This window comes from Idiotropiscis lumnitzeri, chromosome 16, assembly GCF_059441095.1.
Source record: "Idiotropiscis lumnitzeri isolate Australia: NSW breed Sydney's pygmy pipehorse chromosome 16, RoL_Ilum_1.0, whole genome shotgun sequence".
NCBI lineage: Eukaryota > Metazoa > Chordata > Actinopteri > Syngnathiformes > Syngnathidae > Idiotropiscis > Idiotropiscis lumnitzeri.
Genome location: NC_142406.1, coordinates 6314506 through 6458684, shown reverse-complemented (window position 1 = coordinate 6458684; position 144179 = coordinate 6314506). Strand labels below are relative to the sequence as shown.

General features: G+C 43.4%; 1 protein-coding gene and 2 long non-coding RNA genes across 3 annotated transcripts; 1 reads left to right on the top strand and 2 right to left on the bottom strand.

Moving 5' to 3' along the window:
• Positions 1 to 6106: 6106 nt before the first annotated feature.
• LOC148321084 (uncharacterized) lies at positions 6107 to 8768 on the bottom strand. Its single transcript, XR_015846793.1, has 4 exons — positions 7752 to 8768; positions 7409 to 7666; positions 7272 to 7324; positions 6107 to 6901 (listed from the first exon to the last, which is right to left on the bottom strand). It is a non-coding gene; the product is annotated as an uncharacterized LOC148321084 (long non-coding RNA).
• Positions 8769 to 10777: 2009 nt separating this feature from the next.
• LOC148321083 (uncharacterized) lies at positions 10778 to 13170 on the bottom strand. Its single transcript, XR_015846797.1, has 2 exons — positions 13037 to 13170; positions 10778 to 12941 (listed from the first exon to the last, which is right to left on the bottom strand). It is a non-coding gene; the product is annotated as an uncharacterized LOC148321083 (long non-coding RNA).
• Positions 13171 to 77689: 64519 nt separating this feature from the next.
• LOC148321082 (uncharacterized) lies at positions 77690 to 102095 on the top strand. The gene is made up of 5 exons (XM_088319500.1): positions 77690 to 77788; positions 77872 to 78018; positions 78292 to 78449; positions 101705 to 101838; positions 102034 to 102095. The coding sequence occupies exons 1-5, from the start codon at positions 77735 to 77737 to the stop codon at positions 102093 to 102095; spliced, it is 555 nt and encodes a 184-aa protein (XP_088175626.1). The 5' UTR covers positions 77690 to 77734.
• Positions 102096 to 144179: the final 42084 nt, after the last annotated feature.

The following is a 144179-nucleotide window of genomic DNA, read 5'->3' as shown; positions in this document are numbered from 1 at the left end:
CTTCCTCAAGCCATCTGCCTGTCTGGCCAAGCCCCGTATCCCCACCTCCTGCCCTTGAAGACCGGACCGCGTCGACCACTCCACCGCCTGGCCCTGCTGAACTCCGGATCCACTGCCTTCACTTGCTTCCCCCAAAACAAACCCCTTCTCATATTCCGATTGCTCTTGGGTCCTTTTCGCACCATTACAGTTCCACCCAACCGTTACACCAAGTTTAGTAAACTTCAGCACTCATCTGCAGTCTGAAAGCAGTATTAGTGCTGTACATTGATTGTGTAAGGACTTGTTAAATAATACTTTGTCAAAATATGACTAGGGACATTATTTTTAAGAGGCTGACAATATGTTATTTGGTACCAAGAACATTTCATCTGCAGCAACAATTCACAAAATCACAAAAGTATGAAATAGGACTTCATCGCATGTCTTATCTTGAGAAAATACTGCAATGTCAGGGAATGGAGTGTAACAAATGTTTTATTTATTTTTTTCTTTTCTTATCTTGAATTTATCTTTTTAAACATTATGCACTGTCGGAGCAACTTACACTCTTTTTTTGTCGCTATGTGAGCAGGGCATGAAAATCCTGACTGGTGCCTTTCTTTGACGAGTCTTTCATTCCAGCAATGACAACACCAAAAAAACGACGCCGTTGGAGTTGAACAAAAAAAGGCTTCGCTTTAATTCCAGTTAAAAACAAATGATGTCAAAACAAGGTCGATCGCAGAAAAGTCGTTGCTCCATGCCCAACGTGTCTTCCTCATCAACACCAATGTATATGAAAAATCAGCCATGCACATTTCTTCAAAGTCTTAGTTATTTGTTTTAAATTGTATTTGTCAGGCAAGACAGAAGTCCACACTTCAACAGATTCCTGTGTTTTGCCCTCGAGGTGTGAGAGAGGAAAACTTAGGGTTAGGTTTACCCGAACCCAAAGAAAAACATTGGTTCCATTTCAGGCCATCACAATATGACTTGTAGAACATTTTACAAATGTTTCAATATTGCAAAAACAGCCAAACGCAGTACACAAAGTTACCAGAAATATCTGAACAAGAAGTTCTTACTGCTTTCAGACTGCTTAAGTTTTCTAAACTTGGTGAGTAATTGTTGATCTTTTGCTTTTTTTAAGTGACAAAATTAAAATGAAAAACTTCTTCTCACTGTTGTCTGCAAAATGACCAGAACTACCCAACATGAAGCAATTACTGCTTTCAGAACAGGAGAAAGTGGTTAGGTTTGATTACATTTGGAGACAAACTGGCATATTGTGCTATGTTGAAGTCAAGAAATCGCGTTGAAAAAGTTTGACTTAGTGTGGTCCAGAAGTACCCCAATTCAGAGGACTTATGGCTTTCTGAGCACAAGTGAGTGCTTAGATTATAAAGGATTGGAATATGTCGTGGTAGCAGAATGCCAATTAATTACAGGTTCATATGTCATGGTGTATGTATGTTGTTTTTGGTTTAGTATTTAGTTTAATATTTTTCCTTGTGTTTGGTGTGTGTCTCTTGTTAAACCTGATTGTGTCCAGCTGTGCTTGGAGCCCCATTCCCTTGTGTGAAGCAATCAGCTCCCTCCAACCCTTTGTGTCTTGTCCAGGTGTTCCTTGTTGTCTCGTTACTTTGTTTGTATATAGTTCCTTGTTTGCTTTCAGTTCTCTTTGGTTCAGTGTCCCAGTTAGCTGTCCTGCCTGTCGCGCCTTGTCAAAATAAGACGAGTCCTAGTCCTTGTGTTTGATATTTTAGTTTTTTCCCTATGCCTTGTGCTTTGTTTTCTTTCCCTTTAATTTCCATGAAGTTACTCCTGCCTCACTTCACTGTATCTGGGTCCTCCTCTCACTCAACCTCCATACCAAAACCCTGACATTATGTTTGTCACTGCATTTATTAAACAAAATACATTTACCAAATGAAACTAGTAGTAGTTTGCACAGTGAAGACATGTGATTGTGTTTACTATTCTCATATGCTAGATTTATGACTTATTTAAATGTGTTGAACTTGTGTAGGTCATGAAAATTCGACATTCCCACTTGCAACACACATTAAACTAGAGAATGCAATTTCTGGAGAAATCGCGTGTGAAGGCTCCGGAGTTGAAGCCATCTGGGTGGAAGCATGTGGAATGAAATTGAATGATTTTTTAATCATAGAGAATGAAATTGAATGAGTTTGAATTGTAGCAAATAGAATTGAATGAGAATGTGGATTGATAGTGAATGATGGAAGGTGGAAGTATGTTGAATGATGTTGAATAACACTAAATGGAAAAGAAGCCCGCATGGCGTTCTTTTTTGGAAGCGATTGGAGAAGTTGGAACGGTGAGAATCCGAAGAAAAATGTGGAAGGACTAGCATGCGGGATAAAAGGAAATGGTGTGCAAGTGGTTACCGTGCGTGTGCGTTGCGTGGGACCGCCCCCACGCGCGTGTATCCGTGGAAGGAGTGAGTTTGAACGGGGTGATGAGTATGCGTGTGCATGCTGAATCTTGTTAAACCAGATTAAATAAAGAAATCAAGTTAAGACACAATATGGAAATAAAAAGTTCTATTTTTTTAAGCATTAAATAAATACAGTGGAACCTCGGTTCTCGAACGACTCTGAGGTCGAACAAATCGGAGTTCAAACAAAAAAAAAAGAGAAATTCTTGCTTCGCAGTTCGAACAAACCTGGGAGTTCGAACGCCGGTATGACGCGTGAGTGCGCACGCGAGGGTGGGGGCTGAGCGGCGTACGGGTGTAGATCGCTCTCTTTATGACCAACTGTTGTCGCGTGCGGACGTGCTGCGTTTTGCTCTCGCGTTTTATATCGGTGTACGAAGTGTTTTAGCCCCTAATCATGCCTCCAAAGAAAGTCAGTGCAAGCAGCAAAGGAGTGGTTTCGGTGTTCGAACAATTCGCTTTTGGAACAGGGTTCAGGAACGGATTATGGTCGAGAACCGAGGTTCCACTGTAATTACAAAAAAAATCCCTCTTGGGGGACGAGGGGGTCCTCGGGGAATCGCTCCCTCCAGGTGGCGAGAGGGAGTGATTTTGTATTGTCGTCCCTGTCTATGACTTCCACCAGGTCCCCCCGAAGTCTGTAGCCCACCACCAGGAAGGGGGTATCTTCCAATTCCTGTGTAAAAGAACACTTTATGAACAGACGTAGGATGAACAGTTTTATTTTCATGACTTCTACTATCACACCCGAGAGCAACACAAACGTGCCCGTTTGACACTCGCTGTCGACTGAAAATAACAGGTGTTCAGGTAATCACGGTTCACCTTTCCAACGTAAAATTACGAAATTCAGAAAACGGGTGGTGAATAGATATTAAAGTCTGTCAATGGAAATATTTCAATCTAGTTGATTTTTTTCTACACATTTTGTATTAGCCGGCCTACTTACGTTGATCTCGGTGGAGTTGGTCGTTTGGAGGGAGAAGCCATAGGGTGAAGGCTTGCCCACAAGGTGGGTCACCTTCACCTTTTGGCCCACGTAAACGACAAAGAGATTCGCCTCCCTCCAACGCACCACCTTTGCCGACGCCCCGTCCTGTAATACAAAACGTACAATGAGAATTGCCCGCTGCAGCATATTTAGATTACAATAGTTGAGGTAAAACGCAAAATATTCACTTTTTGGAGGAGGATGACGCCCATGGGCACGAGCTGGCCTCGCACCCTCACCATCCTGATGGCTCGGATCTAAGGGAGAAACAAAAGGATTAAACAATTTTATCACGCACACACTGAGACGGTGCGAGTGTGATACATTACTTCAGTGATGACGCCTTCGATGTTGACCAGGACCCCGTTCCTGGGGAACGTCCCGGATGTGGACTGTCCTGGCAATGGGAAGGATGAGCCGGGCGGCCTCCTCCCCCAATTACCCAGACACTGTTACGTCCGCACAACGAAATAATTCAGTGTCTGGGCGGGAGAGGTGGACCCGCTCATCCCTCCCAACATTATATTTTTTTAATAAGAAGCTCTGGCCCTCGGAAACCTCCGAGGCCAGAGCTTCAAAAAGCACCATGCGGCAGTGCGTTTTTCCATCACTGATGGCTACGTTCACGTTTTTGAAAGTGGACCCAGCCGCCATCGTCCCGTCCTCTTAAAGAGTCCAATTTCGGTATGCCGTGGTGGCGCTCATGGCCACCACCTTCGCCCTCAGCGGCGCAGCAATCTTCGTGGTGAAGATTTGTTCCATGCTGGAGAAACGGGGGGGAAAATTAAGGGAAAAATTTAGACCTACACCACAATATCAGTTAGATAAAAAATATGGCAACATGGATAAAAAGTAAAAAGGTTGCTAACCAAACATTTTCGGGTCAAGTGGATAACGAAACAAAAATGTTTAGTAAAATAAACTTAAACTGGTTGTCTTGTGGGTTATTCGTTTGAGTCAACATGTTAGGTTAAATGAATAACCCATTTTCATTTTTGAAGTGATGAAATTTATTTATTTTGTTACATTAAAAACATTTAAGTTAAAAATAAAATAAAAGCAGACGTGCAATATACCCTAGGGTACGTCTAAACTAATTAACCATCCAACCTTGTCATCAGAATGAAAAACGCCAGCACCTACCGACGGCTGTCGGCAATTAACAATTTTTTTGTGGCATAAAGAAAAACGTCGAATTTAAAATTAATTAAATCACAGCGAAAATACCTTTGAGCAAGGTAGATGTGAAAATATTCTAGGGAGAAAAATACAGGTGTCTAAGCCAATCAATCATCCTACCTTGTAGTCAGTCAAGTTTAAAAGACCAACGGCAAGTTTCTCACGTTTATATAGCCCTTGACGCATACCCACGGCTGACGGCAATTACGCATACCCACGGCTGACGGCAATTAACAATTAATGGAAACACGTTTTTATGTTTTAAAGACACTTAAATGTGTGGTATTTTTTTTGACAATTCATTTTTTGATACTAATTATTTTCTTTACAGTTTGCTGATAAACTCAACATACTAGTTGCAGTTGCGCCCCCGAGTACAATAAAAGACAGCGCTACTTTATTCATATAGCATATTTTACAAGGAGTTATGTACTGTTGCTCCAAAAAAAAACCATCAGATTAAGGTATAACTCACAATACAAAATATCTGTTGCAACTTCAATCATACATTTACAAATGAAAAACAATAATACAAACAAGAGGGAAAAATATACACACAAAAAAATAAATAAAAGAAATGTCATTACCCACAAAAATACAGTATTTCAACAAAAGGTAGAATCAAAGTCAATGGGGTCAAAATAGTTTGGATTCCTTTCTTTCCGCATCTTGGGACCGGCTGTTGCATGGCAGTGGTTTCTTGAGGATTATTAGCAAATGTTGACACTCATACTTTGTCATACATATGGGACAGTATGTTCAAAAAGTGAGACATTATTATTAACACATTTTGACAGCTGAATTTTACATAAATAAAAAAAAATACAATAAAAATTGTTTAAGCTAAATGGAAAAAGCATTCATACATAAGATGAAAAAAAAAAATCAAAAATGAAGACAGTTACCACCATCAGTGCAAATATTGAATACTTGTGTAATCGGTTCAAAACTCAGTAGGAATTTTGATCAATAATTATTTGCTTTTTTTGCTATAAAAACCAATGAACATTTTTTGGCTGGCAGTTGTTAGGTCGAAATGGCAGCATAAGGTTTCACGTTTCAAATGTGAGGAGGAGCGGTGAGGAAAAATGTGCATGCACACGCCATTAAAATCATTATTTTGAGCAATCGTACAGTGGAGAGACAGCATTTCATCAAACTAAGTTCCCTCAACTTCCGAAATGATGAAAAACGTGAATTAATAAACAAACAGATGTATCAAAGCAAGTGGAAAAAAATTTAAATGAAAAAGAATCTTTCAGGTCAAACAGTTTCGCCGCTCACTTGGACAAAATTTTAATGTTCAAACCACTACCCAGGGAGAGAACACAAACCTCTGCGATAGGATCCACAGCTTTATGACGTCATCAACCAGAGTGGGCAATTCTATCTCAAAAAGAATGTGAAGTTAACATCATTGCACCTAAATGACAGGAAGGAATGTAAATGTTACCTTGCCTGTCGCACTGACAATGGTTTGATCCTGGAGCAGATCATTTTTATTGCCATTTATTATGGAAAATGTTTGCATAATCACCAACAAATGGAGGTTGATCACACTCCAACAAGACTGTCGACCGCACAAATTAGATGTAAAATAAATAAATAAATAAATGGCTGTTGCATCCACTAAAGTCTTCAAAAATCGTTCACACTGCAACCTTTCTAAGAATCATCATCACTAATAATGGCATTAATTTAGACAATCTAGCTGTACAGAGAACCGTACGGGGATTGTTTTAGAAGACTTGACTTTTCAAAAAATAGAAAATGGTCTGAAGAGAACAGAAAACAGACTATTTGATCCTTGGGAGAACATGTCACGAGCCTTCTAAGCAGGTCAGCAAGTCCTTCCGTCGTCGGGCAAGCAAAGCAGGTTTCATTGCGCTTTCTCACGAGGGCGACTGAGCTTCCGACTGTTCTTTGTCTCGACGAACAGAGCGTGATGAGCCAACAGGGGCGGTGGACAACGCACTAACGGAAATAAATAAGTGGTGAGGCGCATATTCTACGAGTCTTTTTGGAGAGAAAAGGAAATTACAGGATGACCAACTTCCCTTTTCCTTTCAATCAATAGATAGAGTCTGAAGAGAACAGAGAACAGGCTTAACTTGACTCTTAGGAGAACATTAGTGCCATGGACCTTCCAAACGCGTCTGCAAGGCCTTTCTTCGTCAGCAAGCACAGCCACGTCTCATGGAGAGCTCATACCAGGGTGACCGAGCTTTCATCTCTTCCACGTCCAGACGAACGGAGGATGCGGAGCCGCGGGCCACGTGAAGAATGTTCTAACAAAAAAATAAAGTTGGTGGTGAGGACAAAAGCTGACAAAGTGTTAAATTACGGACGTTTCCTGCCAAAGTTCAATTCTGCGAGAAGGGAAAGAAGTACCGCACGGTTGCCACCCTGGTTTCGGATTCAGTGTTCCCTGACAAGTGTTTTGGCGCCTGTCCTCCAAATCTTTTGGTAGAGAGGAGCGCATAATACAGGATCAGCGAGTCAAAATTTAGGCGGTTCTGAGACAGGTTTGGCTGTGACTCACAATATATTAAAATAATCGTGATCATTTTTTTTTTCTTAAAACGCTTCACAATTAATGAATATGTCACACTCATACAATAGAAAATGGATCAATGAGGGACACAAACTCAAACTCACATTGTCGTTACCTCCGTTCTGGCTCGAAACACTCTTTCTCCAGAATGAAGGACCTGTTAAAAGTTTAGGACAGTAAAATTATAACATTTACTGGCTTTACAAAAAAGAAAGGAGCCGTTTAATGATGAGCTACTTACCTTTTCCCTTCAATAAATAGAAATGGTCTCAAGAGAAGAGAGAACAGACTTGACTTGAGCCTAGGAGAACATTAGTGCCGCGGACCTCGGAAACTCAGGAGCAAGTCCTTCCTTCCTCAGGCGAAAGCGGCCACATCTCATTGAGAGCTCGTAGCAGGGTGACCGAGCTTCCATCTCTTCTTTGTCTGCACGGTTGCCACCCTGGTTTTCGGGGTCAGTGTTCCACGTTGTACTCTTTTGTGCGCCCGTTTGCCGAATCTGTTGGCGGAGAAAAGGCAGACACGGGACCGGTGAGTCAAAATCCTCCCAAGGATCTAGGTACAATAGTTAGGTACACACATACCCGTGACCTTCATTGCGGTGTGAGCAGCTAAGGTGTATTTTTTTTGCTTGTTTTTTCCCCTCGTCCTCCCAGGGGTTAGAAACAGGGGATGTTAATATTTGTCAATGAAGCCCGATGCCAATGATGCCCTTTGAGACGTTGCTGTGATTTTATTTTCTCCAGAACAAAGACCTCTTAAAAGCAGAAGAGAGTAAAATGACATTTACTGTCATTACAAAAAAAGATCTGTTTAACAATGGCTCACTTACCTTGTCAGTTTTCTGTTCTCATCCCATGCCAACGATCGGTACGTTTAAAATGTTAAAAAAAAGTTACAAATCTAACCACTCTCTCTTCCCTCGACGTCACTTTCGCCGACCCCTCCACTTGCCTTCCTGCGACCCTCCACCGACCGACTGTTGGACCTCCTTAATTCCCTCTCTCTCACTCCTCCCAATGCTCTTCTGCCACTCACCTTCTAGTTCACACGCTAAACCAGGGGTCCTCAATCCTGTTCCTCGAGGGCCGGTGTCCTGCAGGTTTTCCATCTCTCCCTGCTGCAACACAGCTGATTCAAATGATCAGATAATCAGCAAGGTCTGCAGAAGGTAGATAACGATCGCTCAGGTGTGTTCCACCAGGGAGAGGTGGAAAACGGGCAGGACACCGGCCCTCGAGGAACAGGATTGAAGACCCCTGCGCTAAACCATCTTCACTCCAAATCTCATCTCAAAATCTCAAACCAACTGGAACCCATGACAACTTTTAATCATTTAAATCTCACTCTGTATTGCTTTACTTACTGCCATATTTCATTCTTTGGATATCATGTATCTGAGATTTACAAGCACTATATCACAATAAAAATGAAAAAATCCACCACCGTCTCTGCCCTTCATTCACTCTGTCGATGAGTCCGCAGTCCACCGCTCCCTCTCGCCGTTGTTTACTCTCACACATCCTTCTCAAGTCAACCGAACTTCTCACACTGATTTTTGGGCTTTTCTGTTTCAGTCTTACTTGTCTCAGTAAGATATTTGAAATTTTCATTTGCAGCATTGATCGGCTCGCACCCAACTTTTCGCGGGCGTCGGACCGAAACCTCCGCCTTCACACAACAAGAAAATGCGATTCCCGAAGAAATTGCGTGTGAAGGCAGAAAAGCTGGATTTTTTGGGGGGGAATTATTTTGAATGAGACCGAATGACGTTGAATTATTTTGAATGACAATGAATGTTTTTGAAATTTTGAATGGGGTTGAATGAATTTGAATCATAGTGAATGAAATTGAATGATTTTGAATCATCCATCCATTATCCGCCGCTTATCCGGGGTCGCGGAGGCAGCAGCTTCAGCAGGGAAGCCCAGACTTCCCGCTCCCCAGCCACATCTTCCAGCTCTGCCGGAGGGATGCAGAGGCGTTCCCAGGCCAGCTGGGAGACGTAGTCTCTCCAGCGTGTCCTGGGTCGTCCTCTGGGCCTCCTGCCGGTGGGACATGCCCGGGAGGCATCCTAAACAGATGCCCGAGCCACCTCATCTGGCTCCTCTCTACGTGGAGGAACAGCGGCTCGACACTGAGTCCCTCCCGGATGGCCGAGCTTCTCACCCCTATTTTGAATCATTTTGAGTAAAATTGAATGATATTAAATAGAATAAAATTGAACGATATAAAATCAAAGTGGATGATATGAATACTGAATGACATTAAATAATTTTACATGGAAGTGAATAACATTGAATGATACTGAATTACAATGAATGATTGTGAATTACATTAAATAATTTTGAATGAAAGTGAATAATCTTGATTGATTTTGAATCATATTGAAAGGAATTGAATTAGATTTTATTATATTGAATGATATGAAACCATATTGAATCATAGTGAATATAATTGAATGATATTGAATTATATTGCATGAAATAGAATGATTGTGAATAATATTGAATCACAGTGAACAAAATTGAATGATTTTGAATTATAGTGAATATTAAATAAAGGAATATAAGAGTTTGAGCTTAACATAGTTCATTAGATGTTGCTGCATCCTGTGTATGAAAGTGTGAGACTATAAAGTGCTGAGCGTGTGGAGCGGAACAGAGTAGGGGGTGCAGGAATGGAATGTTTTAGGACAGACGGTGCTGGCAGCAAGGAGGGGGCGGAGACGAGATGACTCAAGCACAACCAGGAGGAGCCACCACGTGATTCTTCAGGGGAAGAAAGACCAATAAGCTAAAGTTAACTGCAGGATACACATAGCCAATAGAATCATGCCAGGATGCCTTTGTCTTTGTATAATTTACATATTGTATAGTATGAATCACTGCTGTGCAACTCGGAAAAAGTGCTGTTCGGTTGGTGGCAAGAGAGGTGTAGAGTTGTATTGAGAGGGATCCGAGACCCAGGCGCATATGTAGTAAATCTGTGTATTGGGAATAAATCCACTCGTGCGTGCAAATGCCGGCTTCCGGATACCTTTCTATTGCAGAACGAGCGCGCATATTGTTGGATGAGTGAGAGTTGGGTAAAGTCACAAATTGGAGTCAGATTGCTAATTTGAGTTTACATTGATTTAAAATTAAATTCTAACATTGATTTAAAACTAGATTCCAACATAAATTATATTGAATCGTAGTGAATGAAATTGAGTGATTTTAAATCAAAGTGAATGAAATTGAGTGATTTTAAATTAAAGTGAACAATATTGAATGATATTGAATGATTCTGAATTAAAGTGAATGAAATTGAATGATTTCGAATCAAAGTGAAAAAAACTGAATGATATTGAATCATAGTGAATGAAATTGGATGGTTTTGAATCGTAGTGCATGATATTGAATGATTTTGAATGAATGTGAATTAAATTGAATGATTAAGAATGATAGTGAATATTATTGAAAGATTTTGAATCAAAGTGAATAAAATTGAATGATATTAAATAAAAGTGAATAATGTGAATGATTTTGAATCATAGTGAATAAAATTGAATACTGAATGACATTTAATAATTTTTAAATGGAAGTGAATAACACTGAACAACTTTGAATGATATTGAATGACATTAAATAATTTTGAACAAAACTGAATAACAATGAACAACTTTGAATGATCCCGAATTACAAGCAATGATTGTGAATGAAAATGAATGATGCTGAAAGACATAAATGTATTTTATACGGATCTGAATAACATTGAACAACTTTGAATGAAACCGAATGACAACTAAAGATTGTGAATGATAATGAATGACATTGAATGATTTTGAATTATGCTTAATGAAAATGAAAGACGTTGAATGATACTGAATAACATTAAATAATTTTAAATTGAACTGAATAACATTGAACAACTTTGAATGATACTGTATTACAATGAATAATTGTGAATAACAAGCAATGTGTGATGAGTGCCTTACGGCAAGGAGGAGGTGGACCCAAAAGGCGAGGAGGCAGGAGGTGGATAGGGTTAAGGGAATTTATTGACAGGGTCACACAAGGACAAACACGTGGCAGGGTGCCAAAATAACAAAAGGGCAAACAAAACGAGACTAAACTGGAACGAGGACAAGGAACAAACACGAGACGGGAACGAACAAGGCGGACAGGGAACGATGACAAGAGCATTAACGGGAACAGGGCGTGGTCGTGACAGTCCAAGGTAGCGAGACACACGGGAAATGCGGCAAGGAGGAACAATGACCCGACACTGCGTTGTCGGTCTGGAAGGTTTAAATAGTCCGGGTACTTAGGGGAGCAGATGGGAAGCAGGTGCGTGATGATGAACTGGGAACAGGTGCGTGGCTGGTGATGACGAGTGCTGAGGGGAAACGCTAACACAGCTGACCAAACAATAACAGAAGCACATGGCAGGAAGGAGGGAAGAAAACAATAACAAACCGCATGCACACGTAAACACTGACAAAAACTCCTGTCATGCCCGACGCGGATCATGACACAATGATTGTGAATGAAAATGAATGATGTTGAATGACAATTTATACTAAATACATCTGAATAACATTGAACAACTTTGAATGATACTGAATGACAAAGAATGATTGTGAATGAGACTGAATGACATTAAATAATTTCGCATGATACTGAATAACATTGAACAACTTTGAGCTCTCTCTCTCTCTCTCTCTGTGGTGTCAGAAAAACACGTTATGTGATTAATCCAACCCCCTTTTAATGCCGTCAATCTTATAAAGGAGCGATTAAGACTCATCTGGGCCTAATAAACAATGTAGTCCTATGATGTAGCGCTGACGCTTGAGAGCCCGGAAAAAAACCTCAAGGACCTGAAATTTAGGGCACGCCTGAACCCTATGGTGAAAATATTTTTGAGATGAATATTTAATATGCGTTTGACATTGAACCTCTTCGTCACGATAGCATCAGCTGTTTGTGTGTTCCGGTCTGAGAGTGTCTGCTAAATGGCTGACGTAGTCAACATCTTATATTATGTCTAGAGACGTATTGATTGAAATACAACATTTCTGTTCATACCTGTTGGCTCTCCACCAGGGATGTAAAGAGTCATCGAAACTCAATTTAACATCGATATAAACTGCTCAAAATATGTATCGATGTGAAGAATCGATTGGCAAAACCATGTTAACCAAAGCCATTCTCTCACTACTGCAATGCCATGCACGAGATGACTCGGCGATGCATATGATTGTACTCGATCATAATGGTATTGGCGATAGTGGTAGGTGCGTGTTGTGTTAAACCGTTCCTGCTTGCCGCCTAACCATGGTCGGGAAACGCTCCTCTTACAGAGCACAGAGAGACAGGGATCGCATTGCAGTTTAGGGCTGAACAATTGATCATTTTAGGAATGAAATCGAAAATGTCCAAGTCACACTTTTTACGAGAGGAGTTGTTTTTTTTTTTGTCAACTAAAGTTGACTTATATTTTACAATGTAGTACTACCACTATACAAAGTACCAGGTTTTTATCATTTTTGAGGGTGACTCACAAAAAAAAACTACAAAAATTAAATACTGTAAATTAAATTTGACAACACGCCATATAAACATACCATAGTGTTTTTCCATTGTAGCAAAATTCAAACATGAAAACCTTCAGGGCATCATGGTAGAGTCTCAGTCTGTTTTCACGTTCCTGTTTGCTTATAACTTCACCTCGATATTCAATAAGAAAGTCTCCCTTCTGAAAGCGGCAGCAACTGAACACTCCTCGACCTTACAAGGGAAAGAATTAGGATGAATTAGAATCATTAAATTAAAACAATGGTGAAAACAAGGCTCAAACTAAAGAAGTGATTGCCAATCCTCACCTTAAAATGAATTTATATATTTTATGAGGAACCTATCCTTGTCCTTGCCCAAGGATGAAAAATATGCTACCGCTTCTTTGGGTTTAACCTTAGTTCCTTGTGGCCTCATTGCTGACATATCTTGCTGAAGATGAAGACCTAAAGAAAGCAATAAGGCGGGAATTACAAGTTAAACTATCCGGTGTATAATTACTTGGTGCAGATCTGTTTAGCAGTTAAATTTCAGTCTTTCAGTGTACCATGAGAGCATATGTAGTAAATACAATACAAAACTAAATAAAATATATTGCATGTGTCACAGCACAGCTCTACTAAACGCCGGTTGAAATGAGGTGTAAATATACACTGATAGACTCCAATGTTTTCATTAAAAGAGTTCAGATTTAAGTAAAAACAAATGCAGCATTTTACCAAATCATGAGTGCAGAAGTCCTCGAATTTTGTCCATATTGATTACACCTAGTCATTATTTAGAACATTTCAATTATTATTATTTAAAACAGCAAAGGCAATTGAACTTTAAATGAATAGACAAAATTACAGCTCAGCTTGGAAATTGCAGTGCGATGTTGTTTTCGGTTAGATTTGTTTACCTGACATGTTTCGGCGAGTCTTTCGCCTTCTTCAGAGTGTCGCATGATGGTGTCTTGTTACTCATCTTTATTAGCTGATGTTCCATGAGGGCGTGACTTACCTGTCAAAAAAAATGTCAAGTCACGCCCCCCGGGGAGCCTTCATCCTGTCAACCACCTGGAGCAGCATCTTGGAGGAGTGAACGGACAGCATTATGACCATCGGCCAATCAAAAGCTGTGAAATATAGACTGTGTGAATTATTAAGTAGGGGGTGCAATACAAGGTCCTGCCTACAGGGGCGTTTTCTCACACAATAATACACAACATTCATGTTATTGTGGTTTAAAGGGACATTGGCTAAAATTTGGAATTTGAGCATTCTACACCCTTAGAAACATGATAGTGTAACCAAGTTAAAAACACTCAAATATTTTTGACTAAATGTTATTCAGTTGTTTGTTGTATTATAATATTTTTGGGGAATGTGCTTGTTATAATAGCCCATGAAACAAATTAGGTACACAGTTTGTGTTGTAATTTTGTGTATTTAGTTTTGTTATTAAAATGAGTGGATCACATCCGGAGGAGGAGCGAGTGAGCGAGAGAGTGAGCGAGGAGTGAGCGAGCGAGCGAGAGAGGGACGACGGCGATTGCGGCGGCGATAGGAGAACGAAGGCAGACGAGTGTACAAAAAGTAGACTGTTAGAGTTGGTTAACGAAAGTGTTCAAACCAGACTCTTTTAGAAACCATTAACAGTGATAGAGTTGGTCAGTTTGAGTGGACTACTTGACTTAAGACCTATGTGTTTGGAATTAGCCGTTAGCCCTGCGGCTAATGAGTGGCATGGACTTAGCTCTGCAGTTGGCAACAAGCTAACGCATTATCTAAGGCCTGCGTGGCTGAAGACGTGGACGACGCCGATCGGGACGCCGGGCGGTCAACAGTGTGTTGTGGACTGAGAGGACCGGGCCAACATCGCATCGTGGATGTGGAATATAATTTTTGTCTTTCCCTTTTTCTTGCCGGTGGGACCATAGGAGTGAACCTGCTTCATTGGGAGGTATCATTGTTTATTTTCTGCCTTTGGGTGAAGGAGCCATTTTGTTTTAGGCTACTACGCACACAAGCATCGATCTGGCCAGCAACGTTACTTAACATTGGGGTACGTGACTTTGGTGACTGCCTGCTGCGAGGTAAAGTGACTGGGCCCTTAGATTAATGTTGTGTAGGTGGACCTTTTTTTGTTTAACCTTGTACTGTTTACTAGGCATTCATTTGTGTCACACACCAACTTGAGAGAACATTTTTTTCCCTGCCTTATTTAATTTCTATCAGTAAATGTTTTTGTTTTCTATATAAGCAAGTGTGTTTATTGCCTACTTGAAAGATTGGGTTATAAATTTGAGTGCTTTTTGAAGTCCAATAATTTTGTACGGTTATTGTCCTCTTAAGAGAGATTAGAAGCGGGGCAACGATTATCAGCCATTTAAGAAAGCAAATTGCCAGATACTACTTTGCAACGATTCAGTAAATAGATGTACATACCATAAACTGTTGAGGGATAGTTATAAAACAAAAGAACCTAGGTTAGCCACCTCTCAATATAGTCACCCCGGCTAGAGAGGCGCTACAATAGCATTGTCCGAATTACGAGGACATGGGTTGCGTCCTCGTAATTCAAATTGTCCTTGCAGTGTTGCGTGTATTCAGGTCAAATGTCCCTGCAATGCATGAAAACAAACATACACACATACACACACACACACGCATCTGTTTTATGGATTCAATTAGTTTGGAGGATTACAACTCCCAGACGATTGCCCGACATCTTCTTCCGGCTCAGAGTAAAGGAGTGGAAGAGTTGAAACCTGGCTAGTTTTATTCGATGTCCTGCATCTTGTGTCACTGTTATTCTGTGGAATGCTGTGTGGGTGGCTGGTGAAGTTGGAAAAAGAAAGTGAAAGAATGTGAGGTTTGGGAGGTTTTAGGTCGGCGCCTGGCGCAGACAGATACCTCGAGGGGGAAGGGATGCACAAGAAACTGGACCCTTCAGCCACAAGCAGGAGGGGCCACCACTTGAAGAAAGACCAAGAGAAGCAAGCTAAAGTTAACTGCAGCATACACATAGCCAATAGAATCATGCCAGGATGCCTTTGTCTCTGTGTCATTTGCATATTGTGTCTATAAATTAATGCTGAACAGCGAAGACAAAGAGAGCTGTATTGAGAGGGACCCAAACTCAAGTTGTAGATTTGTGTATTAGGAATAAATCCACTCGTGTGTGAAAATGCCGGCTTCCTGATACCTTTCTATTGCAGAACGAGCGCGCATATTGTTGGATGAGTGAGAGTTGGGTAAAGTCACAAATTGGAGTCAGATTATTAATTTGAGTTTACATTGGTTTAAAATTAAATTCTAACATTGATTTAAAGATAAATTCCAACAAGAGCCATGCTGTGACGGTTCGGGTCGGGGAGGAGGGCGTGGCAGTTCTGATTGTTTACAGGCTCGCGATCCACCCAGCCAGGCCCTCCTCCGGAGAAAGTGGGCGTCGGCTCCGGCGCACCTGCAGCTCGTTGCCGGCAATCAGCGCCCTGCATAAAGACCAGCCGCGCCAGGAGTCCGACGCCGGATTATCTCGTCACCTCACGTGGTACTGGCTCATGTCTCATCCTGCTTCCCGATCGCCTGACTCTTCGTGCTCTCGTGCCTGCTTGACCCATGCTCTTCCTGTTTCCCCGTCTAGCCGACCTGAACCCGTCTGGTCCCGCTCAGCCCGCCAGCGCCTCCGAGATCCTGCCCGGCACGCATCCCGCCAGCGCTCTCCGCTCCGCCGTGCCTCCCGCTACCTCGCCAGCCCGACTTCGCCTCCCAGCGCGCCCCGCTCTGCCGCACTCTCGTCCGTGCCACCCGGCGCCCTCCGCTCCGACGCACGACCATCTGCCGTTCCCGGTGGCTGCCACTCCGACACCTGCACGTCGGCGTCACTCGACGCTGTCCACGCCGACGCTCGCCTGGTGGTGGATTCTCCCCAGCTCGCTCCCCAACTCCCTTCCGCAATAAACCCTGTTTCCCCCTCACCTGTCGCCTTTGGGTCCTCCTTCCTCCCCACACGGTTCAGGGAACCGCGACAGAATAATCCGGCCAAGTTAATGGACCCCGCGACCTCGGACCCCCTGGGAGAAGCGCTTGCCCACCAGGGCAGCGTGCTCGAGCGACACGATCGGATGCTGCAGGAATTTCCGGGCTCCCTCCAGGCCATCCATCGCCAGCTTTCGCACCTCTCCAACCAGGTGGGTTCACTCGTTCCCCCCCCCAACCTTCTCGGGGACACGACCCCGGCTCCTCCGGCCGCCGCGTTGCCTTACGCGAGCGGTCGAGAGCCCCACGTTCCCACTCCCGAACCCTACTCCGGGGATTTGGGCTCGTGCAGCCAGTTCATGCTCAGCACCTCCCTGGTCTTCGACCTTCAGCCCCACAGTTACTCGACCGAGCGCGCTAAGATCGCTTACACCATCAACTTGCTTCGCGGCCGCGCCGCCAAGTGGGCAACCGCTCTGTGGGAGGCGGCGTCGCCGGTGATGACCACGTACGCGGAGTTCAGCCAGGAGTTACGCCGTGTTTTCGACCACCCGGTGCAGGGGCGCAAGGCGTCTCGCCGACTCCTCTCCCTCCGACAAGGCACCCGCTCCGCGGCCGACTTCTCTGTTGATTTCCGCATCCTGGCCCACGAGAGCCGTTGGAACGAGCCGGCTCTCCGCGAGGTTTTCCTGAACGGACTGACAGACGCCCTTAAGGACGAGCTGGCGGTCCGCGACGAGACAGAAACACTCGAGGAATTAATCGCCCTGGCAATCAAGGTGGTCCACCGCTTGCGGGACCGGCAGGTCGATCGGTCCCGACGCCCCTCCAGAGTTGCCGTCCGGGCAGCGATCCCCCGACCCGAGGTTCGCTCGCCATCGCCCGCTCCGCCGCCCACCAGCGCGGAGGAACCTATGCAGGTGGGGAGGACTACTCTGGACCCTGAGGAACGCCAGCGCCGCCAGACCCACCAGCTCTGCCTGTACTGCGGCCTTCCCGGCCACTTCTTGGTCCAATGCCCCCACAAAACAAAAGAGAAGGCTCGTCGTTGAAGGAGAGCCCAACGCCGAGCCTGCTGGTTTCCGCTTCTGGCTCTTCTTCCCGCATGTCGATCTCCGCCCGGCTGTTAGGTCAACACCCCCCCATCTCGGTCACTGCGCTGATCGACTCGGGGGCAGACGGCAGCTTCCTGGACCTGACCCTAGCCCGCCAGCTCGGTGTCACCATGGAGCCTATTCCTTCCCCCCGACGAGTGGTCGCGCTGGACGGGCATCTCATCGCCGAGGTCTCCCAGCAGACCGCTCCCCTGACCCTCATCGTCTCGGGTAACCACCGGGAGTCCATCAGGTTGTTCCTCATCCATTCTCCCCAGGTTCCTCTGGTCTTAGGTTTCCCCTGGCTCCAGCTCCACAACCCCGCCATCGATTGGAGGAGGTGTGTACTGACCGGATGGAGTGAGTTTTGCCACTCCCACTGCCTGCGCTCAGCGGATCCGGCTCCCTCCTCTACCCCGCCTCCTCCCCATCCGCCTGACGTCTCCTCCGTTCCTCCGTAATACCACGACTTGGCGCAAGTCTTCAGTAAGGACCTTGCCCGTACCCTCCCTCCCCATCGTCCTTACGACTGCGCCATCGATCTCCTCCCGGGGGCCCCCCTGCCCAACACCCGCCTCTACAACATCTCCAGACCTGAGAAGGAATCCATGGAGACTTATATCCGCGAGTCGCTCGCGGCCGGTCTCATTCGCCCCTCGTCTTCTCCCCTGGGCGCGGGCTTCTTTTTTGTTAAGAAGAAGGACGCCTCGCTCCGCCCCTGCATCGATTTCAAGCCCTTGAACCAAATAACGGTAAAAAACAAGTCTTCACTTCCACTCATCGACCCGTCCTTCGAACCTCTGTGTGAGGCCCAGATCTTCTCCAAACTGGACTTACGTAATGCGTACCACTTGGTCCGCATCAGGGAGGGGGACGAGTGGAAGACGGCATTCAACACACCTTTGGGACACTTCGAGTACCTGGTCATGCCATTTGGACTTACCAACGCTCCCGCCGTCTTCCAGGCTCTCATGACAGACATCTTCCGGGACATGCTCAACCGGTTCGCATTTATATATCTCGACGACATCCTCATCTTCTCCCGCTCTCTCGCAGATCACCGCCGGCATGTCCGACTGGTCCTCCAGCGCCTTCTGGAAAACCGCCTCTATGTCAAGCCAGAGAAGTGCGAGTTCCACGTCCCTTCGGTTCCCTTCCTGGGCTATATCATCGCCCGGGGGCAACTTCGTCCCGACCCGGCCAAGATCCAGGCCGTGGCGGAGTGGCCCCAGCCCACCACCCGGAAGGAGCTCCAACGCTTTCTCGGTTTTGCCAACTTCTACCGCTGTTTTATCCGGAATTACAGTAAGGTCGCCAGTCCACTCACTGCGCTTACGTCCACAGTCACCACCTTCCAGTGGACCCAGGCGGCCGCCCAGGCCTTCACCCACCTTAAAAAGGCCTTCACCAGCGCCCCAGTACTTCGGCACCCGGACCCTTCTCTCCAGTTCATCGTGGAGGTGGACGCCTCCGACACCGGGGCGGGGGCCGTCCTCTCCCAGCGGGATCCCGGTAACCAGGTAGTCCATCCATGCGCATTTTTTTCCAGACGTCTGTCTCCCGCAGAACGGAATTACGACGTGGGCAACCGGGAACTTCTCGCGGTGGTATGGGCTCTCCAGGAGTGGCGGCACTGGCTCGAGGGCACCTCGACTCCCTTCCTGGTCTGGACTGACCACAAGAACCTGGCATACCTGCAGTCCGCGAAAAGACTCAACCCCCGTCAGGCACGCTGGAATCTGTTCTTGAGTCGATTCAACTTTACCCTCTCCTTCCGCCCGGGCTCCAACAATGGTAAGGCGGACGCCCTCTCACGTCAGTTCTCGCCCCCTGCCAGCCCTGACGCTCCGGAGCCCATTCTTCCCTCGGCCTGCCTGCTGGGAGCGGCGACCTGGGACATCGAGCAGGTCGTCCGCGACGCCCAAGCGCATCAACCGGACCCACGACCAGTCCCGTCCGACCGCCTGTTCGTTCCCGACACCGCGCGGTCACAGGTACTGCAATGGGGGCACTCTTCCACACTCACCTGCCACCCGGGTGTGGCACGCACTCTCCGCTTCCTCCAGCAGCGCTTTTGGTGGCCCCGGATGGCGAAGGATACCCGGGAGTTTGTGCAAGCCTGCTCCGTCTGCGCCCGCGGGAAGGCCTCCCATGCGGTCCCGGCCGGCCTCCTCCGACCCCTGCCTATCCCGAGCCGTCCCTGGTCGCACGTCGCCCTAGACTTCGTCACCGGCCTCCCTCCGTCCAATGGGCACACAGTCATCCTCACCTTGGTAGACCGGTTCTCGAAGTGCGTTCATTACGTCCCCCTGCCCAAGCTTCCCACCGCGCTTGAGACAGCCAGACTCATCACTCAACACGTGTTCCGACTCCACGGCATCCCTGAGGACATCGTGTCTGACCGGGGCCCCCAGTTCGCGTCTCAGGTGTGGCAGGAATTCTGCAAGGCAGTCGGGGCCACCGCCAGTCTATCGTCGGGCTACCACCCCCAATCCAACGGCCAGACAGAACGGGCCAACCAGGACCTGGAAGCCGCCCTCCGTTGCGTGGTGGCCCGAAACCCGGACTCCTGGAGCGACGCGCTCCCCTGGGTCGAGTACGCCCACAACTCCCTCTCCACCTCGGCCACAGGTATGTCTCCCTTCATGGTGTGTTTCGGTTACCAACCACCCCTCTTCAAAGACCAGGAGCATACCGTGGCCATCCCATCCGTGGAGGAGCACCTCCGCCGGATCCGGGGGGTGTGGGTCGAGGCGAGGGCCGCTCTCACCCGAACAGCCCAGAGGACCAAGCGACTGGCCGATCGCCACCGGTCCCCAGCCCCGGACTACGTGCCTGGCCAGATGGTGTGGCTCTCCTCACGCGACCTTCCCCTCCAAGTCGAGTCTCGTAAGCTGGCCCCTCGCTTTATCGGTCCTTTTCCCGTCGAAAAAGTTATTAACCCGTGCTCTGTTCGACTCAAGCTTCCCGACTCCCTGAAAATTCACCCTACGTTCCATGTCTCCCTCCTCAAACCGCTATCCTCCAGCCCTCTGAGCCCTCCGGCTTTATCCCCCCCACCCCCCCTGATAATAGACGACCACCCGGCTTACACGGTGGCGAAGGTCCTGGACGTGCGGCGCCGGGGCCGGGGCTACCAGTACCTGGTGGACTGGGAGGGCTACGGTCCGGAGGAGCGCTCCTGGATCTCGCGTAAACTCTTCTTGACCGACGCCCCCATCAGGGAGTTCTACGCACTCCAGGCGTCCGTTAGGGGGGGGGTACTGTGACGGTTCGGGTCGGGGAGGAGGGCGTGGCAGTTCTGATTGTTTACAGGCTCGCGATCCACCCAGCCAGGCCCTCCTCCGGAGAAAGTGGGCGTCGGCTCCGGCGCACCTGCAGCTCGTTGCCGGCAATCAGCGCCCTGCATAAAGACCAGCCGCGCCAGGAGTCCGACGCCGGATTATCTCGTCACCTCACGTGGTACTGGCTCATGTCTCGTCCTGCTTCCCGATCGCCTGACTCTTCGTGCTCTCGTGCCTGCTTGACCCATGCTCTTCCTGTTTCCCCGTCTAGCCGACCTGAACCCGTCTGGTCCCGCTCAGCCCGCCAGCGCCTCCGAGATCCTGCCCGGCACGCATCCCGCCAGCGCTCTCCGCTCCGCCGTGCCTCCCGCTACCTCGCCAGCCCGACTTCGCCTCCCAGCGCGCCCCGCTCTGCCGCACTCTCGTCCGTGCCACCCGGCGCCCTCCGCTCCGACGCACGACCATCTGCCGTTCCCGGTGGCTGCCACTCCGACACCTGCACGTCGGCGTCACTCGACGCTGTCCACGCCGACGCTCGCCTGGTGGTGGATTCTCCCCAGCTCGCTCCCCAACTCCCTTCCGCAATAAACCCTGTTTCCCCCTCACCTGTCGCCTTTGGGTCCTCCTTCCTCCCCACACGGTTCAGGGAACCGCGACACATGCAGTCATATCGAAATTAATACTTTTGAAATTAATCCCAAATGCTGGTATATTCAATTAATAGCCCATGGCAAAAACGGAGGACATATTCCCGAAAATTATAGGTGGTTTTAGTTTTGTAAACATAAAAAGTAGTTTCAGATACAGTGACGGGCCATGCATTTCACACGCAGGCCTTCAGTGAAGTCCTACTTAGTCTGACTTGAATAAACACCCCTCAGAACACCATAATTTCACCATAATCACAACGGCTGGAGATATAATATACAGAAACACACTTACACACTACTGAGTGAGTGTTGGACGACCTAGCTTCTCTTGAAAGGTCCGCCTTGAAAATGGCCTCGCAAGTGTATCTGAAATTAAATTCCCTACATTGTCACTTTCGGCGCGACAGGACGTCACTTTCGGCGCGACATCTTTTCCTCCGCTTTTATCCACCGGGCGAGTAAACGCAACTATGGTTTCGTGCACCACCACATGCAACACTTGCACCATTCTCATGGAAAGACTCTCCCTGCTAGAGGGACGTGTACGCCAGCTAGAGCAGAGTAATGTGGTAAGCGTAAACGTGGCGGACACGACTGTTAGCACGGGTTGTAGCCAACTTGCTAGTCTGGTTAGCATTGGCCGTAAACTGCTTGCTAATCGCGGTGAGCCTGTTCAGACACATAGCAGTTCCATTCCACCTCGGTCTCATGGCTCCCGCACCTTAGTGATAGGTGACTCCATTACCCGCAACATTAAGCTTGAAAATCCAGCCACAGTAATGTGTATTCCTGGGGCCACAGCACCCGACATAGAAGCTAATCTTATGGAGCTAGCGCGCAAGACACCTATACACCAGCGCAGTGCAAACAACGCTAGCTATTCAGATATAGTGATACACGTTGGCTCCAATGACACTAGGATGAAGCAATCAGAGATCACAAAGAAAAACATAGCAAGGACTTGTGATCTCGCCAGAAAGATGAGTCGGCATCGAGTAATTGTCTCTGGCCCCTTGCCTGCGAGAGGCAATGATGAGAGGTTTAGTAGATTATTCTCGCTAAATAAGTGGCTGGCTAGTTTTTGTAGTGAGCAGGGACTGCAGTTTATAGATAACTGGCCTTCTTTCTGGGGCCGACCCGACCTGCTGAGGATGGACGGCCTTCACCCTAACTGGGAAGGCGCCATCACTCTTTCTAGAAACATAGATTATTGTTTGAGCCTTCCATGACTATTCATATTAGAGCAGGTCGGGCTGCAGGCGAATAGTGAGCCTGTAAGGAAGGGTATGGAGTCTGTAAGGCTAGAGCTAACTAGCGCTATGCTAGACTTAGACAACACACATAGCTTTTCTTCTAGATTTGAGCGCTACACACCATACGCTGTTACATCTCATACTGATATAATTTCTACTGAGGTGGCAATACATGATGGGTTTAAGCATTCCTCCTCGGTCGGTTTTATTGACGACGAGCCGTTCTCTCAAAATAATAGCACTCGAAAGCTGGTAAATAACTCTCGGATTCCGACCGTCAGAATTTCTCGCCGCGTTTATAGTCGCTCGAGGTACAATCCGGGACCTAGGCAAGGCAATCTCCTTAATATTATGACCAGGAGTCCTGTTGCGCGGAATAACTTAGATAGACCTATTTTACTGAAACTCGGTTTTTTAAATATTAGATCGCTTTCATCGAAAGCCTTGTTAGTTAATGACCTTATTAGAGACCATAATCTTAACATGATTGGTCTTTGCGAGACCTGGTTAAAACCGAATCAGTTTTTACCGCTAAATGAGGCTTCGCCTCCAAACTTCGTGAGCTCGCATGTTGCGCGCCCTCAAAAGAAAGGCGGGGGTGTAGCCCTCATTTCCGAATCTAACCTAAAACTTAGTCCTCGTTTTAGCAATTCCTTTAAAACATTTAAAGTTCTCATTATGCGATCCTCAGCCGAGCTGCCGTTTTATCTTGCCGTTCTTTATCGTCCACCTGGCTCTTACTCCGGCTTTTTAGATTAATTTTCTGAATTCGTAGCTGATTTAGTAACTCATGCGGATAATATACTTATCATGGGCGACTTCAACATTCATATGAATCTCCCGTCGGAACCACTTACCGTGGCGTTTCGGACAATCATTGATATGTTTGGTTTCACGCAAATAATAAATGAAGCAACGCATATAAATGGCAATACGCTAGATTTGGTATTAACCCGAGGCTTAGCATCTTCAAAAATAATTGTATTACCATATACCAGTGCTATATCTGACCATTACTTTATCAAATTTGAAGTCTTGGCTCACTGTCATCGTTCTGACCATAATCAAAATTATAGCAGCCGTAACATTAGCTCCTCAACCATCGTTGCGTTCTCTGAGCTACTCCCTTTAGCAACTGCTTCGTTTCCTAATTATATTGGTACGATTGATGATCTCACAAACAACTTTAATGTCGCTTTGTTAAATGCGCTTGACTCCGTCGCGCCTTTAAAAACTAAAACTCGTCCAAAGAGGCTTACTCTGTGGTTTACAGAGGAAACGCACGTACTGAAACGATCTTGTAGGAAGCTTGAGCGCAAATGGCGTGCGACCAAACTTGAGGTCTTCCGTCAGGCATGGTGTGATAGTTTACTAATATACAAAGAAGCGCTTAATTTAGCCAAAACTAATTATTATTCTAGATTAATTGTCTTACATAAAAACAACCCTAAATATTTATTTGATACCGTAGCAATGCTAACGCAACAGCGACCAACCTCGGATAGCTCTTCCTATTCAGCTCACGATTTTATGCAATTTTTTACTCAGAAGATAGAATGTATTCGTGATGAGATTAAAGACACTGTTCTTAAAATACCGTCGAATTCCGCGATAAATGGTGTTAACATTAGGGCTGATAACTGTCCGATAACCTTATGTCAATTTAAAAAAATATCTCTTGAGAGCCTAACAAAATTGGTTAGTGCAGCAAAACCGACAACTTGTGTGCTCGATCCGCTTCCTGGTAAACTAATTAAAGAACTGTTTACGACCCTAGGACCGTCTGTTTTAAATATAATTAATCTATCACTTACCACGGGTGTAGTACCAGCAGCTTTTAGGACCGCCGTTATCCGACCGTTACTTAAGCAACCAAACCTTGACCCAGAGAGTCTCATCAACTATAGGCCGGTTTCAAATCTTCCGTTTATTGCAAAAATTCTTGAAAAAGTCGTAGCGCAACAACTTAATGAATATATGACTGCTAATAATCAATTTGAACCTTTCCAATCGGGTTTTAGAGCCGACCACTCTACTGAGACGGCCCTTGCTAAAGTTACTAATGATCTTCTCATAGCTATGGACGCCGACACCTCATCAATATTACTCTTACTCGATCTTAGTGCCGCTTTTGATACCGTTGATCATAACATATTATTAAAACGCCTTGAAACGTGTGTTGGCATTTCAGGTTCAGCGCTTTCTTGGTTTTATTCGTATCTGTCGGAGAGGACGCACCGTGTAATTCATGGCAATACGACTTCGGATCTTTGTAAGATCACATGTGGAGTTCCGCAGGGATCGGTACTTGGACCTATATTGTTTAGCATCTATATGCTACCGCTTGGTGATATTATACGGAAATATAACATTAGTTTTCACTGTTATGCTGATGATACGCAATTATACATGCCGTTGGATATAACGAATCCGCGCGACTGCTATAAATTAGAGGCGTGCCTTGCCGAAATTAAACAATGGATGTCTTTCAATTTTTTGCGTCTTAACTCAGATAAAACCGAGATGCTCATCATTGGACCAGCGCGTCATCGGTACCTTTTCAAAGACACCACTCTGAATATCGATAAATGTAATATTATCCAAAAGGATTCAACAAAAAATCTCGGTGTTATATTTGACGCAACTATGTCTTTTCAAATGCACATTAAAAATATTACTCGAACTGCGTTTTTCATCTGCGTAACATTGCTAAAATTCGCCCAATTCTATCAACGTGTGACGCGGAAATCTTAATCCATGCGTTTGTTACGTCTCGCCTCGACTATTGTAACGCTTTGCTCTCGGGTCTCCCCATGTCGAGTATTAAAAGTCTGCAGTTAGTTCAAAATGCAGCAGCTAGACTCTTAACTAAGACGAGAAAGTTTGATCATATTACCCCGATATTAGCCAATTTGCATTGGCTTCCGGTCCACTTGAGATGTGATTTTAAAGTTCTGCTAGTTACTTTTAAAATATTGCACGGCTTAGCACCTTCTTATCTCGTTGACCTCGTGGTACCATATGTTCCGTCCCGAAACCTTCGCTCACAAAATGCTGGTCTTTTAGTGATCCCGCGAGCCAAAAAGAAGTCCGCAGGTTCTAGAGCGTTCTCTATTCGGGCACCAATGCTTTGGAATGCACTTCCCTCAGATATTAGAGGCGCCACCTCAGTAGAAATGTTCAAAACACTATTAAAGACGCATTTATACTCTTGTGCATTTAGCTGAAATATTTGTTGGCCTGTTTACTGCCGCTTTTTTTTCTTTTCTGCCCCCTTTTCCCCCGGCTGGGGGATTAGGTGACGGTGACCCACTAGGAAGTTTAAGGCATTGACCAACTGGGCATGCACCTGTTCCAGTGATGTTGTCTTCCTGCAGCGCGACATTTGATCAATTTATTTATATACTTTAGCATCTAATTTAATTATTTGTTGGCCTGTTTACTGCCGCTTCTTCTCTTTTCTGCCCCCTCCTTCCCCTGCTTGGGAATTAGGTGATGGGGACATGCTTTGAAGATTACGGCACTGACGAACCGGGAAGGGACCTGCTCTGCCGAAGTCGTCTTCATGCAGCGCCTTTTCTGATTTCCTTATATTTCAGCACTTCATTGAACTACTTGTTGGCCTGTTTGCTATTTCTGTTCTTTCTTTTCTGTTCCCAATTCCCCGAATTAGGTGATGGCGATTCACTTGGAACTGGCTAACTGAATTTACACCAACTGACCGGTACAAGATCGAAGGCTCATCTTCGGATATGCTGCCATGGATATTACGGCCCTGGATGAGGACCCACTCCACTGAAGTCATCTTCCTGCAGCACTTCATTCAATTGACTCTTATATTATCTCATCTATTATTGCATAGCATCATTGTATGTGCCAAATGTTGCCCAGTTGGCATCCATTGCAGCCTGGTCATCCTGGAAGGGGGATTTCCCCATCTGTGGTCCCTTCTCAAGGTTTCTCACTTTTCCCCTAATGAGGTTTTGTGAGTTTTTCCTTGCCCTCCTGGGGGTTAAGATCGGGGATGTCGATTGTGGCTATGTAAAGCCCTTTGAGACTGTCTGTGATTAAGGGCTATACAAATAAAATTGACTTGACTTGACATTGGTTTTAATTTTTTAAAGAGCGTTTTTGTTTTATATTTTCATTTTCAAAAATGTGCTTTCTATTCTAGTTATTTAGTTTGTTTTCGTTTACTAAAATAACCTTGTGCTGCACCTGCTATCGCAGCAACTGCTCACCATATTTTGGCCACGGAATATGCCAATTGGTCAGAGAGAAGACCGCGACAAAGAATGGCCCAATCGAAATAAACACTCGACATCATATGTACCTTGTTGAAGTGTACACGTGGTGTCAGATAGCACAGGTTACAAGCGTACCAATATTGCAAAATTGGGACTATGCGTGTGACGTAATCGACTTCCGTCTCTGATGTCATCGAGAATGGCGGCACGTTTTTGTTTTTTAAATAACAATTCTTCAGTTTAAAGTGACATTCAAATTTAAGTAATGAAGAAGTCAAGTAAAAACTCAGGGACGGCCTTCCCACTGATAGGAGCTATGGCTCCATTTGAACCATTTGCGGCGCCTAATCGATCTGCAGCATATGCAAAAGGTCGCCAAGTACGGTAGCTGCACTTGGACAAAACAAGTGGGTGACTTTAAACATTAATCGAAATTACACACATACAACTGATAAATTATGTAAATTCCACCGAACATCGCCAGTTTCATGGTAGGTTGGTCAAATCCTAAAAGAATTGTCGGCAATATGCTTTGGCTGTGCTCTCAAACACTTGTACGCCGTACATACGTCATGAGAGTGTAGTGTGGGTATCGGGTGTCATTATCCGTCTCTGTCTCGCCACGTGTTTTTCGGTCTCTGTTTTTGTTTTCTCAGCTGACCCGTGGGCGTGTCTCCCGGCATTTTCATCATGCCATGTTTTCACGGCCGGAGAGGCACGCCCACCGGTCACTCAGCTGTAACCTGTCATGTCTTGATTGCCGCCCTGTATTTAAGCCTCACGCCACGTACCACGCCTTGTATTGATTTCTCGAACCTCTTGTTATGACCCTCGTTACGCCCATTGACTACGCATCGCGCCCTGCTCTCGTCGGATCCCTTCGCTCGTTTCTGATTGACTCCCCTTGCCCTTTTGCGGCAAGCGATTTCCATTCTCGTTCTCCTTTCTTGCGTTGCAAGCTCTTTTTGTTGTCGATATCGTTTCCCCCCTGGAGTGGATTTGCCCTCCAGCGCTTTATGTTGTCCTTCGTCGGCTCCACGCCAATTTGCATTGTAAGTACCTGTGTTCTAATAAACATCCTGTTAAACGCTGCATCTCCTGTGTCCGCGGTTAAAGGGTTCCATCTACACTGCTTTCTCGGCCGCGGCTGGGGAAGCAGCTCCTTACAGAATAATCCGACCACCATGGACCCTGCGGACGCAGCGAGAGTGTATAGAGCCTTGGCCAGTCAAGGAGAGATGGTGGGGCAGCAGTCGGCGGAACTCGCGGAGCTCCGCAGCGTCGTCGGCCAGCTGTCCCACCGCCTCGAGATTCTCGACACCCACCTTGGCAGCCTCCTGCCGCGGACCGGCGAAACCCCTGATCCGACGGTTCTCGCGGCCGGAGCCTCCCCAACCGCCTTTTTCGGACGGGAGCCAAATTTACCACACCCCCCTCGCTACGGAGGGGAGCCCGGCACTTGCGCGCAATTTATTCACCAGTGCCGTCTGATCTTCGATCAGCAACCAATCACCTATGCTCTCGACAGCGCCAAGGTGGCATTCATGATGAGCCTGTTGACCGGCCAAGCCAGCGCCTGGGCCGTGGCCGTGAGCAATGCCCGGTCCGATCTTCGTTCCTCCTTTCCCGCTTTCCTGGAGGAATTCGAGCGGGTTTTCCACCACCCAGTTCAGGGGAGGGCGGCGGGGGGGGAAACTCCTCGACTGCACCCAGGGCAGCCGATCCGTTGCTGACTACTCGATCGCCTTCCGCATTTGCGCGGCGGAGAGCAGATTTAATGACGTTGCCTTAAGGACTTTGTTCCGCCGCGGACTCAATACGGCCCTGAAGGACGAGCTCGCCGTTCGCGAGGACTCCTCCTCCCTGGAGGAGCTCATCTCCTTGGCAATCCGCTTGGACAATTGCCTGCGAGAGAGACGCCAGGAGAGGGGAGCTGAGCAGCCGCGCACCGAGGCGGCGCGTCACCCGGTCGCCGCCTTTTGCCCCGCCGACGAGCCGATGCAGCTGGGAGGGGGCCGGCTGGATTCGACGGAGCGCCAAAGACGTCTGCGTTCCGGATCGTGTTTCTACTGCGGCACGTCTGGTCACCGCGTGTCCTCCTGCCCGGCACGCCCCCAACGCGGCTCTCCGCCGGCAACCCCCAAGGAACTCTGTAAGTCGTCCGCCGTGCCACCCGATCCTCCCTCCCCTCAGGGGGAGGTCGCCGACGATCTCCCTACCGATCGGGGGGATACGGAGCCCGAAGCACCTAAGAGAATTGAGTTGAGTGGAGAGGTAATCGCTCCGGGCGCCCGGTATAGCGTCCAGTCGTTAGTGGACTCCGGCGCCGACGACTGCTTTATTGACCCCGGGTTGGTCGCCAAGTTAGGTTGCACGGTAGAAACTCTCGCAAAGCCCAAGAGGGTCTGTGACCTCGACGGGCAGCTCCTGGCGGAGATCAGGCAGGTAACCCCCCCACTTACGTTAAGAGTCCTAGGCAACCACGTAGAGAGGCGGGCGGTTTTTGTTATGCCGTCCAGAGCGGCCCCCATCGTTCTCTGTCTACCCTGGTTACGTCGCCACCGACCCGTCATCGATTGGGACCGGTTGTCTATCGACAACTGGAGCCCCCATTGTCACGCAAATTGCTTACGCGTGGCGGAGGAGGGGCCGAGCCCCCGGTCCTCAACCCCCAAGGTGATCTGTCTCGATAACGTGCCCCGAGTCTACCACGACCTCCGGGGGTTTTTTAGTAAAGATAGGGCCCAGTCCCTGCCTCCCCACCGCCCGTACGACTGCGCCATAGATTTGGTGCCCGGCGCGCCCCTCCCATCGGCGCGCCTATATAAGCTCTCTCAGCCGGAGCAAGCGGCGATGAAGGCGTATATTTCCGAGTCCCTTGCGGCAGGGCTGATTAGGCCGTCGAAGTCCCCGGTAGACAACGCACGCACATAGTATTTTCATGACCAACACTCACATTTACAGCGCACACTTACTCATAGACAGAACAAATATAATAAAGCACATTTGGCACATGGGCTTGAGAGCTGCAGACACTACGAATTGGCCACTGGAGGGCTCACTTGGACGTCATTGCAAAAAGACACGATAATTTGGGATCAGATCGGAGATGTTTTAATAATAATAATAATAATAATATTCCCTTTATTAGTCCCACAATGGGGAAATTCAAGATTCGAACCCAGGCCTCCTGGGGAGACTGGGTCCTGAACGCGACGCCTTAGACCACTCGGTTTTTGTGCAAATCTAAACAACTGCTTCTGGTTTTATAACAGGTTTTTGATCAATGGAGTTTTATATCGCAGTCAAAACTATGACAGACTGAAGAAGAGGTACAATAGTGCTATATGCTTGAAAGATGGCACATTTTGTTTCATCAAAGATCTGGTTGTTTTCAAACAAGCATGTTCACATCCGTTTTCTGCATTTTGTTCATGTGCCAAACTATGTTGCGTTTTAGTTGAGGCTCTTACTAAATCAGTTAACCCAGTATGTACAAACTCGCAGATCAATGTGAAAAGTACATTCATATATGGTGTAAAGGACTATGGGCCTATTAGCGAATTTGTTTTGCAATACAGTGAACCCTCGGTTATCGCGGTTAATGGGGACCGAGACCACCCGCGAAAACTGAAAATCCGCGAAGTAGCGGCGCACCTTCAAAAATGTTTAAAAAAAAAAAAAGTGCGAAGTAGCGGCGCACCTTCAAAAATGCTTAAAAAGAAAATAATATATATATATATATATATATATATATATATATATACAGGTAGAGAGAGAGAGAGAGTGAAATTCATGTTATAACAAAAAAACTAAACAAATTATTATTAAAACTTGTTTTTTTATTCCCCAACCATTATTTTTGTATTTATTCAATTACTTCTTTTTGTATTTATTTAATTACTTCGACTTTTACCTGCTGGTACGCCGTCCGGTGTGCCCTGTGAAATGAAAGGTGGCATTCTTCATTTATTTATTTATTCATTCATAACTGACAGTCTCGCGCTCCGCTCATGCCCGGGCGGAAGTTGTTCCTCTTCGGCTTAACTGCCACGCACGCCGGCCGGTCTCCTCCGGAGCTCTCGCACGGCCCCGAGCGAAGCGAAATGTCGCCGCGCTCGTGCCCGGGCGGAAGGTGCTCCTATTCGGCTTAACTGTGACACACGCCCGCCCTCCTCCTCCGGAGCTTCCATTCGGTTAAACTTAGGGGCCGCTTGGCACCGCCCGTGCCCGGGGAAGGTGCTCCTCTACGGCTTAACTGCCACGCACGCCGGCCGGAGCTCTGGTACAGTCCGAACCGCGCGAAACGTCGCCCCAAATCGTGCCCGGGGGAACGTGCTCTTCTTCGTCCACTCTCTTCTTCGTCCACTCTCCTCTTCGGCGCACGCCGGCCGTCTAACCGCTCCAGCGCCCCCTTGTGCCGCTCGGCGAAACTACAATGCCACCGAATATTTTTTAGACCCGCGAAGCACTGAAGCGAAAGGTGAAGCGCGAAGTAGCGAGGGTTCACTGTACCAGACTTTTTTTTTTTACTTCCTGTTGGGCGGAAGTTTTACTTTGAAGGAACACGGAAGTGGATAACTACTGAATGGATGCTGTTTGACAGTCCGTATCAGGACGATTCGGAAGAAAGAAAAAAAGAATTCTCCGACGACAAGATTGATAATTTAAAGATACTTAGCCCGGTTGAAAGTGTCAATAAGGTGAATATTTGTGTTTATCGGTCTACAGATTTATGTTTCTGATTTGAATATGCGTTTAATTAAGTGCACTTTGCATGTATAGAGAGAATTGAAACTCGTGGCGTCATGTTTGTTTATTTTTTAGCGCCAGGTGTAAGAGGTTTTGTGTGTACGAGACAAAAGGAATAAAAGGAGAAACTTCGGACCACCAGTAAAGCTTCATTATTTCAACCGACGCTACATATGATGTTAAAAGAATGGAAATAATTTCAGCTGTCTGGCCTGAAATGTCTTGTTGAAACACATGATGCTGTGTATATGACGCCACTGCCAAATCCTTATGAAAGGGACTAAAACCTGGATTAATCAAGTCAAGTCAAATGTTTCTGAATCTTTTTGTGTGTTTTTAATGTATATAAAGAATGCAGTTGAGCACATTTACGGCGCAATGTAAACCTGAAAACTACAGCACTATAATGTTCAACATGTACAACTTAAAGCCAACTGCTTTTCAGTATAGTGAAAAACATGTTTGTTCTTCTAACGTTAATGCAAACATGAATCGGAAACGACCAATATGGACAGGGCTAAGTATTCCCACTTTGTGGTAGAGTACAATATATGCTTTCATATAGATGTAAGTCGCAGTATTAATGTCCTTATAACCTTGTATTTTTCCTGTGTACTTTACAGAAGGAACGAGTATACTTTAAGATTCCATGTAAGTAAAATTTTATCTTGGACTTTTCTGTATACTTTTCAGTACAAGCCAAGTATTTTTAAGCATACTTCTGTGAAGTTTATAAAACCTAGTATTTCTAAGTACACTTAAAGTATACTGCCTATGTTTTCATATAAAACGAGTATACTTGCAGTATACTTAGATAAACTTCTTTTTCGTAAGGGTTGATAAGGCTATTTTATGGATGGCCGAGTGGTCTAAGGCGCCGCGTTCAGGACCCAGTCTCCCCAGGAGGCCTGGGTTCGAATCTCGAATTTCCCCATTGTGGGACTAATAAAGGGCAAATTAATTAATTAAAACTAGACCGCTCACCAGGGACAGATGGCTTAGCTGGCAACTTTTACAGACACTTCTGGAAATCACATAGGAACATACTTTTTCAAGTTTTTAATAATAATAATAATGCCTTTATTAGTCCCACAATGGGGAAATTCGAGATTCGAACCCAGGCCTCCTGGGGAGACTGGGTCCTGAACGCGGCGCCTGAGACCACTCGGCCATCCTGGCAGCCACGAGATTCGAACCCAGGCCTCCTGGGGAGACTGGGTCCGGAACGCGGCGCCTTAGACCACTCGGCCATCCTGGCAGCCAAATTCGAGATTCGAACCCAGGCCTCCTGGGGAGACTGGGTCCTGAACGCGGCGCCTTAGACCACTCGGCCATCCTGTTTTAAGGAAACAATCAATAATCTAATCCTATTAACGAGAACGAAACAAGGTATGATCACTCTAATCCCGAAACTGGACAAAAATCCAAAGCTATGAAAGCATTGTACTTCTAAATCATAACTACAAGCGACAAACATACACATATAATGACAGACTTTAAGAAATTAAATACTAATTATCTGTGAAACACAATCGGGCTTTGTAAACAAAAGATCAATTCATAGTGACGTCAAATTCGTTAAAGACCTCTTCGATTATTATGATGAGATAGAAGACCAGGGTGGCACGGTGGCCGACTGGTTAGCACGATGGCCTCACAGTGAGAGACAGCATCGGTCGTGGGTTCAATCCCGGCTCCGGCCATCCTGTGTGGAGTTTGCATGCTCTTCCCGTGCCTGCGTTGGTTTCCTCCAGGTACTCCGGTTTCCTCCCACATTCCAAATACATGCATGGCAGGCTGATTGATTATGAATGTGAGCGTGAATGGTTGTTTGTTTCTGTGTGCCCTGCAATTGGCTGGCAACCAGTTCAGGGTGTTCCCCGCCTACTGCCCGATGATAGCTGGGATAGACTCCAGCAGCCCCGCGACCCTTGTGAGGACAAGCGGTACAGATAATGGATGATGGATGGATAGAAGACCAAGGATTCATCCTATTCATTGACTTTCAAAAGGCTTTTGATAAATTGGAAAATCAGTTACTTTTTGAATTGTTGCCTGCACATGGCTTTGAACCTTGATTCTGGGAGAACATTGAAACTTTTTATACTGAGCCTATAAGTACAGTCATACTCCCAACCGGCACTGTGTGATACCCACTGTGTGTGATCACAGTGGTGTATGTTTTTTTTTTTTTTTTTTTGTCAAGACATCTGAGACTGATTTTTATTTCCCCTCTGATATTCTGGCGTGTCAGACAATCATTCAACTTGGTCAGGAGATGGCAGTGTGAGCCAAGTGGTAAGCCTGCGACACCTGCGATGGTCGTCAATCGCGCATGCGCGCAGCCATTTCCTCATTGCCGATGAGAATTGGCGAACAACCGACTGCAGTGTCGCTGGCTCTACACCACCTCACACTTTAACCTGTTTTTCAGGTGGGTAAAGGTTTACAAATTAAGATTATAATGTGATTATATAGACGTTTACTTTATATTTCATTGTTGCATCATAGCTCTTCATAAAATGAGTATATAACCGTTTTGTATCGTCGTCTTGTGTTGCCGGTGTAGGTACTAGATGTGGACGGGTCGATAGAAGTGGACGGGATCCTTCGGAGGCTGCGCGCTTGCTAATGACGCCACACGTTAACACGTATTTTCAAATATATTTCTTTGCCCAGTGGTTCACTCAGGCTACAAGATTGTAGGAATAGAATGTCTGTATATAGTGTAAAACATTTCTTAATAAAACATTCCCAAATTTTTCCTCCGACCCTTAACCGGTCTGATTCCCAAAGCAACGTAGCATTAACGTGACGTTTTCTACAGGCACGCAGAGGACACCAAACGAAAAAAAAAAAAAAAGGATGATCCTCGCAAAATTAGCAGTAAATGTTCTACTTTATTATTATTGTTTTAATTGTGATTATTTCGTAACTCAGAACATACAAATGTAACAAACAGGGGTGACAAAAATGGAGTCAAAGGTCATCAGCAGACGCGAAGGCTACCGAAGGACCCCTCCACATCTAGCAAACCCAATTTTCTCTTTATTATTTTTAGTTATTTTTTTAATGGCTTTATTTAACATTTGCACAACTTACAAAAATAGCATTTTTATAATCAAATGAAACAGACCAATGTATGAACGAAATGCACATTAACAAAAACAACAAAAATAGGAAAAAATAAATAATACAATACAACCAACCTAATACAATAATTACGCTGTAATTTGACATTTTATCTGAAAAAACAAAGGACTCAACACTTTAACACATTCCCAATTTGGTCAGGGGTGACAGAAAACGTCTCAGCTAAGTGTGACAACGTGTGCAGACTTCTTATTTTTCACGAGGGACAGTACATGTACATATGAATGCAGCTCAAACAAAAACACACAAAGAAGAGGAGAAGAATGAAAGAAATTTGCCTTATGAATGTGGAATTTCCCCAAAAGTAAATTAGTAACATTCATCACATAACGGAGTGATACATCTTCAGAGTCAAAACAGTTATGCTATCTTTAGACTCAATCGTTATACATTTGCCGGTGTTCGTCAAAATAAAGTCCCTTACATCACTCCAAAACTTAGATGTAACTGAGCAGCGACAAAATAAGTGAATGGTGGTTTCCGGATCAATTTGGCAAAAGGAACAAGTTGCACTAATATTAACAAAATTGGAAATAATTACCTTACTTGGATAGATATTGTGTAAGATTTTGAAATGAATTTCTTTGCACTTATTTGAGATACAGAATTTAAAGGGGTATAACCAAGCTCTGTTCCAATTGATATCATCAAGAACTGTCTCCAATGTCCAAATTCATTATGGTCCTTTATTCCTAACAATATTTTCAAGAAAGTAGGAGGTTTGAAATTTTGGCTTGGATGTAACTAGTCAGTAACAAAATTGCCAATCAAACTCTCCGAATTCTGTGAGCGTAAAAGTCTCTATAATGGGCATAACTTTAATTGCAGATCTTTTTGATCATAATGGCAATCTCTATAATTCTGAAGACTTTATGAAAACAAAAATCTTTCCAATCCCACATAAAGAATTTTCTTCTGTTACAAAAGGATTGCCCACAAGCATAATTGTGTGAATGAAATCCTGCGTGGTTGCCATTTCTTTTCGATTTAAGCAATCCTTGTACATAAGAAATAAAACATCCTTAATTATATCACATCCAGGTGACTTCATTCGTTTCATCGAATGAACAGCATCAGTAATTTCTTCACAAGAAAGCTCATTATCGCAATTTTCTTGAAATTGGGCCGATATTTTTGGAATAAACTGGCCAATTTTCTCCATAATTGTGTCACATTTTGCTTGGTCAAACACTGAGTTGTATATTTGCCATAAGATGAAGTAACACATTTTGAAATCTCAGCAGGGTCTGTACTGATTGTGTCATTAATATTGAGAGAGACAATGTTATTGCGTCGCCTATTTCTTTTTTCGAGACCAAAAAAGTAACTTGAATTCCTTTCGCCTTCTTCTAACCACTTAGTTCTGGACCTGATAAAAGCACCTTTGGCCAAATTAATATACATATGATCTAAGCCGTCACTGAGATTTTGAAACTCTCTTTTCTCGTCTTCAGATAATATTTGTTTAGAATTCAACTGTCGCAGTTGGGTCAACAAACGATCATCTTTACTCGTATTTGGCTTCTTGTTTTCCTTAGGCCTTTTCATCGCAGAATCTCTCACTTTAAATGTAAAGAATTCCCATTTCTGGATTGGGTACTTTTCTTTCGCATTAAAGATATCCTCAGCAAGTAATTCTACACTTTCTTTAAATTGTTTGTCTTTCAAAATATTATTATTTAACTTCCAATACCCTCTAATATTTGTCTTTTCTTTCGAACCCTTCAATCTTAAATGTATGACTTTGTGGTCAGACAGCGGAGCATGGGCATGAGATACGTCAGATATATACTGTTACCCTTTTGTGGATAACAACCAAAGATCAATCCTTGACTAAACGGATCTACTCATGTTGGTCCATGTGTAGTCTCTGGCATAAGGGTTCATGAATCTCCAAGCATCCGAAAGCATATTTGTCACATAAAAATAAAGTGGGTTGAAATCCAGAGTTTGAAAGAGTTTTTGGAGGCCACCGATCCATTTCTTCATCTGGAGCGTCATTTTAGTCTCCACCAATGACAAAAATAGATTCCTTGTATTTTTCCTTTAGATTATCCAATTTAAGAGAAAGTTTAGAAATAGCTCTTTTGCTTGTCCAGATCTATTGGGTCCATAAACATTGCAAATAATAAACGTCATATTGTCCACTTTCACAACCAAAATGATCCATCTCCCCTCCACATCGAGCCAATGTTCCAAAACGTCCCCATTAACTTGTTCAATAAAACCGCAACTCCAGCAGAGTGATTTGAGTCGTGCGAAAAAAATAATTGGTCCCCCCCCGTTGTGATTTCCAGAACTTTTCATCATCGCTGCATGAGTGTGTTTCTTGTCAAAAAATTAAGTTTACATTATAGCGTCTACAAAAAAGGAATACAGCTTTTCGCTTTGTTTTATCGCGCAACCCCCTGACATTTGTTGAACATAAGCTTAAGGCACTAAACTCAAATTTTGTCATAAATCAGCGTTGAATAATGTCAACAACAACAAATAAATATAGATAGAGATAAAAATAGAAAAAAAATAAAATGCGCTAACCAACAGTAGCTCGAGCTTCAACTACGAGTACCTTGTAAAAAAAAAAAAATTGTATTGTAAACCAGGATCTGTTAAACATCATCACCAGTGTAACTTGTTAACGAGAGAACCTTTGATAAGAAACCAGTTGGGTACACATCTTCATCAGTCGGTCGTCGTCACCTTCTTCCCCTCGATGTACGCGTCGGGACCACAAAAGCCAGCCCGCTTCCCCTGTCTCCTAGCAGCCTCCTCCAGTGGTCAAAGCTTGTTTCGTTGCAACTTGTGACTGAGCGTCAGATCCTCCTTGACAATAAGTTTCTTCTCTTTCAAGATCTTGTGATCTCGTGATGTTCTCCACAGTTTGTCTTTGAAAGATCTCATAGTAAATTGAATGACGACGGGCCGAGTTTCATCCTCGCGCCTGACTCCAACTCTGTGAACTATGTCAACAAGAAAGCCCAGTTTCTCCTTATCTTCTGGTGCAAGTGTTGCAAGGAGCCGGCATACTTCTTTTCGAATATTCTCTGTGACCGTCTCCTTCATCCCATACAGGCGTAGATTCCATCTCCGGCTGTAGCGCTCCGCATCCTCACTCTGTCTCCGCAGCCCCTGAGACTTGTTCTCCAGCGGTGTCCAACTTTATTTTGTTGCTCCTTATGTCTTCTTCATTCTTCTCTACCCTTATCTCGAATCCATTCATGTGCTCCCATATCTCATTGATGACTTTTGTATTTTGAGACAAATTCAGCTCAAGAGCAGTGAAACGCGCCGTCAGTTCAACAACAGCTTTCAGAATGTCAGCATTTGAGAGGTTCACGGGCTCAGAGTCCATTTTATTCGCACTGCAGACCTCTTCGTGCTCCTTTGCTTTCGTACATTGTTTTTTCCCAGATGGACTGCTGAGTGGTGACTCGGAGAGCGGTGCGCACAAGCCATCAAATGTTTCAATTTCCTGGCTCAACAGAGACATATTCTTGTCGATACGTTTACTATCTCTTTTTCCTGACATCACTGCCACAATCTATTGGTGGATATCAAGGCCCGAAAGTTGCTATTTAGCAGTCAGTCAATTAGCAACTTTTTCTCCTTGACGAATTCACACTAACAACCACGTTAGCTGCTATTTTTTTGGTTCACATAGCAATATAACATATCTCGAGTCTGGTTTATCCGCCTTTTTTTAACGTGATACAGAATAGTTTCGGAGCTCGCTACGCATCCACCGCCCAGGACGCCATCTTGACCGCCTCTCCCATCTAGCAATCCGTCCCTATCTAGTACCTACACCGGGCGTCGAGCAGTGGAATAGCGTCTACTTGGTGAAGTGAGCCGTGACATGGCGGTGTTATAGCTTTCCCATCCAAATAGGATGTTAATATTAAACTACTACGTGGTTCAAACTTTGTAAAAAATATTTAACTGACTAAAAAGCATTTCAATTGTTATATATTGTACTGTATACTAGTGCTGTCAAGCGATTAAAATATTTAATTATAATGCATCGCATTTTTCATAATTAACTCGTAGTTAATCGCACATTTTATTCATTGTAAAAAAAAATCCCTATATTCGTTGTAAAAAAAAATCCCTCCCATTTTTTTGTACATTATGTATATAATTCAATATTTTATTGAATTGCAATACCTTTAAATTGATTTTTTTGTTTTTATGCAAATACTTAATTTTTTTAATTGAAAAAACAAATCATAGTATTTGACTCAAAACAGCATCTCAACAGCCTTTCTAAGGGATCAAATTGGAGTCATATAAGAAATATAAAATGCCAACAAAGTGCAAATGAAATGGGTCAAAATAATGGGCTGTCATACCGAGGGTACCGAGTGCGACTGCTTCCGCCTTCTCCGCTTCCTGCAAGTCTTGAATGCGGGTTGCAATGGTGTATCTCGAGGACAATTTGTAAGTGCAGTCGTTGGATGCAATGCGAAGTATTTCAGCCAGACCTTCGTCCTCCACGATCCGAACAGGCAGTGGCCACCCACTTAACGATGGCTTCGGTGAGTCTCTTTTAAATTGACCCATCCATCGGTTTCTGTCGCAAATTATCCATGGATGCCTGGGTTTGACAAGGGGCTGGAGAATTGGCATCAGGGGTGTGCTTGGCCATCAAATGGTATTTTAAACTGGATGTGCTGTGATGGGAGTTCAGTTCACGATGGCAATACACACAAATGACTTTGCTCTTATCAACGACACCATTGAGGTAACTTTTTTTTAAATAAAACTTGCCATTCAGAATTTAATTTGCGTCATTTTTACCACTCACCATGATGCTTTTAGTTCTATAAACTGGCAAAAACTCCACACAGGAAGCCCATGCAGGTGTGTCCTAAATTTCGCGTGCTTGATGTTTTTTTCCGGTCTCATAAGCGTCAGCGCTACGTCATAGGACTACATTTTTTATTAGAACAAGATGTTAAAAAAATTGACAGCGTTAAAAGTGGGTTGGATTAATCCCATTAATAACACGTTTTTCTGACACCTCTACTATATACGTATTGTTGGAGTTGAGTCACAGAGGAAAATAAAAAGTAGTTGGTAAATGAACCTTAAAAGCCAAACTTACTCCAATGCTTGTTCGTTTTTTTGTACTCAAGAAGAAGACCCAACAACTGATTAAAGCTCCGATATTTAGTTTCTTCGATTTCTGGAGTTCAGGAAATAGTACAAAGACAGATATCTGGGCAGCTTTTTCTTAATCTCACGAGAAACTGTACTCGGGCGAGCACAGTCGAAAAATGGCGCGCATCTTTCAGCCCAGTTTCAGATTTTATTGGAGTTTTTTTATGTCAAGGATAACGTAGGTCGAATCGGTCGTCTTCGCTCCCTCCCACGGCACGGGTCCACGTCCAAGGGAAGATCCTCTCCAGCTTAGTTATCGTCTGGAAGGTTGATTCACGTCTGCTCCCCAAGACTGGCCCGCCAAGGCTGGAATTCTCCGGCGGGCAGTCTCTTTGTCTCTCGTGCTGGCATTTCCCTGTAATCTTGTCGGTGTGCATGTGTGCGTTTGTGTGTGCTCCAATCTCAAATTGTTATGTCTTTCGGAATGCCTTTTTACGATAGCGTCCCTGTGACACCTCCAGTACCAAATTCGGTATGTTTGCATCTCTACAGCCAATGTGGAGAATGTGCTTTGTCGTATTTGTCCATGAATTGCTGTGAATGTGAGTGCAGGTTATGGAAATGCGATATGTGCAAGTTTGTCTCACGACTGAAAATTTCAACAAAGTTCACACATTAAAACTAAGTAGAATAAATTTAGCATATGCGAATAATATAATAAATCAGTAAACATCAGGACTACAATCCCAGTCATTCTTGTGACCTGTGCTTCTAGTTTCTATTTATAAATGCTTCTTGTTTAATCAATGTTTAACATATTCAGCAAATATGAACCTGCTAAATTAAATAATCGACGTTCTGTCCCGTAAGTGTTTAAATTAATGCCAGTAATCGGAATACAATCCTTCAGTGAGGTGCACTCTATAGGGGCAGAAGGAAATGTCATCATTGATTCACGTAACCTGAGATCTTCTCATATACGCTCCATGTTTTAAACTTTGATCATATAAAAGTGCAATTTTCAGCAATTAGTGTCACATTGGAGCTTTTAATCAAATCGTAACAGAAAAAGCAGGTTGACTAAAAAGGCCCAAGTAAAAGTGTGAGCTGCGCTTTGAAAATTAATAGATTTGTGTTCCAGTCGCACGTTTTACCTGGTCAGTCAGGTATGTGGTCATCAATGCGCTGCCACTGGACACAGCACGTGCAAGGTTACTGAAAAGCTTTGGGAGATGAAAGTTGCAATTCACATGTTGAAAAGTTATCGAACCTTGTTCAGGTAATGCTGAATCTGAATCTCTACCATGAAACATGAACCTTACTCCCTAAGAGCATTGCTAAAAAAAATTGCTTAACTTACCTGTGAACACTTACCTTAGCTAAAAAGTGTCAAGGAGTAACAGGAATTTCTAGTAGCGACTTACTGTATGTAAGGAACATATGAACATGAACAACGCAAGCAGAAAAAAGAAAAACAAAAAACATAAACGAACAGTCCAAACATAACTGCCGAGCTTCCCCACCAAAAAACAAGACATGCAAGCAAGCATCTACGGTCTTTGGTTCTCATAGCAGGATTACATGGTCAAATATTTTTTTATTAAACAAACATGCAAGGGATAAAGAGTCAAATTTGAAAGCACACTACTTTAAACGTAAACATGGAAACTGGTTTAAATCCAGTAGTAGACCTTTACGGCTCTTAGACCCAGACTTAGATATCAACAAAAGGAACCAGTAATCATCTTTCTGTTAAAAACCTGAAGACTTCAAGGTAGCGGCCATCTCCAAAGCCACTAGGGTGGATTGAATCAAAATACTGCATAATCGTCAGTCTTAGGAGTTTTATTAATTGGAGTTGCAAAAAGTTTGGTTCAAGACCCAAATCAATTTGAAAAAAAAAATCATACGAATTACAGTGATAGTAATTTGCATATTTATAAATAGAGAGAAGCATGAATATTTGTTTCAAAAGTAGTTTTCAACTGATTGCCCTCATTCACCCACCATTGACCCTTTGCATGTTATTTCACAGCCTGCGTAGGAACTCCCTCTGGCTTGCAACCAGTTCAGAATGCGCCCCGCCTACTGCTCAAAGACAGCTGGGAAAGGCTCCAGCACACCTGCGACCCTCGTGAGGAGAAGCGGATTGGAAAACGGATGGATGTACATTTCAGATCCGGAAATTATGTCAAAACAGATTTACTCACACAGTGCCCAGGGAGCAAAGCAGGGAGAAGCGCCACATCTTTGGATGCAAAGTCACACTGAAGAAAACATAAACTAAAGACTTCAGAGAGGAACTTAATTGATTGTGAGTAATAATCTGACATAATTTATACCTCAGCTTTTAAGTTGTGGGAGAGGGCTCATATGGAGGAACCCAGGTTACCACCACATCGCCATCCACAGGCACGGTTGCAATGCCCTATATTCGAAAGCAGATGCTTAACACACTCTGTCTAGGCAGCATAACTGTGCCGCGACACACCAGTGTGGACATGGTGTGGCCAGTTAGCGTGCATGTGTGTGGAGTTCCCAAATGGTGTCGCTTAAAAACAAATGCTGCTCACTTGCTGGTGTGTTTTGGTTCGTGTTTTTTTTGTGTTTTTTTTTGCACTGGTGATGATGGACAGTCCAATTCGGCAGGTGAGTTGTTACGCACTCCTTGGCGCGTTCCGACTTCCATGGCCACCGTCCTGCTGTCTATATCGACCAACACCTTTTCTGGGGTCTGATGAGCGTCAGCATCGGGCGCGCTAACCCGGCGTTCAGTTCATCCCCCAGCGCCAGTTCTGCTTACCAAAAGTGGCCCACTGGGCGGCTCGCATTCCACGCCCGGCTCCACGCCAGCGAGCCGGGCCTCTTACCCATTTAAAGTTTGAGGAAAAATAAAATAAAATTTATGAGGCACATAATGATACGGTGCAGTGACTGGATGGTTTCTTATCACAAAAGGGAGCACAGAGATACTGGCCGTGTCCAAATTAACAGGCTGCAACCTCCGAAGGCCAGTTCGCAGGCTGGGTCCTCGAAGCCTAAGAAGGCTCCTCCTAATGTAGCCTTATATGGACCGCATAACCCGTGGTGAATTTGGACAGGCTCGATAGCTACGTACAAATAATTAGGCTGCGTCCTTCGATGTCCAATATGGCGGACAGAAGACGTCACTTCCGGTGCGACAAGAACGCTTACGCCGGTGTCCAAATTCACGCGGCCTCCGAGTACTAGCCTTATAATCTGTCCTTGTTTCCATGGAGTTTCCATGGAAACGGGCCCTGAGTGAAGGCTACGAGCATGCAACCTTCGCAGCCTTAAAAGCCTCGCTCTTCTTCTACGCCGTTCTACACTCGCAAGATGCAAACTACCGAAGCCACGTGTTCCGCCTCATCGGAGTACACTTTCAGATGTAAGTATAAGTTATTTATATGCAATATTAAAACATCACTCATGAGAAATATTGGGCAGCAATGTTTGGATATTTAGCTCCAGATTAAGATAATGTTATTAGTTGCGATATCGGCCAAATATAACTAAGGTAGCTCTAAGAACTATTGCATAGGAGGTACGGCTGAAACATTTGAATTGTCTTATTTCTGCATGTTAGCATTATTTTATTTAATCTTTCCCTTATGTTTTAGGGAGCAAGGAGATGACCGCGCGGCTGATCAAGCTGCGCGGGGAGTACGACAGCCTCTTTACTGGGGCCAAGTTCTCCGCAGCCACAGCATGGAGGTAAAAATACAATTACTATCGGGAAAAATATTTGACGGGTTATTGTCTTATTTCCATCCATTTAAACTCAAAATATCAAAAGGAAAACGCATAAGAATGGCGAGACCCACTATAGCAATTTTAGTTTCCATTCATCAGCCATTTGTGTTTGAATTAGATTTGCGCTAACACGCAGCTGTTTATCCTAGCACAGAATGTGCCCTGTATAAATTCCATGTACCCCCTGCAATGTGCTCCCCAATTACTGATATTAATGAATAATATACGAATCACCCAACACATTAACATGATAAAACGCACTGAAACGGTCATGAACTAATGTACTGAAGTACATAAATCTGCATGTTACCCATAACACCAGGATTTCTGACTAATATTTGCATCTTTTTTACCCATTTTTTCTTCCTTTATTTTTGCATGCATTTTTATTTATTTAATAAATAAAAATTCTATCAACGTGTGACGCAGAAATCTTAATCCATGCGTTTGTTACATCTCGCCTCGACTATTGTAACGCTTTGCTCTCGGGTCTCCCCATGTCGAGTATTAAAAGTCTGCAGTTAGTTCAAAATGCAGCAGCTAGACTCTTAACTAAGACGAGAAAGTTTGATCATATTACCCCGATATTAGCCAATTTGCATTGGCTTCCGGTCCACTTGAGATGTGATTTTAAAGTTCTGCTACTTACTTTTAAAATATTGCACGGCTTAGCACCTTCTTATCTCGTTGACCTCGTGGTACCATATGTTCCGTCCCGAAACCTTCGCTCACAAAATGCTGGTCTTTTAGTGATCCCGCGAGCCAAAAAGAAGTCCGCAGGTTCTAGAGCGTTCTCTATTCGGGCACCAATGCTTTGGAATGCACTTCCCTCAGATATTAGAGGCGCCACCTCAGTAGAAATGTTCAAAACACTATTAAAGACGCATTTATACTCTTGTGCATTTAGCTGAAATATTTGTTGGCCTGTTTACTGCCGCTTTTTTTTTCTTTTGTTTTCTTTTCTGCCCCCTTTTCCCCCGGCTGGGGGATTAGGTGACGGTGACCCACTAGGAAGTTTAAGGCATTGACCAACTGGGCATGCACCTGTTCCAGTGATGTCGTCTTCCTGCAGCGCGACATTTGATCAATTTATTTATATACTTTAGCATCTAATTTAATTATTTGTTGGCCTGTTTACTGCCGCTTCTTCTCTTTTCTGCCCCCTCCTTCCCCTGCTTGGGAATTAGGTGATGGGGACATGCTTTGAAGATTACGGCACTGACGAACCGGGAAGGGACCTGCTCTGCCGAAGTCGTCTTCATGCAGCGCCTTTTCTGATTTCCTTATATTTCAGCACTTCATTGAACTACTTGTTGGCCTGTTTGCTATTTCTGTTCTTTCTTTTCTGTTCCCAATTCCCCGAATTAGGTGATGGCGATTCACTTGGAAGTGGCTGTACTGAATTTACACCAACTGACCGGTACAAGATCGAAGGCTCATCTTCGGATATGCTGCCATGGATATTACGGCCCTGGATGAGGACCCACTCCACTGAAGTCATCTTCCTGCAGCACTTCATTCAATTGACTCTTATATTATCTCATCTATTATTGCATAGCATCATTGTATGTGCCAAATGTTGCCCAGTTGGCATCCATTGCAGCCTGGTCATCCTGGAAGGGGGATTTCCCCATCTGTGGTCCCTTCTCAAGGTTTCTCACTTTTCCCCTAATGAGGTTTTGTGAGTTTTTCCTTGCCCTCCTGGGGGTTAAGATCGGGGATGTCGATTGTGGCTATGTAAAGCCCTTTGAGACTGTCTGTGATTAAGGGCTATACAAATAAAATTGACTTGACTTGACTAATACAGGACCATCGTGGAAAAGCTCGAGCTGCAGGGCAAAGTGACGCCCCTGCAGGCAAAAAAAAAATGGGATAATTTAAAAATGAAGTATAAAGTATGGAAGTCCACATTTCTTTTTCTTGTGTGTGAAAATGAAGATATAATTGTTTTATCTTTTTGCTTCTTTACATATAAAGGATTGCAAAAACCCAGGCACTGGCGAAGGGGTGGCAGGGAGGGCTACTGCCGATACTTGGCCCTGGTTTGACCTTATGGATGGAGTGCTCGGACAGAGACCGTCCATCACCCCCCCTGTCCTAATTGCCTCCATCCCTGAGGAAAGACCAGGGCCAAGTCAGGCCAGCCCGGAAGAACTCCCAGGGCCAAGTCGGGCCAGGGTGACGCAAGAGGAGGAGGAGGAGGAAGAAGTCGTGGTCGTAGAAGAGGAAGAAGAGCGAAGCCAACAGCCGGAGCAACGACTGAGAGGGAGAAAGCGAAGGAGAGAGGATGAATTGATTGAACTATACAGACGTGATTTAGCAATGCGGAGACAGGAATTGGAGAGACAGAGGTTGGCAGAGGAGGGAAGGGCAATTGAGAGGAGGGAGACTTTTGAAAGGTTTTTTACTTTGATGGAAAAGATGATAGATCAAAATAAAAAATGAGTGAAATATGCTTGGTGTTCAAGACTGAAATTTAGATAACATTCATTAAAAAGTAAACAAAAACCGGGGTACTTTCAAAACAGATGAACTAGTTCGTATCCCAGTCACATCTTGAGATCAGCTTCTTCAGACAAAAGTGAAAAAGCCCAGGTTTGTGAAAGACCAAAACATTTACAATAATATGAAGACTCCACCATGTCTGTTTTGCTTACAAACTTAATTTATTGAAAAACTGGTGGACAAACAAGGCATAAATTAAGTACATTATAATTCACAGTAACTATTCACAGAAAATAAAAAAGCATTTCCCAGTTCAGAACTGTTGCAGGATAAACCTGAGTGTGTCAGTGCTGTTTTGCCAATTTTCGCCTGAGCAGGGACTCATTTGGAGCATGGATGGAACCCTTGTTCCAGGACCCATGACATGGATGGGGCACGAGCAAGAGTCCTGATCTTCCTCTCGTGACTTGAAGTGGGGCATCATACCGGTTGCAGTGTCCAATACATCATCCATTACGTGGGGGTTTGCAGGGATGGTCGGGGCAATAGATGGCTGCCATGTCACTACAAAAGATGGGATAGATTTATTAACCATTCATTACATTGTATTTGAATCTATTTTTCCATCTTCTGATATTTTGCCATGTTTGTGTGGCTGTGCTGTTTGATGATTCAGTTAAAGATTATTTTGTGGCATATTTGATGGGATGATTGCTCAAATACCATTGTGCAGTTAAAAGTATTTAAATACCTAAATATACTCGTGGTCCTCTGGTACCTCCTCCAGGGCAGACACCTGAGCAGACAGGTGGTCCCTCCACTGCACTCCAGCGACTGTGTCAGCCACCTCTTCCACAGCAGCCTCCTCTTCCCCTTCGTCCTCCGAGGCCATGAGGTCTCCCACCCCAAGGCAGATGTTGTGGAGGACGGCACAGGCAGCGATGACCTAAAAGAAATAAAAAGGAAATGCTGTATATTGGCTATATTTGATAGTTATTGCACTGAACAGGACATAATTTGATCCTGAATAAAGAGCAACATATTGAAAGTATAAGTATCAATTATACATTTTTTTTTATTTACTTACATGTGGTGCAAAGGTGTGGTGCACCTCCAGGGCGTGGAAAAAGATGGCCCGGAATCTCACCTTCATCATTCCAAAGGCACGCTCAATAATTGAGCGTGCCTTGGAATGATGAACGTTGAAGCGCCGGGCCCCCACGCCCTGCACCCGCCGCTTGTAAGGAGTGATGAGGGGGAGTGGTCGCTGGAGGCACGGATACCCTCCATCTGCCAAGATGAAGTGCCCTGGAGGAGGATACAGCCCTCTTTGGTAAAGAGGGCTGTGCCGGAGGACCCTGGAGTCGTGGACTGATCCAGGCCAACCCACGTATATGTCTAGAAAGCGACCCTGATGGTCACACACAGCTTGCATGATTATGCTGCTGAAAAGCTTGCGGTTCTTGTAGTCATGACCATCAGGGCCACTTGGAGGCTTGATTCGGACATGACAACCATCTATTGCTCCAGCAGCTCTTGCAAATGCATGGTGCTTCGCCAGCCCTGCAAATCCCTGGGTCACTGCCTGAAGGTCTCCTGCAGTGTTGGGGAAGTGGATGACTCTGTGGCGAAGAGCCACCACTTCCTCAGTGACCCGGTGGATGATGTAGTGGACAGTGGACCGCGGCATCCCAAATGCTCGTGCCACCACCCGATATGATGCCCCACTCGCCAGCCAGAAGAGAAAGACAAGGACCTCTATCTCGACACCCCATCCATGTCGTCGGTCTTGGTCCAGGAGGTTCAGCAACACTCTGAATGAGTCCCTGCTCAGGCAAAAGTCAGTTTGGAGATCCTCTCCATTGAAAAAACGATCCAACACTGGCACACCCAGGTTTATCCTGCAGTATGGACTTCTTGGCTGTTAATGTTTTGAATAAAAAAAAAAAAAACATGAACGCATTAATTATTGTACTTGTTTCGTTTGCTTGCATCATTCCTACAGTATCACCAACTTAATTTTAATAACTCTGGCCCTAAACTCTCTAGTGGTATTCTGGTGTTTTGCCATATGTACAAACTAATCACGGGGACAATAAAGCCGTCACAAGTATCTAAATTCATAAAAACTCTTTCAGAATGTATATAATTATATCATTTCCATTCGATATTTGTTCTATTATGAAGTTAACACATGTACTACTGAAGTTGTACTACTGATGTTTTTAGTTCATCTGTAACAATCACGTTATAACCCTATTGACCTGTCAATGTTGGCAATAGTGTGAAAATGCTGATAGACGGATTTAGAACTTACTTCATTCCTTCGATAAAGGACAACTCTGCGATGGGAAAGCGTGATCCTCCTCTCCTCAAGAACAAAATGGAAATAAACTAAAAAGTGAAATAAAATGAAGAAAAGTTCGGGTTCCATCGTTTCGCTAAGCCGATGCCTTCGGTCTGGCGCTCGTCGCTGATTATCCATTGATTATCCAAGCCGTTTATAAATCCACCGCAAATACTTATCACCTGCGTCGAACAGAGGAGCAAAGTATATGGGGGCGTAACGTAAATGTTGCGTCAAGCGGCCTTGGCTCCATGGAAACGAAGACCAATTCCAAGGCTGGATTCGAAGGTCGCACGTGACAGCCGTGAATTTGGACACCACGCGCGGTCGTGTCGCGCCGCGCCGAAAGTGACGTCATGCGGCCGAAAAAGCAGCCTTCGGAGGTTGCAGCCTGTTAATTTGGACACGGCCATTGTCAGGTGTGCCGTGGGAAATTATCAAATTTGTGTGCCTGTGCGGTCTTGCGCCTGGCAAAGTAATCATGTAGTACTCTTCCATACCAGTAATCGGCAACAGCAGCAGCTGATACCTAATTGCCTGGTGCTTGGAGACAAGCAAATTAGTGACGCATTCGTGAGCTGGAGCCATTGTCAGGTGCACCAAAGTCTCTGTAAGTGAAGGGGGAAAAAAAACTGATATGATCATTATGCACTGTTTTTTTATACTGCAAACCCCTCGTATTCAAAACTTTACCAGCAGACCTCGTTCCTGTGTTGGATGATGTTGTGCGCATGGTAAAATTTGCGAAAAGTCGCATATTTGCGGCTTTGAGGAAATTGTAGCGGAGCATAAAGCCTCGCTGTTTCATACGGACATCCGATGGTTGTCCCGCGGCAAGGTGCGGGCCGGTGTGTATGAGCTGCGAGAAGAACTTAGTGTTTCTGACAAATGAGGGGTCCGATTACGCAATGCTGATTGCAAGTGATGAGTGGTGTGCAAGGCTGGCATACCTGGCATATATTTTTCATTTTCTGACTGAACTGAACTTTTTTTCCCGATGTAACAAAAGAAAAATGTATTTTACATCAAAAAGGAATTGGCAAAAAAAAAATAGTAGGATACATATCCAGTCTTACAAAACATAATCAAGTGCCATTTATAGTTTTAAAACATAAAAAAATACATCCAATTGTTTATTGTCGTCTGTATAAATATATTTAAAATGTAATCTCATCAAAAAGAAATTGGCAAAAAAGTAGGATATATATTCTCTTACAAAATATAGTTATGTGTCGTTTATACCTTAAAAAGAAAAAATCCATAATTTCATTAATTGTTTATTGTCGTTAGTATGTCAAGGGCGTTTGGGCTGATCATCGTGACGTAGGTGGCCATTTTTCATTCTACAGTTGACTGACCAAGAGGTAGAATGATTTATTAGTTTAGACATACAGAAAACTCCTTTATGCACTCTGCAGTGTTCTCTGTAAAACACCATTATTCATTTATTCGTCTGTAATTGTTAGTATGTAACTGTCCCTTTATCAGGTAGAAAACCGAATATGCCAATTTGGTTAACTTTAGCTGTGCTGTACATGTTGACTGTAATTGATGTCAGAGTCGCAAATTTTCATTTTGGTCGTAGGTCTAAATTAAATTCATATTCTTTCACATTTGGCTCAACAAATGGCCTTTGTTGAATATCTAATTCTGAATATTCATTTTAATTTAGCATTCCTCCTTCATCAAGGGTTGCTAGCTCAGTGCGCACATGGCGATCGATAACTCTTACACAACACACAGTCACGTATAATGAATGAACATTTATTTAAATATTCCATATTCAATACTTTTCCATGTGATCTTTCGTTTATTTGCGCACCTTTATTTATTTATTTTTGCTCATAAGTCGTCCAAAGTTATTGTAAGCTCCCCCCCCTCCAAAAGAGACACCGCGGGAAAATGAATGTGTGAATCTCATTCATTTTCCCACGCGCCTGACTCCAACTCTGTGAACTATGTCAACAAGAAAGCCCAGTTTCTCCTTATCTTCTGGTGCAAGTGTTGCAAGGAGCCGGCATACTTCTTTTCGAATATTCTCTGTGACCGTCTCCTTCATCCCATACAGGCGTAGATTCCATCTCCGGCTGTAGCGCTCCGCATCCTCACTCTGTCTCCGCAGCCCCTGAGACTTGTTCTCCAGCGGTGTCCAACTTTATTTTGTTGCTCCTTATGTCTTCTTCATTCTTCTCTACCCTTATCTCGAATCCATTCATGTGCTCCCATATCTCATTGATGACTTTTGTATTTTGAGACAAATTCAGCTCAAGAGCAGTGAAACGCGCCGTCAGTTCAACAACAGCTTTCAGAATGTCAGCATTTGAGAGGTTCACGGGCTCAGAGTCCATTTTATTCGCACTGCAGACCTCTTCGTGCTCCTTTGCTTTCGTACATTGTTTTTTCCCAGATGGACTGCTGAGTGGTGACTCGGAGAGCGGTGCGCACAAGCCATCAAATGTTTCAATTTCCTGGCTCAACAGAGACATATTCTTGTCGATACGTTTACTATCTCTTTTTCCTGACATCACTGCCACAATCTATTGGTGGATATCAAGGCCCGAAAGTTGCTATTTAGCAGTCAGTCAATTAGCAACTTTTTCTCCTTGACGAATTCACACTAACAACCACGTTAGCTGCTATTTTTTTGGTTCACATAGCAATATAACATATCTCGAGTCTGGTTTATCCGCCTTTTTTTAACGTGATACAGAATAGTTTCGGAGCTCGCTACGCATCCACCGCCCAGGACGCCATCTTGACCGCCTCTCCCATCTAGCAATCCGTCCCTATCTAGTACCTACACCGGGCGTCGAGCAGTGGAATAGCGTCTACTTGGTGAAGTGAGCCGTGACATGGCGGTGTTATAGCTTTCCCATCCAAATAGGATGTTAATATTAAACTACTACGTGGTTCAAACTTTGTAAAAAATATTTAACTGACTAAAAAGCATTTCAATTGTTATATATTGTACTGTATACTAGTGCTGTCAAGCGATTAAAATATTTAATTATAATGCATCGCATTTTTCATAATTAACTCGTAGTTAATCGCACATTTTATTCATTGTAAAAAAAAATCCCTATATTCGTTGTAAAAAAAATCCCTCCCATTTTTTTGTACATTATGTATATAATTCAATATTTTATTGAATTGCAATACCTTTAAATTGATTTTTTTGTTTTTATGCAAATACTTAATTTTTTTAATTGAAAAAACAAATCATAGTATTTGACTCAAAACAGCATCTCAACAGCCTTTCTAAGGGATCAAATTGGAGTCATATAAGAAATATAAAATGCCAACAAAGTGCAAATGAAATGGGTCAAAATAATGGGCTGTCATACCGAGGGTACCGAGTGCGACTGCTTCCGCCTTCTCCGCTTCCTGCAAGTCTTGAATGCGGGTTGCAATGGTGTATCTCGAGGACAATTTGTAAGTGCAGTCGTTGGATGCAATGCGAAGTATTTCAGCCAGACCTTCGTCCTCCACGATCCGAACAGGCAGTGGCCACCCACTTAACGATGGCTTCGGTGAGTCTCTTTTAAATTGACCCATCCATCGGTTTCTGTCGCAAATTATCCATGGATGCCTGGGTTTGACAAGGGGCTGGAGAATTGGCATCAGGGGTGTGCTTGGCCATCAAATGGTATTTTAAACTGGATGTGCTGTGATGGGAGTTCAGTTCACGATGGCAATACACACAAATGACTTTGCTCTTATCAACGACACCATTGAGGTAACTTTTTTTTAAATAAAACTTGCCATTCAGAATTTAATTTGCGTCATTTTTACCACTCACCATGATGCTTTTAGTTCTATAAACTGGCAAAAACTCCACACAGGAAGCCCATGCAGGTGTGTCCTAAATTTCGCGTGCTTGATGTTTTTTTCCGGTCTCATAAGCGTCAGCGCTACGTCATAGGACTACATTTTTTATTAGAACAAGATGTTAAAAAAATTGACAGCGTTAAAAGTGGGTTGGATTAATCCCATTAATAACGCGTTTTTCTGACACCTCTACTATATACGTATTGTTGGAGTTGAGTCACCGAGGAAAATAAAAAGTAGTTGGTAAATGAACCTTAAAAGCCAAACTTACTCCAATGCGTGTTCGTTTTTTTGTACTCAAGAAGAAAAGGTTCAAATAAAGACCCAACAACTGATTAAAGCTCCGATATTTAGTTTCTTCGATTTCTGGAGTTCAGGAAATAGTACAAAGACAGATATCTGGGCAGCTTTTTCTTAATCTCACGAGAAACTGTACTCGGGCGAGCACAGTCGAAAAATGGCGCGCATCTTTCAGCCCAGTTTCAGATTTTATTGGAGTTTTTTTATGTCAAGGATAACGTAGGTTGAATCGGTTGTCTTCGCTCCCTCCCACGGCACGGGTCCACGTCCAAGGGAAGATCCTCTCCAGCTTAGTTATCGTCTGGAAGGTTGATTCACGTCTGCTCCCCAAGACTGGCCCGCCAAGGCTGAAATTCTCCGGCGGGCAGTCTCTTTGTCTCTCGTGCTGGCATTTCCCTGTAATCTTGTCGGTGTGCATGTGTGCGTTTGTGTGTGCGTGTGTGTGTGCTCCAATCTCAAATTGTTATGTCTTTCGGAATGCCTTTTTACGATAGCGTCCCTGTGACACCTCCAGTACCAAATTCGGTATGTTTGCATCTCTACAGCCAATGTGGAGAATGTGCTTTGTCGTATTTGTCCATGAATTGCTGTGAATGTGAGTGCAGGTTATGGAAATGCGATATGTGCAAGTTTGTCTCACGACTGAAAATTTCAACAAAGTTCACACATTAAAACTAAGTAGAATAAATTTAGCATATGCGAATAATATAATAAATCAGTAAACATCAGGACTACAATCCCAGTCATTCTTGTGACCTGTGCTTCTAGTTTCTATTTATAAATGCTTCTTGTTTAATCAATGTTTAACATATTCAGCAAATATGAACCTGCTAAATTAAATAATCGACGTTCTGTCCCGTAAGTGTTTAAATTAATGCCAGTAATCGTAATACAATCCTTCAGTGAGGTGCACTCTATAGGGGTAGAAGGAAATGTCATCATTGATTCACATAACCTGAGATCTTCTCATATACGCTCCATGTTTTAAACTTTGATCATATAAAAGTGCAATTTTCAGCAATTAGTGTCACATTGGAGCTTTTAATCAAATCGTAACAGAAAAAGCAGGTTGACTAAAAAGGCATAAGTAAAAGTGTGAGCTGCGCTTTGAAAATTAATAGATTTGTGTTCCAGTCGCACGTTTTACCTGGTCAGTCAGGTATGTGGTCATCAATGCGCTGCCACTGGACACAGCACGTGCAAGGTTACTGAAAAGCTTTGGGAGATGGAAGTTGCAATTCACATGTTGAAAAGTTATCGAACCTTGTTCAGGTAATGCTGAATCTGAATCTCTACCATGAAACATGAACCTTACTCCCTAAGAGCATTGCTAAAAAAAATTGCTTAACTTACCTGTGAACACTTACCTTAGCTAAAAGGTGTCAAGGAGTAACAGGAATTTCTAGTAGCGACTTACTGTATGTAAGGAACATATGAACATGAACAACGCAAGCAGAAAAAAGAAAAACAAAAAACATAAACTAACAGTCCAAACATAACTGCCGAGCTTCCCCACCAAAAAACAAGACATGCAAGCAAGCATCTACGGTCTTTGGTTCTCATAGCAGGATTACATGGTCAAATATTTTTTTATTAAACAAACATGCAAGGGATAAAGAGTCAAATTTGAAAGCACACTACTTTAAACGTAAACATGGAAACTGGTTTAAATCCAGTAGTAGACCTTTACGGCTCTTAGACCCAGACTTAGATATCAACAAAAGGAACCAGTAATCATCTTTCTGTTAAAAACCTGAAGACTTCAAGGTAGCGGCCATCTCCAAAGCCACTAGGGTGGATTGAATCAAAATACTGCATAATCATCAATCTTAGGAGTTTTATTAATTGGAGTTGCAAAAAGTTTGGTTCAAGACCCAAATCAATTTGAAAAAAAAAAAATCACACGAATACAGTGATAGTAATTTGCATATTTATAAATAGAGAGAAGCATGAATATTTGTTTCAAAAGTAGTTTTCAACTGATTGCCCTCATTCACCCACCATTGACCCTTTGCATGTTATTTCACAGCCTGCGTAGGAACTCCCTCTGGCTTGCAACCAGTTCAGAATGCGCCCCGCCTACTGCTCAAAGACAGCTGGGAAAGGCTCCAGCACACCTGCGACCCTCGTGAGGAGAAGCGGATTGGAAAACGGATGGATGTACATTTCAGATCCGGAAATTATGTCAAAACAGATTTACTCACACAGTGCCCAGGGAGCAAAGCAGGGAGAAGCGCCACATCTTTGGATGCAAAGTCACACTGAAGAAAACATAAACTAAAGACTTCAGAGAGGAACTTAATTGATTGTGAGTAATAATCTGACATAATTTATACCTCAGCTTTTAAGTTGTGGGAGAGGGCTCATATGGAGGAACCCAGGTTACCACCACATCGCCATCCACAGGCACAATTGCAATGCCCTATATTCGAAAGCAGATGTCTAGGCAGCATAACTGTGCCGCGACACACCAGTGTGGACATGGTGTGGCCAGTTAGCGTGCATGTGTGTGGAGTTCCCAAATGGTGTCGCTTAAAAACAAATGCTGCTCACTTGCTGGTGTGTTTTGGTTCGTGTTTTTTTTTTGCACTGGTGATGATGGACAGTCCAATTCGGCAGGTGAGTTGTTACGCACTCCTTGGCGCGTTCCGACTTCCATGGCCACCGTCCTGCTGTCTATATCGACCAACACCTTTTCTGGGGTCTGATGAGCGTCAGCATCGGGCGCGCTAACCCGGCGTTCAGTTCATCCCCCAGCGCCAGTTCTGCTTACCAAAAGTGGCCCACTGGGCGGCTCGCATTCCACGCCCGGCTCCACGCCAGCGAGCCGGGCCTCTTACCCATTTAAAGTTTGAGGAAAAATAAAATAAAATAAAATTTATGAGGCACATAATGATACGGTGCAGTGACTGGATGGTTTCTTATCACAAAAGGGAGCACAGAGATATTGTCAGGTGTGCCGTGGGAAATAATGCAATTTGTGTGCCTGTGCGGTCTCGCGCCTGGCAAAGTAATCATGTAGTACTCTTCCATACCAGTAATCGGCAACAGCAGCAGCTGATACCTAATTGCCTGGTGCTTGGAGACAAGCAAATTAGTGACGCATTCGTGAGCTGGATCCATTGTCAGGTGCACCAAAGTCTCTGTAAGTGAAGGGGAAAAAAAAACTGATATGATCATTACCCATTGTTTTTTTATACTGCAAACCCCTCGTATTCAAAACTTTACCAGCAGACCTCGTTCCTGTGTTGGCTGATGTTGTGCGCATGGTAAAATTTGCGAAAAGTCGCATATTTGCGGCTTTGAGGAAATGGTAGCGGAGCATAAAGCCTCGCTGTTTCATACGGACGTCCGATGGTTGTCCCGCGGCAAGGTGCGGGCCGGTGTGTATGAGCTGCGAGAAGAACTTAGTGTTTCTGACAAATGAGGGGTCCGATTACGCAATGCTGATTGCAAGTAATGAGTGGTGTGCAAGGCTGGCATACCTGGCATATATTTTTCATTTTCGTAGGTGGCCATTTTTCATTCTTCAGTTGACTGACCAAGAGGTAGGATGATTTATTAGTTTAGACATACAGAAAACTCCTTTTGAACTTTTTGTACTCTGCAGTGTTCTCTGTAAAACACCATTATTCATTTATTAGTCTGTAATTGTTAGTATGTAACTGTCCCTTTATCAGGTAGAAAACCGAATATGCCAATTTGGTTAACTTTAGCTGTGCTGTACATGTTGACTGTAATTGATGTCAGAGTCGCAAATTTTGATTTTGGTCGTAGGTCTAAATTAAATTCATATTCTTTCACATTTGGCTCAACAAACGGCCTTTGTTTAATATCTAATTCTGAATATTCATTTTAATTTAGCATTCCTCCTTCATCACGGGTTTCTAGCTAGGTGCGCACATGGCGATCGATAACTCTTACACAACACACAGTCACTGTCAGGGTTCGCCGGGCGGCGAGGAGGAGGTGAACCCAAAATGCGAGGAAGCAGGAGAAGGTGAAGTTAAGGGAATTTATTAAGGGACCAAAAATAATGACAAACAATGTGACAGGGTGCAAAATAACAAAGTCGAACTAAACGTGACTAAACAGAACAAAAAACCGAGGAACAAAGACAGTGACAAACACTAGGGACAAGAGCGGGAGCAAGAGGGGGGGCGAGAACAAGAGCATGAACGTGAACGAGATCAGGGAGCGGTCGTGACAGTCCAAACGGAGCAATGCACCGACAATGAGTTGTTGGAGTGAGGTGTTCATATAGTCCAGTAATTAGGGGAGCAGATGGGCATCAGGTGTGTGAGGCTAACGGGGAACACGTGCGTGGCTGGTGGGGAACGAGTGCTGAAGGGAAACGCCCCACTCAGCTGACCAAATAAACAGAATGAAGACATGGCAGGGAGGTGAAGAAAAACAATAACAAAAACACTGACATGACCAACACGGGTCATGACAGTCACGTATAATGAATGAACATTTATTTAAATATTCCATATTCAACACTTTTCCATGCGATCTTTCGTTTATTTGCGCACCTTTATTTATTTATTTTTGCTCATAAGTCGTCCAAAGTTATTTTAAGTCACCCCCCCCCTCCAAAAGAGACAAATCATAATGAATGTGTGAATCTCATTCATTTTCCCACGGTTTCGCGGTGTGGGTAGGAGGGGAGCGGAGGGAAGGGGAGGGGAAGGGAGCGATGAGCGCATGCGCGGGTTTTCTTGGTCAGGAACAGGGACTGGGGTTCCTTCGAAGAAAAAAAACTCCAAGAGCGAATTGCTTCACTCTTATGGTTCGGAAACTCGAGGAGTGTTCAAATTTGCCGTTGAAGTTTTTCAGTATGGCCCAAAAGAAGCAGTTCCGGAGCATGCTCTCTGGAACTGCTCCAGTTGGGGATGTGGTGCGCAAAGTGCGTCAGGGAGAACAGGTGGAAACAGTTCAAGCAAGTGCTGCGGATTGCTTTAGAACAGAGGTATTCAATTAAAAGTCACAGGTCTAAAATTCTTTCCAATTAAAAGGTCCGAACCAAAGTCTGTCTAGCCTATGTTCACATTTTTATGTAGTTTCTATATTTAGTCATTTTCAACAGAGCGCACGCATATACTAAATATTTAGCAATGTTCCCATGAAACACCTTTGCCAGTCAAACAAATATAAGGCGTTTATTTCACATTCAAGAAAATGTGGCTCCAGGAACTCAAGGGTGCCACTTCCAGAAAAAAACAGTAAAATATCTCCTGCAGAAATATATCAAGTGCTAAGCATTGAGTGAACAACTTTTACCGTTTTTTTCTTAAATCAAAGAGTCATCAGCCTAAAAAAAACGGAAAGCCTAATTATCAAAGGTAACACAGGTCAACATGTTCAGGACACAATCAATATAAATGGCTGTCCTCATGAAAAACTAAGTCAAAATGAGCTTTGACACCACTTTTTCTTTTGAATATTTTTTTAACTTCTCCTAATGAGAAAAATTAGTTTGTGACTGCCCTGCCAGTGACTTAAATCTGGGTTGGAACGACGTCTGGGCCATTGGGATTTGGTAGATTATTTCACACATCTGGGCTTTGTGTTTTCCTTTAAATAATGTTTGTGCAACCAAATTTAAGCACTCCTTCACAACTTCCCCATCACTGAATGTTTTTTTTTTTATGTTTCTCCAAAATCCATGATACTTTTAGTGAACATTCATTTGCATGCCGCTGGGCTGTAAACGAAAATGTAAAAATCTGTTATACTGCACTCGAAGTTCGATGTTTTTGCGTGCGCTCACCTCAAACTTCAGCAGATAACTTTGCACAAAAGGGCGGTGCTTTGTTTCGTAGTGGTTTTGGAGAATATGATGCACACTGGTTTTGGTTTGGTTTCTGCTGCAGCCAGAACAAAACTAAATTTCTCCGTCCATTCATTTAAAACAAGACGCATCGACCTCGCTAACTTTTTAGCAAGGCATACTGTCAGCAGCACTCTCTACTGGTCTGCGGCGCAATTGGCAGTGGATCGTAAACAAAAGATTTGATTGGCTCAAATTAGTGACGCCTTTTCCGCATTAACTAGAATTGCGGCGTCAACGTTTGCGAATGCGCCCTGAGAAAAAATTCATCATAGATTGGTCATGGGTCCGGTCCGAACCATCTGTCGGTCCGGATCCGGACCGCGGTCCGCCATTTGGTGATGCCTGCTTCAGAACATAGGGTAGGGATTGCGAAATAATGGGAGGGTAGCGTGCACCTGTTCTTCGAAGACACACACTTCTCAAGTCGCACCCAGAGAGAGAGAGTATTTTATTTTATTTTTTGCCAAGATGGCGGCGCGTATGGACGCAGCGGCTCAGGGCTCTCCCCACCAGTCTCTAATCTCGTTGCACACTGTACAATGACAAAGGGATTTCTGACTGAAAGTCCCCAAATGAAATTAATAAACCATGAAATGTTTAATCAAATTTGTAATTAATTACTTGTTTAATCCATTAAATATGGACTAAAATAAATCCGATGAATAAATAAATGCAAATTTAAATATTTAGTGTCATGAATTAAATGTTTCATTTATTAATTAAAGATGGAATTTAATAAATCAATGTGTCATTGATTAAATTACCAATGAATATTTGGATACATTTCCATATGTAATTATTTCTAAATGAAACATTTAATGACAATTTTATAATGTTGTATTTATTTATTTAATTTTGGCACTTTCAGTCCTCCAGAGAACTTCACTGAAAGCCTCCTGTTAAATGGGGCCTGCCACTGCTCCTCGCCTCGCACACGCACCTTCTACACGCGCACACAAGCACACTCCTATCCCATGCACACAGCCCAAAGGACACGCACGTATACTCACTCCTCCGAGCACGCGAACGCATGCGCGCGCACACACTCCTCACGCAGCACTCATCAAGTCTCGAGTTTGCTCTGGTTATTAAATTTGTGTTTAATTCTATTATATGAAATAAATCCAATGGGACGTGGGATGTGCATGCTAAAATTTTTGCAGTTTTGACAAAAGATGTGTCATTGCAAGTTTAAGAATGCTTTTTACATATTTTTTACATAAAACCTATTTTCTCCCATGGATATTTGCACCTCTGCTTTGCATTTTCCTTTTCATTTAATATTAACTTTATTCTTTTTCCCAATGAAAGAAAAGAAAAATATATTTTAAATGTCATCACACCAAAAAGGATTTGGCAAAAAAATAGTTGGCTATATATCCAGTCTTACAAAACATAGTCAAGTGGCATTTATAGTTTTAAAACAAAACAACAAAAACATCCAGTATTTCATTAATTGTTTATTGTTGTCGGCGTTTGGGCTGATCCCCGTGACGTAGGTGGCCATTTTTTCATTCTACAGTTGACTGACCACGAGGTAGGATGATATATTAGTTTAGACCTACAGAAAATGTAGGAAAATATTCCCTGTAAAATACCATTATTACATGTATTTATTATTCTGTAATTTCTTTTGTGTAATTGTCCCTTTATCAGGTGGAAAATCTAAAATGCCAATTTGGTTACCTTTAGTTGTGCTGTCCATGTTGACTGTAATTGATATGTCAGAGTCCAAAAATTTTATTTTGGTCGTAGATCTTAAATTAAATCCACTTTCTTTCAAATTTGGCTCAACAAATGGCCTTTGTTGAATATCTAATTTTGAATATTCATTTTAATGAAGCATTCATCCTTCATCAACGGTTGCTAGCGAGGTGCGCACATGATGCATGCTAGGTAGGCGAACCGTGAGATGACTTGGGACGACTTATGACAAAAAAAATAAAAATAAAAACAAAGTTGCGCAAATAAACGAAAGATCACATGAAAAAGTGTTGAATATGGAATATTTAAATAAGTGTTCATTAATTTTTACATGACTGTGTGTCGTGTGCTGAGGATCACATTGACTTACTGAAAGTAACTTTATGTAATCAGTTTTGTGTATTTCTAATCATGTTTCTATAGAATACTTGTATCAGTAATGATTGCACACACACAGACGCTTACACTTTTGTTTTAGGCTTTCATTGTCAGTAGCTTTCCAGTCTTCTGATAATTAGTTTAGCCTAAAACAAACTCAAGTCAAGTCAAGTCAATTTTATTTGTATAGCCCTTAATCACAGACAGTCTCAAAGGGCTTTACATAGCCACAATCGACATCCCCGATCTTAACCCCCAGGAGGGCAAGGAAAAACTCACAAAACCTCATTCGGGGAAAAGTGAGAAACCTTGAGAAGGGACCACAGATGGGGGAATCCCCCTTCCAGGATGACCAGGCTGCAATGGATGCCAACTGGGCAACATTTGACACATACAATGATGCTATGCAATAATAGATGAGATAATATAAGAGTCAATTGAATGAAGTGCTGCAGGAAGATGACTTCAGTGGAGTGGGTCCTCATCCAGGGCCGTAATATCCATGGCAGCATATCCGAGGATGAGCCTTCGATCTTGTACCGGTCAGTTGGTGTAAATTCAGTACAGCCACTTCCAAGTGAATCGCCATCACCTAATTCGGGGAATTGGGAACAGAAAAGAAAGAACAGAAATAGCAAACAGGCCAACAAGTAGTTCAATGAAGTGCTGAAATATAAGGAAATCAGAAAAGGCGCTGCATGAAGACGACTTCGGCAGAGCAGGTCCCTTCCCGGTTCGTCAGTGCCGTAATCTTCAAAGCATGTCCCCATCACCTAATTCCCAAGCAGGGGAAGGAGGGGGCAGAAAAGAGAAGAAGCGGCAGTAAACAGGCCAACAAATAATTAAATTAGATGCTAAAGTATATAAATAAATGGATCAAATGTCGCGCTGCAGGAAGACGACATCACTGGAACAGGTGCATGCCCAGTTGGTCAATGCCTTAAACTTCCTAGTGGGTCACCGTCACCTAATCCCCCAGCCGGGGGAAAAGGGGGCAGAAAAGAAAACAAAAGAAAAAAAAAGCGGCAGTAAACAGGCCAACAAATATTTCAGCTAAATGCACAAGAGTATAAATGCGTCTTTAATAGTGTTTTGAACATTTCTACTGAGGTGGCGCCTCTAATATCTGAGGGAAGTGCATTCCAAAGCATTGGTGCCCGAATAGAGAACGCTCTAGAACCTGCGGACTTCTTTTTGGCTCGCGGGATCACTAAAAGACCAGCATTTTGTGAGCGAAGGTTTCGGGACGGAACATATGGTACCACGAGGTCAACGAGATAAGAAGGTGCTAAGCCGTGCAATATTTTAAAAGTAACTAGCAGAACTTTAAAATCACATCTCAAGTGGACCGGAAGCCAATGCAAATTGGCTAATATCGGGGTAATATGATCAAACTTTCTCGTCTTAGTTAAGAGTCTAGCTGCTGCATTTTGAACTAACTGCAGACTTTTAATACTCGACATGGGGAGACCCGAGAGCAAAGCGTTACAATAGTCGAGGCGAGACGTAACAAACGCATGGATTAAGATTTCCGCGTCACACGTTGATAGAATTGGGCGAATTTTAGCAATGTTACGCAGATGAAAAAACGCAGTTCGAGTAAGATTTTTAATGTGCATTTGAAAAGACATAGTTGCGTCAAATATAACACCGAGATTTTTTGTTGAATCCTTTTGGATAATATTACATTTATCGATATTCATAGTGGTGTCTTTGAAAAGGTACCGATGACGCGCTGGTCCAATGATGAGCATCTCGGTTTTATCTGAGTGAAGACGCAAAAAATTGAAAGACATCCATTGTTTAATTTCGGCAAGGCACGCCTCTAATTTATAGCAGTCGCGCGGATTCGTTTTATCCAACGGCATGTATAATTGCGTATCATCAGCATAACAGTGAAAACTAATGTTATATTTCCGTATAATATCACCAAGCGGTAGCATATAGATGCTAAACAATAGAGGTCCAAGTACCGATCCCTGCGGAACTCCACATGTGATCTTACAAAGATCCGAAGTCGTATTGCCATGAATTACACGGTGCGTCCTCTCCGACAGATACGAATTAAACCAAGAAAGCGCTGAACCTGAAATGCCAACACACGTTTCAAGGCGTTTTAATAATATGTTATGATCAACGGTATCAAAAGCGGCACTAAGATCGAGTAAGAGTAATATTGATGAGGTGTCGGCGTCCATAGCTATGAGAAGATCATTAGTAACTTTAGCAAGGGCCGTCTCAGTAGAGTGGTCGGCTCTAAAACCCGATTGGAAAGGTTCAAATTGATTATTAGCAGTCATATATTCATTAAGTTGTTGCGCTACGACTTTTTCAAGAATTTTTGCAATAAACGGAAGATTTGAAACCGGCCTATAGTTGATGAGACTCTCTGGGTCAAGGTTTGGTTGCTTAAGTAACGGTCGGATAACGGCGGTCCTAAAAGCTGCTGGTACTACACCCGTGGTAAGTGATAGATTAATTATATTTAAAACAGACGGTCCTAGGGTCGTAAACAGTTCTTTAATTAGTTTACCAGGAAGCGGATCGAGCACACAAGTTGTCGGTTTTGCTGCACTAACCAATTTTGTTAGGCTCTCAAGAGATATTTTTTTAAATTGACATAAGGTTATCGGACAGTTATCAGTCCTAATGTCCCTATTAACACCATTTATCGCGGAATTCGACGGAATTTTAAGAACAGTGTCTTTAATCTCATCACGAATACGTTCTATCTTCTGAGTAAAAAATTGCATAAAATCGTGAGCTGAATAGGAAGAGCTATCCGAGGTTGGTCGCTGTTGCGTTAGCATTGCTACGGTATCAAATAAATATTTAGGGTTGTTTTTATGTAAGACAATTAATCTAGAATAATAATTAGTTTTGGCTAAATTAAGCGCTTCTTTGTATATTAGTAAACTATCGCACCATGCCTGACGGAAGACCTCAAGTTTGGTCGCACGCCATTTGCGCTCAAGCTTCCTACAAGATCGTTTCAGTACGCGCGTTTCCTCTGTAAACCACGGAGTAAGCCTCTTTGGACGAGTTTTAGTTTTTAAAGGCGCGACGGAGTCAAGCGCATTTAACAAAGCGACATTAAAGTTGTTTGTGAGATCATCAATCGTATCAATAAAATTAGGAAACTAAGCAGTTGCTAAAGGGAGTAGCTCAGAGAACGCAACGATGGTTGAGGAGCTAATGTTACGGCTGCTATAATTTTGATTATGGTCAGAACGATGACAGTGAGCCAAGACTTCAAATTTGATAAAGTAATGGTCAGATATAGCACTGGTATATGGTAATACAATTATTTTTGAAGATGCTAAGCCTCGGGTTAATACCAAATCTAGCGTATTGCCATTTATATGCGTTGCTTCATTTATTATTTGCGTGAAACCAAACATATCAATGATTGTCCGAAACGCCACGCCATTCCAAACCACTATTGTCAGTTACTTTCCAGTCTTCTGGAAATCAGTTTAGCCTAAAACAGACCTGTATTGTCAGTTGTCAGTTAACCACCTGTTTCCAGGAGTCAAACACGAATAAAGGAGGAAGTGGCGGGATAGAGAGACCAGAGAGAGAAGTGAGCAAGGCTGAACTAAGCAAGACGCTTTGTCTTCTCTGCTGTATCTCTCTCTCCCGTTCGCGGCCGGTCAGAATGAAAACCATGCCTGATTTATTTCTGATTTTCAGCCATTTTTATTAAGTTATTACAGTCCAAGAAAGGCATCAGGGCATTTAAACCTGACACATTAATCCCCTTGTTGTTGTGTGCTTCCTCAAGCCATCTGCCTGTCTGGCCAAGCCCCGTATCCCCACCTCCTACCCTTGAAGACCGGACCCCGTCGACCACTCCACCGCCTGGCCCTGCTGAACTCCGGATCCACTGTCTTCACTTGCTTCCCCCAAAATAAACCCCTTCTCATATTCCGATTGCTCTTGGGTCCTTTTCTCACCATTACAGTTCCACCCAACCGTTACACCAAGTTTAGTAAACTTCAGCACTCATCTGCAGTCTGAAAGCAGTATTAGTGCTGTACATTGATTGTGTAAGGACTTGTTAAATAATACTTTGTCAAAATATGACTAGGGGCATTATTTTTAAGAGGCTGACAATATGTTATTTGGTACCAAGAACATTTCATCTGCAGCAACAATTCACAAAATCACAAAACTATGAAATAGGACTTCATCGCATGTCTTATCTTGAGAAAATACTGCAATGTCAGGGAATGGAGTGCAACAAATGTTTTATTTATTTTTTTCTTTTCTTATCTTGAATTTATCTTTTTAAACATTATGCACTGTCGGAGCAACTTACACTCTTTTTTTGTCGCTATGTGAGCAGGGCATGAAAATCCTGACTGGTGCCTTTCTTTGACGAGTCTTTCATTCCAGCAATGGCAACACCAAAAAAACGACACCGTTGGAGTTGAACAAAAAAAGGTTTCGCTTTAATTCCAGTTAAAAACAAATGATGTCAAAACAAGGTCGATGGCAGAAAAGTCGTTGCTCCATGCCCGTGTCTTCCTCATCAACACCAATGTATATGAAAAATCAGCCATGCACATTTCTTCAAAGTCTTTGTTTTTTGTTTTAAATTGTATTTGTCAGGCAAGACAGAAGTCCACACTTCAACAGATTCCTGTGTTTTGCCCTCGAGGTGTGAGAGAGGAAAACTTAGGGTTAGGTTTACCCGAACCCAAAGAAAAACATCGGTTCCATTTCAGGCCATCACAATATGACTTGTAGAACATTTTACAAATGTTTCAATATTGCAAAAACAGCCAAGCGCAGTACACAAAGAAATATCTGAACAAGAAGTTCTTACTGCTTTCAGACTGCTTAAGTTTACTAAACTTGGTGAGTAATTGTTGATCTTTTGCTTTTTTTAAGTGACAAAATTAAAATGAAAAACTTCTAATCACTGTTGTCTGCAAAATGACCAGAACTACCCAACATGAAGCAATTACTGCTTTCAGAACAGGAGAAAGTGGTTAGGTTTGATTACATTTGGAGACAAACTGGCATATTGTGCTATGTTGAAGTCAAGAAATCGCATTGAAAGGTTTGACTTAGTGTGGTCCAGAAGTACCCCAATTCAGAGGACTTATGGCTTTCTGAGCACAAGTGAGTGTTTAGGTTATGAAGGATTGTAATATGTTGTGGTAGCAGAATGCCAATTAATTACAGGTTCATATGTCATGGTGTATGTATGTTGTTTTTGGTTTAGTATTTAGTTTCATGTTTTTCCTTGTGTTTGGTGTGTGTCTCTTGTTAAACCTGATTGTGTCCAGCTGTGCTTGGAGCCCCATTCCCTTGTGTGAAGCAATCAGCTCCCTCCAACCCCTTGTGTCTTGTCCAGGTGTTCCTTGTTATCTCGTTACCTTGTTTGTATATAGTTCCTTGTTTGCTTTCAGTTCTCTTTGGTTCAGTGTCCCAGTTAGTTGTCCTGCCTGTCGCGCCTTGTCGAAATAAGATTAGTCTTTGTGTTTTTTTGATCCCTGTTGTTTTGTATGTTTGATATTTTAGTTTTTTCCCCATGTTGTGTGCTTTGTTTTCTTTACCTTTAATTTCCATGAAGTTACTCCTGCCTCACTTCACTGTATCTGGGTCCTCCTCTCACTCAACCTCCATACCAAAACCCTGACATCATGTTTGTCACTGCGTTTATTAAACAAAATACATTTACCAAATGAAACTAGTAGTAGTTTGCACAGTAAAGACATGTGATTGTGTTTACTATTCGCATGATAGATTTATGACTTATTTAAATGTGTTGAACTTGTGTAGGTCATGAAAATTTGACATTCCCACTTGCAACACACATTAAATGAAGCCTGAATGGCGTGAATTTTCAGAATTGATTGAAGTTGGAACAGCGAGAATAGGATGAAAAATGGGGAAGCTGTAGTGTGTAGAAATAGTGCAATTGGGAATGGATGAATTTTTGAAGCGTGAATGAGGTGAAAGTGTGAGAGGGGATACGACAATGTGAAATGAATGACTTGAATGAGTTAAATATCAAATATGAAGCATTTAATAGTGAAATGTTGAATCTACCATTGGAAATGAATGGAATTTTTGGGGGTGAATAAATTGAAATGGTGAATTATGGGAAATAGGTGAAGACATGAAAAATGGAAGCACGCTTTGTGTGAATTTTTGGAATAGAACAAAGTTGGAACGGTGAAAATCGGATGAAAACTGTGGTGGTAGTTATGCGCCGAAAAAAGGCAAGGGAGAAAAAAGTAGAATAACGTGTCTTTCACGAGAGGATTTTCTTCTTTTTCCTCAGATGATTCTTCCACATCTTCATGCACTTGCACGTTATCAAACGTACTGTCGCTATTTTCTAACATTTTGAGCCTTCAAATTATAGAAAACAATAGTAACCAGAGAATGCAATTTCTGGAGAAATCGCGTGTGAAGGCTCCGGAGTTGAAGCCATCTCGGTGGAACGATGTGGAATGATATTGAATGATTTTTGAGTCATAGAGAATGCAATTGAATGAGGTTGAATCGTAGAGAATAGAATTGAATGAGAATGTGGAATGATAGTGAAGGTGGAAGGATGTTGAATGATGGTGAATGATGTTGAAAAACACTAAATGGAAATGAATATGAATAAATTGATTCAGATAATATTATAATGTAAAATGGTGAATAAAGTGAAAGCGTGGACAAATTGTGTCAATTTAAAAAAAAAAAAAAAATGAATCTCCACAATCAGGACTTGAACCGACAACCTGCCGGGTGGGATACGAGAACTTAACCTCTGAAACACACAAGTATGCACAAGTGAAAGTCGGGAATCAACCGCGACTAGCGGGGGGGGACCCCTCGCCCGTGTTCAGCCAAGCGGTCCTTCCCAAAAAAGCGTGTTTCTCAAAACCTACCGGCGTCTGTCAGAAGACGCCGCCTCGGAGTGCGTGTTGCGGTCGCGGGCGTTCGGGCGGCTCCGGCTCCCGCCCGCGACTGACCTTAAATGCGGTAACGCGGCCTCTACGGACCTAGCCCATCCCGAGGCCCTCCCGACTGCCTCACTGCGCACGAGGGCTGAATCGGTAACGGAAAGTTTTGTAGCCCACGTCCAAATAAAAACGAGGGAGAGGTCGGGGTGCCGCCGGAGGTAACCCCGCGGGAGGCCGTCTCCCGCGGGCGCCGCCCGGTCCCCGCGCCCGACTCCCCGCTCTGCTCCGGTTCCAACGACGAGAAAAACACAGACCAAACCGGACGCGAGGGCTACCTGGTTGATCCTGCCAGTAGCATATGCTTGTCTCAAAGATTAAGCCATGCAAGTCTAAGTACACACTGTTCCGATACAGTGAAACTGCGAATGGCTCATTAAATCAGTTATGGTTCTTTTGATCGCTCCACCGTTACTTGGATAACTGTGGCAATTCTAGAGCTAATACATGACCGGGAAGACCACCAAGTCGTTCCGGGGGGAATATGGTTGCGAAACTGAAACTTAAAGTAATTGACGGCTACATAAATGAAAGTTGACTTGCGATCCGGTGGTGTTATTCCCATGACCCTTCCGGGGGTAGTAGTGTGGCAAGGCTGAAACTTAAAGGAATTGACGGCTCTAATCTCATTGCACACTTGAGTACAATGACAATAAAGGGATTTCTGATTCCGATTCTATATAAATAAAGTTGTATTACATTGTGTTAAACTTTTGGACGTTGGCTGTTGGCAAACAAGAACAATTACTGGAATCGGTACCACAGAATGGAGCACGAGGGCACGCCTAGGATTTAGACGTGCCGCCAAAAGACAATACGCCACATTACGGGAGATCTCGGCCCGATCCCTATCCTGAGGGTCAACCCAAAACGGTTCGTCATGAACCAACAATGGTGCGAAAACTCCCCGTCCCGGAAGTCCGCGCTACCAGTTACGCAGTCCCTGGAGGTCAACCAAAAGAGCCGTGGGAGCGGGTGGACCTCGACGGGTTATACTCCTGGGAGTACCTCACAGGGGGCTACATTAATGGCTCGGAAAGGTTTGAAAATGAGAGTGGAACCAGTCAGGGTCGTGCTGCCCCCTGAGCCTGTTACCGCTACTATGGAGACTGATGGAGGAAAGACGTGTATTGAAAAGCCCTTAATTGCCAAGAACAGCTGGTAAAAGCAGGCCGGGAAGCTCGCCAGGTGGAATAACTGTTTGGTTGCCAATGAGAGGTTTCTCCTGTCCGATTTGCGGAGTGTGCATTAACGGGGTGTGGCGTCTGTCGAAACACCTTTCTTCCAGGCATGGTAGGAAGAATATCACATACAAATGTCAGAAATGCGGTAAAAGCTCTAGTAGTGACCACGCGATTGCATGTCATTACCCGAAATGTGTGGTCAAGGTTGCCAATAAGGAGAGCAAAGCTTTTGCCTGCAACGAGTGCGGGAAAACTTTTGGCAAACAGGTGGCAGTCCCGCAACACATCCGCTTATCGCATCCGACTATATGGAACCTCAAACTGCTCGCCGAGCAGCGGCACAGGGGAAAACCGATTAAAGGCACCAAACTGTGGAAAGAGGACGAGGTGGCGGTCCTGTGGGACATGATAAGGAGAGAAGGGGCTTCAGTCTCCACATTTGCGAAAGTTGCAAATACCCTTGGTACCGGTAAGACAGCGGAACAGGTGAGGAGTAAATGGAGAACCCTGCGTAGGGGCGCGGCAAGTGGTGTCCCTAATGTTCATGAGCGTGAGAAAGAACATCCCAGGTTGAATGACAGTGGCACGAAGGCTGTGGAAGACACCCCCGGACTAATGGGTGTAAAGATACGGGAAATACTGTCGAAGGCTGGTAACGGTGAACTTGGAGATGAATACAGGGACATTGCTTCCTTGGTCAAGGATGTAGACCGGGAACCTGGGCTGGTCGAATCCTCCGCATCAGACATGATCAGCCGGATAGGTGGGAAGGTTTAAGCTCTAAGGTGTAATAAAAAGGAGAAAACCCCCCGCAGGTGTCGGAGGAGGGCTGGCCGGAACAAAAACAAAAACGTGTCAATGTACAGAAAAGTACAGGACTTGTACTGGAAGGACAAGTCCAGACTTACGGACCCCATACTGGAAGGTGATGAGGGGAGGAAATGTACCATCCCCATGGAGGTCATATCCAATGACTATAGAGAAAGGTGGGAGACAATAAAGCCCTTCAACGGCCTCGGGAGGTTTGAAACGGGAGTAAGAGCGGACAATGAGAGCTTGTTCCAACCCATTCTGTCTGGCGAGGTCAGGTCAAACTTGGCCAAGATGAAAAACGGCTCAGCTGCGGGACCAGACAGGATTAGTAAGAGGGCCTTGCTAAACTGGGACCGCAACAGGAAGGGAACTGGCGAGGCTGTTCACCACATGGTTGGCTAAAGGCGTGATCCTGAAGGATGTGAAAGAGTGCAGAACAACTTTGCTGCCAAAGACCACCAACTTGAAAGATCTGGGACAATTAACGGCGTGGCCGGGCGGTTACTATTGGCTCGCTGGTTCTCCGACTTTTTGGGAAGATACTCGTCGGGAGACTGGCTAAAGCGTGTCCCGTGGAAGTCAGGCAAAGAGGCTTCATGGCTGGTTCTGATGGATGCGGTGAAAACATCATGATTTTGGACAAAATCATTGAGAGCGAGGAAGAAGGGCATCAAACTAGCGGTGGTATCCATTGATTTTGCTAAAGCCTTTGACTCTGTGTCTCATGCGCATATCCTGTGTGCCTTGAGGCAGAAGAGGGTCGACAACCATGCTGTGGAGTTAATCCGGAACTCCTATGTGGACTGCTCGACCAGGATAGGCTGCGGGAGAGCCACAACCCCGCCTATCAATATGAAGGGTGGAGTCAAGCAAGGCGACCCAATGTCCCCACTGCTCTTCAACCTGGCAATGGACCCTCTCATCCGTGCACTTGAGGTGGCTGGAAACGGGCTGGCTTGGGGTGATTTGAAGCTCACCACGTTGGCGTTCGCCGATGATCTTGTCTTGTTGAGCGACTCAAGGGATGGCATGGCCGGTAACCTGAAAATTCTTGAGGAATTCTGTGCGACAACTGGGTTGAGTGTGCAACCGAAAAAGTGCTGTGGCTTTTGGATGGACAAGAGGGTGACCGAAAATGAGAGCATTTGGGAGTTAGAAGGTGCCATGATAAAGATGTATGGGAGAGGTGAGACGGTGAAGTACTTGGGTGTGCGCGTTGACCCATACAGAGGGGTAGTACCTCCCAACCTACATCAAACTCTCAGTGACTGGTTGTGCAAGTTGAAGAAAGCGCCACCCAAGCGTTCCCAGAGGTTGTTGCTATTAAATATGTCATCCCGAAGGTCGTATATGAGGCAGACATGGATGGAGCACTGGCAACTGAGCTAGCCAAGGCTGACAACTTGGTTCGGAACAGGGTAAAGGAATGGCTACACCTTACACAGTCCACGTGTAATGGCTTCCTTTATTCCAGATGCGTGGATGGTGGCTTGGTGATTATGAGACTTGAGAAAGCTATTCCCCACATACAGTTGAAAAGAATATGGGGCATGACTGGCTCGGATGACCCGGTTAGCCGTGACATGGCAAAGGGCATAGTCATGAGTGAGTATTGGGAAAGGCTGTGGTTGAAATGTGATGGAGATCCAGACAAGATCCCCAAAGTTGGTGAGGAGGGCCCGACGGAGAGGTTAAGGTTCGATGAACTGTCTCTGCGACACTGGAGAGATAGAGAATTTTAGCTGGAGCGGCCAGCAGGTCCAAGGAACGGGAGTGGGCCTGTTCCGCAAAGATAAGGCAAGCAATTCTTGGATTGCTGATCCGATGTTGATGGGCTTCGGGCAGAAAGAATGGATGGTGGGCCTGGCAATGAGAGCAGGAGTTCTCCCAACAGGGGAATTTCTGTCGCGCGGAAGGAATAAGGAATGGGCCAAATGCAGATGGTGCTCGTACGGGCTTGAAACGTGCTCACATATTCTAGGCCAATGTCCTTATGTGAAAAAAGAGAGACTGCTAAGGCATGATAAGATATGGGGTCTATTAATTGCTGAAGCGGAGAGTTGCGGCTGGACTGTGAGGAAGGAAATAAGAATATGTGATGCACAGGGCACGTTAAGGATACCTGATATTATTTGTATCAGGAAAGACAAGGCGTTAGTCATTGACGTGACTATTCGCTATGAAAAGGGAACGGAACCCATGCAAAGAGCAGCAAATGAAAAGGTGGAAAAATACACACCTCTGAAAACAGCAGTGGCCGAACTGCTAGGGGTCAAGAAGGTGGAAATCTACGGATTTCCCCTTGGAGCCAGAGGGAAATGGCCCAACATCAACTCATCTGTTTTGAAGGCAATGGGAGTCGCCAAGCGAAGAAGGTCTGATTTGGCCAAGCTGCTCAGCAGAAGAGCGTTGCTCTATTCTGCAACTATGGTGAATAGGTTCTTTGGGGGCACCTACGATTAAGCTTGACTCGGGTTTTACCTGAGCTAGGCCATGTTGCGGAAGTAAGTTCAACGGGAAATGTCATGTACCCATGTGTGTGAGGGGAAGTGACAATATGAAGGCCGGTTCTGCGAGTTATAAATATTCACACACACATTGCCCCTTCTAGACATGTTTCATGTTTACGGGGTAACAGCCTCTGACATGTTGGGAGGATGTTCTGAGAGATCAGTAAGTCAAGCTGTAACTTCGGTAACAGATGGGCTCTGAGAGTTGGTTGGACGGGCGGGTATGATGCTGCGGAGGCTTGCTGACCTATAGCGCTTGCCTCTGGCGCGGCTTGGTCCTCCCTTGCCTGGTCCGGGTTGTTGGCGTTTTGGAACTCTGATGGGGGCTACTGTGAGTGGTTGGTTGGCGCTTTGGTGGCGGCGGGATTTCCTGGTTTTCCCCTGGGCGGGCCTTCGGCTTTTGTCGAGGGCTGGTTGGTTGGGGTGCTAGGATTCTGCTGTACTGGGTGCTGAGGCTACTTACTCCCTACTGGGTCCTTGCGTTGGCGATTGTGCTGGCTGCGTGTATGGGGTGTCCGGGTTGGTGCTGGAGGTGTGCTGCTTGGTGGTTGATAGGCTTCCCTGGTAGGTTGCCTTGTCTTCAGCTTGTCGGGGGCATATGGTGGTTTCCCCATGACGTCTTGCCTGACTGTAGCCTAACGCCCCTTCTCCCTTCCTCTTTGGAGGGGATGATGTGGGGCCCGAGGGCTGCGGCACTAGCTTTGGCTGGGGGTTGCTGCTCATGTTTGCCGGTGGGCTGGTTTTGACCAATTCCTTGCAACTGATTCGGAATTGATGCGTATGAGGAGGGTCGGATGACTAACAATAACGTAACATCGCGATGGTTGGATGTGTGATAGCGATGTGGTGTCTGCCCAGTGCTTGGGATATCAATGTGCAGATGTACTGAGCAGGGTTAATGGCGGACACATATCTGGCCCCCCCCAATCTCTTCACACCGTCCAGCGAAGCCTCGCCAATTATAGGGATTGGCACAATTAGTAGGGGAGCCCCTGGTTACGCAGATGACTTGGTCTTGGCTGGGTGGACTTTATGGTGTGGTTATGAGCGTGAAGGCCGGAACTGAGTGTGAAGGTATCAGTCGCCTGAGCTTGGCGAGCGGGCTTAACTCTCTCTGGACTCGGGCAGAGGAAGGACGGAGGCGGTCTGCTGGTCTTGCAAAGGTGTGGTTGGAGCCATCCTGGGACTGCGGTGGTCCCAAATCATGGCATATGGGTCACCTGGGGAGCGAAGGCCGGTTGTTTCTCTGTCCCCCTCCTAGTCGGGGGGAGAGTGTTCTTCCGACTCATGTACAGCACTAGGTGGCGCATTACTCGACGAAAGAGGATAAACAATTCGAAATGTGGCGCGGGGGATCATGGATTGGGCGGGTGTGCGGATTTCCGGTTCCGGCGCCGCGCGAGTGGCTGCCTGTTTACAGCAACGTGGCTCACTATTGAGCCCGGCTCATCTTTCCGGTTGCCAGAACCGTCCACATCCGGGACGTTCCCCAGGAGGACTGTGTCCTGGTAACAATTGAGGGCGTCATCACTGAAGTAATATATCACACTCGCACTGTCTCCATGTGCGCGTGATAAAATTGTTTAATCCTTCGGTTTCTCTCTTAGATCCGAGCCATTAGGATGGTGAGGGTGCGAGGCCAGCTCGTGCCGATGGGGGTTATCCTCCTGCAAAAAGTAAATATTTAGCGTTTTACCTCAACTATTCTAATCTAAATATGCATTGCAGCGGGCAATTCTCATTGCATGTTTTGTATTACAGGACAGGGCGTCGGTAAAGGTGGTTCGTTGGAGGGAGGCCAATCTTCTTGCCATTAACGTGGGCCAAAGGGAGAAGGCGACCCACCTTGTGGGGAATCCTTCACCCTATGGTTTCTCCCTTCAAACAACCAACTCCACCGAGATTAAAGTAAGTAGTGCCGGCTAATACAAAATGTGTAGAAAAAATATAAACAAGATTGATATATTTCCATTGCCAGACTTTAAAATCTATTCACCACCCGTTTTCTGAGTTTGGTAATTTTACGTTTGAAAGGTGAACCGTTATTACCTGAGCACCTGTTATTTTCAGTCGACAGCGAGTGTCAAAACGGACACATTTGTGTTGCTCTCGGGTGTGATAGTAGAAGTCATTAAAATAAAACTGTTCATCCTACGTCTCTTCATAAAGTGTTCTTTTATACAGGAATTGGAAGATGCTCCCTTCCTAGTGGTGGGCTACCGACTTCGCGGCGAGGTGGTTGAAGTAATAGATGGGGAGGACAATAAAAAAATCGCTCCCCCTCGCCACCTGGAGGGAGAGATTTCCCCAAGACCCCCTCATCCCCCAAAAGGGATTTTTTTTGTAATTATTTAATCCTTCTTAAAAAAATAAAACTTTTATTTCCATATTGTCTTAACTTGATTTCTTAATTTGGTCTGGTTTAACAAGATTCAGCATGCACACGCATACTGATCACCCCGTTCATACTCACTCCACCCACGGACACGCGCGTGGGGGTGGCCCCACGCACACGCACGCTAACCACTTGCACACTATTTCCTTTTATCCCGCATGCTACTCCTTCCATATTTTTCATCGGATTCTCACCGTTCCAACTTCTCCAATCGCTTCCAAAAATAAACGTCATGGGCGCTTCCCTTTACAGCCAACCCCACAAATTAACCCCCCTTGCCCCCTAGTCCTCCATACGAAACATTACCTCATTCAACTCACCCTTGGTGGGGTTTATCTCGGTGTAGCTGGCGCTAGTATTGCTGTCAATCAGTTGCCATGATAACTAAAATTTGCCATGTTTGTTTGTGTTTATTATATAAAAGTGAGATGATTGTGATCTATTTTTAAAATGATTTCAGGTGAACCTAGATAAGCATGGTTTTGTTCAGTTTTAGTCCAATTATTATTTGGAATGTTTGTGAATTATTGCTTCCAGTTTGGGTTCACGAATGTTGGTGATGATGCAAACATTTTCCATAATAAATGGCAATAAAAATGATCTGCTCCAGGATCAAACCATTGTCAGTGCGACAGGCAAGGTAACATTTACATTCCTTACTGTCATTTAGGTGCAATGATGTTAACTTCACATTCTTTTTGAGATAGAATTGCCCACTCTGGTTGGTGACGTCATAAAGCTGTGGATCCTATCGCAGACCAATCGCAGCGGTTTGTGTTCTCTCCCTGTGTAGTGGTTTGAACATTAAAATTTTGTCCAAGTGAGCGGCGAAACTGTTTGACCTGAAAGATTCTTTTTCATTTAAATTTTTTTACACTTGCTTTGATACATCTGTTTGTTTATTAATTCACGTTTTTCATCATTTCGGAAGTTGAGGGAACTTAGTTTGATGAAATGCTGTCTCTCCACTGTACGATTGCTCAAAATAATGATTTTAATGGCGTGTGCATGCACATTTTTCCTCACCGCTCCTCCTCACATTTGAAACGTGAAACCTTATGCTGCCATTTCGACCTAACTGCCAGCCAAAAAATGTTCATTGGTTTTTATAGCAAAAAAAGCAAATAATTATTGATCAAAATTCCTACTGAGTTTTGAACCGATTACACAAGTATTCAATATTTGCACTGATGGTGGTAACTGTCTTCATTTTGGATTTTTTTTTTCATCTTATGTATGAATGCTTTTTCCATTTAGCTTAAAAAAAAATTCCAACAATTTTTATTGTATTTTTTTTTTATTTATGTAAAATTCAGCTCAGGGCCATAATTGTCAAAATGTGTTAATAATAATGTCTCACTTTTTGAAAATACTGTCCCATATGTATGACAAAGTATGAGTGTCAACATTTGCTAATAATCCTCAAGAAACCACTGCCATGCAACAGCCGGTCCCAGGATGCGGAAAGAAAGGAATCCAAACTATTTTGACCCCATTTACTTTGATTCTACCTTTTGTTGAAATACTGTATTTTTGTGGGTTATGACATTTCTTTTATTTATTTTTTTGTGTGTGTATTTTTCCCTCTTGTTTGTATTATTGTTTTTCATTTGTAAATGTATGATTGAAGTTGCAACAGATATTTTGTATTGTGAGTTATACCTTAATCTGATGTTTTTTTTTTGGAGCAACAGTACATAACTCCTTGTAAAATATGCTATATGAATAAAGTAGCGCTGTCTTGTATTGTACTCGGGGGCGCAACTGCAACTAGTATGTTAAGTTTATCAGCAAACTGTAAAGAAAATAATTAGAATCAAAAAATGAATTGTCAAAAAAATACCACACATTTAAGCGTCTTTAAAACATAACGTGTTTCCATTAATTGTTAATTGCCGTCAGCCGTGGGTATGCGTCAAGGGCTATATAAATGTGAGAAACTTGCCGTTGGTCTTTTCAACTTGACTGACTACAAGGTAGGATGATTGATTGGCTTAGACACCTGTATTTTTCTCCCTAGAATATTTTCACATCTACCTTGCTCAAAGGTATTTTCGCTGTGATTTAATTAATTTTAAATTCGACGTTTTTCTTTATGCCACAAAAAAATGTTAATTGCCGACAGCCGTCGGTAGGTGCTGGCGTTTTTCATTCTGATGACAAGGTTGGATGGTTAATTAGTTTAGACGTACCCTAGGGTATATGCACGTCTGCTTTTATTTTATTTTTAACTTGAAAATGTTTTTAATGTAACAAAAATAAATAAATTTCATCACTTCAAAAAGGAATTGTAAAAATGAAAATGGGTTAATCATTTAACCTAACATGTTGACTCAAACGAATAACCCACAAGACAACCAGTTTAAGTTTATTTTACTAAACATTTTTGTTTCGTTATCCACTTGACCCGAAAATGTTTGGTTAGCAACCTTTTTACTTTTTATCCATGTTGCCATATTTTTTATCTAACTGATATTGTGGTGTAGGTCTAAATTTTTCCCTTAATTTTCCCCCCGTTTCTCCAGCATGGAACAAATCTTCACCACGAAGATTGCGGCCATGAGCGCCACCACCGCATACCGAAATTGGACTCTCAAAGAGGACGGGACGATGGCGGCTGGGTCCACTTTCAAAAACGTGAACGTGGCCCTCAGTGATGGAAAAACGCACTGCCGCATGGTGCTTTTTGAAGCTCTGGCCTCGGAAACCTCCGAGGCCAGAGCTTCTTATTAAAAAAATATACTGTTGGGAGGGATGAGCGGGTCCACCTCTCCCGCCCAGACACTGAATTATTTCGTTGTGCGGACGTAACAGTGTCTGGGGAGTTGGGGGAGGAGGCCGCCCGGCTCATCCTTCCCATTGCCAGGACAGTCCACATCCGGGACGTTACCCAGGAGGACGGGGTCCTGGTAAACATCGAAGGCGTCATCACTGAAGTAATATATCACACTCGCACTGTCTCCGTGTGCGCGTGATAAAATTGTTTAATCCTTCTGTTTCTCCCTTAGATCCGAGCCATCAGGATGGTGAGGGTGCGAGGCCAGCTCGTGCCCATGGTTGTCATCCTCCTCCAAAAAGTGAATATTTTGCGTTTTACCTCAACTATTGTAATCTAAATATGCTGCAGCGGGCAATTCTCATTGTACGTTTTGTATTCCAGGACGGGGCGTCGGCAAAGGTGGTGCGTTGGAGGGAGACGAATCTCTTTGTCGTTTGCGTGGGCCAAAGGGTGAAGGTGACCCACCTTGTGGGCAAGCCTTCACCCTATGGCTTCTCCCTCCAAACGACCAACTCCACCAAGATCAAAGTAAGTAGGCCGGCTAATACAAAATGTGTAGAAAAAAATCAACTAGATTGAAATATTTCCATTGACAGACTTTAATATCTATTCACCACCCGTTTTCTGAATTTCGTAATTTTACGTTGGAAAGGTGAACCGTGATTACCTGAACACCTGTTATTTTCAGTCGACAGCGAGTGTCAAACGGGCACGTTTGTGTTGCTCTCGGGTGTGATAGTAGAAGTCATGAAAATAAAACTGTTCATCCTACGTCTGTTCATAAAGTGTTCTTTTACACAGGAATTGGAAGATACCCCCTTCCTGGTGGTGGGCTACAGACTTCGGGGAAACCTGGTGGAAGTCATAGACGGGGACGACAATACAAGATCACTCCCTCTCGCCACCTGGAGGGAGCGATTCCCCGAGGACCCCCTCGTCCCCCAAGAGGGATTTGTTTTGTAATTACAGTGGAACCTCGGTTCTCGACCATAATCCGTTCCTGAACCCTGTTCGAAAAGCGAATTGTTCGAACACCAAAACCATTCCTTTGCTGCTTGCACTGACTTTCTTTGGAGGCATGATTAGGGGCTAAAACACTTCGTACACCTATATAAAACGCAGCACGTCCGCACGCGACAACAGTTGGTCATAAAGAGAGAAAGAGAGCGATCTACACCCGTACGCCGCTCAGCCCCCACCCTCGCGTGCGCACTCACGCGTCATACCGGCGTTCGAACTCCCAGGTTTGTTCGAACTGCGAAGCAAGAATTTCTCATTTTTTTTGTTTGAACTCCGATTTGTTCGACCTCAGAGTCGTTCGAGAACCGAGGTTCCACTGTATTTATTTAATGCTTAAAAAAATAAAACTTTTTATTTACATATTGTGTCTTAACTTGATTTCTTTATTTAATCTGGTTTAACAAGATTCAGCATGCACACGCATACTCATCACCCCGTTCATACTCACTCCTTCCACGGATACACGCGCGTGGGGGCGGTCCCACGCAACGCACACGCACGCTAACCACTTGCACACCATTTCCTTTTATCCCGCATGCTACTCCTTCCACATTTTTCTTCGGATTCTCACCGTTCCAACTTCTCCAATCGCTTCCAAAAAAGAACGCCATGCGGGCTTCTTTTCCATTTCCATTTAGTGTTATTCATCATCATTTACTATCATTCAACATACTTCCACCTTCCATCATTCACTATCAATCCACATTCTCATTCAATTCTATTTGCTACAATTCAAACTCATTCAATTTCATTCTCTATGATTAAAAAATCATTCAATTTCATTCCACATGCTTCCACCCAGATGGCTTCAACTCCGGAGCCTTCACACGCGATTTCTCCAGAAATTGCATTCTCTAGTTTAATGTGTGTTGCAAGTGGGAATGTCGAATTTTCATGACCTACACAAGTTCAACACATTTAAATAAGTCATAAATCTAGCATATGAGAATAGTAAACACAATCACATGTCTTCACTGTGCAAACTACTACTAGTTTCATTTGGTAAATGTATTTTGTTTAATAAATGCAGTGACAAACATAATGTCAGGGTTTTGGTATGGAGGTTGAGTGAGAGGAGGACCCAGATACAGTAAAGTGAGGCAGGAGTAACTTCATGGAAATTAAAGGTAAAGAAAACAAAGCACACAAGGCATGGGGAAAAAACTAAAATATCAAACGTACAAAACAACAGGGATCAAAAAAACACAAAGACTTGTCTTATTTCGACAAGGCGCGACAGGCAGGACAGCTAACTGGGACACTGAACCAAAGAGAACTGAAAGCAAACAAGGAACTATATACAAACAAAGTAACGAGACAACAAGGAACACCTGGACAAGACACAAAGGGTTGGAGGGAGCTGATTGCTTCACACAAGGGAATGGGGCTCCAAGCACAGCTGGACACAATCAGGTTTAACAAGAGACACACACCAAACACAAGGAAAAATATTAAACTAAATAATAAACCAAAAACAACATACATACACCATGACATATGAACCTGTAATTAATTGGCATTCTGCTACCACGACATATTCCAATCCTTCATAACCTAAACACTCACTTGTGCTCAGAAAGCCATAAGTCCTCTGAATTGGGGTACTTCTGGACCACACTAAGTCAAACATTTTCAATGCGATTTCTTGACTCCAACATAGCACAATATGCCAGTTTGTCTCCAAATGTAATCAAACCGAACCACTTTCTACTGTTCTGAAAGCAGTAATTGCTTCATGTTGGGTAGTTCTGGTCATTTTGCAGACAACAGTGCTGAGAAGTTTTTCATTTTAATTTTGTCACTTAAATAAAGCAAAAGATCAACAATTACTCACCAAGTTTAGTAAATTTAAGCAGTCTGAAAGCAGTAAGAACTTCTTGTTCAGATATTTCTGGTAACTTTGTGTACTGCGTTTGGCTGTTTTTGCAATATTGAAACATTTGTAAAATGTTCTACAAGTCATATTGTGATGGCCTGAAATGGAACCGATGTTTTTCTTTGGGTTCGGGTAAACCTAACCCTAGGTTTTCCTCTCTCATACTTCGAGGGCAAAACACAGGAATCTGTTGAAGTGTGGACTTCTGTCTTGCCTGACAAATACAATTAAAAACAAAAAACAAAGACTTTGAACAAATGTGCATGGCTGATTTTTCGTATACATTGGTGTTGATGAGGAAGACACGTTGGGCATGGAGCAACGACTTTTCTGCGATCGACCTTGTTTTGACATCATTTGTTTTTAACTGGAATTAAAACGAAGCCTTTTTTTGTTCAACTCCAACGGCGTCGTTTTTTTGGTGTTGTCATTGCTGGAATGAAAGACTCGTCAAAGAAAGGCACCAGTCAGGATTTTCATGCCCTGCTCACATAGCGACAAAAAAAGAGTGTAAGTTGCTCCGACAGTGCATAATGTTTAAAAAGATAAATTCAAGATAAGAAAAGAAAAAATTAAATAAAACATTTGTTACACTCCATTCCCTGACATTGCAGTATTTTCTCAAGATGCGATGAAGTCCTATTTCATACTTTTGTGATTTTGTGAATTGTTGCTGCAGATGAAATGTTCTTGGTACCAAATAACATATTGTCAGCCTCTTAAAAATAATGTCCCTAGTCATATTTTGACAAAGTATTATTTAACAAGTCCTTACACAATAAATGTACAGCACTAATACTGCTTTCAGACTGCAGATGAGTGCTGAAGTTTACAAAACTTGGTGTAACGGTTGGGTGGAACTGTAATGATGCGAAAAAGACCCAAGAGCAATCGGAATATGAGAAGGGGTTTATTTTGGGGGAAGCAAGTGAAGGCAGTGGATCCGGCGGTCAGCAGGGCCAGGCGGTGGAGTGGTCGACGCGGTCCGGTCTTCAAGGGCAGGAGGTGGGGATACGGGGCTTGGCCAGACAGGCAGATGGCTTGAGGAAGCACACAACAACAAGGGGATTAATGTGTCAGGTTTAAATGCCCTGACGCCTTTCTTGGACTGTAATAACTTAATAAAAATGGCTGAAAATCAGAAATAAATCAGGCATGGTTTTCATTCTGACCGGGCGCGAACGGGAGAGAGAGATACAGCAGAGAAGACAAAGCGTCTTGCTTAGTTCAGCCTTGCTCACTTCTCTCTCTGGTCTCTCAATCCCGCCACTTCCTCTTTTATTCGTGTTTGACTCCTGGAAACAGGTGGTTAACTGACAACTGACAATACAGGTCTGTTTTAGGCTAAACTGATTTCCAGAAGACTGGAAAGCGACTGACAATGAAAGCCTAAAACAAAAGTGTAAGCGTCTGTGTGTGTGCAATCATTACTGATACAAGTATTCTATAGATGATGATTAGAAATACACAAAACTGATTACATAAAGTTACTTTCAGAAAGTCAATGTGATCCTCAGCACACGACACACAGTCATGTAAAAATTAATGAACACTTATTTAAATATTCCATATTCAACACTTTTTCATGTGATCTTTCGTTTATTTGCGCAACTTTGTTTTTATTTTTATTTTTTTTTGTCATAAGTCGTCCCAAGTCATCTCACGGTTCGCCTAGCATGCATCTTGTGCGCACCTCGCTAGCAACTGTTGATGAAGGATGAATGCTTAATTAAAATGAATATTCAAAATTAGATATTCAACAAAGGCCATTTGTTGAGCCAAATTTGAAAGAAAGTGGATTTAATTTAAGATCTACGACCAAAATAAAATTTTTGGACTCTGACATATCAATTACAGTCAACATGGACAGCACAACTAAAGGTAACCAAATTGGCATTTTAGATTTTCCACCTGATAAAGGGACAATTACACAAAAGAAATTACAGAATAATAAATAAATAAATACATGTAATAATGGTATTTTACAGGGAATATTTTCCTACATTTTCTGTAGGTCTAAACTAATATATCATCCTACCTCGTGGTCAGTCAACTGTAGAATGAACAAATGGCCACCTACGTCACGGGGATCAGCCCAAACGCCGACAACAATAAACAATTAATGAAATACTGGATGTTTTTGTTGTTTTGTTTTAAAACTATAAATGCCACTTGACTATGTTTTGTAAGACTGGATATATAGCCAACTATTTTTTTTGCCAAATCCTTTTTGGTGTGATGACATTTAAAATATATTTTTCTTTTCTTTCATTGGGAAAAAGAATAAAGTTAATATTAAATGAAAAGGAAAATGCAAAGCAGAGGTGCAAATATCCATGGGAGAAAATAGGTTTTATGTAAAAAGCATTCTTAAACTTGCAATGACACATCTTTTGTCAAAACTGCAAAAATTTTAGCATGCACATACCACGTCCCATTGGATTTATTTCATATAATAGAATTAAACACAAATTTAATAACCAGAGCAAACTCGAGACTTGGTGAGTGCTGCGTGAGGAGTGTGTGCGCGCGCATGCGTTCGCGTGCTCGGAGGAGTGAGTATACGTGCGTGTCTTTTGGGCTGTGTGCGTGTGTAGAAAGTGCGTGTGCGAGGCGAGGAGCAGTGGCAGGCCCCATTTAACAGGAGGCTTTCAGTGAAGTTCTCTGGAGGACTGAAAGTGCCAAAATTAAATAAATAAATACAACATTATAAAATTGTCATTAAATGTTTCATTTAGAAATAATTACATATGGAAATGTCTCCAAATATTCATTGGTAATTTAATCAATGACATTGATTTATTAAATTCCATCTTTAATTAATAAATGAAACATTTAATTCATGACACTAAATATTTAAATTTGCATTTATTTATTCATCGGATTTATTTTAGTCCATATTTAATGGATTAAACAAGTAATTAATTACAAATTTGATTAAACATTTCATGGTTTATTAATTTCATTTGGGGACTTTCAGTCAGAAATCCCTTTGTCATTGTACAGTGTGCAACGAGATTGGAGACTGGTGGGGAGAGCCCTGAGCCGCTGCGTCCATACGCGCCGCCATCTTGGCAAAAAATAAAATAAAATACTCTCTCTCTCTGGGTGCGACTTGAGAAGTGTGTGTCTTCGAAGAACAGGTGCACGCTACCCTCCCATTATTTCGCAATCCCTACCCTATGTTCTAAAGCAGGCATCACCAAATGGCGGACCGCGGTCCGGATCCGGACCGACAGATGGTTCGGACCGGACCCATGACCAATCTATGATGAATATTTTCTCAGGGCGCATTCGCAAACGTTGACGCCGCAATTCTAGTTAATGCGGAAAAGGTGTCACTAATTTGAGCCAATCAAATCTTTTGTTTACGATCCACTGCCAATTGCGCCGCAGACCAGTAGAGAGTGCTGCTGACAGTATGCCTTGCTAAAAAGTTAGCGAGGTCGATGCGTCTTGTTTTAAATGAATGGACGGAGAAATTTAGTTTTGTTCTGGCTGCAGCAGAAACCAAACCAAAACCAGTGTGCATCATATTCTCCAAAACCACTATGAAACAAAGCACCGCCCTTTTGTGCAAAGTTATCTGCTGAAGTTTGAGGTGAGCGCACGCAAAAACATCGACCTTCGAGTGCAGTATAACAGATTTTTACATTTTCGTTTACAGCCCAGCGGCATGCAAATGAATGTTCACTAAAAGTATCATGGATTTTGGAGAAACATAAAAAAAAAAAACATTCAGTGATGGGGAAGTTGTGAAGGAGTGCTTAAATTTGGTTGCACAAACATTATTTAAAGGAAAACACAAAGCCCAGATGTGTGACATAATCTACCAAATCCCAATTGCCCTGACGTCGTTCCAACCCAGATTTAAGTCACTGGCAGGGCAGTCACAAACTCATTTTTCTCATTAGGAGAAGTTAAAAAAATATTCAAAAGAACAAGTGGTGTAAAAGCTCCTTTTGACTTAGTTTTTCATGAGGACAACCATTTATAATGATTGTGTCCTGAACATGTTGACCTGTGTTACCTTTGATAATTAGGCTTTCCGTTTTTTTTAGGCTGATGACTCTTTGATTTAAGAAAAAAAACGGTAAAAGTTGTTCACTCAATGCTTAGCACTTGATATATTTCTGCAGGAGATATTTTACAGTTTTTTTCTGGAAGTGGCACCCTTAAGTTCCTGGAGCCACATTTTCTTGAATGTGAAATAAACGCCTTATATTTGTTTGACTGGCAAAGGTGTTTCATGGGAACATTGCTAAATATTTAGTATATGCGTGCGCTCTGTTGAAAATGACTAAATATAGAAACTACATAAAAATGTGAACATAGGCTAGACAGACTTTGGTTCGGACCTTTTAATTGGAAAGAATTTTAGACCTGTGACTTTTAATTGAATACCTCTGTTCTAAAGCAATCCGCAGCACTTGCTTGAACTGTTTCCACCTGTTCTCCCTGACGCACTTTGCGCACCACATCCCCAACTGGAGCAGTTCCAGAGAGCATGCTCCGGAACTGCTTCTTTTGGGCCATACTGAAAAACTTCAACGGCAAATTTGAACACTCCTCGAGTTTCCGAACCAGAAGAGTGAAGCAATTCGCTCTTGGAGTTTTTTTTCTTCGAAGGAACCCCAGTCCCTGTTCCTGACCAGGAAAACCCGCGCATGCGCTCATCGCTCCCTTCCCCTCCCCTTCCCTCCGCTCCCCTCCTACCCACACCGCGAAACCGTGGGAAAATGAATGAGATTCACACATTCATTTTGATTTGTCTCTTTTGGAGGGGGGGGGTGACTTAAAATAACTTTGGACGACTTATGAGCAAAAATAAATAAATAAAGGTGCGCAAATAAACGAAAGATCGCATGGAAAAGTGTTGAATATGGAATATTTAAATAAATGTTCATTCATTATACGTGACTGTCATGACCCGTGTTGGTCATGTCAGTGTTTTTGTTATTGTTTTTCTTCACCTCCCTGCCATGTCTTCATTCTGTTTATTTGGTCAGCTGAGTGGGGCGTTTCCCTTCAGCACTCGTTCCCCACCAGCCACGCACGTGTTCCCCGTTAGCCTCACACACCTGATGCCCATCTGCTCCCCTAATTACTGGACTATATGAACACCTCACTCCAACAACTCATTGTTTGGTGCATTGCTCCGTTTGGACTGTCACGACCGCTCCCTGATCTCGTTCACGTTCATGCTCTTGTTCTCGCCCCCCCTCTTGCTCCCGCTCTTGTCCCTAGTGTTTGTCACTGTCTTTGTTCCTCGGTTTTTTGTTCTGTTTAGTCACGTTTAGTTCGACTTTGTTATTTTGCACCCTGTCACATTGTTTGTCATTATTTTTGGTCCCTTAATAAATTCCCTTAACTTCACCTTCTCCTGCTTCCTCGCATTTTGGGTTCACCTCCTCCTCGCCGCCCGGCGAACCCTGACAGTGACTGTGTGTTGTGTAAGAGTTATCGATCGCCATGTGCGCACCTAGCTAGAAACCCGTGATGAAGGAGGAATGCTAAATTAAAATGAATATTCAGAATTAGATATTAAACAAAGGCCGTTTGTTGAGCCAAATGTGAAAGAATATGAATTTAATTTAGACCTACGACCAAAATCAAAATTTGCGACTCTGACATCAATTACAGTCAACATGTACAGCACAGCTAAAGTTAACCAAATTGGCATATTCGGTTTTCTACCTGATAAAGGGACAGTTACATACTAACAATTACAGACTAATAAATGAATAATGGTGTTTTACAGAGAACACTGCAGAGTACAAAAAGTTCAAAAGGAGTTTTCTGTATGTCTAAACTAATAAATCATCCTACCTCTTGGTCAGTCAACTGAAGAATGAAAAATGGCCACCTACGAAAATGAAAAATATATGCCAGGTATGCCAGCCTTGCACACCACTCATCACTTGCAATCAGCATTGCGTAATCGGACCCCTCATTTGTCAGAAACACTAAGTTCTTCTCGCAGCTCATACACACCGGCCCACACCTTGCCGCGGGACAACCATCGGACGTCCGTATGAAACAGCGAGGCTTTATGCTCCGCTACCATTTCCTCAAAGCCGCAAATATGCGACTTTTCGCAAATTTTACCATGCGCACAACATCAGCCAACACAGGAACGAGGTCTGCTGGTAAAGTTTTGAATACGAGGGGTTTGCAGTATAAAAAAACAGTGCATAATGATCATATCAGTTTTTTTTTCCCCTTCACTTATAGAGACTTTGGTGCACCTGACAATGGATGCAGCTCACGAATGCGTCACTAATTTGCTTGTCTCCAAGCACCAGGCAATTAGGTATCAGCTGCTGCTGTTGCCGATTACTGGTATGGAAGAGTACTACATGATTACTTTGCCAGGCGCGAGACCGCACAGGCACACAAATTGCATTATTTCCCACGGCACACCTGACAATATCTCTGTGCTCCCTTTTGTGATAAGAAACCATCCAGTCACTGCACCGTATCATTATGTGCCTCATAAATTTTATTTTATTTTATTTTTCCTCAAACTTTAAATGGGTAAGAGGCCCGGCCGGCTCGCTGGCGTGGAGCCGGGCGTGGAATGCGAGCCGCCCAGTGGGCCACTTTTGGTAAGCAGAACTGGCGCTGGGGGATGAACTGAACGCCGGGTTAGCGCGCCCGATGCTGACGCTCATCAGACCCCAGAAAAGGTGTTGGTCGATATAGACAGCAGGACGGTGGCCATGGAAGTCGGAACGCGCCAAGGAGTGCGTAACAACTCACCTGCCGAATTGGACTGTCCATCATCACCAGTGCAAAAAAAAAAAAAAAAAACACGAACCAAAACACACCAGCAAGTGAGCAGCATTTGTTTTTAAGCGACACCATTTGGGAACTCCACACACATGCACGCTAACTGGCCACACCATGTCCACACTGGTGTGTCGCGGCACAGTTATGCTGCCTAGACATCTGCTTTCGAATATAGGGCATTGCAATTGTGCCTGTGGATGGCGATGTGGTGGTAACCTGGGTTCCTCCATATGAGCCCTCTCCCACAACTTAAAAGCTGAGGTATAAATTATGTCAGATTATTACTCACAATCAATTAAGTTCCTCTCTGAAGTCTTTAGTTTATGTTTTCTTCAGTGTGACTTTGCATCCAAAGATGTGGCGCTTCTCCCTGCTTTGCTCCCTGGGCACTGTGTGAGTAAATCTGTTTTGACATAATTTCCGGCTCTGAAATGTACATCCATCCGTTTTCCAATCCGCTTCTCCTCACGAGGGTCGCAGGTGTGCTGGAGCCTTTCCCAGCTGTCTTTGAGCAGTAGGCGGGGCGCATTCTGAACTGGTTGCAAGCCAGAGGGAGTTCCTACGCAGGCTGTGAAATAACATGCAAAGGGTCAATGGTGGGTGAATGAGGGCAATCAGTTGAAAACTACTTTTGAAACAAATATTCATGCTTCTCTCTATTTATAAATATGCAAATTACTATCACTGTAATTCGTATGATTTTTTTTTTCAAATTGATTTGGGTCTTGAACCAAACTTTTTGCAACTCCAATTAATAAAACTCCTAAGATTGATGATTATGCAGTATTTTGATTCAATCCACCCTAGTGGCTTTGGAGATGGCCGCTACCTTGAAGTCTTCAGGTTTTTAACAGAAAGATGATTACTGGTTCCTTTTGTTGATATCTAAGTCTGGGTCTAAGAGCCGTAAAGGTCTACTACTGGATTTAAACCAGTTTCCATGTTTACGTTTAAAGTAGTGTGCTTTCAAATTTGACTCTTTATCCCTTGCATGTTTGTTTAATAAAAAAATATTTGACCATGTAATCCTGCTATGAGAACCAAAGACCGTAGATGCTTGCTTGCATGTCTTGTTTTTTGGTGGGGAAGCTCGGCAGTTATGTTTGGACTGTTAGTTTATGTTTTTTGTTTTTCTTTTTTCTGCTTGCGTTGTTCATGTTCATATGTTCCTTACATACAGTAAGTCGCTACTAGAAATTCCTGTTACTCCTTGACACTTTTTAGCTAAGGTAAGTGTTCACAGGTAAGTTAAGCAATTTTTTTTTAGCAATGCTCTTAGGGAGTAAGGTTCATGTTTCATGGTAGAGATTCAGATTCAGCATTACCTGAACAAGGTTCGATAACTTTTCAACATGTGAATTGCAACTTCCATCTCCCAAAGCTTTTCAGTAACCTTGCACGTGCTGTGTCCAGTGGCAGCGCATTGATGACCACATACCTGACTGACCAGGTAAAACGTGCGACTGGAACACAAATCTATTTTCAAAGCGCAGCTCACACTTTTACTTAGGCCTTTTTAGTCAACCTGCTTTTTCTGTTACAATTTGATTAAAAGCTCCAATGTGACACTAATTGCTGAAAATTGCACTTTTATATGATCAAAGTTTAAAACATGGAGCGTATATGAGAAGATCTCAGGTTACGTGAATCAATGATGACATTTCCTTCTGCCCCTATAGAGTGCACCTCACTGAAGGATTGTATTCCGATTACTGGCATTAATTTAAACACTTACGGGACAGAACGTCGATTATTTAATTTAGCAGGTTCATATTTGCTGAATATGTTAAACATTGATTAAACAAGAAGCATTTATAAATAGAAACTAGAAGCACAGGTCACAAGAATGACTGGGATTGTAGTCCTGATGTTTACTGATTTATTATATTATTCGCATATGCTAAATTTATTCTACTTAGTTTTAATGTGTGAACTTTGTTGAAATTTTCAGTCGTGAGACAAACTTGCACATATCGCATTTCCATAACCTGCACTCACATTCACAGCAATTCATGGACAAATACGACAAAGCACATTCTCCACATTGGCTGTAGAGATGCAAACATACCGAATTTGGTACTGGAGGTGTCACAGGGACGCTATCGTAAAAAGGCATTCCGAAAGACATAACAATTTGAGATTGGAGCACACACACACGCACACATGCACACCGACAAGATTACAGGGAAATGCCAGCACGAGAGACAAAGAGACTGCCCGCCGGAGAATTCCAGCCTTGGCGGGCCAGTCTTGGGGAGCAGACGTGAATCAACCTTCCAGACGATAACTAAGCTGGAGAGGATCTTCCCTTGGACGTGGACCCGTGCCGTGGGAGGGAGCGAAGACGACCGATTCAACCTACGTTATCCTTGACATAAAAAAACTCCAATAAAATCTGAAACTGGGCTGAAAGATGCGCGCCATTTTTCGACTGTGCTCGCCCGAGTACAGTTTCTCGTGAGATGAAGAAAAAGCTGCCCAGATATCTGTCTTTGTACTATTTCCTGAACTCCAGAAATCGAAGAAACTAAATATCGGAGCTTTAATCAGTTGTTGGGTCTTTATTTGAACCTTTTCTTCTTGAGTACAAAAAAACGAACACGCATTGGAGTAAGTTTGGCTTTTAAGGTTCATTTACCAACTATTTATTTTCCTCGGTGACTCAACTCCAACAATACGTATAGAGTACAGGTGTCAGAAAAACGCGTTATTAATGGGATTAATCCAACCCACTTTTAACGCTGTCAATTTTTTTAACATCTTGTTCTAATAAAAAATGTAGTCCTATGACGTAGCGCTGACGCTTATGAGACCGGAAAAAAACATCAAGCATGTGAAATTTAGGACACACCTGCATGGGCTTCCTGTGTGGAGTTTTTGCCAGTTTATAGAACTAAAAGCATCATGGTGAGTGGTAAAAATGACGCAAATTAAATTCTGAATGGCAAGTTTTATTTAAAAAAAAGTTACCTCAATGGTGTCGTTGATAAGAGCAAAGTCATTTGTGTGTATTGCCATCGTGAACTGAACTCCCATCACAGCACATCCAGTTTAAAATACAATTTGATGGCCAAGCACACCCCTGATGCCAATTCTCCAGCCCCTTGTCAAACCCAGGCATCCATGGATAATTTGCGACAGAAACCGATGGATGGGTCAATTTAAAAGAGACTCACCGAAGCCATCGTTAAGTGGGTGGCCACTGCCTGTTCGGATCGTGGAGGACGAAGGTCTGGCTGAAATACTTCGCATTGCATCCAACGACTGCACTTACAAATTGTCCTCGAGATACACCATTGCAACCCGCATTCAAGACTTGCAGGAAGCGGAGAAGGCGGAAGCAGTCGCACTCGGTACCCTCGGTATGACAGCCCATTATTTTGACCCATTTCATTTGCACTTTGTTGGCATTTTATATTTCTTATATGACTCCAATTTGATCCCTTAGAAAGGCTGTTGAGATGCTGTTTTGAGTCAAATACTATGATTTGTTTTTTCAATTAAAAAAATTAAGTATTTGCATAAAAACAAAAAAATCAATTTAAAGGTATTGCAATTCAATAAAATATTGAATTATATACATAATGTACAAAAAAATGGGAGGGATTTTTTTTACAACGAATATAGGGATTTTTTTACAATGAATAAATTGTGCGATTAACTACGAGTTAATTATGAAAAATGCGATGAATTATAATTAAATATTTTAATCGCTTGACAGCACTAGTATACAGTACAAAATATAACAATTGAAATGCTTTTTAGTCAGTTAAATATTTTTTACAAAGTTTGAACCACGTAGTAGTTTAATATTAACATCCTATTTGGATGGGAAAGCTATAACACAGCCATGTCACGGCTCACTTCACCAAGTAGACGCTATTCCACTGCTCGACGCTCGGTGTAGGTACTAGATAGGGACGGATTGCTAGACGGGAGAGGCGGTCAAGATGGCGTCCTGGGCGGTGGATGCGTAGCGAGCTCCGAAACTATTCTGTATCACGTTAAAAAAAGGCGGATAAACCAGACTCGAGATATGTTATATTGCTATGTGAACCAAAAAAATAGCAGCTAACGTGGTTGTTAGTGTGAATTCGTCAAGGAGAAAAAGTTGCTAATTGACTGACTGCTAAATAGCAACTTTCGGGCCTTGATATCCACCAATAGATTGTGGCAGTGATGTCAGGAAAAAGAGACAAGAATATGTCCCTTTGAGCCAGGAAATTGAAACATTTGATGGCTTGTGCGCACCGCTCTCCGAGTCACCACTCAGCAGTCCATCTGGGAAAAAACAATGTACGAAAGCAAAGGAGCACGAAGAGGTCTGCAGTGCGAATAAAATGGACTCTGAGCCCGTGAACCTCTCAAATGCTGACATTCTGAAAGCTGTCGTTGAACTGACGGCGCGTTTCACTGCTCTTGAGCTGAATTTGTCTCAAAATACAAAAGTCATCAATGAGATATGGGAGCACATGAACGGAATCGAGATAAGGGTAGAGAAGAATGAAGAAGACATAAGGAGCAACAAAATAAAGTTGGACACCGCTGGAGAACAAGTCTCAGGGGCTGCGGAGACAGAGTGAGGATGCGGAGCGCTACAGCCGGAGATGGAATCTACGCCTGTATGGGATGAAGGAGACGGTCACAGAGAATATTCGAAAAGAAGTATGCCGGCTCCTTGCAACACTTGCACCAGAAGATAAGGAGAAACTGGGCTTTCTTGTTGACATAGTTCACAGAGTTGGAGTCAGGCGCGAGGATGAAACTCGGCCCGTCGTCATTCAATTTACTATGAGATCTTTCAAAGACAAACTGTGGAGAACATCACGAGATCACAAGATCTTGAAAGAGAAGAAACTTATTGTCAAGGAGGATCTGACGCTCAGTCACAAGTTGCAACGAAACAAGCTTTGACCACTGGAGGAGGCTGCTAGGAGACAGGGGAAGCGGGCTGGCTTTTGTGGTCCCGACGCGTACATCGAGGGGAAGAAGGTGACGACGACCGACTGATGAAGATGTGTACCCAACTGGTTTCTTATCAAAGGTTCTCTCGTTAACAAGTTACACTGGTGATGATGTTTAACAGATCCTGGTTTCCAATACAATTTTTTTTTTTACAAGGTACTCGTAGTTGAAGCTCGAGCTACTGTTGGTTAGCGCATTTTATTATTTTTTTATCTCTATCTATATTTATTTGTTGTTGTTGACATTATTCAACGCTGATTTATGACAAAATTTGAGTTTAGTGCCTTAAGCTTATGTTCAACAAATGTCAGGGGGTTGCGCGATAAAACAAAGCGAAAAGCTGTATTCCTTTTTTGTAGACGCTATAATGTAAACTTAATTTTTTGACAAGAAACACACTCATGCAAGCGATGATGAAAAGTTCTGGAAATCACAACGGGGGGGACCAATTATTTTTTTCGCACGACTCAAATCACTCTGCTGGAGTTGCGGTTTTATTGAACAAGTTTAATGGGGACGTTTTGGAACATTGGCTCGATGTGGAGGGGAGATTGATCATTTTGGTTGTGAAAGTGGACAATATGACGTTTATTATTTGCAATGTTTATGGACCCAATAGATCTGGACAAGCAAAAGAGCTATTTCTAAACTTTCTCTTAAATTGGATAATCTAAAGGAAAAATACAAGGAATCTATTTTTGTCATTGGTGGAGACTAAAATGACGCTCCAGATGAAGAAATGGATCGGTGGCCTCCAAGAACTCTTTCAAACTCTGGATTTCAATCCACTTTATTTTTATGTGACAAATATGCTTTCGGATGCTTGGAGATTCATGAACCCTGATGCCAGAGACTACACATGGACCAACATGAGTAGATCCGTTTAGTCAAGGATTGATCTTTGGTTGTTATCCACAAAAGGGTAACAGTATATATCTGACGTATCTCATGCCCATGCTCCGCTGTCTGACCACAAAGTCATACATTTAAGATTGAAGGGTTCGAAAGAAAAGACAAATATTAGGGGGTATTGGAAGTTAAATAATAATATTTTGAAAGACAAACAATTTAAAGAAAGTGTAGAATTACTTGCTGAGGATATCTTTAATGCGAAAGAAATGTACCCAATCCAGAAATGGGAATTCTTTACATTTAAAGTGAGAGATTCTGCGATGAAAAGGCCTAAGGAAAACAAGAAGCCAAACACGAGTAAAGATGATCGTTTGTTGACCCAACTGCGACAGTTGAATTCTAAACAAATATTATCTGAAGACGAGAAAAGAGAGTTTCAAAATCTCAGTGACGGTTTAGATCATATGTATATTAATTAGGCCAAAGGTGCTTTTATCAGGTCCAGAACTAAGTGGTTAGAAGAAGGCGAAAGGAATTCAAGTTACTTTTTTGGTCTCGAAAAAAGAAATAGGCGACGCAATAACATTGTCTCTCTCAATATTAATGACACAATCAGTACAGACCCTGCTGAGATTTCAAAATGTGTTACTTCATCTTATGGCAAATATACACCTCAGTGTTTGACCAAGCAAAATGTGACACAATTATGGAGAAAATTGGCCAGTTTATTACAAAAATATCTGCCCAATTTCAAGAAAATTGCGATAATGAGCTTTCTTGTGAAGAAATTACTGATGCTGTTCATTCGATGAAACGAATGAAGTCACCTGGATGTGATATAATTAAGGATGTTTTATTTCTTATGTACAAGGATTGCTTAAATCGAAAAGAAGTGGCAACCACGCAGGATTTCATTAATACAATTATGCCTGTGGGCAATCCTTTTGTAACAGAAGAAAATTCTTTATGTGGGATTGGAAAGATTTTTGTTTTCATAAAGTCTTCAGAACTATAGAGATTGCCATTATGATCAAAAAGATCTGCAATTAAAGTTATGCCCATTATAGAGACTTTTACGCTCACAGAATTCGGAGAGTTTGATTGGCAATTTTGTTACTGAATAGTTACATCCAAGCCAAAATTTCAAACCTCCTACTTTCTTGAAAATATTGTTAGGAATAAAGGACCATAATGAATTTGGACATTGGAGACAGTTCTTGATGATATCAATTGGAACAGAGCTTGGTTATACCCCTTTAAATTCTGTATCTCAAATAAGTGCAAAGAAATTCATTTCAAAATCTTACACAATATCTATCCAAGTAAGGTAATTATTTCCAATTTTGTTGATATTAGTGCAACTTGTTCCTTTTGCCAAATTGATCCGGAAACCACCATTCACTTATTTTGTCGCTGCTCAGTTACATCTACATCTTGGAGTGATGTAAGGGACTTTATTTTGACGAACACCGGCAAATGTATAACGATTGAGTCTAAAGATAGCATAACTGTTTTGACTCTGAAGATGTATCACTCCGTTATGTGATGAATGTTACTAATTTACTTTTGGGGAAATTCCACATTCATAAGGCAAATTTCTTTCATTCTTCTCCTCTTCTTTGTGTGTTTTTGTTTGAGCTGCATTCATATGTACATGTACTGTCCCTCGTGAAAAACAAGAAAAGTCTGCACACGTTGTCACACTTAGCTGAGACGTTTTCTGTCACCCCTGACCAAATTGGGAATGTGTTAAAGTGTTGAGTCCTTTGTTTTTTCAGATAAAATGTCAAATTACAGCGTAATTATTGTATTAGGTTGGTTGTATTGTATTATTTATTTATTTTTTCCTATTTTTGTTGTTCTTGTTAATGTGCATTTCGTTCATACATTGGTCTGTTTCATTTGATTGCAAAAATGCTATTTTTGTAAGTTGTGCAAATGTTAAATAAAGCCATTAAAAAAATAACTAAAAATAATAAAGAGAAAATTGAGTTTGCTAGATGTGGAGGGCCTTCGCGTCTGCTGATGACCTTTGACTCCATGTTTGTCACCCCTGTTTGTTACATTTGTATGTTCTGAGTTACGAAATAATCACAATTAAAACAATAATAATAAAGTAGAACATTTACTGCTACTTTTGCGAGTATCATCCTTTTTTTTTTTTTTCCGTTTGGTGTCCTCTGCGTGCCTGTAGAAAACGTCACGTCAATGCTACGTTGCTTTGGGAATCAGACCGGTTAAGTGTCGGAGGAAAAATTTGGGAATGTTTTATTAAGAAATGTTTTACACTATATACAGACATTCTATTCCTACAATCTTGTAGCCTGAGTGAACCACTGGGCAAAGAAATATATTTGAAAATACGTGTTAACGTGTGACGTCATTAGCAAGCGCGCAGCCTCCGAAGGATCCCGTCCACATCTAGTACCTACACCGGCAACACAAGACGACGATACAAAACGGTTCTATACTCATTTTATGAAGAGCTATGATGCAACAATGAAATATAAAGTAAACGTCTATATAATCACATTATAATCTTAATTTGTAAACCTTTACCCACCTGAAAAACAGGTTAAAGTGTGAGGTGGTGTAGAGCCAGCGACACTGCAGTCGGTTGTTCGCCAATTCTCATCGGCAATGAGGAAATGGCTGCGCGCATGCGCGATTGACGACCATCGCAGGTGTCGCAGGCTTACCACTCGGCTCACACTGCCATCTCCTGACCAAGTTGAATGATTGTCTGACACGCCAGAATATCAGAGGGGAAATAAAAATCAGTCTCAGATGTCTTGACAAAAATTTTTTTAAAAAAACATACACCACTGTGATCACACACAGTGGGTATCACACAGTGCCGGTTGGGAGTATGACTGTAACTTATAGGCTCAGTATAAAAAGTTTCAATGTTCTCGCAGAATCGAGGTTCAAAGCCATGTGCAGGCAACAATTCAAAAAGTAACTGATTTTCCAATTTATCAAAAGCCTTTTGAAAGTCAATGAAGAGGATGAATCCTTGGTCTTCTATCCATCCATCCATCCATTATCTGTACCGCTTGTCCTCACAAGGGTCGCGGGGCTGCTGGAGTCTATCCCAGCTATCATCGGGCAGTAGGCGGGGGACACCCTGAACTGGTTGCCAGACAATTGCAGGGCACACAGAAACAAACAACCATTCACGCTCACATTCATAATCAATCAGCCTGCCATGCATGTATTTGGAATGTGGGAGGAAACCGGAGTACCTGGAGGAAATCAACGCAGGCACGGGAAGAGCATGCAAACTCCACAGAGGATGGCCGGAGCCGGGATTGAACCCAGGACCGATGCTGTCTCTCACTGTGAGGCCATCGTGCTAACCAGTCGGCCACCGTGCCACCCTGGTCTTCTATCTCATCATAATAATCTAAGAGGTCTTTAACGAATTTGATGTCAATATGAATTGATCTTTTGTTTACAAAGCCCGATTGTGTTTCACGGATAATTAGTATTTAATTTCTTAAAGTCTGTCATTATATATGTATGTTTGTCGCTTGTAGTTATTATTTAGAAGTACAATGCTTTCATAGCTTTGGATTTTTGTCCAGTTTCGGGATTAGAGTGATCATACCTTGTTTCATTCTCGTTAATAGGATTAGATTATTGATTGTTTCCTTAAAAACTTGAAAAAGTATGTTCCTATGTGATTTCCAGAAGTGTCTGTAAAAGTTGCCAGCTAAGCCATCTGTCCCTGGTGAGCGGTCTAGTTTTAAACACATAAAATAGCCTTATCAACCCTTACGAAAAAGAAGTTTATCTAAGTATACTGCAAGTATACTTGTTTTATACTAAAACATAGGCAGTATACTTTAAGTGTACTTAGAAATACTAGGTTTTATAAACTTCACAGAAGTATGCTTAAAAATACTTGGCTTGTACTGAAAAGTTTACAGAAAAGTCCAAGATAAAATTTTACTTACATGGAAGCTTTAAGTATACTCGTTCCTTCTGTAAAGTACAACGACATTAATACTGCGACTTACATCTATATGAAAGCATATATTGTACTCTACCACAAAGTGCGAATACTTAGCCATGTCCATATTGGTCGTTTCCGATTCATGTTTGCATTAACGTTAGAAGAACAAACATGTTTTTCACTATGCTGAAAAGCAGTTGGCTTTAAGTTGTACATGTTGAACATTATAGTGCTGTAGTTTTCAGGTTTACAATTGCGCCGTAAATGTGCTCAACTGCATTCTTTATATACATTAAAAACACACAAAAAGATTCAGAAACATTTGACTTGACTTGATTAATCCAGGTTTTAGTCCCTTTCATAAGGATTTGGCAGTGGCGTCATATACACAGCATCATGTGTTTCAACAAGACATTTCAGGCCAGACAGCTGAAATTATTTCCATTCTTTTAACATCATATGTAGCGTCGGTTGAAATAATGAAGCTTTACTGGTGGTCCGAAGTTTCTCCTTTTATTCCTTTTGTCTCGTACACACAAAACCTCTTACACCTGGCGCTAAAAAATAAACAAACATGACGCCACGAGTTTCAATTCTCTCTATACATGCAAAGTGCACTTAATTAAACGCATATTCAAATCAGAAACATAAATCTGTAGACCGATAAACACAAATATTCACCTTATTGACACTTTCAACCGGGCTAAGTATCTTTAAATTATCAATCTTGTCGTCGGAGAATCCTTTTTTTCTTTCTTCCGAATCGTCTTGATACGGACTGTCAAACAGCATCCATTCAGTAGTTATCCACTTCCGTGTTCCTTCAAAGTAAAACTTCCGCCCAACAGGAAGTAAAAAAAAAAAGTCTGGTACAGTGAACCCTCGCTACTTCGCGCTTCACCTTTCGCTTCAGTGCTTCGCGGGTCTAAAAAATATTCGGGGGCATTGTAGTTTCGCCGAGCGGCACAAGGGGCGCTGGAGCGGTTGGTTAGACGGCCGGCGTGCGCCGAAGAGGAGAGTGGACGAAGAAGAGAGTGGACGAAGAAGAGCACGTTCCCCCGGGCACGATTTGGGGCGATGTTTTGCGCGGTTCGGACCGTACCAGAGCTCCGGCCGGCGTGCGTGGCAGTTAAGCCGTAAAGGAGCACCTTCCCCGGGCACAGGCGGTGCCAAGCGGCCCCTAAGTTTAACCGAATGGAAGCTGCGGAGGAGGAGGGCGGGCGTGTGTCACAGTTAAGCCGAATAGGAGCACCTTCCGCCCGGGCACGAGCGCGGCGACATTTCGCTTCGCTCGGGACCGTGCGAGAGCTCCCGAGGAGACCGGCCGGCGTGCGTGGCAGTTAGCCTCGCGCTCCGCTCATGCCCGGGCGGAAGTTGTTCCTCTTCGGCTGGTCAGTTATGAATGAATAAATAAATAAATGAAGAATGCCACCTTTCGTTTCACAAGGCACACCGGACGGCGTACCAGCAGGTAAAAGTCGAAGTAAAAATTAAAATAAATAATAAATAAATACAAAAAGAAGTAATTGAATAAATACAAAAATAATGGCTGGGGAATAAAAAAACAAGTTTTAATAATAATTTGTTTAGTTTTTTTGTTATAACATGAATTTCACTCTCTCTCTCTCTCTACCCGTATATATATATATATATATATATATATATATATTTTATTTTATTTTTAAGCATTTTTGAAGGTGCGCCGCTACTTCGCACTTTTTTTTTTTTAAACATTTTTGAAGGTGCACCGCTACTTCGCGGATTTTCAGTTTTCGCGGGTGGTCTCGGTCCCCATTAACCGCGATAACCGAGGGTTCACTGTATTGCAAAACAAATTCGCTAATAGGCCCATAGTCCTTTACACCATATATGAATGTACTTTTCACATTGATCTGTGAGTTTGTACATACTGGGTTAACTGATTTAGTAAGAGCCTCAACTAAAACGCAACATAGTTTGGCACATGAACAAAATGCAGAAAACGGATGTGAACATGCTTGTTTGAAAACAACCAGATCTTTGATGAAACAAAATGTGCCATCTTTCAAGCATATAGCACTATTGTACCTCTTCTTCAGTCTGTCATAGTTTTGACTGCGATATAAAACTCCATTGATCAAAAACCGGTTATAAAACCAGAAGCAGTTGTTTAGATTTGCACAAAACATCTCCGATCTGATCCCAAATTGTCGTGTCTTTTTGCAATGACGTCCTAGTGAGCCGTCCAGTGGCCAATTCGTAGTGTCTGCAGCTCTCAAGCCCATGTGCCAAATGTGCTTTATCATATTTGTTCTGTCTATGAGTAAGTGTGCGCTGTAAATGTGAGTGTTGGTCATGAAAATACTATGTGCGTGCGTTGTCTACAAAGGAAAATTCGACACAGTTTAACTAAGTAATATCAATCTAGCATATGAGAAACATATGATAATCAGGAAATATCATCCAATCCAAGTCTATACTGTTCACGGTCCTTCTAGTCAAGTCAATTTTATTTGTATAGCCCTTAATCACAGACAGTATAAAAGGGCTTCTAGTTCCATTTGATAAATGCTTCTTGTTTAATCAATGTTTAACACCTGCCATTAATATGAACCTGCTATTATTTACTGATTGACATTCCGTCGCGTAAATGTTTAAAATAATAACACTAACCGTAATACAATACTTCAGTATGCAGTGTTTTTTTTCACCATCCTCTATCCCTTTGAACTTTCCTTCCATACATTTGATCAAATTTTCCTTGTAGTTGCAAAGGTTTAAGGTCATTGTCTGAGATTGTAGGACACAAAGCAATTGCAAGTTTGTCTTTTATCTTTTCTTCTTCAATAGTTTTTCTTTTTAAATTGCTCAGTATACAAAATTGAATATTGACGAATTTAATATGTCAAAAATTCCAATTTTTGGGTACTAAAGGAGTGGAAGAATTTAAACCTGGCTAGTTTTATTCGATGTCCTGCATCTTGTGTCACTGTTATTCTGTGTCATGCTGAGTGTGTGGCTGGTGAAGCTGAACAAAGAAAGTGAAAGAATGTGAAGGTTTGGGAGGTTTTAGGTTGGTGCCTGGCGCAGACAGACACCTCGAGCGGGAAGGGGTCGACAAGAAACTGGACCCTTCAACCACAAGCAGGAGGAGCCACCACTTGAAGAAAGACCAATAAGAGCAAGCTAAAGTTAACTGCAGGATACACATAGCCAATAGAATCATGCCAGGATGCCTTTGTCTCTGTGCCATTTGCATATTGTATAGGATGAATCATTACTGGGCAACTCGGGTAGTACATTCGCTGGTGGCAAGAGAGGTGTAGAGTTGTATTGAGAGGGACCCGAGACCCAGGTGCCATGTAGAAAGTCTGTGTATTGGGAATAAACCCACTTGTGCGTGAAAATGCCGGCTTCCTGATACCTTTCTATTGCAGAACGAGCGCGCATATTGTTGGATGAGTGAGAGTTGGGTAAGGTCGCGAATTGGAGTCAGATTACTAATTTGAGTTTACATTGGGTTAAAGTTAAATTCTAACATTGATATAAAGCTAAATTCCAACAGTACATTACTCAAAGGATTCATTTTCAAGGGTGTTTTTTATAAGGTCCTCAATGCCTTGACAAAAATCGAAACACAGAGGATTTTCCGGTATGCATTTTTTTCTGGCAGGTTTTGGGAGAGGCGTTACGTGAAGGTAATATTTCACATTTCGAAATTTGATTGCGTACATCATCAAAATTAACCAGTAATCTAGTCTGGACTTTGCTGAACCATCCAGTTTGAACCAGCTATATATTGTCTTTTATCTGGATTTCTTTGTCTGCCATGGGTCAATAAGATTTAAGAAGTCATAGTAATGGGACAATGTACAATTTAGGTGTAGAGAATTATACTTGCTGGGAAATCTGTCGAGCCATTCGTCTTTAACCATATTTCAGTCGCCTCCTAAAATAATGTTTTCTGATACTTCAACTCCAAATGAAATATGTATCACTTCTTTTATTTTAGAGAGGAGACTTATTTTGTGCTATGCTGCAATGACCATAAATATTCCCCAGATCAGATCATCAGATATAGTAGTAATTATTTTGGCTTGATTATTGAATAGAATTGCTACACCAGCAGATGATGAAGTACCATGTGAAAAAAATATTTTGTCTCAAGATTAAGTTGTCCAAAAATGTTCATCTGTTTCATTCGAATGAGTTTCCTGGAGCAAAACAAATTGTGCTAGTTTGATTTTGCAGTATAGAAATAAGACCTTCCTTTTGATACTTTACCTTGGACATTGAGTATTAAACATTAATTGTTTCAAATGACATTTTAGTAACCTTGTCATTCACATCCACATTCACACACACACACACCCACACACACCACATCATTAAAAATAAAAATTCATATCCTAAAAATTTGAAAGTTTGTGGATTCATTTTGGCGCTTCGCCTAGTCTCATGGGTTTCAGCTTTTATTTTTGATGGATAGTGAATAATACAGTTCAGCGCTTATTTAATTGACTCAATTAACTAACTATGCACCCTTATCAATCATTAGTGTACAAAACTTAACATTTAGTATGTTAATATAGTATCTGTAACTCAATTACCAGTTCTGTGTGCAATTTCAATATTAAACAGTTATCTCAACAAAAAGCACAATCGGAAAAATGTTTATGCACAGTAAAACAGGTAAGCCATCTCTGGGTATTTTACAATTCAGTCTTCATGGGAAAACATTCAACAATTTGATTTTCTTGTTTAATACATAGTTCAGCACAGCAGGTGGCAGACGAGCACCTCAAAACGTCAGATGTCATCCGCCGACCACGAAAGAAGAATGTGATGGAGGTTCTCCCTCTTCTGTCGGTCAACCTGAGAATTATGTTCTTGAGGATAAAAGTTGGTGAGGGGGGGTTGTTTTCAGTCACTTGAATGTACGTATGAGGGGATTCATTTTTTTAATTGGCTGTTGTTTGACATTATTTTAGTTTATTTTATTAATTGTGTCATTAAATGGCTGTGGGGGTTGGAGGGTCACCTTCGTGTGTGGGGGTGTGAGCGTGTGTGGGGGTGTGTGCGCGTGTATGTGTGTTTCAAGGTCTCGTGCAAGGCGAGTGGCTCAATCCCGATGTAAGGAGCTGCTTCCCCAGCCGCGGCTGAGAAAGCAGTGTAGATGGAACCCTTTAACCGCGGACACAGGAGATGCAGCGTTTAACAGGATGTTTATTAGAACACAGGTACTTACAATGCAAATTGGCGTGGAGCCGACGAAGGATAACATAAAGCGCTGGAGGGCAAATCCACTCCAGGGGGGAAACGATATCGACAACAAAAAGAGCTTGCAACGCAAGAAAGGAGAACGAGAACGGAAATCGCTTGCCGCAAAAGGGCAAGGGGAGTCAATCAGAAACGAGCGAAGGGATCCGACGAGAGCAGGGCGCGATGCGTAGTCAATGGGCGTAACGAGGGTCATAACAAGAGGTTCGAGAAATCAATACAAGGCGTGGTACGTGGCGTGAGCAATCGGAAGGAATAATCCGACACTGGGCCCTATCTTTACTAAAAACCCCCCGGAGGTCGTGGTAGACTCGGGGCACGTTATCGAGACAGACCACCTCGGGGGTTGAGGACCGGGGGCTCGGCCCCTCCTCCGCCGCGCGTAAGCAATTTGCGTGACAATGGGGGCTCCAGTTGTCGATAGACAACCGGTCCCAATCGATGACGGGTCGGTGGCGACGTAACCAGGGTAGACAGAGAACGATGGGGGCCGCTCTGGACGGCATAACAAAAAACGCCCGCCTCTCTACGTGGTTGCCTAGGACTCTTAACGTAAGTGGGGGGGTTACCTGCCTGATCTCCGCCTGGAGCTGCCCGTCGAGGTCACAGACCCTCTTGGGCTTCGCGAGAGTTTCTACCGTGCAACCTAACTTGGCGACCAACCCGGGGTCAATAAAGCAGTCGTCGGCGCCGGAGTCCACTAACGACTGGACGCTATACCGGGCGCCCGGAGCGATTACCTCTCCACTCAACTCAAGTCTCTTAGGTGCTTCGGGCTCCGTATCCCCCCGATCGGTAGGGAGATCGTCGGCGACCTCCCCCTGAGGGGAGGGAGGATTGGGTGGCACGGCGGACGACTTACAGAGTTCCTTGGGGGTTGCCGGCGGAGAGCCGCGTGGGGGGCGTGCCGGGCAGGAGGACACACGGTGACCAGACGCGCCGCAGTAGAAACACGATCCGGAACGCAGACGTCTTTGGCGCTCCGTCGAATCCAGCCGGCCCCCTCCCAGCTGCATCGGCTCGTCGGCGGGGCGAAAGGCGGCGACCGGATGACGCGCCGCCTCGGTGCGCGGCTGCTCAGCTCCCCTCTCCCGGCGTCTCTCTCGCAGGCGATTGTCCAAGCGGATTGCCAAGGAGATGAGCTCCTCCAGGGAGGAGGAGTCCTCGCGAACGGCGAGCTCGTCCTTCAGGGCCGTATTGAGTCCGCGGCGGAACAAAGTCCGTAAGGCAACGTCATTAAATACGCTCTCCGCCGCGCAAATGCGGAAGGCGATCGAGTAGTCAGCAACGGATCGGCTGCCCTGGGTGCAGTCGAGGAGTTCCCCCCCCGCCGCCCTCCCCTGAACTGGGTGGTGGAAAACCCGCTCGAATTCCTCCAGGAAAGCGGGAAAGGAGGAACGAAGATCGGACCGGGCATTGCTCACGGCCACGGCCCAGGCGCTGGCTTGGCCGGTCAACAGGCTCATCATGAATGCCACCTTGGCGCTGTCGTGAGCATAGGTGATTGGTTGCTGATCGAAGATCAGACGGCACTGGTGAATAAATTGCGCGCTCCCCTCCGTAGCGAGGGGGGTGTGGTAAATTTGGCTCCCGTCCGAAAAAGGCGGTTGGGGAGGCTCCGGCCGCGAGAACCGTCGGATCGGGGGTTTCGCCGGTCCGCGGCAGGAGGCTGCCAAGGTGGGTGTCGAGAATCTCGAGGCGGTGGGACAGCTGGCCGACGACGCTGCGGAGCTCCGCGAGTTCCGCCGACTGCTGCCCCACCATCTCTCCTTGACTGGCCAAGGCTCTATACACTCTCGCTGCGTCCGCAGGGTCCATGGTGGTCGGATTATTCTGTAAGGAGCTGCTTCCCCAGCCGCGGCTGAGAAAGCAGTGTAGATGGAACCCTTTAACCGCGGACACAGGAGATGCAGCGTTTAACAGGATGTTTATTAGAACACAGGTACTTACAATGCAAATTGGCGTGGAGCCGACGAAGGACAACATAAAGCGCTGGAGGGCAAATCCACTCCAGGGGGGAAACGATATCGACAACAAAAAGAGCTTGCAACGCAAGAAAGGAGAACGAGAACGGAAATCGCTTGCCGCAAAAGGGCAAGGGGAGTCAATCAGAAACGAGCGAAGGGATCCGACGAGAGCAGGGCGCGATGCGTAGTCAATGGGCGTAACGAGGGTCATAACAAGAGGTTTGAGAAATCAATACAAGGCGTGGTACGTGGCGTGAGCAATCGGAAGGAATAATCCGACACTGACTAGCTTAAATACAGGGCGGCAATCAAGACATGACAGGATACAGCTGATTGACCGGTGGGGGTGCCTCTCCGGCCGTGAAAACATGGCATGATGAAAATGCCGGGAGACACGCCCACGGGTCAGCTGAGAAAACAAAAACAGAGACCGAAAAACACGTGGCGAGACAGAGACGGATCATGACACCCGATACCCACACTACACTCTCATGACGTATGTACGGCGTACAAGTGTTTGAGAGCACAGCCAAAGCATATTGCCGACAATTCTTTTAGGATTTGACCAACATACCATGAAACTGGCGATGTTCTGTGGAATTCTTGCGTCGGTGACGAAAAAATGAGTTTCTTCAATTGTACATATCAAATTATTACATAATTTATCAGTTGTATGTGTGTAATTTCGATTAATGTTTAAAGTCACCCACTTGTTTTGTCCAAGTGCAGCTACCGTACTTGGCGACCTTTTGCATATGCTGCAGATCGATTAGGCGCCGCAAATGGTTCAAATGGAGCCATAGCTCCTATCAGTGGGAAGGCCGTCCCTGAGTTTTTACTTGACTTCTTCATTACTTAAGTTTGAATGTCACTTGAAACTGAAGAATTGTTATTTAAAAAACAAAAACGTGCCGCCATTCTCGATGACATCAGAGACGGAAGTCGGTTACGTCACACGCATAGTCCCAATTTTGCAATATTGGTACGCTTGTAACCTGTGCTCTCTGACACCACGTGTACACTTCAACAAGGAACATATGATGTCGAGTGTTTATTTCGATTGGGCCATTCTTTGTCGCGGTCTTCTCTCTAACCAATTGGCATATTCCGTGGCCAAAATATGGTGAGCAGTTGCTGCGATAGCAGGTGCAGCACAAGGTTATTTTAGTAAACGAAAACGAACTAAATAACTAGAATAGAAAGCACATTTTTGAAAATGAAAATATAAAACAAAAACGCTCTTTAAAAAATTAAAACCAATGTAGGGAATTTAATTTCAGATACACTTGCGAGGCCATTTTCAAGGCGGACCTTTCAAGAGAAGCTAGGTCGTCCAACACTCACTCAGTAGTGTGTAAGTGTGTTTCTGTATATTATTTCTCCAGCCGTTGTGATAATGGTGAAATTATGGTGTTCTGAGGGGTGTTTATTCAAGTCAGACTAAGTAGGACTTCACTGAAGGCCTGCGTGTGAAATGCATGGCCCGTCACTGTATCTGAAACTACTTTTTATGTTTACAAAACTAAAACCACCTATAATTTTCGGGAATATGTCCTCCGTTTTTGCCATGGGCTATTAATTGAATATACCAGCATTTGGGATTAATTTCAAAAGTATTAATTTCGATATGACTGCGTGGCTCTGAGCCGGAAGAAGAAGTCGGGCAATCGTCTGGGTGTTGTAATCCTCCAAACTAATTGAATCCATAAAACAGATGTGTGTGTGTGTGTATGTTTGTTTTCATACATTGCAGGGACATTTGACCTGAATACACGCAACACTGCAAGGACAATTTGAATTACGAGGACGCAACCCATGTCCTCGTAATTCGGACAATGCTATTGTAGCGCCTCTCTAGCCGGGGTGACTATATTGAGAGGTGGCTAACCTAGGTTCTTTTGTTTTATAACTATCCCTCAACAGTTTATCGTATGTACATCTATTTACTGAATCGTTGCAAAGTAGTATCTGGCAATTTGCTTTCTTAAATGGCTGATAATCGTTGCCCCGCTTCTAATCTCTCTTAAGAGGACAATAACCGTACAAAATTATTGGACTTCAAAAAGCACTCAAATTTATAACCCAATCTTTCAAGTAGGCAATAAACACACTTGCTTATACAGAAAACAAAAACATTTACTTATAGAAATTAAATAAGGCAGGGAAAAAAATGTTCTCTTAAGTTGGTGTGTTACACAAATGAATGCCTAGTAAACAGTACAAGGTTAAACAAAAAAAGGTCCACCTACACAACATTAATCTAAGGGCCCAGTCACTTTACCTCGCAGCAGGCAGTCACCAAAGTCACGTACCCCAATGTTAAGTAACGTTGCTGGCCAGATCGATGCTTGTGTGCGTAGTAGCCTAAAACAAAATGGCTCCTTCACCCAAAGGCAGAAAATAAACAATGATACCTCCCAATGAAGCAGGTTCACTCCTATGGTCCCACCGGCAAGAAAAAGGTAAAGACAAAAATTATATTCCACGTCCACGCTGCGATGTTGGCCCGGTCCTCTCAGTCCACAACACACTGTTGACCGCCCGGCGTCCCGATCGGCGTCGTCCACGTCTTCAGCCACGCAGGCCTTAGATAATGCGTTAGCTTGTTGCCAACTGCAGAGCTAAGTCCATGCCACTCATTAGCCGCTGGGCTAACGGCTAATTCCAAACACATAGGTCTTAAGTCAAGTAGTCCACTCAAACTGACCAACTCTATCACTGTTAATGGTTTCTAAAAGAGTCCGGTTTGAACACTTTCGTTAACCAACTCTAACAGTCTACTTTTTGTACACTCGTCTGCCTTCGTTCTCCTATCGCCGCCGCAATCGCCGTTGTCCCTCTCTCGCTCGCTCGCCCACTCCTCGCTCACTCTCTCGCTCACTCGCTCCTCCTCCGGATGTGATCCGCTCATTTTAATAACAAAACTAAATCCAAAATTACAACACAAACTGTGTACCTAATTTGTTTCATGGGCTATTATAACAAGCACATTCCCCAAAAATATTATAATACAACAAACAACTTATTAGAAATTGAATAACATTTAGTCAAAAATATTTGAGTATTTTTAACTTGGTTACACTATCATGTTTCTAAGGGTGTAGAATGCTCAAATTCCAAATTTTAGCCAATGTCCCTTTAAACCACAATAACATGAATGTTGTGTATTATTGTGTTAGAAAACGCCCCTGTAGGCAGGACCTTGTATTGCACCCCCTACTTAATAATTCACACAGTCTATATTTCACAGCTTTTGATTGGCCGATGGTCATAATGCTGTCCGTTCACTCCTCCAAGATGCTGCTCCAAGTGGTTGACAGGATGAAGGCTCCCCGGGGGGCGTGACTTGACATTGTTTTTGACAGGTAAGTCACGCCCTCATGGAACATCAGCTAATAAAGACGAGTAACAAGACACCATCATGCGACACTCTGAAGAAGGCAAAAGACTCGCCGAAACATGTCAGGTAAACAAATCTAACCGAAAACAACATCGCACTGCAATTTCCAAGCTGAGCTGTAATTTTGTCTATTCATTTAAAGTTCAATTGCCTTTGCTGTTTTAAATAATAATAATTGAAATGTTCTAAATAATGACTAGGTGTAATCAATATGGACAAAATTCGAGGACTTCTGCACTCATGATTAGGTAAAATGCTGCATTTGTTTTTACTTAAATCTGAACTCTTTTAATGAAAACATTGTAGTCTTTTAGTGTATATTTACACCTCATTTCTACCGGCGTTTAGTAGAGCTGTGCTGTGACACATGCAATATATTTTATTTAGTTTTGTATTGTATTTACTACATCGGCTCTCATGGTACACTGAACGACTGAAATTTAACTGCTAAACAAATCTGCACCAAGTAATTATACACCGGATAGTTTAACCTGTAATTCCCGCCTTATGACTTTCTTTAGGTCTTCATCTTCAGCAAGATATGTCAGCAATGAGGCCACAAGGAACTAAGGTTAAACCCAAAGAAGAGGTAGCATATTTTTCATCCTTGGGCAAGGACAAGGATAGGTTCCTCATAAAATATATAAATTCATTTTAAGGTGAGGATTGGCAATCACTTCTTTAGTTTGAGCCTTGTTTTCACCATTGTTTTAATTTAATGATTCTAATTCATCCTAATTCTTTCCCTTGTAAGGTCGAGGAGTGTTCAGTTGCTGCCGCTTTCAGAAGGGAGACATTCTTATTGAATATCCAGGTGAAGTTATAAGCAAACAGGAACGTGAAAACAGACTGAGACTCTACCATGATGCCCTGAAGGTTTTCATGTTTGAATTTTGCTACAATGGAAAAATACTATGGTATCTTTATATGGCGTGTTGTCAAATTTAATTTACAGTATTTTATTTTTGTAGTTTTTTTTGTGAGTCACCCTCAAAAATGATAAAAACCTGGTACTTTGTATAGTGGTAGTACTACATTGTAAAATATAAGTCAACTTTAGTTGACAAAAAAAAAAAAACAACTCCTCTCGTAAAAAGTGTGACTTGGACATTTTTGATTTCAGTAACATATTTGTTTGAGTGTTCAGTACTCAAACTCAAAAACATTTCATTACCATAGTTAATGACAAGCATGCAGCATTTTAAATACATTTGACTACGGTAACTTATATGGGTTCTGAACTGTGGAAAGTAAATTTCATTTAATGTTCAGAAGCTTTGATTTCTTATATTCTCTTTTGGATGGATGAGTAAAACTAAAGTCAACTTCACTTTTTATCTGCCCCCACACACAGCACAGGAGAGATTAAATACAGACGGTGACGACAAGGCAAATCCATTATGTGTGTTGTTTTAAAATATCGATCCATGCCACCAGGCTATCAATTATTTATTGCAACAGAGTTCGCAAGATAGCTTAGCGCCGAGCGCTCAAGCAGCGGTGAAAGAAGGCGCACGACAACGCTTTTTTTTTTTTTATATGACCCAGCTTTGACAATCTCGAAAACGCGTCTGAGGTCGCGATTTCATTCCTAAAATGATCAATTGTTCAGCCCTAAACTGCAATGCGATCCCTATCTCTCTATGCTCTGTAAGAGGAGCGTTTCCCGACCATGGTTAATTGGCAAGCAGGAACGGTTTAACACAACACGGTTTAACACAACACCACTATCGCCAATACCATTATGATCGAGTACAATCATATGCATCGCCGAGTCATCTCGTGCATGGCATTGCCGTAGTGAGAGAATGGCTTTGGTTAACATGGTTTTGCCAATCGATTCTTCACATCGATACATACATACATGTTAAATTGAGTTTCGATGACTCTTTACATCCCTGGTGGAGAGCCAACAGGTATGAACAGAAATGTTGTATTTCAATCAATACGTCTCTAGACATAATATAAGCTGTTGACTACGTCAGCCATTTAGCAGACACTCTCAGACCGGAACACACAAACAGCTGATGCTATCATGACGAAGAGGTTCAATGTCAAACGCATATTAAATATTCATCTAAAAAATATTTTCACCATAGGGTTCAGGCGTGCCCTAAATTTCAGGTCCTTGAGGTTTTTTTCCGGTCTCTCAAGCGTCAGCGCTACATCATAGGACTACATTGTTTATTAGGCCCAGATGAGTCTTAATCGCTCCTTTATAAGATTGACTGCATTAAAAGGGGGTTGGATTGGCCGAGTGGTCTAAGGCGCCGCGTTCAGGACCCAGTCTCCCCAGGAGGCCTGGGTTCGAATCTTGGCTGCCAGGATGGCCGAGTGGTCTAAGGCGCCGCGTTCAGGACCCAGTCTCCCCAGGAGGCCTGGGTTCGAATCTCGAATTTCCCCATTGTGGGACTAATAAAGGGCATATTAATATTATTATTAATCACATAACGTGTTTTTCTGACACCACTGAGAGAGAGAGAGAGAGAGAGATCAAAGTTGTTCAATGTTATTCAGTATCATGCGAAATTATTTAATGTCATTCAGCCTCATTCACAATCATTCTGTGTCATTCAGTATCATTCAAAGTTGTTCAATATTATTCAGTTTCATTCAAAATTATTTGATGTCATTCAGGAGCATTCACAATCTTTAGTTGTCATTCAGTTTCATTCATAGTTGTTCAATGTTATTCAGATGTATTTAGTATAAATTGTCATTCAACATAATTCATTTTCATTCACAATCATTGCTTGTTATTCACAATTATTCATTGTAATACAGTATCATTCAAAGTTGTTCAATGTTTTTCAGTTCAATTTAAAATTATTTAATGTTATTCAGTATCATTCAACGTCTTTCATTTTCATTAAGCATAATTCAAAATCATTCAATGTCATTCATTATCATTCACAATCTTTAGTTGTCATTCGGTTTCATTCAAAGTTGTTCAATGTTATTCAGATCCGTATAAAATAAATTTATGTCTTTCAGCATCATTCATTTTCATTCACAATCATTGCTTGTAATTCGGGATCATTCAAAGTTGTTCATTGTTATTCAGTTTTGTTCAAAATTATTTAATGTCATTCAATATCATTCAAAGTTGTTCAGTGTTATTCACTTCCATTGAAAAATTATTAAATGTCATTCAGTATTCAATTTTATTCACTACGATTCAAAACCATCCAATTTCATTCACTATGATTCAATATCATTCGGTTTTTTTCACTTTGATTCGAAATCATTCAATGTTATTCACAATCATTCAAATTCATTCCCTATCATTCTAAATCATTCAATTTCATTCACTATGATTCAATATCATTCAATGTTGTTCACTTTAATTTAAAATCACTCTATTTCATTCACTTTGATTTAAAATCACTCAATTACATTCACTACGATTCAATATAATTTATGTTGGAATCTAGTTTTAAATCAATGTTAGAATTTAATTTTAAATCAATGTAAACTCAAATTAGCAATCTGACTCCAATTTGTGACTTTACCCAACTCTCACTCATCCAACAATATGCGCGCTCGTTCTGCAATAGAAAGGTATCAGGAAGCCGGCATTTTCACGCACGAGTGGATTTATTCCTAACACATAAAACTGATACATGCACCTGGGTCTCGGGTCCCTCTCAATACAACTCTGTACGCCTCTGTTGCCACCAGCAGATGTACTCTGTATCCGAGTTGCCCAGTAGTGATTCATACTATACAATATGTAAATTATACAAAGACAAAGGCATCCTGGCATGATTCTATTGGCTATGTGTATCCTGCAGTTAACTTTAGCTTATTGGTCTTTCTTCCCCTGAAGAATCACGTGGTGGCTCCTCCTGGTTGTGCTTGAGTCATCTCGTCTCCGCCCCCTCCTTGCTGCCAGCACCGTCTGTCCTAAAACATTCCATTCCTGCACATTCTTGCACCCCCTACTCTGTTCCGCTCCACACGCTCAGCACTTTATAGTCTCACACTTTCATACACAGGATGCAGCAACATCTAATGAACTATGTTAAGCTCAAACTCTTATATTCCTTTATTTAATATTCACTATAATTCAAAATCATTCAATTTTGTTCACTGTGATTCAATATTATTCACAATCATTCTATTTCATGCAATATAATTCAATATCATTCAATTATATTCACTATGATTCAATATGGTTTCATATCATTCAATATAATAAAATCTCATTCAATTCCTCTCAATATGATTCAAAATCATTCAAGATTATTCACTTTCATTCAAAATTATTTAATGTAATTCACAATCATTCATTGTAATTCAGGATCATTCAATATTATTCACTTCCATGTAAAATTATTTAATGTCATTCAGTATTCATATCATCCACTTTGATTTTATATCGTTCAATTTTATTCTATTTAATATCATTCAATTTTACTCAAAATGATTCAAAATAGGGGTGAGAAGCTCGGCCATCCGGGAGGGACTCAGTGTCGAGCCGCTGTTCCTCCACGTAGAGAGGAGCCAGATGAGGTGGCTCGGGCATCTGTTTAGGATGCCTCCCGGGCATGTCCCACCGGCAGGAGGCCCAGAGGACGACCCAGGACACGCTGGAGAGACTACGTCTCCCAGCTGGCCTGGGAACGCCTCGGCATCCCTCCGGCAGAGCTGGAAGATGTGGCTGGGGAGCGGGAAGTCTGGGCTTCCCTGCTGAAGCTGCTGCCTCCGCGACCCCGGATAAGCGGCGGATAATGGATGGATGATTCAAAATCATTCAATTTCATTCACTATGATTCAAATTCATTCAACCCCATTCAAAATTTCAAAAACATTCATTGTCATTCAAAATAATTCAACGTCATTCGGTCTCATTCAAAATAATTCCCCCCCAAAAAATCCAGCTTTTCTGCCTTCACACGCAATTTCTTCGGGAATCGCATTTTCTTGTTGTGTGAAGGCGGAGGTTTCGGTCCGACGCCCGCGAAAAGTTGGGTGCGAGCCGATCAATGCTGCAAATGAAAATTTCAAATATCTTACTGGGACAAGTAAGACTGAAACAGAAAAGCCCAAAAATCAGTGTGAGAAGTTCGGTTGACTTGAGAAGGATGTGTGAGAGTAAACAACGGCGAGAGGGAGCGGTAGACTGCAGACTCATCGACAGAGTGAATGAAGGGCAGAGACGGTGGAGGATTTTTTAATTTTTATTGTGATATAGTGCTTGTAAATCTCAGATACATGATATCCAAAGAATGAAATATGGCAGTAAGTAAAGCAATACAGAGTGAGATTTAAATGATTAAAAGTTGTCATGGGTTCCAGTTGGTTTGAGATTTTGAGATGAGATTTGGAGTGAAGATGGTTTAGCGCAGGGGTCTTCAATCCTGTTCCTCGAGGGCCGGTGTCCTGCCCGTTTTCCACCTCTCCCTGGTGAAACACACCTGAGCGATCGTTATCTAGCTTCTGCAGACCTTGCTGATTATCTAATCATTTGAATCAGCTGTGTTGCAGCAGGGAGAGATGGAAAACCTGCAGGACACCGGCCCTCGAGGAACAGGATTGAGGACCCCTGGTTTAGCGTGTGAACTAGAAGGTGAGTGGCAGAAGAGCATTGGGAGGAGTGAGAGAGAGGGAATTAAGGAGGTCCAACAGTCGGTCGGTGGAGGGTCGCAGGAAGGCAAGTGGAGGGGTCGGCGAAAGTGACGTCGAGGGAAGAGAGAGTGGTTAGATTTGTAACTTTTTTTTAACATTTTAAACGTACCGATCGTTCGCATGGGATGAGAACAGAAAACTGACAAGGTAAGTGAGCCATTGTTAAACAGATCTTTTTTTGTAATGACAGTAAATGTCATTTTACTCTCTTCTGCTTTTAACAGGTCTTTGTTCTGGAGAAAATAAAACCACAGCAACGTCTCAAAGGGCCTCATTGGCATCGGGCTTCATTGACAAAAATTAACATCCCCTGTTTCTAACCCCTGGGAGGACGAGGGGAAAAAACAAGCAAAAAAAATACACCTTAGCTGCTCACACCGCAATGAAGGTCACGGGTATGTGTGTACCTAACTATTGTACCTAGATCCTTGGGAGGATTTTGACTCACCGGTCCCGTGTCTGCCTTTTCTCCGCCAACAGATTCGGCAAACGGGCGCACAAAAGAGTACAACGTGGAACACTGACCCCGAAAACCAGGGTGGCAACCGTGCAGACAAAGAAGAGATGGAAGCTCGGTCACCCTGCTACGAGGTCTCGATGAGACGTGGCCGCTTTCGCCTGACGAAGGAAGAACTTGCTGCCGAGTTTCCGAGGTCCGCGGCACTAGTGTTCTCCTTCGGCTCAAGTAAAGTCTGTTCTCTATTCTCTTGGGACCATTTCTATTTATTGAAGGGAAAAGGTAGGTAGCTCATCATTAAACGGCTCCTTTCTTTTTTGTAAAGCCAGTAAATGTTAGAATTTTACTGTCCTATACTTTTAACAGGTCCTTCATTCTGGAGAAAGATCGGAGGTAACGGGTATGTGAGTTTGTGTCCCTCATTGATCTATTTTCTACTGTATTAGTGTGACATATTCATTAATTGTGAAGCGATTTAAGAAAAAAAAATTATCATGATTTTTTTAATATATTGTGAGTCACAGCAAAACCTGTCTCAGCACCGCCTAAATTTTGACTCGCTGATCCTGTATTATGCTCTTCTCTCAACCAAAAGATTTGGAGGACAGGCGCCAAAACACTTGTCAGGGAACACTGAATCCGAAACCAGGGTGGCAACCGTGCGGTACTTCTTTCCCTTCTCGCCGAATTGAACTTTGGCAGGAAACGTCCGTAATTTAACACTTTGTCAGCTTTTGTCCTCACCACCAACTTTATTTTTTTGTTAGAACATTCTTCACGTGGCCCGCGGCTCCGCATCCTCCGTTCGTCTGGCGTGGAAGAGATGAAAGCTCGGTCACCCCGGTATGAGCTCTCCATGAGACGTGGCTGTGCTTGCTGACGAAGAAAGGCCTTGCAGACGCGTTTGGAAGGTCCATGGCACTAATTTTCTCCTAAGAGTCAAGTTAAGCCTGTTAAAGGAGTGGAAGAGTTTAAACCTGGCTAGTTTTATTCAATGTCCTGCATCTTGTGTCACTGTTATTCTGTGGAATGCTGTGTGTGTGGCTGGTGAAGTTGGAAAAAGAAAGTGAAAGAATGTGAGGTTTGGGAGGTTTTAGGTCGGTGCCTGGCGCAGACAGACACCTCGAGCGGGAAGGGGTTGACAAGAAACTGGACCCTTCAGCCACAAGCAGGAGGGGCCACCACTTGAAGAAAGACCAAGAGAAGCAAGCTAAAGTTAACTGCAGCATACACATAGCCAATAGAATCATGCCAGGATGCCTTTGTCTCTGTGTCATTTGCATATTGTGTCTATAAATTAATGCTGAACAGCGAAGACAAAGAGAGCTGTATTGAGAGGGACCCAAACTCAAGTTGTAGATTTGTGTGTTAGGAATAAATCCACTCGTGTGTGAAAATGCCGGCTTCCTGATACCTTTCTATTGCAGAACGAGCGCGCATATTGTTGGATGAGTGAGAGTTGGGTAAAGTCACAAATTGGAGTCAGATTATTAATTTGAGTTTACATTGGTTTAAAATTAAATTCTAACATTGATTTAAAGATAAATTCCAACACTGTTCTCTGTTCTCTTCAGACTGTTTCTATTTATTGAAAGGAAAAGGTAAGTTGGTCATCCTGTAATTTCCTTTTCTCTTCAAAAAGACTCGTAGAATATGCGCCTCACCACTTATTTATTTCCGTTAGTGCGTTGTCCACCGCCCCTGTTGGCTCATCACGCTCTGTTCGTCGAGACAAAGAACAGTCGGAAGCTCAGTCGCCCTCGTGAGAAAGCGCAATGAAACCTGCTTTGCTTGCCCGACGACGGAAGGACTTGCTGACCTGCTTAGAAGGCTCGTGACATGTTCTCCCAAGGATCAAATAGTCTGTTTTCTGTTCTCTTCAGACCATTTTCTATTTTTTGAAAAGTCAAGTCTTCTAAAACAATCCCCGTACGGTTCTCTGTACAGCTAGATTGTCTAAATTAATGCCATTATTAGTGATGATGATTCTTAGAAAGGTTGCAGTATGAACGATTTTTGAAGACTTTAGTGGATGCAACAGCCATTTATTTATTTATTTATTTTACATCTAATTTGTGCGGTCGACAGTCTTGTTGGAGTGTGATCAACCTCCATTTGTTGGTGATTATGCAAACATTTTCCATAATAAATGGCAATAAAAACGATCCGCTCCAGGATCAAACCATTGTCAGTGCGACAGGCAAGGTAACATTTACATTCCTTACTGTCATTTAGGTGCAATGATGTTAACTTCACATTCTTTTTGAGATAGAATTGCCCACTCTGATTGATGACGTCATAAAGCTGTGGATCCTATCGCAGACCAATCGCAGCGGTTTGTGTTCTCTCCCTGGGTAGTGGTTTGAACATTAAAATTTTGTCCAAGTGAGCGGCGAAACTGTTTGACCTGAAAGATTCTTTTTCATTTAAATTTTTTTACACTTGCTTTGATACATCTGTTTGTTTATTAATTCACGTTTTTCATCATTTCGGAAGTTGAGGGAACTTAGTTTGATGAAATGCTGTCTCTCCACTGTACGATTGCTCAAAATAATGATTTTAATAGCGTGTGCATGCACATTTTCCCTCACCGCTCCTCCTCACATTTGAAACGTGAAACCTTATGCTGCCATTTCGACCTAACAACTGCCAGCCAAAAAATGTTCATTGGTTTTTATAGCAAAAAAAGCAAATAATTATTGATCAAAATTCCTACTGAGTTTTGAACGGATTACACAAGTATTCAATATTTGCACTGATGGTGGTAACTGTCTTCATTTTGGATTTTTTTTTTTTCATCTTATGTATGAATGCTTTTTCCATTTAGCTTAAAAAAAAATTCCAACAATTTTTATTGTATTTTCTTTTTATTTATGTAAAATTCAGCTCAGGGCCATAATTGTCAAAATGTGTTAATAATAATGTCTCACTTTTTGAACATACTGTCCCATATGTATGACAAAGTATGAGTGTAAACATTTGCTAATAATCCTCAAGAAACCACTGGCATGCCAAGATGCGGAAAGAAAGGAATCCGAACTATTTTGACCCCATTGACTTTGATTCTACCTTTTGTTGAAATACTGTATTTTTGTGGGTAATGACATTTCTTTTATTTATTTTTTTGTGTGTGTATTTTTCCCTCTTGTTTGTATTATTGTTTTTCATTTGTAAATGTATGATTGAAGTTGCAACAGATATTTTGTATTGTGAGTTATACCTTAATCTGATGTGGTTTTTTTTGGAGCAACAGTACATAACTCCTTGTAAAATATGCTATATGAATAAAGTAGCGCTGTCTTGTATTGTACTCGGGGGCGCAACTGCAACTAGTATGTTGAGTTTATCAGCAAACTGTAAAGAAAATAATTAGTATCAAAAAATTGTCAAAAAAATACCACACATTTAAGTGTCTTTAAAACATAAAAACGTGTTTCCATTAATTGTTAATTGCCGTCAGCCGTGGGTATGCGTCAAGGGCTATATAAATGTGAGAAACTTGCCGTTGGTCTTTTCAACTTGACTGACTACAAGGTAGGATGATTGATTGGCTTAGACACCTGTATTTTTCTACCTTGCTCAAAGGTATTTTCGCTGTGATTTAATTAATTTTAAATTCGACGTTTTTCTTTATGCCACAAAAAAATTGTTAATTTCCGACAGCCGTCGGTAGGTGCTGGCGTTTTTCATTCTGATGACAAGGTTGGATGGTTAATTAGTTTAGACGTACCCTAGGGTATATGCACGTCTGCTTTTATTTTATTTTTAACTTGAAAATGTTTTTAATGTAACAAAAATAAATAAATTTCATCACTTCCAAAAGGAATTGTAAAAATGAAAATGGGTTATTCATTTAACCTAACATGTTGACTCAAACGAATAACCCACAAGACAACCAGTTTAAGTTTATTTTACGAAACATTTTTGTTTCGTTATCCACTTGACCCGAAAATGTTTGGTTAGCAACCTTTTTACTTTTTATCCATGTTGCCATATTTTTTATCTAACTGATATTGTGGTGTAGGGCTAAATTTTCCCCTTAATTTTCCCCCCAGTTTCTCCAGCATGGAACAAATCTTCACCACGAAGATTGCTGCGCCGCTGAGGGCGAAGGTGGTGCCCATGAGCGCCACCACCGCATACCGAAATTGGACTCTTAAAGAGGACGGGACGGTGGCGGCTGGGTCCACTTTCAAAAACGTGAACATGGCCCTCAGTGATGGAAAAACACAATGCCGCATGGTGCTTTTTGAAGCTCTGGCCTCAGAGGTTTCCGAGGGCCAGAGCTTCTTATTAAAAAATATACTGTTGGGAGGGATGAGCGGGTCCACCTCTCCCGCCCAGACACTGAATTATTTCGTTGTGCGGACGTAACAGTGTCTGGGGAGTTGGGGGAGGAGGCCGCCCGGCTCATCCTTCCCATTGCCAGGACAGTCCACATCCGGGACGTTCCCCAGGAGGACGGGGGCCTGGTCAACATCGAAGGCGTCATCACTGAAGTAATGTATTACACTCGCACCGTCTCAGTGTGTGCGTGATAAAATTGTTTAATCCTTTTGTTTCTCCCTTAGATCCGAGCCATCAGGATGGTGAGGGTGCGAGGCCAGCTCGTGCCCATGGGCGTCATCCTCCTCCAAAAAGTGAATATTTTGCGTTTTACCTCAACTATTGTAATCTAAATATGCTGCAGCGGGCAATTCTCATTGTACGTTTTGTATTACAGGACGGGGCGTCGGCAAAGGTGGTGCGTTGGAGGGAGGCGAATCTCTTTGTCGTTTACGTGGGCCAAAAGGTGAAGGTGACCCACCTTGTGGGCAAGCCTTCACCCTATGGCTTCTCCCTCCAAACGACCAACTCCACCGAGATCAAAGTAAGTAGGCCGGCTAATACAAAATGTGTAGAAAAAAATCAACTAGATTGAAATATTTCCATTGACAGACTTTAATATCTATGAATTTCGTAATTTTACGTTGGAAAGGTGAACCGTGATTACCTGAACACCTGTTATTTTCAGTCGACAGCGAGTGTCAAACGGGCACGTTTGTGTTGCTCTCGGGTGTGATAGTAGAAGTCATGAAAATAAAACTGTTCATCCTACGTCTGTTCATAAAGTGTTCTTTTACACAGGAATTGGAAGATACCCCCTTCCTGGTGGTGGGCTACAGACTTCGGGGGGACCTGGTGGAAGTCATAGACGGGGACGACAATACAAGATCACTCCCTCTCGCCACCTGGAGGGAGCGATTCCCCGAGGACCCCCTCGTCTCCCAAGAGGGATTTTTTTTGTAATTACAGTGGAACCTCGGTTCTCGACCATAATCCGTTCCTGAACCCTGTTCGAAAAGCGAATTGTTCGAACACCGAAACCATTCCTTTGCTGCTTGCACTGACTTTCTTTGGAGGCATGATTAGGGGCTAAAACACTTCGTACACCGATATAAAACGCGAGAGCAAAACGCAGCACGTCTGCACGCGACAACAGTTGGTCATAAAGAGAGAAAGAGAGCGATCTACACCCGTACGCCGCTCAGCCCCCACCCTCGCGTGCGCACTCACGCGTCATACCGGCGTTCGAACTCCGAGGTTTGTTCGAACTGCGAAGCAAGAATTTCTCTTTTTTTTTGTTCAAACTCCGATTTGTTCGACCTCAGAGTCGTTCGAGAACCGAGGTTCCACTGTATTTATTTAATGCTTAAAAAAATAAAACTTTTTATTTCCATATTGTGTCTTAACTTGATTTCTTTATTTAATCTGGTTTAACAAGATTCAGCATGCATACTCATCACCCCGTTCATACTCACTCCTTCCACGGATACTCGCGCGTGGGGGCGGCCCCACGCAACGCACACGCACGCTAACCACTTGCACACCATTTCCTTTTATCCCGCATGCTACTCCTTCCACATTTTTCTTCGGATTCTCACCGTTCCAACTTCTCCAATCGCTTCCAAAAAAGAACGCCATGCGGGCTTCTTTTCCATTTCCATTTAGTGTTATTCAACATCATTTACTATCATTCAACATCCTTCCACCATTCACTATCAATCCACATTCTCATTCAATTCTATTTGCTACAATTCAAACTCATTCAATTTCATTCTCTATGATTCAAAAATCATTCAATTTCATTCCACATGCTTCCACCCAGATGGCTTCAACTCCGGAGCCTTCACACGCGATTTCTCCAGAAATTGCATTCTCTAGTTTAATGTGTGTTGCAAGTGGGAATGTCGAATTTTCATGACCTACACAAGTTCAACACATTTAAATAAGTCATAAATCTAGCATATGAGAATAGTAAACACAATCACATGTCTTCACTGTGCAAACTACTACTAGTTTCATTTGGTAAATGTATTTTGTTTAATAAATGCAGTGACAAACAATGTCAGGGTTTTGGTATGGAGGTTGAGTGAGAGGAGGATACAGTGAAGTGAGGCAGGAGTAACTTCATGGAAATTAAAGGTAAAGAAAACAAAGCACACAAGGCATGGGGAAAAAACTAAAATATCAAACGTACAAAACAACAGGGATTTAAAAAAAACACAAGGACTAGGACTCGTCTTATTTCGACAAGGCGCGACAGGCAGGACAGCTAACTGGGACACTGAACAAAAGAGAACTGAAAGCAAACAAGGAACTATGTATAAACAAAGTAACGAGACAACAAGGAACACCTGGACAAGACACAAAGGGTTGGAGGGAGCTGATTGCTTCACACAAGGGAATGGGGCTCCAAGCACAGCTGGACATAATCAGGTTTAACAAGAGACACACACCAAACACAAGGAAAAATATTAAACTAAATACTAAACCAAAAACAACAAACATACACCATGACATATGAACCTGTAATTAATTGGCATTCTGCTACCATGACATATTACAATCCTTCATAACCTAAACACTCACTTGTGCTCAGAAAGCCATAAGTCCTCTGAATTGGGGTACTTCTGGACCACACTAAGTCAAACTTTTCCAATGCGATTTCTTGACTTCAACATAGCACAATATGCCAGTTTGTCTCCAAATGTAATCAAACCTAACCACTTTCTCCTGTTCTGAAAGCAGTAATTGCTTCATGTTGGGTAGTTCTGGTCATTTTGCAGACAACAGTGATTAGAAGTTTTTCATTTTAATTTTGTCACTTAAAAAAAGCAAAAGATCAACAATTACTCACCAAGTTTAGTAAACTTAAGCAGTCTGAAAGCAGTAAGAACTTCTTGTTCAGATATTTCTTTGTGTACTGCGTTTGGCTGTTTTTGCAATATTGAAACATTTGTAAAATGTTCTACAAGTCATATTGTGATGGCCTGAAATGGAACCGATGTTTTTCTTTGGGTTCTGGTAAACCTAACCCTAAGTTTTCCTCTCTCACACCTCGAGGGCAAAACACAGGAATCTGTTGAAGTGTGGACTTCTGTCTTGCCTGACAAATACAATTTAAAACAAAAACAAAGACTTTGAAGAAATGTCCATGGCTGATTTTTCATATACATTGGTGTTGATGAGGAAGACACGTTGGGTATGGAGCAACGACTTTTCTGCGATCGATCTTGTTTTGACATCATTTGTTTTTAACTGGAATTAAAGCGAAGCCTTTTTTTGTTCAACTCCAACTGTGTCGTTTTTTTGGTGTTGTCATTGCTGGAATGAAAGACTCGTCAAAGAAAGGCACCAGTCAGGATTTTCATGCCCTGCTCACATAGCGACAAAAAAAGAGTGTAAGTTGCTCCGACAGTGCATAATGTTTAAAAAGATAAATTCAAGATAAGAAAAGAAAAAAATAAATAAAACATTTGTTACACTCCATTCCCTGACATTGCAGTATTTTCTCAAGATAAGACATGCGATGAAGTCCTATTTCATACTTTTGTGATTTTGTGAATTGTTGCTGCAGATGAAATGTTCTTGGTACCAAATAACATATTGTCAGCCTCTTAAAAATAATGCCCCTAGTCATATTTTGACAAAGTATTATTTAACAAGTCCTTACACAATCAATGTACAGCACTAATACTGCTTTCAGACTGCAGATGAGTGCTGAAGTTTACTAAACTTGGTGTAACGGTTGGGTGGAACTGCAATGGTGCGAAAAGGACCCAAGAGCAATCGGAATATAAGAAGGGGTTTATTTTGGGGGAAGCAAGTGAAGGCAGTGGATCCGGAGTTCAGCAGGGCCAGGCGGTGGAGTGGTCGACGGGGTCCGGTCTTCAAGGGCAGGAGGTGGGGATACGGGGCTTGGCCAGACAGGCAGATGGCTTGAGGAAGCACACAACAAATAAATTATCTGAGGAAGGACATAGTGGTTCAACAACCTGAGCCTCGGCGATGGATTCAGATGAGCCGTTCTAATTTTCTGAAGCATCTCCCTATTCGCTGGAGGAATAATACCTTGCTGCGGTCCCAACTGAGAGAGGAAAATTTAGGGTTAGGGATAGAGATAGGATTAGGGTTAACCTAACCCTAATCCAAAGAGAGGCCATAACAATGTGACTTGCTGAACATTATACAAATGTTTCAGTTTTGCAAAACAGCCAAACACAGTTCGGAAAGTACCCAGATCTACCTTAACAAGAAGCACTTACTGCTTTCAGACTACAGATGATTGCTTCGGTTTACTGTACGGTGAGGAATTGGGATCTTTTGCTTATTTTAAACGAATAAATTGAATTAAAAAACTTCTAACAGTAGTACGCAAAATGACCAGAAATACCCAATATGAAGCAATCACTGCTTTCAGAACAGGAGAAAGTGGTTAGGTGTGATTACATTGGAGACAAACTGGCATATTGTGCTCTGTTGAAGTCAGGAAATTGCATTGAAAAAGTTTGACCAAGTGTGGTCCAGAAGTACCCCAATCAGGAGTACCTATGGCTTTTTGAACAAAAGTGAGTGCTTATGTAGCGGATCCCAATCTGGTCACCGCTGGCAGATGTATAAATAATCGTGGAAATATAAGAAATAATACACATTAACTAGAAAATGCAATTCCTGAAGAAATTGTGTGTGAAGGCAGAGAAGTTGGATTTTTTTTTGTGGAATGACATTGAATGATTTTGAATGACACTGAATGTTTTTGAATAATATTGAATGACACTGAAATATTGAATGAGGTTGAATGAATTTGAATCATATTGAATGAAATTGAATGATTTTGACTTGTAGTGAATGAAATTGAATGTTATTAAATCAAAGTGAATAATATTGACTGATGTTGTGAGAAGTTAGAACAATTAATGTCAAAACAATCTTCAAATACATGTTGTTTGATGTGCAGAGCATGATTTACACCTCACCATTTTATTGCATGCACCAAGCAGGTTAGACATTTTTCTGTCCATGGGATGGCGTAGTCAAGAAAAATGAATCATCTCGAAGCCCATATGTGTGCTAAGTATTCCCCTGCAGGGCTTGACTGCTTTATGGGGCTTATTTTGCAATCACTAGTTTCAGATAGTTATAATTTTTGAAAGAGCATTTTCGTTTTATGTTTTTCATTATCGAAATGTTTTTTTTCTATTCTAGTTTTTAGTTCTTTTTCGTTTACTAAAATAACATTGGGCTGCACCCACTATCACAGCAACGGCTCACCATATTTTGGCCGGCTAATTTGTCAGAGAGAAGACAGCGACAACGGATGGCCCAATCGCAATAATGTTGGAGAGCACATGTTACAAGCGTACCGATATTGCAGAATTGGGACAATGCGTGTGAGGTCACCAACTTCCTCTTCTTATGTCATCGAGCATGGCGGCACGTTATTATTATTTAGTTAATTGTAACAATTTTGTCGTTAACTTAAGTAATGTAGTGGTTAAGTAAAAACCCTGGCTTGGGACCCACCGAAAGAAGCTATTGCTCCATTTGTACTATTTGCGGCGGTCACACGATCTGCGGCCCCTGCACAAAATGTCGCAAAGTACGGTAGCAGCACTTGGACAAAACACGTAGGTGACTTTAAAACAGTGATGAAAATTGTACACAGGCAACTGATAAATATGTCACAATTCGATATGTACATTTGAAGACAATTTATTTTCGACATGGGCCCAAGAATTCCACCGAACATCGTCAGTTTCCTGGTATTTTGGTTAAATCCGCAAATAATTGTGGACAGTATACTTTGGCTGCGCGCTCCAACAATTTTACTATATACTTCAATGAGAGTGTAGCGTGGGAATCGAGATTTGCGCGAGCCCTTTAAACACACCCTAACACGAAGCTGACCAACCGCCACAGCTAGTGATGGGTAGATGAGGCATCCTGTATCGTTTCGTCACAGTGATGTCATGATTTGTATTTGTTATTTTTGGTTTAGTATTTGGTTTCATGTTTTGGCCTTGTTCATGTGTCTTGTCTTGTCTCGTCTTGTCTATTGTTTCCACCTGTGCTCGTTTACCCAAGCCCTAGTGTTAACCAATCCGGTCCTTCCAACCCTCCGTGTCTTGTCCAGGTGCTCCTCGTTGTCTCGTCATGTTGTGTGTATTTAGTTCCCTGGTTGCTTTCAATTCTTGTTGGTTCACTGTCGCTTGTCCCTGTCGCTTGTCCCTGTCGCCTGTCGCTTGTCCCTGTTGCCTGTCCCTGTTGCCTGTCCCTGTTGCCTGTTCCTGTCGCCTGTTCCTGTCGCCTGTCCCGATCATTAGTTTCCTGTCGTTGTCTAGTTTTTCCAAGTTCCCTGTTTGCCTTAGTTTTCTGTTAATTAAATGCCCTTTAAGTTACCCCTGCCTTGCTTCCTTGCGTTTGGGTCCTCACCTTCCTCAACTTTGACAGAATGAACCAACCCGCACTGGACCCAGCAGGAAGCTCATGGCGACGAATTCGCCGTCGCCGCTCAAGCTGGTGCCCCCCTCAGCCTGCCGACCATCCCCTTCGTGTGAGTTCCATATGTTCCGCCAAGCCAGTTTGCCACTCTTCTTCGTCTCGTGTTAACATCTTTGATTACGACACCATTTTGTCCCCCCATGTTTTTGTTAATTCAGATTTAGATCATGACCCCTATTTTCAGTTGTCTGATTCCGAGTTTGACCCAGATTTTGATTTTTCTTATGAGTTTTCTTCTCCCAGTCAGTTTTTGTCACGGTTTCCTTACGAGTCCTTGGAGTCCACCCCTGAATCACACCCATCAGACCTTTACTTGGGCACCCGGTTGGCCATCTATCCTGGACCTCCGCGGGGTGGTCAACGACGGCGCCCGAGTAAAGGATCTGCCACCTCTCGTAATAACACCCACTTTTTACACCCTGAGTCACGTTTTTCCGATTCACTTAGTTCACCTCGTCCGTCTGTTTCTGCACCTCGTCCACAGTTGGTTTCTGCACCACCTTCCGTTCGACCCACGTTTTGTAGCGCACGTTCCCCAGCCCCTGTAGTCCCGGTCCCTCGTGTCCTTCGCGTCTCCCGTTCCCCTGAATCCCTATGGCGGCAGGCTGATAGGGATCAGGTCCCCGACCCAGCTCCTCACGAGCTGCAGCTTCCCGTCCCAGCTCCTCGCCAGCTGGAGCCTCCCGTCCCGGCTCCTCGCCGGCTGCGGCCTCCCGTCCCGGCTCCTCGCCAGCTGCCGAGCCCCGTTCCGGCCCCTCGCCAGCTGCCGAGCCCCGTTCCGGCCCCTCGACAGATGCCGCCCCCAGTTCCGGCCCCACGTCAGCTGCAACCTCCAGTGCCGGCCCCTCGTCAGCTGCAGCCTCGAGTGCCGGCCCCTCGCCAGCTGCAGCGTCCCGTCCCGGCCCCTCGCCAGCTGCAGCGTCCCGTCCCGGCTCCTCGCCAGCTGCAGCGTCCCGTCCCGGCTCCTCGCCAGCTGCAGCGTCCCGTCCCGGCTCCTCGCCAGCTGCAGCGTCCCGTCCCGGCTCCTCGCCAGCTGCAGCGTCCCGTCCCGGCTCCTCGCCAGCTGCAGCGTCCCATTCTGGCTCCTCGCCAGCTGCAGCGTCCCATTCCGGCTCCGCGCCAGCTGCAGCAACCCACGCAGCCTCCAGAGTCCCACTCCGGCTCACCGCCAGCTGCTGAACCCTGTTCCGGCACCTCCCCAGCTGCTGAGCCCCGTCCCGGCTCCCCGCCAGCTGCTGAACCCTGTTCCGGCTCCTCCCCAGCTGCTGAGCCTCGTCCCGGCTCCTCGACAGCTGATGAGCCCAGACCCGGCTCCCCGCCAGCTGCTGAGCCCCGTTCCGGCTCCCCGCCAGCGGATAAAGATAAAGATAAAGATAAAGATGTCCTTTATTAGTCCCACAATGGGGAAATTTGAAGTGTTACAGCAGCAAAGATATAGATCACACAGAGTCGGCGGCGTAATGTAGCCGTTAATGTGTAACATTAGCAGCAGACATTCATAAAAAGCATGCAAATATACACAGTATAAACGTATCTAAGTGTAAGGAAACACTCCTAATGCCTGTCCATTATACAGAGGGGGAAACACTGTAATGATAAAAACTACTGAATGATTGAAAATACTGCAATGATAAAGATATTACACTGATAAAAGTACTGTAATGGTGAGAGTACTGAAATGACAGGAAAGTACTGCAATGATAGAAAATACTGCAATGATAAAAGTACTGTAATGGTAAAAGTACTGCAATGATAAAATATACTGCAATGATAAAATATACTGCAATGATAAAAGTACTATAATGGTAGAAGTACTGCAACGATGGAAAAATACTGCAATGATGAAGTATTGTAATAGTAAAAGTACCGCAATGATAGGAAATACCGTAATTATAAAAGTACTGCAATGATAAAAGTACTGTAATAGTGAACATCCTGCAGTGGTAGAAATACTACAGTGATAGAAGTATTGTAATAAGAATACTGTAATGGTAAACAAAATACATCATTGGTCGATGTTTAAGTACACCCTTGGCTGAAAGTAAAGTAGTAGTGTATATTGCATTCTAGGACTGCACAATTGCACTAATGCCCTCCTGTTTGTAGGCCTGACCCAATGTTCTTGTTAAAAAGTCTGACAGCAGTCGGCAGGAAGGAGCGGCGAAATCTCTCTTTGGTACAGCGAGGGTGTAAAAGTCTGTCACTGAAGGAGCTGTAAAGTGTTCTCAGAGTGTCATTGAATGGGTGGGCTGGTTTGTCCAGCATTGATGACAGTTTTGCTGTCATCCCCCTGCCCCCCACTGAGTCCACAGAGTCCAGGGAGCAGCCCAGGACAGAGCTGGCCCTCCTCACCAGTTTGTCCAGTCTCTTTTTGTCTCGGCCCGAGATGCCTCCTGCCCAGGAGACCACTCCATAGAAGATGACTGATGAAACCACCGAGTCATAGAAGTTCCTGAGGAGTGTTCCCCGAACGCCAAAGGACCTCAGCCGCCTGAGTAGGAAGAGTCTGCTCTGACCCTTCCTATAGAGAGCGTCTGTGTTGTCGCTCCAGTCCAGTTTATTGTTCAGATGAACACCCAGGTACTTGTAAGTTGAGACCCTCTCAACGTCTGTTCCCTGGATATTCACTGGTGCAGGTGGAGAGTGCCGACGCTTGCGGAAATCCACCACCAGCTCTTTGGATTTCCCAGCGTTGATTTGGAGGCGGTTCTGCTGACACCAGTCCACGAACCCCTGCGTAACCCCTCTGTACTCCCGATCATCATCGTCAGTGATGAGGCCGACAATCGCAGAGTCATCAGAGAACTTCTGCAGGTGACAGGTTGTGGAATTGTATTTGTAGTCCGAGGTGTAGAGGGTGAACAGGAAGGGAGCCAGAACAGTTCCCTGCGGCGCTCCCGTGCTGCAGAGGAGCACGTCAGACACACAGTCCTGTGTTCTCACGTACTGTGGCCGGTTTGTGAGGTAGTCGTGAATCCATGTGATGAGGTGGTGGGCCACTCCCGCCTGCTCCAGCTTGTCTCCCAATAAGGCGGGCTGGATGGTGTTGAAAGCACTTGAGAAATCAAAGAACATGATCCTCACCGTGCCCCCCGCCTTCTCCAGGTGGAAGAGTGAAGTGTGGAGCAGGTAGATGATGGCATCATCCACACTGATGCCAGGCTGGTATGCAAACTGGAGTGGGTCCATTGAGGAGCTGACCAGGGGGCGCAGATGGACGAGGACCAGTCTCTCCAGGGTCTTCATCAGATGAGACGTCAGCGCCACTGGTCTGAAGTTGTTGAGCTCCTTCGGATGGGGTGTCTTTGGAACCGGAACCAGGCAGGATGTTTTCCACAGCTGGGGGACTCTGCCCAGCTTCAAGCTCAGGTTGAACATGTGCTGGACGATTCCACACAGCTGGTCTGCGCAGGATTTGAGGAGCTGGGAGCTGATCCCATCTGGGCCTGCCGCCTTCCTCGCCTTCATCTTCCTCAGCTGGTTCTTCACCTGAGATGTTGTGAGGAACAAGGCTGAGCAGGAGGAAGTGGTGGTTGTCTGATGAGGCTGGGAACTGGAGCCTGTGGAGAGAGAGAGGGGAGAGAGAGGGTCTTGTTCGCAGTGGCAGACATCCCTGGCATTGTTCCGCTGCAGTTGTTCTTCCATCCGCATCCTGTAGGACTTTTTCCCCTCTCGGATCCTCCTTCTCAGCTGACGCTGCACTCTCTTCAGCTCGTCCTTGTCGCCTGAAACAAAAGCCCTCTTTTTCTCCTTCAGGAGAGCTTTAATGTCCGGTGTGATCCAGGGTTTGTTGTTGGAGAAACATCTTACAGTCCTGGTGGGAATGGTGTTCTCCATGCAGAAGTTAATATAGTCTGTAACTGTGTCTGTTAGACCATTAATGTCCTCACCGTGAGCTTCGCTGAATACCTCCCACACAGTTGTGTTGAAACAGTCCTTCAAGGCCTCCTCGGCTTCTCCGGACCATCGCTGAACTGTGCGTGTCACAGCTGGCTGCCTGCGGACGAGAGGTTTGTACACAGGCAGGAGAGCAACCAAGTTGTGGTCAGCTTTGCCCAGCGGGGGGAGGGGCAGTGACGTGTACGCCTCCTTGGTGTTGGCATAGAAGAGGTCCAATATTTTATTGTCTCTGGTTTGGCATGTTACATATTGTGTGAATGAAGGCAGAGAGGAGGAAGGAGAAGCATGATTGAAGTCACCAGAGATAAGGAACAAGGCATTTGGGTGCTGTGTTTGTAGATTGCTCACAGCTGCATTCAGTACATCACAGGCTGTCTCACCGTTAGCAGAGGGAGGCACGTACGCCGCCACCGCGATCACATGACTGAACTCTCGCGGTAGATAGACCGGACGCATGCTAACAGCTATCATCTCAATGTCCCGACTGCAAAGTTGATCCTTAACAGTTATATGCCCAGGGTTACACCATCTATCATTAACAAACACAGCCAGCCCTCCCCCTTTTCTCTTACCGCTCTCCAGTGTCCTGTCCGCGCGTAGTATTTGGAAGCCGTCCAATTCCACGACGGCGTCCGGCGTTAGCTCTGTTAGCCACGACTCCGTGAACACCAGCAAGCTAGCCTCCCGGACAATCCTCTCGTGCCGGGTTAGCGCTGTTAGCTCGTCCATTTTGTTGGGGAGGGATCGAACATTCCCCATAATAACGGACGGGAGGACGGGGTGATATCGTCTCCTCCTTGCCTGGCGTTTAGCCCCCGCACGACATCCCCGTCTCTTCCTCCTCAGCTCGCGGGGAATATCGGGTCTCGCTCCGGGAGCCCACGCGGGGTTAGCACGGAGTGCTAACAGCTGATCTCTTGTGTACACGATCGATCCGTAGCTCCGAGTTTCGTCTCCGGACACGATCGCGCAAAAAACAGCCCCCAACAGTAGTAAAACCACCGCAAGTTGGATGTCCATTGCTGAGGTGAGGTAAAAATAAAATAAAAAAGGGTAAAGGGAAAAAACACACGAAAAAGGCTCAATAGTGAGCCACGCTGCTGTAAACAGGCAGCCACTCGCGCGGCGCCGGAACCGGAACCGGATGAGTCCCGTTCCGGCTCCCCGCCAGCTGATAAGCCCCGTCCCGGTTCCCCCCGAGCTGCTGGGGCCCGTTCTGGCCTCCCGAGAGCTGCTGACCCCCGTTCCGGCGCCTCGCCAGCGCTTCAAGTCCCTGTTCCGGCGGAGCACGTTCTGCGTCCGCCACCAGTCTCTGTTCCGGCGGAGCACGCCCTGCGTCCGCCACAAGTCCCTGTTCCGGCGGAGCACGTCCTGCGTCCGCCACAAGTCCCTGTTCCGGCGGAGCACGTCCTGCGTCCGCCACAAGTCCCTGTTCTGGCGGAGCACGGCTTGCGTCCGCCACGAGTCCCTGTTCCGGCGGAGCACGCCCTGCGTCCGCCACAAGTCCCTGTTCCGGCGGAGCACGCCCTGCGTCCGCCACAAGTCCCTGTTCCGGCGGAGCACGCCCTGCGTCCGCCACAAGTCCCTGTTCCGGCGGAGCACGCCCTGCGTCCGCCACAAGTCCCTGTTCTGGCGGAGCACGTTCTGCGTCCGCCACAAGTCCCTGTTCCGGCGGAGCACGCCCTGCGTCCGCCACAAGTCCCTGTTCCGGCGGAGCACGCCCTGCGTCCGCCACAAGTCCCTGTTCCGGCGGAGCACGCCCTGCGTCCGCCACCAGTCCTTGTTCCGGCGGTGCACGCCCTGCGTCCGCCACCAGTCCCTGTTCCGGCGGAGCACGCCACGCGTCCGCCACAAGTCACTGTTCTGGCGGAGCACGTTCTGCGTCCGCCACAAGTCCCTGTTCCGACGGAGCACGTCCTGCGTCCGCCACCAGTCCCTGTTCCGGCGGAGCACGCCACGCGTCCGCCACAAGTCACTGTTCTGGCGGAGCACGTTCTGCGTCCGCCACAAGTCCCTGTTCCGACGGAGCACGTCCTGCGTCCGCCACAAGTCCCTGTTCCGGCGGAGCACGTTCTGCGTCCGCCACCAGTCCCTGTCCCCGCTGCGCCCGGCCCGCCGCCGCTCCAAATTCCTGCCTTGGCGGTGCCAGACGGCCCGCCGCCACCCCAATTCCCTGTCCAGGCGGCGCCCGAGGACACGCCGTTGCTTCCCGTCGCTGCCTCGGCGGTGCTCGACGATCCGCCGTCGCCCCAAGCTCCTTTTTCGGCGGGACTCGACGATCCGCCGGCGCTCCAGTTTCCTGCCTGGGCGGTGGATGACGACCCGCCGTCGCTTCTCGTCTCTGCCACAGCGGCGCCCGACGAAGCGCCGCTGCTCCCGGTGCCTGTCTCAGCGGGGTTCGACGACCAGCCGCCGCTCCACGTTCCAGTCTCGGCGGCGTTCAACGACCGGCCGCCGCTCCACGATCCAGTCTCGGCGGCGTTCGACGACCGGCCGCCGCTCCACGTTCCTGTCTCGGCGGGGTTCGACGACCAGCCGCCGCTCCACGTTCCTGTCTCGGCGGGGTTCGACGACCAGCCGCCGTTCCACGTTCCCGTCTCGGCGGGGTTCGACGACCAGCCGCCGCTCCACGTTCCATTCTCGGCGGCGTTCGACGACCGGCCGCCGCTCCACGTTCCTGTCTCGGCGGGGCTCGACGACCAGCCGCCGCTCCAAGTGCCTGCCTCGGCTGCGCCCGCCCCGTCGCTGCTCCAAGCTCCGGTCTCGGCTGCATCCGGCGTCCAGCCGCCGCGTATCGTCTCAGCCTCGTCAGCGGACTCCATGCGGTGTTCGGGTCATCCCGGACGTCCGCCTGAATGGCCGCCCTTGGACTTATGCGTCTGTCCTCCCGGACGCCCGCCTGAATGGCCACGGCTAGACTCCCTGGTCTGGTTTCCCGGACGGCCGCCTGAAGGGCCACGGCTGGACTCGCTGGTCTGGCCTCCCGGACGCCCGCCTGACCAGCCTTGATTGCGGACTGTGGTCCCGCCTCCTGGCCCCCTTCCGCCCACCCTGATTTTGGACAATTTTCTTTTGTTTGTGTTTGGGACGTCTGGGATCCGTCCCTTAAGGGGGGGGTACTGTCATGATTTGTATTTGTTATTTTTGGTTTAGTATTTGGTTTCATGTTTTGGCCTTGTTCATGTGTCTTGTCTTGTCTCGTCTTGTCTATTGTTTCCACCTGTGCTCGTTTACCCAAGCCCTAGTGTTAACCAATCCGGTCCTTCCAACCCTCCGTGTCTTGTCCAGGTGCTCCTCGTTGTCTCGTCATGTTGTGTGTATTTAGTTCCCTGGTTGCTTTCAATTCTTGTTGGTTCATTGTCATTTTCACTGTCGCTTGTCCCTGTCGCTTGTCCCTGTTGCCTGTCCCTGTTGCCTGTCCCTGTTGCCTGTCCCTGTTGCCTGTTCCTGTCGCCTGTTCCTGTCGCCTGTCCCGATCATTAGTTTCCTGTCGTTGTCTAGTTTTTCCAAGTTCCCTGTTTGCCTTAGTTTTCTGTTAATTAAATGCCCTTTAAGTTACCCCTGCCTTGCTTCCTTGCGTTTGGGTCCTCACCTTCCTCAACTTTGACAAGTGACACACTGTATTGACACTGTGTTGCTGAATACTGACACCTGGCGGGCTTGCAGGAAACATTTGACAGGGTCATCTGACACTGATCTGTCAAACTAATTTTATCCAATTCCATTGATTAGGCATTTCCATTCACATTATTTTTACATATACGTACTTTCATTAAAAAAAATCTTTGATATTCGAGACGCAGTTGATAAATTAAGTAAAAATCTGTCTGAATGCCTAAGTAAAAGTTTTGTGAATGACAATGGACTCATTGTAATTTAAGATTTTTATTGAAAAAAATTAGTTTCTCCAGGGTTTTGTTATTCAGTCTATTTCTTTTTTTTTTAGGCAATTTCCCCCGCCTTTATTCCAAAAAAATAGTTTCTCCAGCGTTTTGTTATTCAGTCTATTTCTTTTTTTTGAGGCAATTTCCCCCGCCTTTATTCCAAAAAAATATGTTTCTCCAGCGTTTTGTTATTCAGTCTATTTCTTTTTTTTTTTTAGGCAATTTCCCCCGCCTTTGAGCAGATCCTCTCACAAGGCACTGAAGAGGCCGGTGTGCACAACACCTGTGTGGCCAATATAAATAGGTGAGGGAACGTTGCCTCCATGGACTTCCAGTATTCGAGCGGGTCTTCCGTACGTGCAACGTGTCCTGGTGACATATAGCGCTGCACCTATGAGTGCGCACACGGCAGAAAACTTGCGTTTACCAGTGACGTCTCCCATCTTGCGAATATTTAACGCAGAGCAACGCGCCAATAACTCGATGCTTGTTTTGAGCATCCATCCTGTTGACAGATGCGCTTTCTTATAAACATAGTTTGGCGAGCGACCGCTGTGTCGACACGGTTCCGGTAGTTGTCACGTGACTTTCTTAAAGCAAGTACGCGCACCGACACGGGGTTTGCCCTGGAAGCTTGGCGCACACAACGACTCCTCAATGTGGCTGGACCCATCACTAGCCACAGCCTTTTAATGACGAAATTATGAAAAAAAAACAAAAATACTGTCAAACAACATACCATTAAAAAAATTACCATAAACTTACATATACAAACGTTTATACTCAAGAACATTATTCTCAGGTTGCCCGAAAGACGATAATACGGGAGCGCCTCGGTCATGTTCATCTTCTGTGTGTAGGCGCATGACGTTTTAAGGTGCTTGCCCGTCACCTGCTGGGCTGAACTATGTATTAAATAAGAAAAGCAAATTGTTGAATGTTGTTTCCCCATGAAGACAGAATTGTAAAATACCCGGAGATGGCTTCCCTGTGCATTAAAAAAAATTCAGATTGTCCTTTTTTTTTAAGATAATTGTTTAATATTGTAAGTGGTAATCGAGTTTCTGTCAGGTTTAAATTCCCTGACGCCGTTTGGGAGAGCTTTCTTTCTAAAGGTGGCCGAGGCCAGAAGGAACCAGGCAAGGTTGTTCATTTTTACCGGTCGCGAGCGGGAGAGAGGCAGAGAGCAGACAGGCAACTCGCTCAGTTCAGCTCCGCGCACCCTCTGGCCTTCCGCCCCGCCGCCTCCTCTTTTATTAGAGCTTGAAGCAAACTCATAACGAAACAGAAACTAACTCATCATGGCTTACAACGAAAGCAAGGAAACAGAAACTTAACTCATAACGAAAGTTTAGATTAGACAACAAAAACTCAACTCGAGAGCAAAAATGTAGGGGCGTGTGCAATCATTAATGCAATTGGTGTATAAAAACATGATTAGAAATACACAAACTGATTATATAAGGTTACTTGAGGTTATTATGATCTTCAGATTATCTTACAGTTTAAGATATTATTTGAACCAGTGGAGGGCCGTGCATTTCACACCTGGGCCTTCAGTGAAGTCCTACTTCGTCCTACTTGAATAAATCCCCCTCATAATACCATCATTTATGACACCACGGCTGGATAAACAATATAGAGAAACACACTTACACGGCACTGAGCGAGTGTTGGACGATATAGCTTCTCTTGAAAGGTCCGTCTTGAAAATGGCCCTGCATGTGTATCTTCAATTAACCCACACTTTTCCCTCCTTCAGCCACCGTGGTTTAAAAAAACAAGAATATATTTGTGATTTTCGAACGGTCGCCAGTTACGGCTTCCGGGTGTGTTGATTCCGCATAGCGCTGCCCCCTCACCAGTAAGTATCCGATCACAAGACGCTTCATCATCTTCAAGGGCAGCAAGTGGGCTCACTGTAACCAACTCGTGATCTAATTGGCTATCGCAACTGTCTATCAAATCTGAAATCTCATTTACTTTGACAAAAGACGTACAATTATTATAATTATTATTTTTTTATTTTATTGTTGAAATATACCAAAAATTAAAGCACATATTGAATATAACTGCTTAGTTGAACAACACGAGTTAGGAAAGCAAAAAAATAAAGATAAAGAATTAAAAATAAAATAAATAAATATATAAAACAAAAAACAGGTAAGAACAATGTGAGGATCTGTCAGGGTCGCCCGCAGGGCGGTGTGGAGAAGGACCCAGGAATGCGGGGAAGCCAGGCAAGGGGTAACTTAAAAGGATTTTAATGAGTGAACTAAAACGGACAACAAGGTGCTGGGAGAAACAAACAAACGTGACCAAGTGCCAACATAACAAAGACAAACTAAACATGACTAAACCGAATAAACTGACGAAGAAACAGGGAAAAGGACAAATCGCGATGAGCGATGGCATGAACGAGAGCGAGAATGAAATCAAGGAGCGGCCGTGACATTCCTCCAAGGGAAGCAATGTTCCGACGCCCAGCAGTTGGTCCTGAGCGCATAAATAGTCCGGGTAATTAGGGGAGCAAATGGGAGTCAGGTGTGAGGCTGGTGGGGAACGAGCGCTGAAGGACACGCCCCCACTCAGCTGACAAAATAAACAAACAAAGACCAGGCATGGGAAACGGAACGTGACAAAAAAAACAACAAAAGACCTGCCATGACCGCCACGGGTCATGACAGGATCTTAATCTAGAAGGGCAAAATGTTCCATTAAACTAAACAATCTCTGGGCATTATTATTCGTCATGTCAGCCAAGGATCTTCAGCTTTTTGAGGGATTGGATATGATAAATACTGTTTCCTTAATTTATTTTTGCCTCAGCAGGACTGAAAACACGTAGAACATATTTTTTTTTTCAAGGTAAGGATAGCATCTTTGAGTGAAAACCGACCGTTCCAATAAATTTATTGGAAAATTGATTACTATCAAAATTGAATCCCTCCACAGACAGAGGGCTCATGTCCGACACATTCTGATACACCACCAGTTGTTGAGTCATTGCTTTAAAGGTGGCAGGAATTGCTTTAATTACTTTGTTGTACTCACCAGCTGAACCCAGAAAATTTGTATTTGACACAGAAGTCACTATGAGTTAAAATAAAATACCTTGTTCATTCATTAAATGTGAAACAGACCAAATTCTTCAGCTACCCAAATGCAATGACTTGCAGTTGAGCAAAAGATATCTAGCGTAATTCTGATTGGATAAATACTCACACCTAAAAAGACAACGCTTGGCTCAAACATGACATCAATGTGGAGAATAAAATCTTTTTTTCTTGATTATGTTAGGCCAGCAGAGAAGGCCTTGACGGCCCGCCACTGATATGAACATATTAAACGTTACGTTTTGTGTAGTAATGATTGATAATGTTAGATTGTTTGCTAATGGAGTCAATTAAATAAGCACTGAACTGTATTATTCACTATTCGTCAAAAATCAAAGCTGAAACCCATGAAAATAGGGTTAGCCTCAAAATGATTCCTCAAACTTTTCATTTTTACGCAAAAGAAATACATGACACATTAATAACATTTAAAATAAAGTGACACTCAAAAAATGACAATTGTTTTCTTTTTATTTAATGTGAAGTGTGTGTGCGTGCGTGTGTGGGGGGGTGCGTGTGTGTGTGTGCAAGGGTGTATTATATGTGAATGTGTGTTATCATGCCATTTGTCATAGTAGCCTCAATAGCCAGCCCTGCTGGCGGTATAGCTGGTGGCTCCTCAAAGCATTCCTTCCAGACATTGACTGGAATGGAGGTCGGGTCCCCGTTGAGGTCCATTACCTCAACGTTGTCGTTCATAACATTAAATCCGAGTATATTTAATGTTATGGTGGAGTTGCAGCCCTGTTGATGAAAAATAGTTTTAGTGATTTAGAAACCACTTTTACCAAAGACGGGAAATAACTAAGTACAATCCTGTATTTTTTTTCCAGCACTTTGTACTTGGCTGAGTATTACTTAACCTACTGCTTACTGCTTTCATGAAGGACTCCAGAAATCAGAGAATAATTACTGTTAGTAGGCTGAATTCAAATGATTTGGACAATTTTAAATTAAACAATGGCTCGAGATGATTACTTGATTACTTGTTGACTTGCATAGTTGTTGTTTAATTTGAATTGATTAGTTAATCTTGACACCACAACTACTAATGGTCAGTCTGTTTTGAGATGCAGCAAACACACTCCTACAATTAATTTATGAATGCAGCCTTCATTTTTTAAACTGTTTCCATCTTCCCTGTATGCAACAATAACAATTATGTTACATAGTAATATACAGGGTGTCCATCACGTCATTTTAAAATGTTAAGAATTCATTATTTTGGGCAGTTTGCAGAGGTGGGCATTTTACTTAAGTTTGCCAGTCCGTCATTCATCATCTGTCAGCAGCCTGGGTACCTGTTTGTCATCCGACAATCCATTTTACAGGAGACGCCTGATGTTACATGCTACAGCGAACATGACAAGACATCGGGGAATCGTCTTCATGCACTTGGGGCCTCTAACGGTGCCCATGTAGAGGTGTATTAAATCAAGTATATGAGCACAAAAACAAAACTAACAACAAATGATAACAAGAAAACAAATCTGGCTATGGCTCAAGTGCCTTTGTAGAAATCTTAGATTTGTAAAATTATTTTATGGACACCCGGTCTTAGTAACAGTCATATATTCTCATATGCAAATGTGTTTAAAACAACAAAAGTACTAAGTAGAAACGGAAATCTAATTCAATTTCCATTTTATCAATAAATTTGAACAAATGATAAAACCAAACAGCTCTGTGAAAAACAAACAAATACATTAGGATGGATACATTAAACTCATCTCTTTATGTTATGAATTAATAAGTCTATATAAGGGTTGGGAACACCTGTTCTGGGTTGATAGTAAAAAGGGCCTTAGTACGGGCACCACAGATATGTAGGGACCTTTTGAGTACCATTGACCGAGAGCCATTAATTTACTCACTGTAATTTCCGTAAATTGGGTCGCGCTGAGGGTCAACCCAAAATGGTTTATCCTGGCTTTTAGGTGTGTGAATAGATATCCATGCCCAATCTCAATATTGACCAAATTGGCCTCCCGCCAAATGCCAATGGTGACGTCCACATCGTTCTGCAATAATTAAAAAATGCATATTCAGCGTGTATAATTGAAATGCATAAAAAGGAAAACTATAAATGATGTACTTACTTTTTTTATAGTCACATTGCGCATGGGCACAGGCGGGGCCCCACGCAGCCGCACCATGCGAATTGGACGTATCTAATGTGGACCAAATAGAAAAAAAGCTAAAAAAAAACATTTGTATGTTTGCGCAAATGATGCGTGTGCGAACAGAACTGACAGAGGCTGACACGGAAGAACAAAACAGAAAGAAAACTGGGTTATATTGCAATGCTTAATGCAAGGGAACACATGTTTTTATATGCATCAATGTCATTCTGGTCGAGAATTAACAATTCATTCAAGCACGATTCGATTTGATATTTATCTTTTTTTTTTTATTTCTGCCATGTCTCTGTGCACTTGTGTGGTGCTGCAGCCATCCGCAAACACAATATGCATTGATGTTTAGCGCAAGCGTGTAAATGTTTAGTGAGTTTTTAATGGAACCAGAAACTATAGAATATGCAGAGTTGCACTGCTACTTTGAAACTACTCATCCATCCATCCATTATCAGTACCGCTTGTCCTCACAAGGGTCACGGGGGCTGCTGGAGCCTATCCCAGCTATCATCGGGCAGTAGGTGGGGTACACCCTGAACTGGTTGCCAGCCAATCACACGGCACGCATAGACAAACAACCATCAACCATCATCCACGCACACACCCATTCCTCAGGACAATTTAGACTGTTCAATCAACCTGCCATGCATGTTTTTGGAATGTGAAAGGAAACCGAAGTACCCGGAGCAAGGCCACATAGGTGCGGGAGAACTTGCAAACTCCTCACAGGAAGGCCGGAGCCGGAATCGAACACACGACCTCTGCACGGTGAGGCCATTGTGCTAACCAGTTGTCCACCGTGACGCCCGTGAAACTACCCATGAGCCCCAACAGAAATCTGTGTGGCCCCACTTAAGTGATTTATGTGATATTCTAAAATATATTTAAAAAATATTTTCTCAGGCCCCTATCTGAACCAAGCAACCCCCTTTAGCCCCAGAAAAGAAAAAAGATCTCCAAACTGTCCCTGGTTGGAAGGCAATGTTTATTCTGAGGGAATGTTAATATATTTTCCCCACATCTTACCTCTGGAGCGCCTATGTGTGTGTGTGTGTGGGTGTTCACAAGTGTATGCACATGCAAGTGGGGGTGCATGTGCGTGTGTATGTGTGAAATATACTTACGTCGGTTATGTGCCCATCCACGGTCACCATCTCCCCAGGAGCCATTTGTGCGACCTCCAGAGGAGATGATGAGGTTGAGACCGGGAATACCAACGCACGTGCCGCAGCCTCCATATCAGCATCGATGGTGACGACGGGGCCCACATATATTTTGGATTTGGGGCGGGTAAGCAGAAAAGAGTCTTGACCCGCCCCAAATCCAAAATGCGCAAAGACATAGCTGTTGCCCTCTGTGACGAGGGCCGCCAGTGTGTCAAAGAGACACACGGTGTCATTTTTTGCCCCGTCACAGAGGGCAACAGTGAAATTATTGTAGGCCCCATTCATGGCCAAGGTGCCATTTGGTGTCAGGGACCAATTTTTGGCCCGGACCTGGAGCTTCTTGGCCACCACTTTTGCAATAAGGAGATTTGTCGTCATCCTGAAAGAGAAAGTTTTGAAACAATTAAAATCTATTATTTTATTTCTTATCGGTGGATATTTTGAGCGGTTTATATCTTTATAAAATAGATTTCTGATGTTCTTTACATCCCTGGTAGTTAACCATGGAACTTTCAAATGATTTAATCATTAATCTCATATTTAGTTGTCATCAAAATATCGCACTTGACACACGTTCACATTTTTTCACTGTCTACATAGCAAAGACATCAAAGGTATTTTAAAAATTGACAAAGGTTAAGTCATACCACAACTGCTACAAAACTCCCCACAACAATGCAGAACTTATTGTATTTGTAATTGAATAAAATGTCAGCTGAGGCTGCTTGCAAAGATTTTAACCATCCACCAGGTGTCAGTGATGAACACACAGAATCAACAGGTCAGAAATGTGCAGCTGCTATTGCAGATAGTGGAGTTTACTAAAGTGGTTCAGCAACATTTACTGGCTTGCGGTTGGAGCTTACGTAGCTAATTAATAGAATTGTACCGATACCACTACTAGTATCAGTATCAATACGATACACCATTAAAACACTGGTATCGACAAATACGAACAAATAATGTGCCGATACCATTTGGCGATACTCTAATTGAAGTGTCTCACTCTCACAAACATGAAGAGAGATGGAATTTAGCTGTTTAATCAACATCCTCTCTGATTTTGAACCGCTTCCGAATACTGGGGCAAAGATGGTTATTGTATGCTTATTACATCACTTGTGTTGTTTTACATTTGACAAAGCCGTAGAATTTCAGTGTTTAATTTGACAAATGATGGATTGGTTGGTTCTAGATCATTTGCAAAGATGATATGTAGGTATGGCTCTTTTTTCCTTATAGATAGGCTAAGTATTTGTTGTCTATGTATTTCACCATATCTCCGCACAATAAGTAACGGAGGGCAGTAATAATGAACAGTATAATTTGCGATTAATTTTTTAGGAGAACCTTAGTTTTATAAAGCATACCAATAGTTGCACATATTATACACTTAACACTTTCTGTTGGCACTTCTCAGCATGGTTTTCATCAATAACAAGACCTAGAAATTGTAATTCATTTAACCTTTCTGTTTCAAGAGATTCAACAGCGATTTTGACTTATTGTTTAATTTGAGCTGGTGCCAAAGATTGTGAACTTAGATCTTATTTAAATTCAACAACAATTTATTGTTAACAACCGAGTTTTTTCAACAGATTTAATTTAAAAGATTTTCCCCGAAACAAGGTGCCATGCATAAAAAATAAATAAATTATAAAAAAGTGATTAAAGATATGAACAACAAATTGTTAATATGCATGCCTTTTGCATCCTCACTGGAAATACAGTTTTGGAAGGTCGTGTCAGGTTCGCCTTACGGCGAAGAGGAAGGTGGACCCAAAAGTGGCTGCCAGGATGGCCGAGTGGTCTAAGGCGCCGCGTTCAGGACCCAGTCTCCCCAGGAGGCCTGGGTTCGAATCTCGAATTTCCCCATTGTGGGACTAATAAAGGCAATATTATTATTATTATTATTATTATTATTAAGGCGAGGAGGCAGGGAAATGGATGATGTTAAGGGAATTTATTAAAGGGATTCAAGAAGGAGAGACAACAGGCAAGGGAGCAAAATATCAAGGGTAACAAAACGTGACTAGCAGAAAAGGAGGCGAGAAACAAAAGCCGGGGCAGGACGCTGGGGAACGTAAACGGGAACGGGAACGAGGACGAGAACCAGAGCATGAACATGAACGAAACGCGGTCGTGGTAGTGGTAGTCCGTAACGTGCGGCAATGACCCGACGCTGAGTAGTGGGTCTGGGAGGCTTAAATAGTCCGAGTAATTAGGGGAGCAGATGGGAATCAGGTGCGTGATGAGGGTAACGGGGAACAGGTGCGTGGCTGGTGAGGACGAGTGCTGAGGGGAAACGCTATCACAGCTGACAAAACAATAGCAATAAGCACATGGCGAGAAGGAGGGAAGAAAATAACAACACAAACACTGACATGCCCGCGGGTCATGACAGGTCGTACCATAATGGCGACCCTGTTATTGACAGACCATGCACGAAGCCCAGATCTTTATTCATTTATCTCTTTTTTTTAAACACTATAAATTATTACTTAAACTTGTACGAGGCGGACCGCGAGGGCCTTTAACCGCGTGCAGTTGATAATTTTAGGAATTATGCTACTCGATCGCTCATAATGCCCAGAGTCTGTGCTCCGAGGTTCCGAACCACATGAGAGAAGCAATGCGCTCTCTGGGGATTTTTTTTTTTTTTTTAAGTAACCCCTGCTCCAAGAGGAGGAAACCCCGTACATTGCGTTCAACACTCCCCTCCCACCCGACTGGGAAAGGAACGTGTGCATCTCATTCATTCTTCCACGCTGTCCAGGGAAGGGAGGGGCGGGGGTTAGGGGGGCTAACAATGACTTAGGACGACTTATCACCCAAAACAAAAACAGAAAACTTGCGCAAATTAACAAAAGATCGCATGGAATATTTAAATAAGTGTTCATTCATTTTACGTGACTGTGTGTCGTGTTAGAGTTATCGATCGCCATGTGCGCACCTAGCTAGCAACCCTTAATGAAGCATTAATGCTAAATTGAAATGAATATTCAGAATTAGATAATCAACAAAGGCCATTTGTTGAGGCAAATGTGAAAGAAAGTGGATTTAATTTAAGATCTATGACTAAAATCATTTTTTTTACTCTGACATATCAATTATAGTCAACATGTACAGCACAACTAAAGGTAACCAAATTGGCACTTTAGATTTTCCACCTGATAAAGGGACAATTACACACTAATAAGTACAGAATAATAAATAAATAAATACATGTAATAATTGTATTATACGGGGAATAGGCTTAAACATACACTACAGTGTACACAAGGTTGAAAATGAGTTTTCTGTATGTCTAAACCAATATATCATGCTACCTCGTGGTCAGTCAACTGTAGAATGAAAAAATGGCCACCTACGTCACGGTTATCAGCCCAAACGCCCTCGACATACTGACGACAATAAACCATGAATGAAATAATGGATTTTTTTTTTTTTTATGTTTCCCAACTACAAATGGCACTTGACTGTTTTGTAAGACTGGATATATATCCTACTATTTTTTTGCCAATTCCTTTTTGATGTGATGACATTTTAAATATATTTTTCTTTTGTTACATTGGGGGAAAAAATCAAGTTAAAATTAAATGAAAAGGAAAAAGCAAAGCAAAGGTGCATATATCCGAGGGCTAAAATATGTTTTCTTAGTAAAAAGCATTCTTAAACTTGCAATGACGCATCTTTTGTCAAAACTAATTATTATTAAAAAAATTAATTAAATGTTTCATTTAGAAATAATTACATATAGAAATGTATACATATATTCATTGGTAATTTAATTAATTAATCACACATTGAATTATTTAATTCCATATTTAGTAATAAATGAAACATTTAATGAATGACACTTTTATCTAAATATTTAATATAGCATTTATTCATCGGATTTATTTCATTACATGTGTAAAGGATGAAACAAGTAATTAATTACAAATTAGATGAAACATTTCATGGTATATTCATTGAATTTGGGCACTTTCAGTCAGAACTCATAAAATCCCTTTATTGTCATTGTACAGTGTGCAGCGAGAGTAGAGACTGTTGGGGAGAGCCCTGAGCCGCTGCGTCCATACGCGACGGCATCTTGGCAAAAAAAATAATAAAATACTCTCGCTCTCTGGGTGCGTTGGGAAATTCGCTCCGACTAACACGACTTGAGAAGTGTGTGTCTTCGAAGAACAGGTGCACGCAACCCTCCCATGATTTAGCGATCCCTACCCTATATGTTATAAAGCAATCTGCAGCTCTTATTTGAACTGTTTCCACGTGTTCTCCCTGACGCACTTTGCGCACCGCATCCTTTTGGGCCATACTGAAAAACTTCAACAGCAAATTTGAACACTCCCCGAGTTTCCGAACCGTAAGAGGTCGCTCCCTTCCCCTCCTCTTCCCTCCCACCCCACCGTGAAACCGTGGGAAAATTAATGAGATTCACACATTCATTTTCCCACGGTGTCTCTTTTTGGAGGGGTGGTGACTAGCAATAATTTAGGACGACTTATGACCAAAAATAAATAAAGGTGCGCAAATAAACTAAAGATCGCACGGAAAAGTGAATATTTAAATAAGTGTTCATTCATTAATCGTGACTGTGTGACGTGTAAGGCTTATTGATCGCCATGTGCGCACCTAGCTAGCAACCCTTAATGAAGGATGAATGCTAAATTAAAAATGAATATTCACAATTAGATATTCAACAAAGGCCATTTGTTGATCCAAATGTGAAAGAATGTGAATGTAATTTCGACCTTACGACCCAAATCAAAATTTGTGACTCTGACATATCAATTACAGTCAACATGTACAGCACAGCTAAAGTTAACCAAATTGGCATATTCGGTTTTCTACCTGATTAAGAGACAATTAAATACTAATAATTACATACCAATAAATAGATATTGGTGTTTTACAGAGAACACTGCGGAATACAAAAAGTTAAAAAGGAGTTTTCTGAATGTCGAAACAAATAAATCATCCTACCTCTTGGTCAGTCAACTGTAGAATGAAAAATGGCCACCTACGTCACGGTGATCAGCCCAAACGCCCTTGACATACCGACAGCAAGAAACAATGAAATAATGGATTTTTTTTAAGGTATAAATGACACATAACTATGTTTTGTAAGACAGAATATATAATCTACTTTTTTGTCAATTTCTTTTTGATGTGATGACATTTTAAATATAATTATTTCTATGTTACATAGGAAAAAAAAGTTCAAGTTAAAATTAAATGAAAAGGAAAATGCAAAGCAGAGGGGCATATATCCAGGGGAGAAAATATGTTTGCTGAGTAAAAAGCATTCTTAAACACGCAATGACCCATCTTTTGTCGAAACTGCAACTTTTTTTGCATACACACACCATGTCCTGTTGGATTTATTTCATATAATAGCATGAAACACAAATTGATAAATTAATCAGAGCAGACTCCAGACTTGATGTAGGCGGCAGTCTGCCTTGACCAGTATTTATA

Bases quoted from the DNA above. Each gene is read 5' to 3' on its own strand.
- LOC148321082 (XM_088319500.1), top strand. From the start codon at position 77,735: ATGGTGAGGGTGCGAGGCCAGCTCGTGCCCATGGTTGTCATCCTCCTC. The intron at 78,019-78,291 runs GTAAGTAGGCCG...TCTTTTACACAG, and splicing joins CCAACTCCACCAAGATCAAA to GAATTGGAAGATACCCCCTT. The intron at 101,839-102,033 runs GTGAGGGGGGGT...GTGTGTTTCAAG, and splicing joins GTTCTTGAGGATAAAAGTTG to GTCTCGTGCAAGGCGAGTGG.